The sequence below is a fragment of the Neophocaena asiaeorientalis genome, unplaced genomic scaffold (genome assembly GCF_003031525.2).
Source record: "Neophocaena asiaeorientalis asiaeorientalis breed wild unplaced genomic scaffold, Neophocaena_asiaeorientalis_V1.1 scaffold123, whole genome shotgun sequence".
NCBI classification, from domain to species: Eukaryota; Metazoa; Chordata; class Mammalia; order Artiodactyla; family Phocoenidae; genus Neophocaena; species Neophocaena asiaeorientalis.
The window spans coordinates 8,862,937-8,985,287 of NW_020173666.1; the positions used below are offsets into that span (position 1 = coordinate 8,862,937).

General features: G+C 42.7%; 1 protein-coding gene across 5 annotated transcripts; it reads right to left on the minus strand.

Annotated features, from left to right (window-relative positions):
* Nucleotides 1-18,194: 18,194 nt before the first annotated feature.
* Nucleotides 18,195-119,090, minus strand: CNKSR3 (CNKSR family member 3). 5 transcript variants are annotated; one of them, XM_024748033.1, is made up of 14 exons: nucleotides 118,554-118,599; nucleotides 99,005-99,075; nucleotides 54,748-54,927; nucleotides 47,838-48,040; nucleotides 47,237-47,324; nucleotides 41,910-41,951; nucleotides 39,071-39,190; nucleotides 37,000-37,059; nucleotides 32,382-32,450; nucleotides 31,994-32,140; nucleotides 26,567-26,691; nucleotides 23,227-23,432; nucleotides 22,651-22,770; nucleotides 18,195-19,710 (listed from the first exon to the last, which is right to left on the minus strand). In XM_024748033.1, exons 3-14 carry the CDS (start codon nucleotides 54,871-54,873, stop codon nucleotides 19,412-19,414), a joined length of 1,605 nt encoding a protein of 534 aa, XP_024603801.1. In that variant the 5' UTR covers nucleotides 54,874-54,927; nucleotides 99,005-99,075; nucleotides 118,554-118,599; the 3' UTR covers nucleotides 18,195-19,411. The 5 variants fall into 5 exon arrangements, with proteins under 5 accessions (XP_024603801.1, XP_024603798.1, XP_024603799.1 ...); XM_024748030.1 differs by lacking the exon at nucleotides 99,005-99,075 and having other exon boundaries at nucleotides 54,764-54,927; nucleotides 118,554-119,090; XM_024748031.1 differs by lacking the exon at nucleotides 99,005-99,075 and having other exon boundaries at nucleotides 22,651-22,740; nucleotides 54,764-54,927; nucleotides 118,554-118,739.
* Nucleotides 119,091-122,351: the final 3,261 nt, after the last annotated feature.

Consider the following 122,351-nt stretch of genomic DNA (forward strand, 5'->3'; position numbering starts at 1 on the left):
TACCCAACCTGCCCTGAAAACCATGGGGAAGTGATAACCTATCTATCAAGCGAGAGCTAGTGGAAGGAATTAATAGACATTACACATTATTATTAATCCAACCTTCCTCTGTTCCCCAACTCCATTTTTCTATCAAGTAAATCTAACAACTACAAACGTTTTCTGTCCCAGAAGTTTCAAGATCTTCACCCTTGATGAGGGAGCGCTGTCATCCTCATCCCTTCTCCTCCCAGACCCTGGAGTCCTCAATTTCCTTGGAAGGGACCTAGTCAGGTCAACAGCACTTTAAAGCTTGGCAATTTGAACTGCATGGCTGGACTCCTATCCCTGATCTCACTCTACTGAACTCCTAAATCTATCTTCTGGGTTCTTGCTTTGTGGGGACAGGTAAGGAAGGGAGATTGTGTTATTTATTTATTTTCCTATATTTGGTTTAAATAAAAAATGCTACATATATATATGCAAATTCTATGTAACTAATGATGCAAATACAAACACAGTCCATGCCACAATTTAAGAACTAGACTATCACAATATCCTTGAAGCTACCTGTGTGTTCTTGCTTGATCCTATCTGTCTCCCTTCTTTCCTTCTTGCCTCTGCCAAAGAGGATGTGTGTTTGCATTTGCTGAGAGTTGGGTGACTCCTGGGCCACCTTTGCCTCCTATGAGTCCTACTGGTGAGACTTTGTATTATTTGGACAAGGCTTAGGCTGCATCTCTCAGGACTGATGTAAGAGTTTGCCCTCAGGAACACTTTTGTGTCCCTTGCCGTCATTCTGAGCTCACTGGTAGAGGTCCCGTGCATTTACAAATCCAGCAACGCCTTATAAAATATCTTCACGGTGTTGAATGCGAGATTTATTTGTAGTGTAGCAGGAGGGCTCCTCATGGTAGCTAGTAGGCCAAACTACTGTGAGTAGAAGTCTGTGGTTTCATAATTCTAGCCTCTGGTCTTGCGATAGTACCACTCTTCCTTGCTATACTATAAGGAAGGATTACAACAAATCCTATTTCAAATGCTACTACCCCTTAGGAGTTTTATTATCTACAACAGTTTCAAATAGTTGGTAGTGGTTACCTGACATTCTGTCTTGAAGGCCTCGAGATTTTTTTCTAAACTCTTCAGAAATGCATGCTCAACTTCGACTGTGAGCAGGCATGCGACGAGTGACAGCCTAACAAGAATTTAGCCTGGACAGCCCAAGTTCCAACCTCTGCGTTTTTCAGATGAACGTATGTTTCCTGGTATTTCACTCTTCAGGGATTAGTCCTTGATTACCTAGATCTACCCTCAGAGCCTTGCTCGTTAATAAGATTGTAGGAATTTGAAAAACAAACATCTTCTCTCCCTACCCCTTTTCTTATCGCATCCTTCACTCATTCAAGTGAGTGCTGTAGCTCATGTACTGCTTACAAAGTGGACTCCTCAAACTAAAAGGCCTCGCATTGCCTTGAGTTTTAAAATCCTGGTAAAAAGTACGCAACCAAAAAACACTTTTATCTGAACTTGTGCCTCATCTCGGTTCCTATTCTGATCATTCTTAATGACTAATTCTAATTCCTAGTTAATAATCATCACTTGGTATCTGTTATCTATTGCTGTGTAACAAATCCTGTAAAATTGAACAGTTTGGAAAAGCAATAGACATTTATTTTCTGACCCCGTTTATGTTAGCCAGAAATTGGGGGATGATTAGCTGAGGGACTCCAGATTTCATATGGGGTTTTACTGTCAGGATGTCGGCTGGGGCTGCCGTCATCTGAAGACTTCACTGATCAGAGGATCCACCTCCAAGGTGGCTCACTCACATGGCGGACGACTCAGTGCTAAGTGCTGCGGGGAAACTCACTTTCTCAGCACGTGGTCCTCTCCGTAAAGGACTGCTTGAGTGTCCTCACAACATGGCAGCTGGCTTCCCTCAGGATGAGCGATCCAAGAGAGAACAAGGTGGAAGCCTCCACATCTCCCATGACCTACCTCAAAATTCACATGCTGTCCTTTCCACAGTGTCACAATTAGTATCACAAGTCCTCTTTATTGGGTGTGGGAGGGAATTACACAGGGGGTTGAACACTTGGAAATGGAGATCATTGGAGGTCTTCCTTAGGCTGCCTACTAAGCCTGGCAAATCATTTTCCTTTGAAAGGGATATAAAGCCAAAGATCCCCAGAGCCTGAAGCTCGATAGTTTGTAAGCTACTCCAACACGCTGAATAAAGAGCAGAAAGGGAACTTTTACATTTCCTGTGCAGACGATGCACATTTTTGCAAGAAATCTCCTATCTTTGGGGTTTATCACCTACATCTTTCTTGAGATTCCAAAAATGAAATGACATTTCATGACTAAAGATGGAGAAGCAGCCACGCTGATAGAAACAATGGGGTACGGTAGAAAGTTGTTACTGGAAGGTTCCTAAGTATGCCTCTCGAGAGTCTTTTGGGTTAGTTATTTTTCCACAGAATAATAAGCTCCATTTAATGGAAAAACGTCTCGCCCTTCCACTCCAGACAGTAAATGTCATCTTAACGAAGAGTGGCAGACTCCATTTTTTTTTTTGTTTTGGCAGAATAATGGCAGACTCCATTTTTTTGTTTTGCTTTGCTTTCAAGAATGCTTGATATGATAGCACCTGCAGAGTTTGTGGAATCTCCTTACAATCTTCTAAGGAGGCGGGAAGTCATAAGTCTAATTGTAAAACCATGTTAGCCTTGTCACTACTAGGTTAGCAAGCCAGAAAGCTGACAAAGTTCAACAAAGCAGTGGTTATAAAATATTTATATATAACTTTAATTGCCAAACCTCTGAAGAACTGGTGGATCTTTCCACGAGGCGCATCAACATCACAAAGTCATCTTTCTAAGCACCCTCTTCCTCCTGAATAATCAAATTCAAGAGATGTTTATAAGAGAGTCAACCACCAGAATGTGCCAGGCATTTTTCTAGACTTCCAGGAGACAATAAGCTAAGATCCTGCCCTTCAACATCTAGTGCATCCCTGCTCAGTGCCGGAAACTTCTCCAACCTCGTGGTGGGTTTTCATCATGTCCTCTCCCCGTTATCAACTTGCAGGAAGACACAGAAGCTGGTGATACAGGAATTCAAGGAGGAAGCCTCTGCCTTACTCTTTTCCTTCTTCATCCTCCCCACTCCCCTCAGTTTTCCTGGGAACAGCACACCTGGAGAGGGCAGCCACCTAGCTCTAGGAATGATCTTCCCTCCAAATTTTAGATGTTTGGAATCTCCTTCTGTTTAAATCTTCCCCAAATCTGCTCAACATGGATTGTGAGCCTGCCCAGGCATTACTTTCAGATTTTAGACTTTTCATCCTGTCAGCGTCGTGGTTTTATGATATAATAGCGTCCAGAAGCAAATCTCAGCCCCTGGTGATTTACACAGGACGGGTGGGTCCAGGGCTCTCCCAAAGCCTTGACTGCAAGGAACACTGCCCAAGTGACAGAGAATGACAACCTTCCTAGGAAAGGAGAGTAGGAGTGCCAAGAGCAATGGCTTTTTCAACTAGACTCTTTAGAGGTTACATACATCCTAGGACCTTTCTTCTTTTCTAGAGGAAGAAAAAGTAATCCTACCCCATCCAAACTAAAGACTCACTCAAACGCATAATCCTATTTATATGCACCAACTTCCTTTTTCTTATCTATTGGAATCCTTTGAAAAGAAAACAGCACAATGCAAAAGCAGCTAGGTTTATGGAGTAGAGCCCTGAGTCTATTCCATCTTGAAATATCTAAATTTCTTAAAGACAACATCTTCCTTTTTTGAGATATAATCGACATATACCCTTATATTAGTTTCAGGCGTACAACATAATGAGTCGGTATTTGTATGTATTTTGAAATCATCACCACAGTAAGTCTAGTTAACACTCATCACCACACATAGATACAACATTTTTTTTTCTCAAGAACGTTTTTTTGTCTCGAGGACTTTTAAGATCTACTTTCTTAGCAACTTTTAAATATGCAACATGGTATTATTAACTGTAGCCGCCATGATGTATATTACCTCCCAGGAGTTATTTATCTTGTAATTGGAAATTTGTGCCTTTTGACCCCCTTCACCCCTTTTGCTCACCCCCCACCTTCCACCTCTAGCAACCACCAATCAGTTCTTTGCATTTATGAGCTTGGGTTTTGTTTTTGTTTTTGTTTTTTGAAGATTCCACATATAAGTGAGATCATACAGTATTGGCCAAAGACATCTTTCTACATTACAGATTAGCAATCCCCAAACCTTCCATTTAAAAGTAATTTTAAGGTACGTATGGATTACATAAATGCAAAGATTCATACGAAATTATTAGCATTCTGCCCTCCTGTGTCCCTCCTACCTAACAAAGAGCATGTGTTTCTGACACCTGTCCATCCCCAGGATCAAAAACGGTAACAGCCATCCCCCGAAATCCAAAGGCAAGTTTCCCCTGTAGAGTGCTTCACTTTTGAAATCGGACTAAGTCCGATTGAATTATTAAAAATGTATTTACCCCTGTAGAATTGCCCTATGAGTGTACCAAATGCTTTCTGTTTGTCCCGTCAGAGCTACCCTTCACGCCCTCGAACCTCCCCCCTCCCCCCACCCTTGTTTTGGGCCAAGGATACTGCCCTCCATGGACACCCCATCAACGGGGCTCTTCAGCCCCTGGCTTCTGGTTGGGTCCTGCCAAGTGGGGGGAACTCACAGAAGGAGAGAAAGGTCAGAACACATATTCCCTCCTCTCTCTCTCTCTCTCTTTCTCTCTCTTCCTCCCTCCCTTCCTCTCTCTCCCTTCCCACCACCTCTTCTGCATTACCAGTGATCTTCTACCAAAGATCATGGCTACTGAAGGGCATCCCCTCCCCTCTCCAACTGACACATTCTTCCTGGGTTCCCTGGACCTTTCCCTCCCCTAACCAGCCATCCTTCTTGCTGATCCTGGGATGCTTCACCACCCCTTGTGGAGTCCCTGCATCTCCTGACACTTTTGTAAACAGCCCGTTCATGAGACTCTCATTAGGGTCCCCTGTGAGGGTGCCATGTGTTTCCTTCATTGGCCATGACCAGTACTGTGCGCGACTGGCTTTTTTAGCCTTCGTATCAATATATCAAGTATTCCACTCTTTTCCAAATGAAAGTAAATTAGAAAAGAATAAGCCAACCGCAGGGTGCACAGCTTTACATAACTAGGAGAATAATTTAGGCACTGCTGCAAAGAAAATTAAAGAAAGCTGCTTCACTGTGTGCATTATTTAATCAAGGCAATAGGAAAGGAACGTTAAGAAAAGCTGGAATGTTTGTCACGTTCAGGGTCCCTGATACCATAGATTGCTGCCTGTTGCCGCCACATGAGTAATTCACAATGGACGTGAACATGCACATGCAAAATTTTTCCACTTTTAATGAAACATAAGAAACTGGCAAGCCTTAGAAACATATGTATTTAATTATTTTGTTAGGCTTTATTTAATAAGAAAGGTTTTCTATAATCAAATGTATTGTACGTTATTTTTTAACATTTGAAATAATAGCTTATGAGTAAAACTGGTCAAAGACTTAATAGTTGAATTTTTACTGGCGATTTGATTCCTTCTGTCTTCAAAATAGGTTTAAATTAGCTTTTCAAAATAGCCAGCTAATTTCCTGGATGTAAGGAAGAGTAAGGGGTTCTCAGAATTGAAAAGCAGCCTCTATTCTCTTTTGTACAGAAAAACAAACACTCACGAGCACAGAATTGAATTACTCATAATTTAGTCTTTGATTCTTTATACATCACCATTACCATCATTGGTCCATGCTTGTCCTTCTTTTACTTTTTAAATTTCATTTAAAAAATAATAAATGAATACCTACAGACCCACTATCCTAACCAAGGACTGGAATATTTCCGATTAGTCAAAAATCCAACTCACCTGGCTTCCCGGGTCCACGGTCCAGGGCAGATCAGCGCAGGGCATCTCCTTGACCACCGAGCATGCAGCCGGACCAACCTCCTGCATATCCAGCTCCTCCTGCCTTTTGCGGACTCAGGTGAAAAGCTACACTGCACAGCTGGGCGCTGGCATTTTGAGCAGCCATCAAAGAGGCTAGGTGACATGAAAAAGTACAGGGACTTTAACTTCTCATGGGCTGCCCTGACCTGGAAGACAAATCTCCCCTTCAGCTCCCTCCTTAGAGCTTCCAGAGGAGCCCCACTGAGTGGAACACCATTGCCCAGAGACCCACTCTGTGTCTTCCTGGCTCATCTCAGAAGTGACAGTGGATGAGGCCATGCATCTCTGTGTGTCTTAGTCTTCTCAGGATGCTGTAACCAAGTCCCACAGACTGGGTGGCTTAAAAAGCAGAAATTTACTGTCTCACAGTTCTGGAAACTAGAAGTCTGAGATCAGGGTGTCAGCAGGGTTGCTTTTTACTGAGGTCTCTCTCCTCGGCTTGTAGATGGCAGTCTTCTCCCTGTGTCTTCACATGGTCCTTCCTCTGTGCACACACATGTCTGTGTCCAAATTCCCTCTTATAAGGACACCATATCGAATTAAGGCCCATCCTAAAGACCTCATTACTTCTTTGAAGATCTTATCTCCAAATATGGTTACATTCTGAGATACTGGGGTTAGGACTTCAACACATGAATTTGTGGGGGACACAATTCAGCCCATAACACCATGTACCACTTCACATCTTTTGCTTTACGTCTCTTTTTTTTCTCATTCTAGTTGCCCTGAGTTTTAACTTGCAGATAAAGCATCAATACTTTTATCCTTGACTCTGGTGAGAACTGGACTAGCACAAGAATCCATTACATGCACCCACCTGTGGATTCCTCCCTTTCTTATGCTCTTGTCACCCCACCGGTAATCAACATCCTGAACTGGGTGTTTTCATCCCCCTTCTTTTCTCTTTTCACGTATGTGTTGTGTCTAAATAACATCTTCTTCAGTTTTACCTGTTTTAGAATGTTTAAAGAGTGTTATACTATATGCTGCATTGTGGCACTTACTTTTCCTGCTCAGCATTACATTAATGAAACCCATCTCTTTGATGTGAACAGCTGTAATTCATTCATTTCCCACTGGCTGCAGATCACCCCATTTTAAGAATAAACCGTAGTATAAACATTATTTTGCTGATGGACATTAGGTTGTGTTGTGCAAACAAAGGCAGATGGCCAAGGAGCAGAAACAGTCCTTTTAGAGACTATGTGCTGGGGACCCTCAGAAAAAGCAGCAGCAGGAGTGCAGCTCCTGTTGTCAGTTTCATCGAGGGCAGTAGATGGAAAGTCGACAGAGCCCAATCTCAGACTCTGGGACAGAGTCACTAGACCTGTGGGGATTTCAAGCTGCATCTTTAAGGAAGCAGCAGGCCCTCCCCTGGCATGATCAGGGGTCGTGATTGCAGCTGAGTGACACTGCCAACCAGCAGCAAGATTTGCTTCTTTAGCATCCATGGTCGGGAAGAACCAGCCCTTTCCTCCCCTGGTAGCACCAGGAAAGTAGGTTCTAAGCCTTGCATTTGATCAGATTTTATTGCCCTAAATGATGGGTCATAGCCAGTTTCCATGGAGCGCTGCAGGAGCCCAACTCCTTTACTGGGATAACAGCTGATAGGGTATCAGTCTTTGACATGTTAGCATTTACATCTCAGGTAGTTATCATTTTATTCTCCAGAATATATTCCCAGGAGTGAAACTGCTGGGTCATATGGTATGAATATTCAGGGATAATTTAATCTCACACCGGCCAATGCATGTGAGGCCCCACTGATCCTCTGAGTACATCCTCCTAGTATTTTTCAGTTACTTCATTTCTGGTGATCAATTAGGTATGGAAGAATACGTCCCTGTGGTTTTGATTTCGATTTCTCTGATGACTAATGAGTAGCTTTTCATGTGCATATGGACCATTTGTGGCTTTTTGTGTGAAATGCTTTTTGCTCATTTTTGTACTGGTTTATCTTTCTCTAACCAACCTGTAAGGATTATTTATATATTCTTGATGATTACCTTTAAGATTTGTTATCCTTCCTCAATTTGTAGCCTTCCTTTTATTTTCTTTACAGTGTGTTTTGATGAACAGTTCTTAGCTTTAATGTAATTGAATTTATCAATCATCTTTTTAGTTGGCCTTTTTATCGTCTTGTATAAGAAATTCTTCCCTATTCCAATATCATAAAAATATATAAACCTCAAAATGAAGAATGACCCAAGAATAAGTCATAACAGAAATTAAAAATTAGTTGGAATTGAACGATAATGAAAACACTACATACCAAACCTTGTGAAATATAGCAAGAGTAATGTTTTGGGGGAAATTTATAGCCTTAAGTGTTAATATTAGACAAGAAAAATTATATATTAATGAACTAAGTATCCAACTTAGAGAACATGGCAGAGACCATTAGCCCTCACCAATATCCCTTTCCCAACCTCCCTTGCAGTTAAGGTGGCCATGATCGTCATTTCTAGGCCAAGTTGGTTAACTACTCAGTTTCACTTTCTCATATCTCACACCCCAATCTACCAGATGGATAATGCCAGGGTAAGCTTGAAGCCCCAAGTTGCAGAAACCAGAAATAGGAGTGTGGCCTGTGTCCCTGAGTCACTGTTTGGAGCAGGGCCATCGTAGAGTGTTGTCCATCCTGGAACACCCACAGTGGACTTTGCATGTGGAAAACGTAAACTCTTAGTGTGTTAAGTCCCTGAGATACTGGGGTTGTTACAGCATGAGCCTAAAACAAGAAGTTTAAAAAAAAAACAAAAAAACAATAACCCCAAAGGAAATAAAGGAGAAAATGAAAGAGCAAAGATCAATGAAATGGAAAACAAAGAAGCAGCAGACTCACCAGAGGGAGAGCTGTTCTTTCCTGAGCCTTAGAAAAGCCATCAGGTAACTGCCCAACTCTGGTCTCGGTCTCCTTGTCAAATGTGTTTTCATCTCTCCACACTGTTCCAAAGAACACATTGAGAGCCCACATATATAAATCTGAATAGGCTGGATTATTTGTTTCTTATTCTTCTGATTGCCAAATAAATGTGCTGTATTTTCTCAATGCAGGAAGCAAAAAGGTTGGAGATGGACTGAGCATAGATAGCAAATCTGAGGAACAGGGGTGACTGGGGTTTGAGCGGCATCAGGAAAACACAAAGGTGAAAGAGCAGAGCAAGAGGCCAAAAGTCAGAGACTGAAGGTGAAAAAGGGCAAGAGGAAGAAAAACAAGCAGAGCCGGAAGCAGGGTTTCCTGGAGCGCTCAGGGCAAAGGCTCCCCTGCGATGAGAAAAGACACAAACAGAATAGGTATTGTCATTTGAGTGCACCAAGTATTTTCCACTGCCAAGAAGAGGATCCAATCCTATTTCCCACATTTTCAGCTAATTCTACAGGAGCTCTTTTGATAAAAGTACAATACATGGCTGTATTTATTGGAAAATAAATTTCTCCCACAGAGACCCAGTAATCATCATCATTAACTTCAATTTGCAGTTTACTTAATCATCTGATATTTCTTCCTTTTAATCTTTTTATTGCTTGTTGAACTACATCCTAGTTGAACGTCTCCTGCTACTTGTCATCTTTTTGGAGAGTCGGATTCCTGGGGGAGCAGAGTTTCTGCTTGTTTTCATACATCAACAAAGCAGAATTCCACAGACTCATGTGAGCCCAGTGTAGCCTCAAGCAAAGGACATTATTTTAAAACTAGACTTATATTTCACACAGTATCAGCAGCATTGCTTGTTGTCTCTAAAACACAGCAAGAATATTCTCGGTAGTTCCTTCACTTGGATGAAGGTTCTTAATAATATTTCATTGTCTAGTCAACAGCTTTAGTATTTATACGCTTGGCTTTCTCAGGTCCAAACTAATTCTCCTTCAGCCAAACGTCATACAACTGGAATTGTCCTCCATCTTGCTTAACTTTATAGGAACGTCCTTTTGCCAGTACTCCCCACTATTAATTTTCCTATGGCTAATTTAAAACTGCCTGTATGATTCTTAAATGAGTCCTTTGTAGACTTTGGAAAGTGCTTACATTCTCAGCAGTTACTGTAATCCTGTAACCAAAGAAGCTATGGTTGACAGCCAAGGTTTATTCTTCCTCTAAATATGATTGATTTCTGACACCTGGTATAATGTTTTTCTTTAGCATGTGAGCCAATGTAATGAAATTCTATATGTAGTTGTCTGCAAAAAAAACCCTTAATATAAAATCTTTTTTTCTCACATAAAACTTTAATAATTTCTTTCAATTTTTTTCTGACTGCAAGGTCATTAATTTTACCATCTAGTTACTTCAATAATATTGACTCTCCCTACCATGTGAGTTATACAGACCCTGCTTTAGAAAGGTTCATAATCCAAGCTGGAGAGCCAAACACCTAACAAGATGAGTCAGTGCTATAGAAAAACTGCAGACTAATGAATTCTGTCCAGAGTAAGGTCAAGGAGGGTCTCATAGGGATGACCTTGGAAGTCCCGTTGGTGACTGGATCTAGAAGGATGAGTCCATCCTCTGGTTAAGAAGCCAGAACTCAGGGCTAAGTCAGGGGCCTAAGGAAGAGCATTAGCTAAAATTAACTAGTTGTTAGTTAATTTAGTTAATTAAAACTAACACACAAACCAAACCTTACACCTTGATAATTTGTATATTATGTTGTCTGAAGAGTATAATTCAATTAACTTCCTTGAATACCCTCTAAGGGGGGGGGTTCAATGACATTCCTTCCTTGAGGAGAAATCTGAAAAAAATCAGTAGCACTTCCAAGTAAAATACAGTATTCTAAACAAGATTGGCTTAAATATTTTTCCATTTATTAAACTGTCATAAGAGCTAAAAAGAGAAGCAAATATTGAAAGGTCTAGGTTAATTTCTTTTCTTCTCTAAGAATCAGGTTCTAGGGTTTTTGTTCTGTTTTTTTCTTTTTGTTTGTTTTGTGGGCTTTTTTCTTTTGTTTTTTTAATTGCTCATCTGAGCTAAATACCCACGGCCAACCCTTATTTATCCTTGGCATTGCCATGAGCATTATAATGTAAAACTGCCACTCTAGTCATTCACCCATGACTGTCTTCCCTTTTACTTAGGAATCAAACAGATTATTTCCTAGGAAATAAACATAAGTAGGATCCAATTTGAGGGTCTTCTTTGGGTGTTCAGTGGAGTGGGGGAGAGATCCACAGAGGCAAACAGTTATTACAAAATATAACTGTGACACGCGGCACAGAACAGAATTGAGTTTTGCTAGAAAGTAAAAAGAAGCAACAAATATGATCTCTGTCCTTGGGGCATTTGTAATCTACTAGGTTGAATCACACTGACTGCTGACTACGTAGGTTTTTTATTTCAATACGGCCAAATATTCTCAAATTCATACGATTCTGCTTAACAGATGAGAAAGACGAACACAAAAGTTCAAGCAGGGAAGGGCACTGCTGTGTGTGTATTAGCTAAGCATCCTCGGTCTGTGTGCTCGCAGTCTACGCGGCATGTGTCCAGATGGTTGAAAGTCAGGCAAAACTCAGTAAACCAAATGAAAGCCGAGCCTAACAACCATTTTCTAGTTCCCTTTGTCCCTCTCATAGAACCTCTTACCCTTTTTCTCCCTGGACCTACCAAAGCATTAGTTGGGAGCAGCATCAGAGGACAATCCTTTCCAGCTTCTGCAAAGGCAACACAGTCTATTAGTTTTATATGTATGAAAAAGTTCCTTTTCAGGAGAATTTCCAACACAGAAACCATTTTACATGATTCCTTTTTCTTCTAGTCTTATTGAAACAGGAGTGAAGGGGGCAGGGCACAACCTCTGAAAGAATGACATAGCCCGAGGACATGACATAAACGGATTAGAACCAAATGGGTCCAAGATGGCGGACAAGTCAACTTCCACTAGATCTTGAGCCTCAGTATCTGTAACACATCAGCAAGCTAAATGACACACCACAGGCGCCATGACAGTTGAAGACCCACCAGAAGGATCAAAAAGTGGGCGGTGGCCCACTTCCTAGAAATCCCCACCCCTTCTGGAAATAGCTGGAATACTCCTCCCACTCTTTAGCCTATGAAATTACCCACCCCTATAAAAACTGACAACCCCACACCCTGGTGCCTTTCTCACCTTCTGGGATGGCCCACACTCAGTGGAGTGTGTCTCTCTCTAAACAAATCCACTTCTTACCTATCGCTTTGTCTCTCACTGAATTCTTTCTGTGACGAGACATCAAGAACCTGAGCTTCATTAAGTCCTGAAACCAGGTGTGTGATCTCAGTTGGAAGATCATGGGTTTTGGCCAGGTTCGAGTCCCGGCCACGTGGGTTCAAGTTCCAATCTGAGGCGCATGGTTTCAATATGAAACACAGAAATAAATTTGGGGGTACCACTTCAAACCAGGGATGGGAGGCAAAAGTCATTCAGCCAACTAGGCGATGGGGAAGTGCTCAGATTTCTTTTGTTTTCATACATTATTCTGTTGAAAGTTGGGGGATTAAAGAGGGAAAATATACTGCTGACGAATCAAGCCAATATTAAAATAATACTCTATTATTCTGAGTGTGTCCAATCATAGACTTTTATCATTTTTTGGGTTCTGATTCAGCCAAAGCTTCTGAGTAACTGAGATTTGTACCAGTAAAAGCCACATTTCCAGGCTATGGACTACACAGCCGCCTTCTGACAGTGTGGCCGTGGCATTATCTTGCTGGTTATGGATGAAAGCCTACTGGCCACCTCTGAATGCTTTATTTACTAAAGGTTAAGACGGAGCAAACACTGCTACTAGAGTGTTCCAGCAAGAGTCAACATCTCCTAAGTGCTGGCCGCTGGACTACCCTACAGGCCTTACAAAATTGTCTCATTCAATCCCCATAAGCCTATGAATGAGATTCTATTATCATCACCATTTCATAGATAACCGGGGAGCAAAGAGAGAAGTAACTTGTTTCCAGTCACAGAGCTTGTGAGACAGCTGGATTATCTAACTTCAAAAGCCGAGCCCCCAACTGCTTCTAACTACTGGATGCATTTCCAAAAGGCAAAGACTTCTAAAGTAGTACTAATCCCTGAAATCCCTCCATTCTTACCCTGACAGGGCCTCGGCTGGAATGACAGAGAAGGTATATACGAGTAAGAAAAGAGAACCCCACACCCACGGAATTCAAAGGACAATTTCTTACTTCAGGCACCATATTACTTCATATTGAACTTCATTTTTAAAGTCTTTTCTCTTTAAGATAAATCAAAATGTTCAGACTGAGCTATGTCAAAATGCTGAAGGATTATCTTAAAATCCAGTCTTTGTCACCCAAAAAACAAAGTTAAATGGGAAATCTTTTGTAATGGGTCTAGTCAATGGAAGCACAAGGAAAACAATGGGTTTTTTCCCTAATGATCTCTCCTTTTAAATCACTCCTTCACAAGCATTTGAGTGTTTACAATGCTCCAGGCCAGGAGAGAGAAAATGATGAGAATATCAACATTCCTGGACTTGAGGGGTGACGCAGCCCTTCTTCTTTTTAAAATACCTTTGAGGTTTATTTCTTAATTTTCTCCTACAGCTTCAGTTTCAAAACTTTTCAGAGAAACAGGAAGCTTGGGAAAGGAGAGCGTGTGTCATCTTCAGCTGCAAGCGTGACATGTAGGCCCGGGCTGGGAACTCTCTTCCTCTGCGCAGTGACTCCAGGGCCGTCAGATCCAGGAGAAACATTGGAAAGGTCAGCTGTGTGTTCTCTTTAATCCAGTTTTTAATCAATAGATTTTTAAATACTCACCTTCCAGGTGATTAGCAAGAATATATCAAAAAAAATACACAAGCAGGGTAACTCCAAAGGTGAATAAAATCAAATGTCATTGGCCAACCCAAAAAGTGGCCCTACCAAAAGGGAGTTTTTTCATTTTCAAGGTGCCCACCTTCCATATAATCTCCAAGGAAGTAGCAGGCAGAAGTCGCATCCCAAAGGAAATGATGCAGTGATTCTCTCCATAGGAGTGGGAGCAAAGACAGTTATGAAGACAGTTGCACTGAGGTCAGGAGATGGGAGAATCTGATTAAAGCCAGTCACTGGGAAAATAACATGAGTACAGATACAGACCCTAAGAAGGACATGACAGGTACACTTTCTATAACCTCGTCTGTTGCATTGACAATTATGCTCTCTCCGGGCATTCTATTTTGACTTTCCAGTATATTCATAATATATTCCAAGAAGTCATTCTAAACAATTCATTTGAATGATGTTCAGTTTTAAAATATGAGCTTGAAAACACACACACACACCTACTCAAATGCCCTGCTAAGATGCTGTGTCTTCAATAATCTTGAATTACCTGCACCTCCTGGCTGATGGTTTCATTACTCTGACAGCTGAAGTAACATGTTCATGGCTTCCGTGAGCCTTGGATGTTTGGGGTTAGGAAAAGAATGGGCAGGTTGTGCATGTGTTTTCTAAATTAACTCGACTCTGCGTTTGTCAACAGCGCTACAAGGTTCAATCACATGGATGGTACCGGGGGTGGCGGCAGGGTGCTGGGGGAGCAGGCACACTTGGAAGGTGCTACTTGACTGGGTGCCGCTGTCATGAGAAGCCAGGTGTCACCCCTTGTAATGTAAAGGAATCAAATAATTTAACCTTTTAAGACAGATTTGATGAATCCATTCTACCTTGAAAGAGATAAACTGGTACATAAAGCAGCCACATAGCACAGGGAGATCAGCTCTGTGCTTTGTGACCACCTAGAGGGGTGGGATAGGGAGGGTGGGAGGGAGACACAAGAGGGAGGAGATATGGGGATATATGTATATGTATAGCTGATTCACTTTGTTATACAGCAGAAACTAACACACCATTGTAAAGCAATTATACTCCAAGAAAGATGTTTAAAAAAAAAATTGGTACATAAAGGACAAAAAGTTAAAAAAAAAAAAAAGAGTGGGAGGAAAATGTGACCCACTTCTCTGTAAGGACTAACCACAGATTCAATAGGTACAAACATCCAAATTAGGTCTGCGTGGCCATCCCATTTATGCCTCTGGTGGCAAAAAAGCAACATACTTGTGTCAAAGACATTTACTTACACCAGCTCTTTGGGGGATGAAAAGTGAAGAGTAAATACCTCTTAGAGTTTTCTGAGAGCTAATAAACTGAAACTTGGGAATACTGATGGTCTTTGGGCCAGAGGAGGCAACAAACAACTGCTTGACTTTCAGGTGGAAAAACAAAAAAGGAAAACAACCCTCACAAAACAGATTCTAAAACTTCCGGTGTGGTGGGGAGAGAACTGAGGAGACAGAAATAAAGATAGAAAATTGACAAATATATAACGTGAAGACTGGAACTCTATTCAAAGATGAAACAGCATTTCTTTTAAATCACTTGTTCTCAAAGGGATGGTACTGCCCCTTAGATGTGGTTTTGGAACTGTAAGGGCTTTTGAAGTGCTAATGATAGGACGGGCACTATCTACGTTCAACAGATGGAACACGGATGCTACACAAGTTCTACAGGTTAGACCCCTCCCAGCAAGAAACTGTCCCCCATCAGCACAACTATCAATTGCCCGACCAAATATTCATGTAGATGGAAAGCCGGTCTAGAATTATCTGAGTTTAGTTGAAAATTAGAATCTAATTTTGTTTTATATATAAACATACAGGGAACCTCTAGCCCAGTTTTAATATGCATTGGATTTTTCAGGAATACAATTATCCTATAAACTGAGGGAAAGTGTACAGCAAAGTGATGATGAACAAGGTTACCAGAGCTAGACTACTTTGATTTTAATCCCAGCTTTGCCCTACCAGCCCTGTGCCCTCATATGTAAAATGGGAATCACGGTGGCACCCGCCTCATAAAGTTGTCAGGTAAGTATTTAGAATAATGCCAGGCATCCAGTAAACACTATATGGATGTAACTGTTATAGAAATCTGTTTTGTCTAGGACCTTATCAAGAATTGGCCACATGTTAAGAAAAGGGAACTCTCGTACAATGGTGGTGGGAATATAAATTGGTGCAGCCACTGTGGAAAACAGTATGGAGGTTTCTCAAAAAACTAAGAATTAGAGCTACCATATGGCCCAGCAATTCCACTCCTGTGTATACATCCAAGAAAACCATAAACACTAATTGAAAAAGATACAAGCACCCCAATGTTCGTAGCATTATTTACAATTGTCAAGGTATAGAAGCAACCTAGGCGTCCATCAACAGATGAATGGACAAAGAAGATATGCAACACACATATATATATATATATATGGAATACTATTCAGCCATAAGAATGACATTTTGTTATTTGTGGCCACATGGATGGACCTGGAGGGCTTTATGCTAAGTGAAATAAGTCAGACAGAGAAAGATAAATACTGTATGATATCATGCATATGTTGAATCTAAAAAAATACAACCAGTGAATAAAGCAAAAAAGAAGCAGACTCACAGATATAGAGAAGAAACTAGTAGTTATCAGTGGGGAAAGGGAAAGGAGAAGGGGCAGGATAGGGGTAGGGGAAAAAAAGGATTATTATGGGATTATATGAAATCACGTGTGTGAAACTTTTAAAAATTGTAAAGCGCTATAGAATTTAAAGAATTGTTCGTTCCATTTAAAAAAAAAAGAATTGGCCCCATTTTAGAAAATTGCATTGCTGACATCAATCCCATTTCTGCTGTTGAGTTGCCAGCACAGCAGGCCTGTGTAGCTGCCACAGGCCTGGTGATTTCATGTACAGATACAAGTGTGTGCTTTGTTACATGATTTCATACATCTTGTAATGTAATCATGCTAGAGCATTTACATATTAAAATAACGATTTCATTACAAAATATTTATATATGTATATTTGTTTATATTCAGTTAGGACATTATATTGACGGGGATGTATAGAGGTCAGTTATAGTACCTATTTCATTTTGGAACAGCAAATAGGGATGACGCTCTTATGTATGAAAGAAGGTTTTATCATCCATGAATTTCATTTGATGACTATAGTGATATTATAAAATATTTACTATACAAAAGGGTTAGTGTTGAGGTGGGTCTGGTAGTAATCAAAAATCACTGTTTTAAAGGATCATGTCAAAAAGTGTCATTTACATCTTCATATGTTCACACATGTCTACCATTAAACCTGGATTAATACTGAGGCAAGCAGTTTCCATTAATTTCTAAGAAATTAGTATTAAGCTGTTAATTATATATGTCAACAGTAACGATACATAGAAACTTCTTTAAGCAGCAATCTATTTCTCAGACACATTTCAGGGGAAAATCCCAAATAAAAATGAAGCGGTGGAGGCTGACTGAAGGTAGAGAACCCAGAAACTTCTGTGGCCTCCCCTTAGGACTTCAGGGAACAGTCTGAGAAACACTGATTGGACACAGTTACTGTACTTGAGTTGGGCACTGAAAATTCATCTGAGGATGGTCATTTGATCACAAAGGACATTGACTCCACAGAAAAGGGGCTGACCTCCAGCTAAGACCTCCAAAACCACTAAACTCGTTACTCGGGATCTGAGAGTGATCTGGAGAGTGAGAGGAAGAGTTGCCACCCCATTTTCTGGGCCACGCTAACAGTCAAAGGGCGAGGGCTGGCTCTCCCCGCTTTTCCATAGTCCCTTCTAGTCATCAGTGCCCTGTTACCAGACTTCCCCGCCCCTGCTCTGCCCTTATACTGTATTGTCAAGCACCCAATGAATCACGCATTCCAAGCCTCTTCTCTCCTCCACTGGCCAAACCCCTTTTCATTCCCCATGAAACAACTATATCTTCACTGCAGTTCCCTTGGGGGTTGGTTGGCAGGAAAACAGCCTCACTGAATTCATTCACACTAATATGTGAGTGGTTGCCAGCTCCCTTAACCCCACCAGAGGCTTTTTTTTTTTTTAATATTTTGGCCGCAACACGCAGCACGTGGGATCTTTGTTCCCCGACCAGGGATTGAACCTGCACCCCCTGCATTGGAAGCATGGAGTCTTAACCACTGGACCGCCAGGGAAGTCCCACCAGAGGCATTTTAAAAGGAAGATGTTAACTCCAAGCAATCTCCAATTTCAGGCAGTTCAGCAAAGTAGACATTTCAAGGGGTGAGGGGAAGATATTTTTGAATAGGAGATACCAGCTTTGCCCAGGGATATAGCTCAGAAAATTCTCCAAATGTAATTTTACTTTACACATGCTCCCTCAACGCCCCCATTTCTAATCCATAAAATCCTAAAATGGTTGGGAGGGTTTATTTTGTTTTTTTAACAATAGTGCCCACAGTGGCAACAGCTAAGGTGGTCACTGGTAAACCTGAAAACATTTTGAACACTTTTTTCGTTAGCTTCATGTAGGACACAAAACAGAAATATATCAATTACATGTGACTAAGAGTAAGAAAAATATACAACTATATTTAAAACACTTAAATTAACAAGATAGTACTTTTCCATTCTAGCAAAATATCATACATTCAGTTTAAACAAGAGTTAATATCCAGACACACTTTTCCAAAATACCTGATGCTAGTTGAAAATGAGTGACCGTGAGATTTTCCAAGAGATTTCTAATTAGCAAAATGTGTACAATTTTGAAGAACTGTCCATTCTTTTCTAGAAGATAGTCATTGAACACGTCAAAATGCAAACTGATGTCTCTCTCATAAACCTAAGTATGGTTGCTTCGTTTTTCTCAATGATACTTTGGCTGTCAGCAAATCTTATAGCTTCTTTTCCCTTAAAGACAATAATATACAACACCCTTCACAAATAACCATAAACTTCTTTGTGTGTAGTAAGCCCTATCTAAACATTTTCACGTGTTTCTGTATTAACTGACTTACACTGAGACTGTTATGAAAAGGGCATTAACTAAGTGTAACTGGCCTACACTCAAACCTCTGCTCTGAAAGAGCATCAGAGGCTTCCCACGTGTTATTTCAGAGTCAAAGCTGCTACACTTACACATGTGGTATGTAGCTTGAAAAATCAAAACAAAACTGTTTTCTCCACTGGCTTTTTCAGGTGAAGAAGTTGGACCAAAAACCAACACATCTGTGTGACACTGGCCACCAACTGTAGTCCCACCCCCCTAAAAAGAACAATGGCCCAGATCCTCAGAATGACGATAACATTCCCGGCCAAGGCTCTGGTTTAGGGAGTGTGCCTCCGTGTTCTGACTCTCAAGGAAGCAAAAATAAAGCGGACTCTCCCCATTTCTCTCCTTTGGCCTCCATAAGCCAGCATCTAAGATTCTCTGGATTTGTTCCCATCCAATGATTTCAAAATTCCAAGTGCAGTATACAACTTAAAAAAAAAGAAAAAGAAAAAAGAAAAGCCACGAAATCGCATAAGGTCGCTGCATAATACTGTGGATGAAAATCAGAACAAGTTGCTGATTGAGGACACAAGGCACTTGGTAGCAGGAGACAGGGAGGGTCCCGGGAACGCAGGGCTCAGTGAGTCAACAGTTTCAGGCGAGTAAACCAGCTGACCAGCAGGGACGGCTCTGGAGAAGAGGACTTGGCCGCCGAGGAGCTGGCTTTCTTTTTGGTCCCTTCCTCCGAGAATGGAATCGTGGCGCTGCTGTGGAGATCTGAACTGATGTAGCACCTGCTGCCTCGGATGTAGTCTGCACCTCGGACCAGCTGCCTCTCGGTCGTGGGTCTTGAGAAACGGTATGGGGGGGATGACCTTTCTTCGATGATCGGAGAGATCCGCTCATTACTGAAATACCGGCAAAGGCCGTCCTCACCTGTTTTCAGACAAAGCCCACAAGTAGTCCGTTAAAATACCCATCCTCTGCATGGCACTGCCTCTGAAAGTGGCGGCACACCCTGCCCTCCTCCCAGGGATGGGCTACCAGGCCCCCCAGGAGGCCAGGCTCACACCACTGGGTGCTAAGAAAGCAGAAACGGAAGAGGTAGGTGCACACTTCAGGCTGCTTTTCCATCTGAGAGGTAACACAGGGGCAGAGCAGAATCAGAGAGCCCGCACTTTTTTCTTTCTTTCTTTTTTTTTTTTTTGTGGTACGCGGGCCTCTCACTGCTGTGGCCTCTCCCATTGCGGAGCACAGGCTCCGGATGCGCAGGCTCAGCGGCCATGGCTCACGGGCCCAGCCGCTCCGCGGCATGTGGGATCTTCCCGGACCGGGGCACGAACCCATGTCCCCTGCATCGGCAGGCGGACTCTCAACCACTGCGCCACCAGGGAAGCCCTTTTTTTTTTTCCCGCACTTCTTAATCAGTGTAGAATTTTCATGATTTCACTTGAAATCAAAAAAACCAAGAGAAAATCTTATAATTCTATCAGTCCTTCCACATCTGTCCCTGCTCAATGCCTGCAGCCCAGAGCACGTGCCCCTGGAACGGTGGTTCTTATTCCCGAGCATCCCTAAGGAGCATTTAGGAGGTGGGATGCCTTTGGTTATCACTCTGAATGCAGGGCAGGCACTCTTCACCTTTAATGGATGGGGTTCAAAGATTTTAATGCTCTGCAAGGCTTGGGACATTTCTGGAGAAGGAAGAATGATCCCACCCTACAAGCCAGTAGACCCTCTGGGATGGGGGCAGGGGGGTAAGAAACTGAATAGAAACATAAAATGCAGGGCACCCTGGCAACATGTAGCATTCTTTTGACTCAGAAATTCCACTTTTAAAAATGGATGAAGAACTACGTACAAGATGCTTATTGAAGCGATATTAACAATTGGGGGGGAAAACACAGATAACCTAAATGCTCAACCATAGCAGACTGAATGAAGAGGTGCTATTGCCATAAGATGGATTACTAATGCAGCTATTACCAAAAATACACCTGTTAACGTTCCCCTTTCATAGTATTACTGAATATCTATCTATTCCATTTTGCACATTTTTCTAAGCGTATAATACGTAAATATAGGAACAACTAGAAGATACAAAAAACATTCAGAGTGATTATTTCTAGGTTGGGGAAGCAGATTACAGATTAGTTTTCTCGTACATTCTAGAGGTTTTCCAACAATTTGTTTTATTTCTGTAATCAAAGGGGGAAAGTTACGTTAAAAAGTGCCCACTGTCAAAAAGTCACATTTTGTAGGAGTCTATTTATATGAAATGCCTTGAAAAAGTAAATCCAGAGACAGAAAGTAGATTTTCAGGGCTTCCCTGGTGGCTCAGTGGTTAAGAATCCGCCTGCCAATGCAGGGGACGTGGGTTTGAGCCCTGGTCCAGGAAGATCCCACATCCCACATGCCGCAGAGCAACTAAGCCTGTGCGCCACAACGACTGAGCCTGTGCTCTAGAGCCTGCGAGCCACAACTACTGAGCCCACGTGCCGCAACTCCTGAAGCCCACGTGCCTAGAGCCCGCGCTCCACGGCAAGAGAAGCCGCCAAAATGAGAAGCCCGCGCACTGCAACGAAGACCCAACGCAGCCAAAAATAAATATTTATTTAAAAAAAAAAAAGATGACTATGAAAGTTAAAAAAAAAAAAAAGAAAGTAGATTTTTGGTTGCCAGGAGCTGAAGGAGGAGGGAATGAGGAATGACTGCTTACAGGCGTTTTTTGTTGAAGTGATAGAATATTCTGGAATTAGCACAACTCTATGAATATACTAAACACCACTGAATCGTACATTTTAACAGGGTGAGCTTTATGGTATGCGAGTTGTCTCTCAAAAAAGCTGTTATTTTTTTTAATTGCCCATTATGCAGGTACCTTTCTTTCTAAAATGATAACACCAGAAAAAATGTGGAAGGTGGGATGGAAGCCAAGTATCTTTCCATTTTCCTGACCTCACACTCCCCACCCCTACACCCCACATCTCAACCTTAAACGAAATAAAAGTATAAATCGGGGACTTCAAATGCTAAAAAGAATGGCAAAGAAGATGTGGACATTTCTCAATCTAAACAAAGAACTGCCCTGCCCCCTGCTGTCTGCTCCACAGATTTTCGTGTCAACTAAGGGTATCTTGGACCTTAGAAGGCAACTTCTCCCTTTTCCAATTTAGTGTAATCCAGGTGATTTGGGTACTTAGGTGACAAACTTTACCAAGTCGCAGGGAGAAGTCAGGGGTTGATCACTTTGGAAGTTAGGCCTCCAGAACTTTTCTCTTCTTCCTTTTACAATCTAAGGCCTACTGTTCTCTAACTTTTCACCAGCTCCTTGTTTCAGTGCCACAAAAGCAATGTTACGATGTCCTGACAATCAAATGTAATCTGGCCAAAAATAAGACTATAAACATTTTCCTCAAAAGACCAGTGCTATCACCTGTAACTTTGATTACAGGGTAAATTAAACACAAGTTTCTTTTCCAATAGTAGTTACTCTCTAACTCAAGAAGGATTGGGGGAGAAAAACACCCATGTCTGTTGGTCAAAAATCAAACAGGTTCCAATAATAATAGTCATAAAATTGACGATGAGATTGTTTAACGAATAGTGTATTTCTATGTGTTTAGAAATTGGACCATCAGTGTCTACAGCCTTTTTAAAGCACACAATACTGTTTAGGAGATTTACAATCACTACCTAGGAATATATATTTCTGCCATTCTACACACAGATAGGACCTTAGAGGCCTTCAGCAACCCCTGATTTTGCAGATGAGAAGATGACTTTATGGTCATTAGAGCACAAAAGGGCTGAAACGAGGGTCTGGGCTTTGGACTCCAGGTTTGGTGTTTTTCAGTTTGCTTAAATTAAACTTACTTTTCCTCCCATGACTTCGAGGTCTAGCAAAAGGGTCCACAATCCCCATCCAGCTCGCATCCGCAGGCATGGACAAAGGCCGGGGCTTGCCTTCAGAGGGAGGGGAAGGAAAAGGAAAAGCTGACAGAGTTTTTGGACTTTAGAGAATCCTTCCCTTTATTTAGAACTAGACCCTCCCCCACCCTGACATCACACTCACTTCAGCATAAGCAAAATAACACAGTTTAAAAATAAGAAAAGTATTTTAAAGCACTGTATTTCCACAGCAAACCATTAGGACAGAGGCATGCTGAACTTGCGTCTGTGGGTCCACGGAGCAAAGCAGCTCCAAGTTAAAATGCAGGCACTGAAAGCTGAAACTGTAACATGATCTCACCCCGCTGGGCTTGGATGCCAGGCAGTGTAATGACTCAACAAGCCTTAGCTTTAGAAAGATGAACAAAGGTCTCATACTTAGAATTTCATTGAGGTTTATGTTTTCCTTGGATTACCCTTCAAGTCTGCCGAATTCATCCAACAGTTCCAAACAAGGAAGGGGGAGGGGAAGAGAAACAAAACAAACACTCAGTAACGTACCATAGGATGGTGTTTTCTCTCTCATTTTTGTGGGCAGAATATTGGTTTCCACGGAATACCCAGGCAACTGATCGGAATCAGCGATGGTAAATCTCCGTCTCCGGCTTTCCTGGTCCAGGAAGGAATTGGGGGACTCAGAGCCCTTAGGGCCAGGCTGTGGCTGTTTACATTTACTGAATCCGTAAACGGAACTCCCATTCTCTTCCCTGCAAGATAGAGGGCAATAGTTAAGTTGCTTACGAAGATCCTCTCACACTAAAGAATTATAGGATGCATTCTGCCTCTAGCACACGGAAGAAAACAAATCCTCCTTTCCCTCTGGAGGAAAAAGCAACACTTTTTCAATCACAGTTGCTTCTCAAATACACAGAGATCCTATTAAATAAGAGTAAATACCATGATCCTACTAAATAAGAGAAAATGAGATTTTTTTTCATATTTGTTTAAGGGATACACATATATCTTGAAGAGCTAGCTCTGGTTTTGCTGTACATCTGTCCTAGAGTTGAATCTCCTCCTTACTACAGACACCACAAGTGAAGGTATGATCTACTGAACCTTTTTTCTCATGCCAAGAGTAGTATCTTTGCCAAGATCCAGCAGAGAAGACGCTTGATGTGCGATGGCAGTTGTCAGGTTTCGAAATGATGTCAAAGATTACAAAGCGGCCTTTAGAGCGGCCAATGGAAAGTGCCTATTTTCTAAACAAAGTACAGAAACCAGCAAAAATTGGACCGCTGCTTGCAACTTCGTTCTTTCTAAATGTCAGCTTATAATAAAACTTAAAATTAATTTTAGTTGAGTCCAGATTACCAGCTGGTTAAATTTTTGGCACTGAGTAAATTCCATTACGGGCTCATTGCAAAACTACTAGATAAACCCAGAATCCACTGAGTTCAAAAACAGTCTAAGGATCAGCCTTGCCTACTGGTGTTCCCAGTGAGCCTGCTGCCTGCATACCCTTTCCCCACCACAAATCTATCTCCTTCTATACTTTTAAACCTGGCATATAACTTCCCCATTCACAAAGCTTTCGCGACTCACCACTTGTTCTCTGTGACCATTTGCACATTTCATTCCTAATAAAATATGCTTCAGTGACTTCCCTGGTGGTCCAGTGGTAAAGAACCCACCTTCCAATGCAGGGGATGCGGGTTCGACCCCTGGTCAGGGAACTAAGATCTCACATGCCACGGGGCAACTAAGCCCTCGCACCGCAACTACTGAGCTCGCGTGCCTCAACTAGAGAGGCTGCGTGCTGCAAACTACAGAGCCCACATGCTCTGGAGCCTGTGCGCCACAACTAGTGAGAGAAAACCCGCACGCCACAACTAGAGAGAAGCCCGCGTTGCAACGAAAGATCCCGCATGCATCAACGAAGATCCCGCGTGCCACAAGATCCACTAAGACCCGACACAGCCAAAAATAAATAAGTAAATAATAAATTTTTTAAAAATAAAATAAAATATCCTTCATTAATGGTGTGTGCGTGCCCACGTGTTTCCCCCAATAGAATCGAAGCGCCAGGTCCCTTTCACCTTTACTACGTACATACCCTTCTTGCCACAGCTCCTGTGACCCCTCACTGAGACCCAGACAAGAATATTCAGGATTAGGGGAGTCGGGGCCATCCTCCCTACAGCCTACAGTTTCTGATAGAACAGTCCACACACTGGTTTGTTCTATCAGTGAAACCCTCTGCTCTCTATGTGCAAAAGCAACAACTCCTTGTAATTTTTTTTTCTTTTTTTTTTTTTTGCGGTACCCGGGCCTCTCACTGTTGTGGCCTCTCCCGTTGCGGAGCACAGGCTCCGGACGCGCAGGCTCAGCGGCCATGGCTCACGGGCCCAGCCGCTCCGTGGCACGTGGGATCTTCCCGGAACAGGGCACGAACCCGTGTCCCCTGCATCGGCAGGCGGACTCTCAGCCACTGCGCCACCAGGGAAGCCCAACTCCTTGTAATTTTAAACACAATTTAGATCTCGTGACCACAGGACTCTGGTCTGTGAATACAGGAAAGAACCTGGTCTACCAACCAGAAAGCCCCTGATCACTGCAGCCACTGCTCTACATGCTATAATAACTTCTGGGCAAACCAAGACTCGAGGAAGAGGAAAATGACATTAATTTTTCTTTGTGCCCAGGAAAGAAACACAGCAGAAGCAAAGAGCACAGCTTAAAACAAAATCAAATGAAAAACTCCACCCTGAAGTGAAAAATTACTGTAAGTTCAGTCCAAACTGTGTCTTATGAAATATCACAGCATGATTAAGTATTTCTCAATTTAGTCTTGAACAGTTGACTAAGATGTTGGCAGTTCTCTGGGGGCAAGAACTACATCTGTTTTGCATAAGATGGTAAATCAGGCCCAACTCTCAGTAAATGTATGTTTCATAAATGAGCCAGATTCTCTACTTTTACCAGCATATGTAAATATGGAAGATGATATAAATAAGCCTATATTTTCATACCTTAATCATCCCCTATATAACATCTAGCATAACCGTCCTCATTTTACCATAAACATTTAAGATAGCCATTAAGAAAGTAATGATCCTGAAGAATGTATAATAGACACACACACATAAACACACATGGCCATGCAAATATAGCCCATCCACACCTATTTTCACATTTTTTAAGTCCTACGAAGAACACATCCCTCTCAGCAAAATAAAACTGTAACTTTAATCAATCTCACAGAAATATTTATTATCTTCCGCCCCAGAGATGAATTTACCGTGTAGTTAATGAAACTTCGATGCCCAGTGAAGAATTAAAACAATGCAGTCCCCGACAGCACATGCTTTAATCAGCCCCCTCCCCATCATACTGGCTGGCTTCAAGGCCCATAAAACTAGATCTGTTCCTACACTTCGCCCTAAAGGATCACACTTCCCCTACCCCTGGTTTCACTGAGATATAATCGACATATAACACTGCATTCATTTCAGAGGTACAACGTAGTGATTTACGTATGCACGGCAAAACAATCATCACATGTGGTTACCAATTCTTGCTTTCCTGTGATGAGCACTTTTAAGATCTACTCCCTCCGCAACTTTGAAAGATACACAACATTGTTAACAACAGTCACCACGCTGTACGTTACACCCCCAGGACTTCGCCTGTAACTGGAAGTCTGTCCTTTTCGACCCCCTTCACCCATTCCCCAACGCCCACGCCCAGGGCGATACTTTTTGACGGTGGATTCAAGACTCATGTCCAACACACTGGAGTGTCAGCAGCGTCTCCTCTCGAGATACTTGTGGTCTTCACACCACCACTAGCACCTCCACGCAAGGAGAGGTGCACATCACAGAAATGGGCACCGACATACCGGGGGGAGTAGGGAACGGTCGGTGGAGGAGGGATATAAAGATCCAGGATGGCTGGCTTCTCCTTCTTCAGTGAGGCATCCATCGTGCTGTCCGGGGACTGAGTGGTTGTGGGCGGAGGCGAGGTCTGAAAGGGAGTAAGTGTAAAAGCATGAACGTTACCTCAGAGACCGTTCTCCCCAAAACCAACACCAGCCCGTGGGTAAACAGGGGCCCAGGTCATTTGTGTGTCTGCAGCTACTGGAAACATCCAACGTGTATTCTGCTTTGAGACACTCAAAATGTACCGAGAGTTTTTTTGTTTTGTTTTTTTTAAAGTATGGTTGATTTACAATGTTGTGTTAGTTTCAGGTGTACAGCAAAGTGATACAGTTGTGTGTGTGTGTGTGTGTGTGTGTGTGTGTGTGTATATACATATTCTTTTTCAGATGCTTTTCTATTAAAGGTTATTATAAGGTATTGAATATAGTTCCCTGTGCTATACAATAGGACCTTTTTATTTTATATATAGTAGTGTGTATCTGTTAATCCCGAACTCCTAATTTATCCCTTCCTCCCTCCCCACTTTGGTAATCATAAGTTTGTTTCCTGTCTGTGAGATTGTTTCTGTTTTGTAAATAAGTTCATTTGTATCATTTTTTAGATTCCACGAATGAGTGGTACCATATGGTATTTGTCTCTGTCTGACTTACTTCACGTAGTATGATAATCTCTACGTACTTCCATGTTGCTGCAAATGGCATTATTTCATTCTTTTTTATGGCTGAGTGGTATTCCATTGTATATATAAACCATTTACCAAGAGTTCTGAAAGCCTAGGTGCATAGTGAAAGAAAGGCAGAGGCCCAGGAGCCAGGTGTCAGGCAGGTTAGAATTCCAGCTCTGAGCAAATCACTTAAACTCCCAAGCCTTAGTTTCCTCCTCTGAAAAACAGCCGTACTGACAGTGCCTCTCACGTAGGGCTGCAGTGAGGACAGAATGAGTTAATTCACACTAATTACTAACAATGCTACCATTCACTAGGAGTATGGGCTTGGAGTTCAGACTGCCTGGGTGCAATCTTGGTTATACCTCTGATTAGGTGTGTATCTTCCAGGCAACTCACTCAACTTCTCTGTGCCTCTTCTATAGATTGGGAATAAACAGGGACAAAGACAGTAGCAACACAGGGTAGCTGTGAGAATTAGGTAATGTAATACATGTAATGGGCTTAGCACAGGGCTCGTCGCATAGTAAGTACCCAACCTTATGCCGTCTAACTTAGTATTATACACACAAGTTAATTTTTTAAATTTAAAATCCACACAGCTTTAAAAAAATATTTTAAAATCTTGTGTGAGACCTTCAATCCTATCTCTTCTACAATCTAACAGCAATGATTGGCCTTTTCTGGTTGGTAAAGGAACAGCAAGAAAATGAGTCAGGGCACGAAGATGTTGGGTGAAGGCCAGTGGGAGGCAGCCCGTGAGGACAGTGCTAGACCCCAGGGAGTAATAAAAGGACACCTACGCCCTATCTAGCCCAGGTGGTGATGGATGGAAGACCCCCTATCTCCTGGAAGTGAGAGTGGGAATGGGAGTCTAAGGGTTGGGAGGACGGGAGTAGCCGGTGCTCACAGAGAGACAGCCCCATTTTGGGGAGAGATGCCGAGGCACAGGGAAACCGTCTCCCAGAGCATACACCACAGTCTGTCAACTCTCCGAACTATGTAATTGATCCACATCTCATTCTGACAATCTTGGACAATGTCTGAAAACATGGGGCCAGGACCCAGGCCCTCAACAAATAGAAACAGAAGAAAATTGGAGCATTTCCATAGAACAGGCATTTTCCAAAAACTCCAACACTGATGGTTACTTCTAAATCAATAACCCTTGTTTACCAGGATTGTGGCCTAAAAACAGAGCGATGAACAGCTTTTCAGTGACAACATGAATGATGTTGATAAGAACTAAAGATGCTCCCTCCCAGCAGAGGTGGGCACCCAGGCATACAGACCCCTGAAGAATGACACACAGCGCAACAGCCAGGGCAGGGGCTGAGAAACTGTACGGAGTACTGGTCTACCAGAGTTCATGTTCTGAAAATATCCTGGACACATCACCAGATGCCTAATAGCTAAGCTGTAAAACGGGCTCTGCATTTTGACAGTTTTCCCTCCCTGGGTCAGAAGCAAAGCTAGGTGTCTCATGCCTCACCTTCACCTCGCCCCGCAAACTGCACAGTTAGTGGAACCGGGCAGGAAGGTAGACAAAACCAAAGAAAAAGGAAGCATGCCCCTTCTTAAGTGAATTTCCATAGGTCAAGGAACTAACTCTAGCCTATACTTAGATATCATTTTCACTTCCCTTCTGAACACATCCACCTGAATTTTCCTGTCACTTCAAGCTCAGTGATGCCCAGAAGACCTATCATCTCTGCCTCCCAGATGGCTCTTTCCTGACATTCTAATTTTTGTCACTGGTATTGCCACCCAGGTTCGCTGCCACATTTCACATCTGCTTCTTCCTTGCCTTGCCTACCTTCCTCACCGCTACCCGAAAACCTCTGCTGTCAACATGAGTAATTAGGAGTGACATTCAGAAATACTAAATACTTATCTGAGGTGCTACAGCTAAGATGTGGCAGAGGTGGGATTTGAACTCAAGGAGTTCAACTCCGGGGCCCCTTCCTGTCCACTATGCTGTGCTGCTTTGTGAGTCCTCTTGATGCTTCTTCCAAATGGCCTCTTGCACTAGAACTGCCCCATCCCAGCCTCGCCCAGAACCACATTACCCATCACCTACACGTGTAACAGCTCCCAACTGGTGTTTCTTGTGTTTAGGTAGTATCATGGGCTACACTGTGTCCCCCAAACCCCCAGTAGTTCAGAACGTGACTGTACTCTGGAGATAGGATTTTTAAAGACACGTTTAATTTAAAATGAGGGGGCTTCCCTGGTGGCGCAGTGGTTGAGAGTCCGCCTGCCGATGTAGGGGACACGGGTTCGTGCCCCGGTCCGGGAAGATCCCACATGCTGCGGAGCGGCTGGGCCCGTGAGCCATGGCCGCTGAGCCTGTGCGTCCAGAGCCTGTGCTCCACAGCAGGAGAGGCCACAGCAGTGAGAGGCCCGCGTACCGCAAAAGGTAAATAAATAAATAAATAGATAAATAAATAGATAGATAAATAGATAAATAAATAAAATGAGGTCATGTGGGAATTCCCTGGTGGTCCAGTGGTTAAGACTCTGCACTTTCACTGCAGGGGACACAGGTTTGATCCCTGGGTCAGGCAACTAAGATCCCACATGCCCCATAGCACGCATCTTCCCCCCCTCAAAAATAAATAAATAAATAAATAAATAAATAAACAAATAAAATAATACAAGGTCATATGGGTGGGCCTTAATCCAGTATGACTGGTGTCCCTATAAGAAGAGGAGATCAGGACACAGACACACAGAGGAAAGACCACATGAAGACAGGGAGAAGACGGTCATCTGCAAGCCAAGGAGAGAGACCTTGGAAGAAGCTAACCTTGATTTGAGACTTCTAGCCTCCAGACTTTTGAAGGCATAAACTTTTGTTTCGGTCACCCAGTCGTTGGTACTTTGTTACAGTGGCCCTAGCAAACTGATGCAAATATTAGTGTAAAAATCAACTGTCAACCTGTTGACAAAAATTACCTGTGAGATGAAGTCCATACTCCTTAGCCTGGGACTCTATACCCACCCATCCAGCTCAGTCCACTGGTCCAGCTTTCTCTCCCACCCTCTGCCCCAAAGAGTCTGGTCTACTTATTCTTACAGGAGCGCTGTGGTGTCTACCCAGAGCCCTTGGTCAGTCAGTGAACCCGGCTGCTGTGCGTGTCTGTTGCTAAAAGGTCATGGCTGCCCCCTTCTCTGGAAAACTGCCCTCAGTGGACAGCTGCCACCCCTGAGTACAGCTACCAGCGCCCGTGCTGTGTGGTTACACCTGGGTAACAGGCCAAGACTGAACTCTACCTGAGAGAGCATCTGCTGGCTTCCCCTCCTTATTCTGCCTCCTTCCCTCCCGGACAAGTTTTACCTGAAGCACAGGCACTAAATCGCTTTCACAAGAATGTCTGTCGCACACTCTGCTTCTAGGAGACCTTGTCTGGGCACCGCCCTTCCCTGATGGCAGCACATCCTCAGTTGGTGGGCGTGTGTCTGAAGAACAGCGTTCCTCTCCTCCACCAAACAGCCTCCCATCTGCCTCCCAAATCCCACCTAGTTTTCCAGGCTCCAAAGGGCTCCCACCTCCTCAGGAGGAAGCTCCTTCACCTACCTGTCCACACCCACCGCCCTTTCTTCAGAACCTAACATTTACGCCCCTGCACCAAGGAGCTGACAGAGTTGCTGTGTGGCAAGCACTCCATCAACCATCAGTGAAGACCTCTTCGATGTTACTTAACACACTCTGAGAATTCCAAAACTACTGAAAGATGGTGCCCCTTATACTGAGCGATGCAAACAGAAGCAGCTGGGGTGTGATCGATATGTTCCGTTATTATCTAAAAAGTGAACTTAATTATGTGCCCCTTCCTGGCTCCACCCTCCACAGCCTGGTCTTTATTTTTACGTGCCTCCATGCCCCTAAGGTACACACATAGGCATATTTCCAGTGCTGTGTGCATCACGAGGTATCCAAACTGATGGCTTGAGACCACTGCTGTTCCTTCCACTTGAAGATGTACAATAAAAGCACAGAAAGTTACATATAAATGGCAAATCTCAATCTTATGAAAGGGCACTAAAATGTGATTGCTTTTCATTCATGATTTAGGAATTAAACACTAAGAACCGATGACATAAGGAAGAGGTTGCTCAGGGTGCATGGTCCAGCCAGGTGTAGGCAGTAAGGAGTGCACTGTTTGTAGAGAATTTAAATAATAAAACTCACTAAAGACCAGTGTGCTTTTTATTATCACCCAAGACTGCCAAATCTAAACAACGGAGCGATGCAGCTCCCCGCTGGGTGGGTTGTTCTCACAGTCTACACCCCTGCCTTTTTAAACCATGCTGAGGACTCAACCCCATGCGGTCTCTCTAAGTTCAGCGGTCAAACTGGATTCCTTTATGTGAGCACGTGTTTGAAATGAGAGAGGAAAAGGACCAGATGGAACTTTCTGTAGTGCTGGCAGCCACTCGCCACCAAGTGGCTACCAAGCACTGAAATGTGGCCGCTGAGACCGAGGAACTGAAGCTTTCATTTTAATTGTTGAAATAGACACTGGTGGCTAGTGGCTGCCATACTGTTCAATGCAAATCCAGCACGGCTATTCTCACATAAGTAAGATTATAGGATAATTATCCATGCACAAGCTCCTGAAACCAATCAAAGTGCAGTCTTTCTTTTTGGAGACAAATCGGATATTGGATATTGTTCTTGCGCCGATGCCAGAGGAAAGATTTCAACCAGTGACAGTACCTGGACCAGAGGCGGCTTCCATCGTAGGTTTTTCAGGGGGGCGGGAGTGAAGTTGAAGGAACTTGTGGGCCGCTTCTTAAGCAGTAACACAACTCCTGTAGGATTCTCTCTTAACTTTCTCACCAGATTTTTTAGCTGCCATCCCACCTTCAAAGAAAGAAAATGAGTAGAGGGTACTTGCTCATGAATAACGAAAACCCAAACCCCTATGAATTTACCTCAAGGAAATCGGCTATGAGCAAATAGGTAGACACAAATCTGTTCATCCTAGCACTGCTTAAAATTATGGAGAATTAGATATAAACTGAAAATTTTTTAAATGCATGCAAAACGGTTTAAAAGTTCTAGAGGGGAATATGAAGTCGGAAGTCTCCATGAACAAACTCACCACAGTTTGCTGATTGACCTGAATGACTTCATCACCGGCGTGAATCTTCTGAGATCTGTCTGCAGGAGACTGTTAGAAAAAAACAGAGAGAGACCGGTCATATTTTTTAAACCTACTTCTTTCTGCTTCTATTTCTTCTCCCTTCTTTTTTCTACAGAAAACGAGCAACGGAAATATAATCTTCTCAGGAAACATTACACAGTGTACTTGAGTTCCCTAAAAGTACACAGCCTGTAGAACTTGGCATTGGGTACTGGTGTTCTCTCTTCTATTAGCAGTTTGTTATAACAGATAATCTGTCAGTTGGAACAGCCAAGGTTCATCTAACCTATCGTGAAGAGTGGGACGCACTGTCCACATAATGGGCTGATCAACGCCATCGGTTCATCTAAAATGAGACTCACCTATATCCCTATCAAAATTAATCTTGTAAAAGCCGACCAACTGCTTCACGTGGACCAACTGCTTCATGTGTAAAGATCATCAGTGTACCTCTGTCCTACCGTTTCCTTTTAAGCAATTATTAAAACTAAATCTTACTTTTACTTAAACTTGTTTTACATGTTATCATAATGCTATTAACATAGAAAGATAGTGACAATATTTCTTTAGAGAAAATTTAAATTTTTTGCATTTTCAGGTGGAATTCTAAGTGCATGTGTTGTCACAGTATCAAAACAAAGTCCAGGCTTTGTTTCTCTCAAATAATAGTTTGCTACAAATTTGCAAATATTGATACAAATATATATACATCCACATGTGTGTGTACAGACAGATAAATAGATGTAACCTGTTTGTCAAATATTTTCCCACAGTTTCTGGTTCACTGAATCAAACTAAACTCTTTATGTTTAAGGTATTTCAGATGATTTTAAAAAATGGTTAGAAAAAATTCTGCCAACAACCTTTACCTAAGCCTAAGATATCATTAGGTTTATTTTATGGAGTTTTGAGAACACTGAGATTCAGTGTTAAATAACTTACTATGTGCCCAGTGTTATGGACACATAGTAAGTGAAAGATGCAGAATATAATTTTATGCTTATTATGTGGCTTTTAAAATTAAAGTAGTACCTTAAAATTTTTCCCCTGCCAAATTATAATTATATGTTGAAGTGATTATTTCATCTTAAAAGGAATCTGTGCCATAATTTCATCTCAAATTTTTTTCTCTCGCTAATATATTTTCCAGACGTAAACATTTTGGCATTTAGTTGTACATGAAATTTGAAAAGTATTTTAGAATAAGAGTAATGTCTAATCCTTCCTAGAAGTATAAGTTTATTATTATTATTTAACTGCAAAAACAACAAAAGCATGGGATAAAATAAAACAGAACTATGTAAAAAAAAGATATTTCCTATGATCAAAAGAGAAAGAAAGGATCAAACTTTGATTTCAAATTATAATCAAATGTTATCTAAGTCAGAGTGTTTTATTTTGTGACTTACATAGCTGACTGAATCTTCAATTTACAACCATCCTTTAAAAATAGCATCTTTGAACACAGTGATGGGGACAGCAACTAAACTCAAGACACCCTTGCTGAATTTTCTCACTCAGCTGTTGTGATAGGCTCAACAAAGAAATGAGCAAGTTAAAAAAAAAAAAGAGAGAGAGAGAAAAAAAAGAAAGGAAATGAGCAAGTAGTGTTAAACTGTAGAAACAGTCTCTTTGATTTACCTAGGGCCAACGTAAGGCATAGGTAACTATAACAGTTATTTTTGAAAGCATTTAACCTGCTACCATAACAACCAGCAGTGCCTCACCTGAGAGACTAGCATTGCGGGTACCACAGAGAGATGGCTTGTCTCAAATCTCTTTCTACTGAAGCACTTCTTAAACAAACGAATGTATCAAAGCTCCTTTTTGCCCCTGGTGTCAGATGCCTAACCCATGGTTACAGATCAACTTTAGTAAGTCTGATCGTAATCAGTCCAGTCCAGTTAATCTTCCTGGGCTGGAGATTCTTCTAAGGTGGCTTCACTTTCTAAAAGATGGCCCTGAGGCCAGGAAGTCCCTGTTTCTAGATATGCAATCTTAAAAACAAGCCCCGGTGTCCTGAACTGACTTCCCTTCCTAAGGATCCTCTCCCATTCATTTCTCAAATATCCTACCAAGTGATTAAGAGTTGTGCTTGGCAGAACACTGGTAAAGAGAGAGCCTGATAGCCAAAATTCTCCCTGGGGCAGTAGCTCTTGCCTATCTTCACCATGTGCCGGACTACTGAAAAATGATGCTTGTTCTGGTTTGCTGCAGAAGAGTGCATCCATTCTTCAGAGGCTCACCTACTTCCCAACTCATGTTGGGGGTGGGGGATAGGAGTACGGATGAGGTCCTATCAAGACGTCTGCCAAGGTCTTGAACAACATCAAAAAAGAAGATAGAGAATCACTACATCTTGTTAGTCTCACCTTGGAATGATCCTGGCTGCTCAGGTAACCTCCAAAAGAACCCAGAAAAAGTGGACAGGAGGCCTGAGATGACCTGCTGGCATTGCTTCAGCCTGGAGTCCAAGATAGAGGGAATGCAGTTTGGGAATTCCGTCCACGACCACCCCCCAACACTAGACTGGCATTAAAACATTCTGACTTAGGGTCGCTTAAGTCAGAGCGACCTTAAGTGATAGCCAGAAAGTTGTCCTGGAGCTGGCATTTTTCTACTGTCATTTAAGTGTAAAATATCCAGCATTAAGTGTAAACTACCCAGCTCAAGCCCTCGAGAAGTGGACTCTTACCTAACTTCCCACTTTCATCGACAAGAATTAGAAAGTATCTGGCATATTCCAGACACACAATGAACACAAGGTGACTGGCTGAAAGAATGAGGGACATTTTCAAGTGGATTACCGGATGGAAAAAAGACAAGTTTTCCCTTTTTTGATCTTTAACAAGATGGAAACCACCTCTCTCTAGGATGACTCGTTTACCATCCTGTACGGAAGCGGTAGGATCGACCACATCCAGGTGAACCCTGAATCTCTCACCCAGTCCTATATGATCTGGTAGGGATTCTACAGAATGTATCATTTGACATTTCATTTGATTCAAAGGCAGTTTTGTTTAGTTATCTCATCCTTAAAAGTGGAGGCGGGGGGCAGTGGGGGGAGGTGAGGGAGAGGGGTGGACAGCGAAAGGAAGAAATCTGTGCAGCCTTCTGCTAATACTATTATAGTGTTCTACATGTTCTTCCGAGATTGAAATTGATTCAAAGACCGGATTGAGTCTGGGACTGCACAGGTCTGGTTGTTAATGCAATCACCAAATTGCTAGACACAAAACTTTAACTCTCTTAAAAACTGAAATGACATTCACCATTCTTCTGAATCTATCCAGCCCCCGCCCCCGCAAAATGTACTGAGTGGTACATGACTCTGTTCTCATTGTGGTTCAGCTAAAATATATAAAGTCTCTGATAAGGATAAGGGAGAAGCATTTGTTGTGATTTTTTTTTTCTTTTGCACCATCCCCAGCCTATAAGGAGAACGTCCTGTGCCATTATTGCCTATTAGGTGATGCGGTATAAAAATTCCCAGGGGTCTCAGTGTATTCTCAGTAGAGCTCAACAAAGAATGCTTAAAGACACTACCATCTTCTATTCATTCATCTCCCAGAATTGCACAATTAATTTATAACTCATTGACTGCCTTAAGCGATGCCACTTTTTTCTTATTACAAAAGTCAAGTGTGTGTCACAAACCCTCATCAAAGATCATGCTATTTTATTTTATCAACAGACCTAGCAGCTGAAGCTCAAACTCTGATACATATTTCCACCAGATTAGAAAAGTAGTTGCTAAGTCTCTTGTTTCTTGAATTACTTCCTCTTGTCTTAATTGATTAAATAGTAACTAATGCCACAGACACATGCTTCTTTTCCACAGGTGCAGGGAAGCTTTTCAGATATTTCTAGCTTCATATCAGTGTCGTTCAAAAGCTAGCCATACTGTAGGTTGCATAAAGAAAGTATTCAATTAGCTCTACTTTTCACAAATTCAAAATGTTTGAGGGGCTAAAGAAAAACCTTTCATGTAGCAGAATTTTCAAAAGGAAGATAACAGGGTACAAAGTCCCTTTCAGTAGAAGCAGCCCTGCTTTTTCTATTCAAAGGATTAGGGGGGAGAAAAACTAAATTTCAATATCATGCAAATATTATGAAATACAGCTCTATAAAAAGAATCTTTGTCATGCAAAAATCCCAAAATAGTCACTCTGGTGACATATATAAGTTCCATTTTTAAAAAACTGTATTTCACACATATGGTCACCAATTCCAGCTCTTACAAGAGGGATTCTCAACAACAAAGAGATCATTGTTTTTTGTATGTATGGGTTAACATATTCAGGGTGCAAAAATAATAATAATAAAAAACGCAAGGGTGGCGGTAAAAACCGGGCAAGGTGTGTGAACGAGAGCAATAAAGGACAACTTAAATAATACATTGACGACAGCTGTATAAGCTGCTTGCTAGCCACAGACATAAACAAGATAGGCACGGTTGCTCCCACTACAGATAATACAATAGAACAGCACACACATATTTAAATGAAAAGTACAGGGACTCTGTCCAATCTGTTGGAACATACAATGGTTTTACATTTAATGGAAAAGCACTTACATTTTCTGTGGTTCCAGTAATCACGTGCAATCCATCATAGGTTGATTTGATGTACATGCCCTAGAGTGAGTCAGACATATTAACTCATTACTCCAACATTTAGAAATAGAGCTGCAAGTGAGACGTAAACTTATAAAACATTAAAGGCAGTCCCTTCAGAACACCACTCATTTTTCAGTCTCCTGAAACACTGCAAAGCAAGATCCACAGAGCAGGAAGGGGAACTAACCAAGGCAGAAATACTGGTGAAAGAAATCAGAAACAAGATCTCTTTGATATTATAATTTGTGTACCAGGCGCACAGAATTTTGGTCTAACTCTGGGGACTCAGAAAGAATGTTCTCAGACCTGTTGGATGAATGAGGCAGTTCAAACAAGGCCGGTCCTCTCCCGACCATTTCTCCGTGTAGTGAGACAATATATTCAGTTAATTTGGTCTCAGCAGTCCCTGCACGGTAACTTATTCAAGCCACTAACAACCAGACCAGGATGTATGAGCAAAGACTGTTAAGTAACACAACATAGGAAATAAATTAGAAACAGGCACTCCTGCATTTTAAGGGGGGCGTATAGATTAATACTCTCCTTCCTCAAAGGCCCGACAGTCAAATTCAGAGGTGAACGCCTAGCGTGGAGGAAACATCTCTGTAGTTTGACACAGCATGTATAAAAAAGAAGGGTTATTAAACTTTGATAAGATGGGGAAAGAGCAAAAGTAAACAGAGCAAAGAGTAGTGGCTCACCCTGGTACCAATACTGTATTGATAATAACATAGATTCTCCTCAGAAGTCATTTTGACCGTGAACTTGCCCTGCTCAGCAACATACCGCGCTCTGCAACGAGCACCTCATCCAATACTAACACCTGCACGGTTCTGCCTGTCCTCTCCTTTCCCATCACGTTCATCGGCAGAGTAACTGGCTTCCCCTCCACATAGTACTCCTCTCCCCAGAGCTTTGCTGGTATAACTTTACCTTCTGAAACGGCAACTCCATTTCTGCCCACGCGAGGCAGTTCTCCGCTTCAATATGTGAATAAACCCATCTCCTGGAAGTCTTCTGTGTGTACTCCATTATAAGCCATCATTTACTCTGAAGCCAAGCAGTCTCGGTATGTACCTTTCTCCTTACCAAGAATGTGGGCTTGTCAACATTTGGTTGATTTTTGTTTTCCTACCTGAGAGCAGAGACTGCCCTGATATCTTCCCACAGCTACCTACACACTAGGCACTCCCCCTCCCGCTTCCCCTTCCCCGCCCCATCAACACAGCCACAGTAGCTGCAGCCACCAGTTACTGCACACATACTATTCGCCCAGCATCTGCACTCAGCACGCATCATCTAATTTAATACACTCAACAACCCTGTGAGGGTTATCACCGTTATTATTATTCACTTTTGACAGATGAGGAAACTGACACGTGAAGAGGTAAAGTCACTCGACTGCTGGGATTTGAACCACACTCTCTGACTCAAAGCCTCTAAGCTCATCAATGGGCCTCACAGTTTCCTCACTTAAATATCAGCAGATTAACCATATCGGCTGCATGCTAGGTATTTGGAGATGTAGGTACCTAGGTGCTGATCTAGGAATCTACCTGTATGTATTCTCAGGGCCTGTTATTACAGAGCTCATACATTGCTTCTAAAGCATTTCTGAACTTCTTCTTAAGAATCATTTCTTTCAGCCAGTCTCTTCTCAGCCGAAGTGGTAACAGAGACTTCAAAGCAGATGTTGTTTCATACCCAGAGACCACCTTGCCTTTGTGGAAATGTTTTCTATCTCCTTAAATTGCTAAGACCTAAAAGTAAAACTGTTAAGACAATTCCTTCGAGATATGAGTATATAGTTTTAAAACTATTTATTTTTATACTTTGAAGACATAAAACTTATCAACAGTTCAGGATGGAAAATTCCTAACTACATAATGGAAGACAGTCTAACTGAATTCTACTATTCAGAATTCTAGTGAAAGCAATAAGGAATTTAAAAACACACACACACATACACACCAACTTTAATAAATGATGATGTTATCTGAAAATAAACAAGTGTTGCCAGAATTCTTACCAAGCCTTCCCCAGGTTTAATGTTTGGTAAGTGAACTTCTTCCAGACATGCACACTGGCTCATAACAGGATCCGTGGTAGATCGGATTGTTTTATCACAGATGCCATTTAAAACCTTGACCTAGAGTTGGAGAGGCAAACAGGGAAGGTTCAATCATTAACCAAGTTTATCTCCGGCTGAATTTTTTTTTAATGCACTTCACCTATCATCTTTAGCTCTGGTTGTGATAGTACTGTGATAATACTGCTCAGTGAACACATGGCACTTGGGTTCCATGTTTGCAATGTGTGGGAATAGTGCCACTATTTCAGCTTTGCTTAAAAAGTGCACCTTTTATATTAACTCGTTTACAAGCACTGAAGCGCACAGGCTGGGCAGAAACCCCCTTTCAGCAGTTAAAGAATCCTGTATTCCCCAGCCATCTGTGTGGTTTTTTAGGGATTGCTCACATTCTCTGCATACCAAATACGGACAAGGTAAAAAAATATATACTTTTGCCTGCACCTTTTTTTTTTTTTTGCGGTACGCGGGCCTCTCACTGTTGTGGCCTCTCCCGTTGCGGAGCACAGGCTCCGGACGCGCAGGCTCAGTGGCCATGCCTCATGGGCCCAGCCGCTCCACGGCATGTGGCATCTTCCCGGACCGGGGCACGAACCCGTGTCCCCTGCATCGGCAGGCGGACTCTAAACCACTGCGCCACCAGGGAAGCCCTGCACCTTTTTTTTTTAATAGATGTTATATTTTAAACAGCTTTTAGAGAAAAACTGAGCAGAAATTAGAGTTCTATATACTTCCTTCCCTACCCCAACACAGTTTCCAACACAGTTATATTATTATAACAGTTAATAATAACAAGATTTTATTAACATCTTGCGTTAGTGTGGTACATGCGTTACAACTGATCAACCATAGTGTTACATTATTGTTAACTAAGGTCTGCAGTTTACATCAGGGTTCACCCTCTGTGGTGTACAGTTCTACGGGTTTTCACAAATGCATAATGTCATATGTTCACCATCACAGTATCATAGAGAAGAGCTTCACTACCGTAAAAGTTCCCTCTGCTCCACCTACTTGTCTGTCCCCACTCTCCTACTATGAGCCCCTGGCAATCACCCATCTCCTCACTGTCTCTATAGTTTTGTCTTTTCCAGAATCCTGTATAGTTGGAATCATACAGTACGTAGCCTTTTCAGACTGGCTTCTTTCGCTTAGTCATATGCATTTAAGATTCCTCCATAGCTTTTCAAGGCTTGATAGCTCATTTCTTTTTATTGCTGAATAACATTCCATTGTCTGGATGTACCAGTTTGTTTACCAGTCACCTACAGGCCATCTTGGCTACTTCTAAGTTTTGGCAGTTAGGATTAAAGCTGCTATGACGTCCTGTGAAGGTTCTTGTGATATAAGCTTCTTTCCTTTGGGTAAATACCTAGGTGTACAACTGCTGGATCGTAGGGTAAGAGTATGTTTAGTTTTGTAAAAAACTGCCACAGGGTCTTCCAGTGTGGCTGTACCACTTTGCATTCCTATCAGCAACGAACAAGAGTTCCTACTGCCCCACATTTGGTGCCGTCACGTGTTGGATTACAGTTATCCTAATAGGTGTATAGTGGTACCTTGTTACTTTAATTTGCAATTCCTTAATGAAACATGATGTTGAACATCTTTTCATATATTTATCTGCCAGCTGTATATCATTTTCCATGAGGCGTCTGTTTGGACCTTTTGTCCACTTTTTAATTAGGTTGTTTGTTTTCTTATTATTGAGTTTTAAGAATTCTCTGTGTATTTTGGCTACAAGTCCTTTATCTGATATGTGTTTCAGAAAACAGTTTCTCCCAGTCTTGTCTTTTCATTCTCAGTGCATTGATGGAGCAGTGTTTTTCATTTTAAAGCCGTCTACCTCATCCGTTTTTCTCTCATAGATCACGCTTTTTGTGTTGTATCTAAAAACTCATCGCCAAACCTGAGGTCACCAAGATTTTCTCCTGTTATTTCTAGGCATTTTATAGTTTTGCATTTTACATTTAGGTCTATGATCTTTTTAGTGATGGCTCACATTCTCTGAACGCCAAACACTGAGCAGGTACAACTGTAGAGACGTGAGGATCCCTATTAAGTGGTCCCCGTGTAGAAATCACAGTGGCTACGTGTGGTTATTTCTCCCGATCAGATTCATCTAACCTTTGAAAATTAAACAACTACGGAAATCAGGAGATTCCAAAGAGTGATTTTTTTTTTTCCTAAGGGGGGAGAATCCAAGAAGTGACACTTTTTACATTCCTCCAATGTGTTTAGCCTCCCTATTTATGGAAAATATATTTATAGAAGTTTCATTGCTAAATTCCTCAACACCAGTAGGAGGAAGGCCTTATCAAAAGAGTGCAGGCTGGCTTATGTCAAAAGGAGGAAGCGATGATGAATAGTTACAGAATGCTCTTTAAACAGTCACAGTACATCTCCCCTCTATCATAAGGTTTTTTGCCAAGATTTTTTTTTTAAACACAATGTCCTAAAGTGAAATTTGCACAACAGTTTCACCCTGATTAACAGGCTAGTTAGTAATTTAAGTATAATTGTACCCTGATGAAGGGTTCAGAGCAGGGAAAAAAAGAGTAAAGCAGAGACCCCAATATACCCAAGTTAAGCACAGGAATTTTCACAGGAGTTGGTCTTATTGTTAAATAATTTTTATTCTTCCTTTTCCACCTAAATTAATAGACTCACATCCCAAAAGCCGGTATTTCATTAGCCACAGTACATTTACGTTAATTCATGTGATTCCCACTGTTTTGGGAAAAGGAATTTTACTGTAACTTTTAGAAGGTATACTTACTACAGCCAGAACTTTATCCTCCATTTCTGCTACAAGGCAATCCTAAAGGAAGAAAGAAGAAAATGAAAACTATAAGAGCTAAAAACTTTCAGAAACCGTTGGCTTAGCTCACTAGATATTTCCTGGGGTCCAAGGAGGTCCCTGACACACCTCCCACCCTGCAGCCTGAGCGGTCCTGGACCATCTGGAGGAGAGACCTGGATGGAAGAAGAGGGCAGACAGGAAAGGAGCTGACATTTGACTCCTCCTAAGATTTCAATCTCTCCTGACCCAGGACGCTAATCATCCAAGGACCCATCTGACCAATTATTTAATCAGAAAGCCTACAAAAATCACCAGAACTGAAAGTCCACCTATTATCCAGACCGTACAGAGAGTAGGAAGCCAGAAAGAGTCCAAGAAAGTTGACAATGACTCTCAAATGTGACCCCAGGCTGAGCCAGCACTGGGCCAACAAGCCTGGAGTCTTTCGCTCTGGGCCTGCCCATAAGAATAGCTTTCAAATAAGGGCTTGAGTAAACTTAGCCACAGAGTTTATTTTAAGCACCGCTGAGATTAAATCAGATATTTCAGTCCTTAATAGATGAAAAGCGTTCAACAAAACATTCATTAACACACTGCCAGAAAAGTGGTCTTGAGGTATGCTATTGATGACATTAAAGAATGGGCTGGAATGCAAAGCATTGTTTACTCAGCTTAAGAACAAAAGACTCGGAACCGTATGAACCCAGTTAGCTGATGATAGGAATAAGCATTGTCCGGTGGAACGTGAAACTCTCAGTTAACCTTCTAAAGCGTACCTACAGCAGATTTCAATCAACACGGCAGAGTGCATGCAGAAGAAGAGGGAGATCAACGGGATTCTTGACAGTTTATTTGGCATCATTCAGTAAATCCCAAACTGGGGCACCCGAAGGAAAATGCGAATTATGTTATGTACAGGAAGGATACTGATCAAGTCTGCTGGATTCATCAAAGATGTTCACTTCAATCAAAAATGTCATTTTAGGTCACATTTTACTGCCACTGGGGGTAGGGGTGAAAATGTATGATATTCTACCCTATGTCATTTTTTAATCAGATGTTAGGTGCCTTCTTCTTAAAAGGTTTTAAATTTTTCTCTACTAGGTAAAAATGTGGGAAATAATAGTCACTCTACTGCTCCCCAAATTTACACAGACTCTCAGGAAAAGAGCAGCCTAGTGAGAAAACACTTAAAAAAAGGAAACTTAGGAATGTATTTTTGCATGTGTGAATCAGACATAAATTCAAACTCCAGGAACAACTGCCGTAAAATATGAATGATTACAGTTCAAAATTGTGCTTTTCGTCCTCCAACTTGTGCGTGGAACTAAACCGTCAACTGCTGTGACGGCCCCTCCCCTACACACACCATCTGAAGGACAGAATTCTCAAATAAATGTCAACTGTAGCAAAACAGAATACTTACACAGTCTCGTGCTAGAAATAAAACTAATGATTTGTGTTTATGATTTTTCACTACACATCCCAAATGACACGAGGGCTGTTGTCCTCAGGAGGTAATCACCCACCGGCAGAGAGCTCCTGTCCATACACCGGGGCCCAAGCATCAAGGTGCATGTGTGACCTCATGGTTGATTCCTTGACGGATCCGAGAAGCCACCAGGAAAATGGGCTCCTGTGGTGATGGAGCCAGTGGGAGAGGGGCGCACCTGTCTCCACGGACTGTCCAAGGCAGCATGTGAAAGCGCCGCTTTTTACCTTCCGCCCCCGTGAACGTGGGTTCCCACACCCATTCCTACCGGGAGGAAGCAGCTGCAGGCCTGACTTCATGCTATTTGGCATGAAGGCAACAGAATGGAAAAAAGAAGAACTAGAAGCAAGTCAGCCCTTATGACCAAGACAGCAGGCCTGAGCTTTGTCACATTCCTTGGTCACCTGAATCAGCAGACGCAGGCCAATCAACCTGGCAGAGACCCAGCCAGGGCAGCTAGCAGCTGCCCCTTCTTGCCACTCTTCCTTATTCTACTCTCTTACTAACTGAGGAGCCTTGGGAGATGGGTTTAACCTCTCCATGGCTCAGTTTCCTTCTCTGGAAAGTGCGGATGATAAAACCTGTCTCAGAGAACTGTTGAGAATTAAACGTGACAACACAGGTCAGGCAGACAGTCCACACCTGAGACCCAACCAGCTCCCAGAAATGGTCTCCTGACTTTCCCTCCTCTGCTGGACAGTATGCTTTCTTTCCACGCAGTTTTTCTGGGCTCTCTACTGCTCAGCATTTCTTCCTACACTGGAACCCGGCATCTACCACTGCCATGTTGTCTCCTGCCAGTTTTCATGCCCTCGCAACTTCAGGAGGACCAATTAAAGAAAGAGATCAGAATCCCTTCCCACCAGGAGACTTCACCTGAAATTATAGCCTGAAAACTGGATGGAAGGTCTATCCACGGACTCGGTGTGGGACGTAAATGAATCGCTTTGCTATACACCTGAAACTAACACAACATGGTGAATTAACTATACTTCAACTAAAAAAAGGAAAGAAAAAAAGTTAATTAGCACAAGGAAGAAGAAGAGTGCCCTTTTCTTATGGAGGAAGAAAACAACAACTGTTTATCCTTCCAATCTGGAGAGGTACACACTGTCAACAGAGGGAAGGATGCAGAGAAAGGAACAAGAAAGAGGCGGGGAGAGTGGCAGTATGTGGAACAGAGAAAGAAGAAAAGGGACAAACAAACGCCTGTCTTCAAACACACGGACACAGAGAAAAAAGACTCTAGGAGAACATGTTCCTTGTCATCAGAAATAAAGAGACACAGCTTTTATTCCTTCAATTCTTCAGGAAAAAAAAAAGCAATAAATGGAAAAGGCAGGTTTCTTCCTAAAGAGTCAAAAGATCTTTTGCCAAGAAGTTTGGAGAAAAACTGCACTTCTCGCAGTTGTGAGAGGGTGTGAAACTCCTGGCAAATTCAGCCTTGCTGCTGCCACGACACCGCACGTGGAAAAAGACATTCCACTCATCCTTCAACTGTGCACACAGATTTTACTACTTGCCAAAGCGACTACGTTCTCCAATTACTACAGAAAACACACGTCCGTCAAGAGCTAAACATGTTTTTCAAACTAAGTTCATAAAATGACATTCCCATATATATTTACACATTACCAGTCTTAATCCTTAAAAATTGTTCAAATTTAAATAAACTAAAAAGTACCAGAAATCCCAACATGTTTGTTAATTTTGTCGTCTTCTTAAGCCACAAGTTCGGCTCCAGAAAAGCAGTACCAGAAAAGATTTTTATATTTCCTACTATAGGCTACTATTTCTTAAGTAGGCACTGTGCTATACATATATCTTATTTAATCTTCATAATCTTTTGATGTAGGTATTACTATTTTTTAAATATTCTATACTAATTCTCTAGATCTAATTTTGCATGAGTAAATGTGGTCCCATACATGCTTTTTGTAAAAGAATAAGTGTTTTCTGTTCTTTGGCTTGCCTCCTACATTCTCTCCCCACTTTTCTCCCAGCCAAAGTAAACCCAACTTTTCTTCCAGCCAAAGTAAACCCAACTTTTCTTCCAAATTGCCCACTGTATTTATATATTCCTTTGTATATAGGTTTTCAGATGTACTGCATATTACAAATACATATATACATACATTTTAAAAAATTTTGGTCACCATTTGTCTTCCTCTTACACTTTTTTTCCCTTTTTTCTTACTCCACAATAACTTGTAGAAATTCCAGCAAATCATCTGGTAAGGTAACTGTTAGTATTCCCGTTTTACAGGTAAGAACATTGAGACTCATAAGTTTGAAGTGACTTGTCCAATGTCCCAGGGCTAAGTAATGGTAGCGGTAGGATTTGAACACATAGCTGTCTGTCTCTGAAGCATACGCTCAATGAGCACCAAAAGGAAAACAAAAACAAAAAATAAACACAAATAGAAACAATACGTGTTGTGTCCCTTAAGTTTGGGTTAAATTTTTCCTGATAAGCGACAAATTCTCCACAGCGTATTTGTCAAAAGCATTATCTCATTCGTTTAAACACACATTTAAAAAGTACCATGAATCATGGGCCAGGAATCGTGTGGCCCCAGTAAACAGGGGTAAGTGATGAGAATGCCCAGTGGGCACCCTTCTGAGTGGGATCTGTAGCCCTGGGCAGCCTCTACCGCAAATGCCAGGACTTGGTGGCTACATGATGAATGCACCGTGATTGGTATCAGACTCTTTCTGTCAAGATTATTTTATGTACCATAAAAAAGAGCTGAAACTCAGAGCCACTTTACTGCTCTGAGCATTTCCCTAAGAACATGGCCTCAAAAGCACAATGATGAAGTCCCACGTGCCTCAAGTTCAAGGGCTGCTCAGGACTGGACCTTAAACAACAGCCAAACTTCACTCTTCATGTTCCGGGAACAGACAGAAAGCACATAGCTTTTCAGAACTGCATCTATTTTATGGCACGGTTGGAACTGAGGAAAGGATGTTCTTTACTTTTTGCCAAATCACCAGTGGAAACAAATGTGCAATCACAGAATTTTCAAACCTAGTGAGATGTGAAAAAAGAACAAGTTCTTCCTTACATTTTATGGCCTCAACTCAATTCAAAAATAATTTTACAACAGTCTGCTACATGCCAGTTAATATCTTCCTGGCCTTCACTGAGATGTGAAGGTCTGGCAAATGAGCTGTGTGTGAAACTGACGCGTCACTTCCAAACCAGAACATTTGTCAGTGTGAGAATCACCCAGGTTCTCTGCACCTCTGCCCCAGAGACAAACAACATAAGATACTGGTTGTTCTGTTAGCCTACAACCTGAAGTGAGGCGAGCTGAAGCAGATCCCTCAGCTGACCCATTTGGACGTAGATAATCCAGGAATAAATTGCTGAGGTTTGGGGGCTGTTTGTTACTGAATCACCACCAAGCTCCTACTGACTGGTTAACCTAACCACCAGAGGTCAAAATAAAAGAAAATTAACAAGCAGATACAGTAACATACTCAGAACAAAGATTATGGTGAAATGTAGTTACTCCAGAATTTCTATTTAAAAAAAATTAAGTGCTCTAACATTTTAGAGAAAGTACAGGGCTATTAGCTCAACTATTTTAAAGCAAAAGAAGGTAATCTTTGATGTAAAGGTCACTGGTCATTTTTCATAGAAACTATCTGTAAATTCATCTAACTTAAAGCCCTTCATCTCTCCCCAGCTCTGATGGGGGGATAAAGGGGGAGAAAGAATGGTACTTCATACCTGCATGTAAACCCTTTGAAGAAAAGGAAAACGGAAAAAAAACTTTTAGAAAAACACCAGTGATGTACTGACCTTCTGGACTGTAGTGGTCAGATCCAAGCAAAGCTGAATGATTTTGTTCTTCGTTATTGAGAAATCAGTGATCCCTGTAAATGGAGCCCTAGAAAGCAATGGAAATTCTCTTAAAAAAAAAAAAGTGGAGAGGATGAACCCACTGGGATTCCCACACTGTGTGTTAACAAGCACAGCTACACAACAGGCTGGTTTAAATTGTTATGTAACTGTTTCCTCTCAAGAAACACACAAAATAGGAATCTCAATAGAACAGAGACAGAGAAGTTCTAGATGGAAACACATCCAAAAATCAGCCAAGAGAATGAACATCCCTTCAAAAGTCAACTAACAGCCTTCATACAAACAAATAACCAGTAACGTTTAACCTCAGTAAAACTCAACTTAAACTCTTCTCTAAGCTGAGGTTAATTTGTTCCTGCTATTCACCTCAGGAACTTCCAAAGGGACCCTAAAATGGACCACTGACCCCAAACTCCGGGACAGGTCCAATGGCAAGGGCAAGAAAGGGATAAAGGTTCCTCTTCCTCAGGCAAAACACTGACTTCTCTGCATCTCAGACCCTCCTTTTACAGGACAGTAAAGCACACCCATCACTTACCGGTCCAGCCAAGCTAATAAGGCCTTGGCAGCGCCTATGAGCTCCACCACAGAAGTCAGGAACTCATTGGGGGGCTTGTGGGAGGTGTTCCCATCATAGGCTGGACTTTTTCTCCGGCTGCTTATGTAATTCTGTAAATTGTGGGAAGATGCTCGCAGTTTTAGAACCAAGTTTTTCATATTGTCGGTTTCAAGGCCGTAATTCTGGAAAACAAAATCAAAGGGGAAAATTCAAAACAATCAACAATGTCCAAACTCTCATAATAACCAAAAACCCACTGAGTTACCTGAATAACTCCTATGTCAGCCACAAAACCCTACATGATTTGCTCACAGTGTTGATCTCACCCACATGGGCCATACCAGTCTTGCCTCTGTTCCTCTTGCCTCAGGGACTTTGTCTTGCTAGTTTCTCTTCCCGAAATTCTCCTCCCACAAAGGTTGGCATGGACAGCTCTTTCCTATCACATCCTAATTAGCCAAATGTCCCCTCCTCTTCAAGGCTTCCAGGACCATCTGGAGCAGTTCCTCATCCTGGGCCCTAGTGACACTGAAAGCCTAATAATCGTTTGTTTGGGTTGGGGGGTGGGATTCCTGTAGATGGTAGAATGTTTAGCTGGCCTCTACTCGTTAGGTATCAGTAGCATCCGGTCCCCAGTTGTGACAAACAAAAATGTCTCCAGACACTGCCAAGTACCTCCTGAGGTCACTCTCTAGCCATCACCTCTGTCATCTCTGAACCACCTTGTTCACTGCTGTCTTTCTAAGTCAGATGCAAGGTCTGCGAGAGCTGGGCTCTGTGTGTATTACTCATGACTGCATTTCCAGGACAGCAGACGTAAAGCAGTCATTGAATGGAGGGATTTCCATCAGATAAAAGTCACACAGAAACAGAACAGCACTGACTAAACATCAATTCACCTGGAAAGTCATTTCCATCTTGTGAGCTTCTAACCTCCGTTCTTTCTGAACAGTGTTTGACTTACCTGGATGCTTTTAAAAATTCCGTTTCACGTGATAATATTGCCCTAGACTACTCTCTTCCAGATAAAGAACAAATCCCAAGTAACAACAAGAAATGACATGTAAATCTGACATGACTTTGGGGGGAGGATGAATTTCAGTATTCAATTGCATGTACACATCCTAAATTGGCGTTTCATTCTTTTTTTAAGAAAAAAGTGAAAATATTTCTGGGGTATATTAAACTGTGTCAATAGCATCCCAAAGCAAGAATGTGGTATCATTTAAAAACTGGTTATAATATATGGCCAACACTATTGAACACTTTATGCCAGAAACCGGGCTTAGTGCTCGGCAAATATTATCTCAGGTAAAACAGCGTATGAGGGTGGAAGTGATATTATCTCTATTTTGCAGGTAAGAAAACTGAGGCACAGAGACATTCAATAAATTCTCCGGAGTCACACAGCTAATGGGTGGGAGTCGGGGGGGATTCTAACCAAGGCAATCTGCATCGAGGGTACAAGCTTTGGATCACGATGCTGTATATGCCCCCTTCCACACGCCCTGTCCAAGAACGGGCAAAGCGATGAGACAGAAACCAGGATGGGCACTGGACAAGAAAAAAGAGAAGTGGCCAGTCATCCTGGATCTAGCACAAACTAGCAAACTGTTTAACCCCCCTAAGTTCTATCCTCACCTGCTCCATCCCCTATGATGTGTTAGAAGCTTCTTTCAGCCAGCTTCGGCCAAACTGGACCTCACTCTTCTGAGAGGCCGGTGGGCCCTCTTTGGATCTGATCACTGCTTTTGTCCCCACTGCATCTAGCCTGTCCCTTGGTCCCTCCTCTGTTATAGCCCCATCTCTAATGCCTCAGGGAGGGGTGAGCCATGTCCCCAAATCAAGAGACATAAAGCATAAATAAACCAGGGAGTCTGTGAGAACTTTTTTCTTTTGGCAAGATGAACAATGGTAAGTAGCAACAGTAACAACAAAAGACAATACCCTGAATGAAAACATTGCAAACTTTCATTAGATTTTATGTGAAGTTTAAATTTATGTGGCATGTTGCTTCTTAGAAAATAAAAAATATTTTTTAAAAATTTATATAGAAAAGAGTTAAGAACAATTATAAAGAAAAAAAACTCTTCAGATGCATTAATTGAAATTGTCTTTGTGAGCTTTAAAAAAAAATGTAAATTTCAGAACAAAAATGAGTCTTCTGTATTAACAGTGATGTTCCGTCTAAACTTGATATTCATATTTTTTTTCCACTGTCATTTTCTGGAGACCAAAATGTGGCACTGTCTTTCAGTAGAGAAGACAAAAATAAAAAGATGCATTTTCACCATGGCTTTTTTTTTTTTTTTTGCGGTACACAGGCCTTTCACCGCCGTGGCCTCTCCCGTCGCGGAGCACAGGATCCGGACGCGCAGGCTCTTTGGCCATGGCTCAGGGCCCAGCCGCTCCGCAGCATGTGGGATCTTCCTGGACCGGGGCACGAACCCCTGTCCCCTGCATCAGCAGGCGGACTCTCAACCACTGCGCCACCAGGGAAGCCCCACCATGGCTTTTTAAATCAGAGAATCAAAGACCCAAAACTGAGTGGATAAAGAGCCACATGACACAGCCTGTTTTGAAGCACTTGTGACTATGATTAAAGGGAAGTGTCCCCTTATTCAGTCAGCCTGCCGACTTATAACAAGAGCTCTGAACTAAAAGCAGGAAACTCAGCTTTCTATAGCCAATGACACCATGAATTACTCGGAACTTTTATTACTGTAGACAACATTTATTTCTTGAACTCAAAGAGGATTAAATTCATCTTAGTGTTACAGGAAATTTTAAACCTCAATCTTCTACAAACCTACCACTTTTAATATTAAAATAAAGGAGAATGTAGCTTGTTAACTGGTTCTTTTCATTTCCATTCAGTTTCTCTGATTCTTTTTTTTTTGTTTTCCCAAAAAACAAATCGTGGGACTAGAAGGATAGACAGATGTAGCTATAATAGATTATAATTTTATTTTATGTTTTAAGGTACTTCAGAAATTTTAATCAGTTTTATTAAGGTATACTTTATGATGCATAAAACTCACTAATTTTAAGTGCACGACATAATCAATTTGAACACATGTATATAGTCACATAGCACCATCACAGTCACCATACAGAACATTTGCATCGCCCCCAAAACATCCCTCATACCCCTGCATAGTCACTTTCCCCAACCCCCAGGCCCTGGCAACCTCTGATCTTCTTTCTGTCACTGCAGTTTTGCTTTTTCTATATAGATTATAATTTTAAAAAGCAGTAAAGAAGGAACAAAGAAAGGAAGGAAAATTCCATCCCCTTCCACCCCGTTCCACAATAAGAAGAGAACAAGAAACTGATTATATTAGATCCAAAGAACCTCTACTATAGAAACATAATCAGGAAAGGATTATTGACTTAAGTGTCCCACAATGAAAGACAGTAAATGAATAATTTCTCAGACCAGATCTGATTATTTTCACTAATCTTTTCCCTAATATCTGTCTCCTTCAGAAATTGCTTAATTTAAGATAAGGCATCAAGACAGTACAAAGTAAGAAATGAAATGAGTCTCCAAAAATCTAGACACGTACTACAAACCTTCCACTGAGATCTCACGTCATTAGAAGTTAGCCATCAGGGGTCATTTCCTGGTCTGGCTAGAGAAACAACACATGAGACAGGAGAAAAGGAAAGAGGCAGATGCTCACTCTTCTGGTGTCATAAATTGTACACATTTTAGCTAAGGACAAACCTCACACAACTTCTCCGCCACTTTCTTTCCCCATTCCTACTAGCTCTGTCTGTGGTCTAGCATACATGGTGATTAAGGAGTCTCACAGTCACACAATCAAATCCATTTTACTGACTTGGGTCAATTAAGTTTCAGCCTAAGAAGTATACTTCACAGTTTAATAAGTTCATAAGCAAGATCAAGTTAAATACAAATTGCTAGAATAGATTCCTCTTCCTTCACTATTTCTCCCCATAACAAAAAGGATACCAGTTTTTAACTGTTGCCATGGCTGGGTAAACGATAAACAGTGAGTCATCTCAGGGGTACACTCAGGTACACGAGTGCACAGAAGCACCCAGGGCAGGTGGATACATTACAGGTATTTCACTTAAGCACACAGGTAGGTGGCATCACTTCATACGTGTAAGGATTCCAACTTTGTTCACTTTCTCAGGCTACTTCAACCTTAAAAATAAATCTGCCCCTGCCTCGGTCTTTAGGAAACTAGGGTTTGGTTGATCTGGCAACGAAAATGGGTCTCACAATTACACATTTTTACTCTCAATCCCACCCTAGAGACAAATGCTGTCCCCAGCAGAACTTTCTGCAATGATGAAGATGTTCTCTATCTGTACTATCCAAATATGGTAGACACTGGCCACAAGTAGCTACTGAGCACTTGAAATGTAGCTCTGTGACTAAGGAACTGAATTTTATTATTTCACTTTAATTAATTTTAATGTAAATAGTCACATGTGGCTAATAGCTACTGGAAAAAGCAGCTCTACAGCCGGTCCCAGTCACCCTCTGCCCCAGACAGAGGGAGAAAAATTGGGCTCCAACTCTGAACTCAATCCTGGGAAGTGGTCCTGGTTTGCCTCAGAAAACAAGTCACTCTCTCCTAAGCCACTCCAGCCAGCCAAGGTCAGTGTTCACAAAAGGGAGTTTTTCTCCTTGCTCCCTCTTGGTTTTGGAACCTTAATCAATAGCTATTCCCTATTTTAGATTCCTAAAGATCCTATCGGCACTTTTCTTTCCAAAACTTTCCAGTGGTTTTTGTTTTTTCCTCCCCATCTCTTACTTCTAATTCTACTCATTTCCTGTCCATCATAAAATCAACAGCCACTAAACTGTTTACATAAAAATGTCTTCCATAATACCAGGGACAACAGCAAACACATATTAACTGTCCAGGGGATGGACAGTTCAAGGCAAAAACTTACCACCTATTTATATACACAAAGATCTATATGGTGTGAATGGGTTAAACACAGTATAATCAATAGATGCATTACCATAAGAATATTTTAAAAGGAGATTATAGCAAGGCTAAAGATATTTTAGTGAAATGATCTAAAATCCTCCCCAACCCAGAAAAGGTACATTCATTTAAGAACTCTCTGTGACCCTCGTGTCAAATGCATTCACTGGCACCCTGCTACACGAAACATGTCCAGAATGAGTCTGAGGTCAAAACTTTGTCTACAAAGGAAATTAGGAGGAAATTGTAAGAGATAAAACACAGCTTTAGGTTCTGGCATTTGTCCAGCTCTGTTCACTTTAGTCTAATATTTTAAGAGGTAGGGAAGGGAGGAAAGCGGGGAGGCAGCTGTTATGTTAATTATCCCACTTGAGGTCCACAACGTGCCTCCAGTCCATCCTGCCTGCTCTCCTCCCACACTGTGGATTTCAAAGTTATTGACCTGCCCTCCAAGTCCTACCACGAAGTGAAAGAGACGATCTGAAATAGCAGAAAAGTCCAAAAAGTAATGTTCCAGAAAGGACAAGACTAAACTCAAACATGTCTTACTGTATGAAAAACAAACAGTTTTAATAATAAACAGGACTCAGATATCTTCTGGGCAGTGCAAAACACTTACAGGTTAGTACACAGCCACATCTAGGGGAGCAACACTGTACAAATGGGGAAAACACACACCACCATCTCCCTGGAGGTCACAGAGCCAGGAGTGTGCAGAAAAGCCTGGATTAAAATGCAAAAGCCTGCTTCCCAGACCAGCTCTCACATCACTTGGCCACAGCATCTTCCTGGTGGCAGCTCATTTATCAACCACAAATAATTTCCCCATTACTTTCCTAAACAAGAGTAGCACATCTCAGAGCAGAAGACAAGGCTCTATCCACTTTAGGAAGAAGAACACGCACAATGCAGCAAGTGTTAAAGAATCAATGGAACGCGGACCAGCAATGGCAAAATAATCGGGAGCACATTTTTTCCCACCATTCTCGGTGATATAGTTGTATACACCCCTTGCTCAGGTTCACAGCGTAACTAAACCAGCCTGAATGCTGCCGACTTTGCCCAAATCCTGACAGTTAAGGAAACAGCATCCTTCGCATGGCATCACAGCAGACTGACAAGGATCCCACCCTGTGCCAACCAATTTATAAACACAGTACCCTTGGAGGTGGTTTTAAACCATACCTAAAAGAGCTACTACCCACACGGCCACAGATGTAATGACGAGTCGGAACCTGGCAGGATTTAACTCACTCACGTTCAAGCCAAAACTCAGTCAGCTGCGAAATGTAACTAAGTTCACATTTTTTCCCATCTAGCTGCCATTCCACAGGTTGATTATTCCAAGCACCAGTATCAGTTATTGAAATATCACAGGTATCTGTGAAACATAAAAATGCTTTTTATAGTAACGAAAACAGACACGAAAATCAGAACCCATTTGTCCTTTCAATATAGAAGATGACATGTTCATTCAGGACCATCTTCATCTTTTTCTTCTTTTTGAAAAGATAAGAAAATAAGATGAATACAGAAATTTTTTCCATAAAAGGCCAACTTTTTCTGTAAAGGCCAAGAGAGTAAATATTTTAGGATTTGAGGGGCCACACGGTCCCTGTTACCACTACCCATCTCTGCCACGGTAGCACAAAAGCAGCCACAGATAACACTTAAATGAATGGGCATGGTTGCGTTCCAATAAAACTTTATTTACAAAAATAGCGGGCCAGATTGAACTTGTAGACCATCGCTTGCCAACTCTACCTAGCAAATGATTTCTTTTCTTCCCTTCTGATATTATCTTCAGCTCATGCTCTACTTCCATGGATCATTAAGAAAATGATGATAAGCTAAAGTGTAAAACTGTGGAGATTTAGAAGATGAGATTCTTAAAAACATATGGCGGTACAGATCACCTTTTCCTGAACTAACCAGTGCACAGAGAAGGTCGACAGCCTCCAACACAAGTTCCTGGTGTCCAATTCGTGTGACACCCAGCTCCTCAAGATCCTGATGGGAAATCTGCAGCAGCTGCTCTCCATTTATCTTCTCCCGTTCAAACTTGTAGACATACTGCTGCAGGCAATCATCTAACCCTACCAAAAACAAAAGCAAAAGGGTCCATTATTGTCATTTTTGTTCCTTTACTCAAAAAGATGCCCACATTTAAATCAACCTCAGGAATTGCCAATCATGCTCCACTATTTGATTGTCTATACAATGTATATTCCACCTGAAGGACATCTTTCAAGTGTGTCCTCATCTTTTTAAGTAGATTTTAAATCTAATGCACAGCTTATTTGTACAGCAGAAAGTAACACAACTTTGTAAAGCAATTATACTGGGATAAAAAAAGGTTAAAATGGTCAATTTTATGTGCTGTATCTTTTACCACCTTTAAAAATAAATAATTAAAAATGTTTTATTTTTAAAAATGCAAAAAGAGAAATTTCAAATGGATCCTACACAATTTTTTTTTTTTTTTTGCGGTACGCGGGCCTCTCACTGTCGTGGCCTCTCCCATTGCGGAGCACAGGCTCCGGACGCGCAGGCTCAGCAGCCATAGCTCACGGGCCCAGCCGCTCCACGGCATGTGGGATCTTCTCGGACCGGGGCACGAACCCGTGGCCCCTGCATCGGCAGGCAGACTCTCAACCACTGCGCCACCAGGGAAGCCCTATCCTACACAATTTTGACAGTTACCATCCCATTCCCTTTCAGCTAAAAGAATAAACACTAACCCCTGCTGACTTGAAATGCTAGTTATCTGTGCTAGACATATGTTTGTCTGTTTGCTAATCAGTCTTCCTCTGGAACACCATCCCTCTCCCAGCCCATGTGATCCCAGTGGACTTGCCAATCAAGATGCTTTGCCACAGTGATTGGCCACACTATTCTATCCATCAGCCAGTTATAGGTTCAGGGATGACCATGTGACTCAAGCAGAACCAATCAAAATCTTCCCTGATATTTGATATATGAACATAGGAAGAAAGAGTCCCCTTCTTCCTTTCCAACTACAAGTCATAAAGATACAAACTTGGGGACACTGGCAGTCATTTTTCTGATCAGTTTTACAAAATAAATCTATTCGAGACAAAGAAGATGTCACAGTAATATCCAACATGTCCCTGGATCTAACCCTACTTAAAGATACTTCTAACCCCAGTATTTTTTACTTAAATCAAAATAAATTCCCTTGTTAGCTTAAGCTTATCTGTGTTGAGTTTCTGTCCCTTGCAGCTGAAAAAGTTCTGATGAATACAAGATCTAGAGGAGTAGGTATCAGCAGTGGTACCAGAGAAAGACAATGTTAAATGGGTTAGTTTATGGGAATTTTTCCAGGTCAAATACTACTGCCAACAGTGTTTTAATGCTCTTATATAATGATTAAAATAGGTAATCCTAAAAGAACTTGGGATTCTTTACTCCTGTATAGAGAACTCTCTGGTCAACACGTTAATGGTTTTACTGGAAAATCTTATACTAAATTAGTTGATCTATTTAAGCCCCAAAATAAAAGCCACCTTAGTGTTTTAAAAGGTAGATTTATATAAATTCAATCCCAACACAAAGGATGAAAACTCAATTTAACTAGAATAAAGTATGTGGAAGGCATGCTGCTGTCCCCTTCCCACCCAAACACACAAGCACACACACACATACACACACACACTTCATTTAACTCTCACGAAAGCTCTCTATGCGGGTACTCTGAACCAGGAAAAGCAGACGTAGGTCCGGCACTCACTTCTGGCAATACTAAGGTCCACGCATCTCAAAATCTGATATCCTAGGCTAAACGATATCTCTGCCCCACTTTTTTGAAAGTTTTGAAAGCGGCAAAAGCTTTCACCTCCTGGTAAGATGTAGAAAGAGGAGCAATGTCCTGATAACCGTTTGGGACGATCAAATAAATACAGGAAGAGGAGATTAAGAAAAAATTAATTTCATGATAACTATTCAGAACCAACCCATCCTCCCTGAAGGGACATGTGTCTATCAGAGGGGATCTGTCACACAGCAGCACGGTTGGGGACACTGATATAAACTCAGCTCTACTTTGATGGCCTCGAGCCACAAGTGGCCTCCATGGCATGTGAGTTGAGCAGGCAGTCCACAGGCATGGAGTGTCACGCCACTGGGGCAGCCGGGGGCAGCTGCACAGAATCCAGCTGCAGTAGTCAACAGTGACAAGGGCCAAAAGCCAAGGAGAGCCTCCTTACAACTTTATTCCCATTTCATAGATGACTAAATTAGGGCTCGTGTAAGTGGCATAACTTGTCCATAGTCACATAGCTGGTAAGATGCCAAGAGAAGGATTTTGTCAGCCATTTTCTTCAGCTCAATACAGAAGAGCTCAAATTCAAATCAAGGTTTGTTGACACAAGCCCTGATCCTTTTGCATTCTACCCTGCAAACATGAGGTTATAAAAATTCCTCTCCAAACACCTTCCTAAATCAGCAGTAAGGGCTAATTACAAAACAGTTATTATTAAAATAGAATCATGGAAACCTAGAGGTACTTAAAAGATACTTCACGTTTTACTAAATCCAAAAAATTGGGAAAGTATGGACAAAAGACTAATTACTATGAATTTTGCCCTAAATGACTTAGCCAGATTTAAGCCAGATCGAACCAATATCTTACAATCTCCCCTCCTTCAGAAGGTTCTCTTCCTTTGCCTACTTTTAAGCTTTAAAAGGAATTTTTGTTTTAACTTGTCATAAAAATTTAAGACAACTATATTGTACATTTCAACCCTGTCATGGCTGAATTGATCTTCCTAAGATTCATTTGTTGAAGTTCTAATCAGCAATACAATACCTCAGAACACCACTGTATTTGGAGGTAGTGTCTTTAGAGGTGATTAAGTTAAATGAGGTCATATGGATGAGCCCAAACCCAATATGACTGAGTCCTTATAAGAAGAGGAGACACACATACACAGACAAGAACATGTAAAGACACAGGGAGAAGAAGGTAGCTACAAGCCAAGGAGAGAGGCCTCAGAAGAAACCATCTCTGCTAACACTGTGATCTCAGACTTCTAGCCTCCAGAATTTCAAGAAAATAAATTCCTGTCATTTCAGCCACCCAGTCTGTGCTACTTTGTTACGACAGCCCTAACAAACCAACACAAACCTAATAACACTTTATTTCATGTTCATCCACATGCGATAAACTCTTTCCTAAAATAAAAAAGGCCCAATGACCAAAAGAATTGCAATTCATGTTTACTGTGCCAAGCAAGTTCTTTGCTCAAAATACGAGAACAAAACCAACTCATATTAGTTGTCATGTGCAGAATAAACCAGTCCATTAAGTGTAAAGTGAAGGAACCATGCACGATGGATGTTCATAAAATTTCACCCTTGAATAATAAGCAGAAATAAAGATGAGACCAGATTTCTCTTTTTTTTTTGCGGTACGCGGGCCTCTCACTGTTGTGGCCTCTCCCGTTGCGCAGCACAGGCTCCGGACGCGCAGGCTCAGCGGCCATGGCTCACGGGCCCAGTCGCTCCGCGGCATGTGGGATCTTCCCGGACCGGGGCACGAACCCGTGTCCCCTGCATCGGCAGGCGGACTCTCAACCACTGCGCCACCAGGGAAGCCCCAGATTTCTCTTTTAACTATGAAAAGTTTCACTGAAGAAACAGGATTTCAGAAATAGCTTCAGTGCATTAAGGAAGTATTTCAGACACAGAGAAGAAGGTTGAGATGAAAGGTGTGATGAAGTTTCTGGATAGGACAAGAGGGAACTGAACAAAACAGCAGAACATTTGCCTGAGAAAAGGCAAGAATCTCCTTGAAGATTCTGAGGAATATAAATGGTCTGATCTCAACTAATCAGAAGATCCCTGAGATGTAGGAGAATTACCAAGTAGAAACACCGTGTTGCTACCTACCCAAATACAGAATCTAGAGTGGCTTAAAGACTTTCCCTTATGGAAGCAGCCTAAATGCCCGTCCACAGATGAATGGATAAAGAAGATGTGATATACATATACAATGGCATATTACTCAGCCATAAAAATGAATGAACTAATGCCATTTGCGGCAACATGGATGGACCTTGAGATTATCATACTACGCAAAGTAAGTCAGACAAAGACGAATATCGCATGATATCACTTATATATGGAATCTAAAAAAATGACAGAAATGAATTTTGAAACAAACTCACAGACAAAGAAAACAAATTTATGGTTACCAAAGGGGAAGGGGTGGGGAGAGATAAATTAGGAGCTTGGGATTAGCAGATAAACACTACTATATATAAAATAGATAAGCAACAAGGTCCTACTGTATAGCACAGGGAACTATATTCAATATCTTGTAATAACCTATAATGGAAAAGACTCTGGAGAGGAATAGAAATACATATATATATATATGTATATATAACTGAATTACTTTGCTAAACACCTGAAACTAACACAACACTGTAAATCAACTATACTTCAATAAAAAATTTAAAAAGTAAACAGAATTTCCCCTCAAGGGACATGTCTCTTGAATACGCTAAGTTTTAAATAGTATTGTCTCCAGTTTTATTATTCCAATACAAGATGGCCTATTGTTCAGTTATCCTATTGTTTAGAATACAATTACACATTTATAAACAGCCAAATCAAACTATTACGCAGTCCCACGAAGGAGGGGAAAATCCCCAATTTCAAATAAACTGGTTTTAGAATTTGTAATACACAGTACACTTTAACCTATTTGTCAAATGTATCTATTTACCAGTTCTTTGCTTCAAGGAACTTACTGAAAGTCTAGCAGCGCTGAGAGAAACACAGAATTAAATAAAATTAGATTAAACACATTCCATTTACACAAATTAAACACATAATTCAATGTGAAAAGAATCAGGAAGGCAAAGGACAGGGAGTTCCCACAGAATGGAAGCAGCAGGGAGAGACAGCCAGACTTCCTCCCCTCTTCCCAAACCTGTAAATGACCCTAAAATTTCAGAGAAATCCCAAAGGCAAAGAGGAAAAAACAAAAGAAATATCTTACGATTTTTAAAAATACTATTTTATAATTTATATCAGAATGCAACAGGGCAGTGGTTAAGAGCCTGAGTTCCAATCTCAATCCTACTTCTTGCTAACTGGGTACCTGGGGCAAGTTACCCAGCTGGCTCATTTGTAAAACAGAGATAATAACACTACCTACTACACAGATCTGTGATGAAAATTAAGTGTTAATAGTTATAAAGAGCTTAGAACATTATGCAGCAAATAATTACATATATCGTTCGATTAAAAAAGTGATTTATTCAGGTCGTCAGTCCCCTCGGTGTTCAAAACAAAAGTTGCTAGAGAGACACACAAAGTCGCAAAAGCTTAGGTGGCCCCCTCTGGAACAGCATAAATTGGAGATAAAATAAAATCTCAACAGCCTTTGTTATTAGCTTCCCCAGAATATATTCCCAAATTTGGTAGCTTACCGTTATCATTGATCCTACCTAAAAATGTTTTAGGATTTATATTGGAATACAAGCACCATGAAAGTAGAGTCTTCATTTTTATTCATTGCTATTCCCCAGCATCTAGAACATTGCTGGTACACAATGTTTGTGAAATAAATAACTGAATGCATCAGAAAGACAAAGAACTTCATGTTCTTACCAACGCACAAGTCACCTGATTTTATTTTCCCCACACAAGTGAGTAACTAAAATTAACAGAACTACTGATTGTGATATCAGGGTATTTGTTGCAAGTTTCAATGTTTCAAGATTAAAGGAGGTCATTTCTATACTGGGAAATATTATAAACAAAATGAAACCCCAAAACAAAACTCCAATCTTTGACAAGATACTTGCTCTGTACTAAGGATTAGTTTTTATTAACTAATTAATTCTCCAAAATGTGGAAACGATTGTGTACATGAAGATTAAGACATGAGAGTAAATGCCCCAGTGCAAAAACTCTAGAGCTATTCCCTTCTAATTTTCTGTACGAGACTGAAATCAGATTGTTGACTAGATCAGCCTCTGTCCTGGCAGGTGTGGCCCATGAGAAAGATGTCCCAAAGCTATGCTTTCAGCCTATAGGCTCAAGTCAGCAAAACCTCTAATTCCACAAAGACGGTGAGCCCAGAGTTGTTCTGACAGCCCTTCACACCAAGTACTTTGATCACTAAAGTATTTTTAACCACAGGATTTTGCTTTATTTTGCTATGTTTTAAAGGAAATGTGTTGGTGTCCCGGTTCAAGATGGGGGAGTAGAAGGACATGCGCTCACTCCCTCTTGCAAGAGCACCAGAATCACAACTAACTGCTGAACAGTCATCGACAGGAAGACACTGGAACTAACCAGAAAAGATACCCCACATCCAAAGACAAAGGAGAAGCCGCAATGAGGCGGTAGGAAGGGCACAGTCACAGTAAAATCAAATCCCATTACCGCCGGGTTGTGTGACTCACAGACTGGAGAACACATACCACAGAAGTCCACCCACTGGAGTGAAGGTTCTGAGCCCCACAGCAAGGTTCCCAACCTGGGGGTCTGGCAACGGGAGGAGAAATTCCCAGAGAATCAGACTTTGGAGGCTAGCAAAAAATACACCAGAAGGAATCAATAGCAGAATAACTGAGGCAGAAGAACAGATAAGTGACCTGGAAGACAGAATGGCGGAATTCACTGCCATGGAACAGAATAAAGAAAAAAGAATGAAAAGAAATGAAGACAGCCTAAGAGACCTCTGGGACAACATTAAATGCACCAACATTCACATTACAGCAGTCCCAGAAGGAGAAGAGAGAGAGAAAGGACCCAAGAAAATATTTGAAGAGATTATAGTCAAAAACTTCCCTAACATGGGAAGGGAAATAGCCACCCAAGTCCAGGAAGTGCAGAGAGTCCCAGGCAGGATAAACACAAGGAGAAACACGCTGAGACACACAGTAATCAAATTGACAAAATCAAAGACAAAGAAAAATTATTAAAAGCAGCAAGGGAAAAATGACAAATAACATACAAGGGAACTCCCATAAGATTAACAGCTTATTGCTCAGCAGAAATTAAAAAGCCAGAGGGAGTGGCACGATATATTTAAAGTGATGAAGGGGAAGAACCTACAACCAAGATTACTCTACCGGCAAGGATCTCATTCAGACTCGATGGAGAAGTCAAGAGCTTTACAGACAAGCAAAAGCAAAGAGAATTCAGCACCACCAAATGAGCTCTACAACAAATGCTAAAGGAACTTCTCTAAGTGGGAAACACAAGAGAAGAAAAGGACCCACAAAAACAAACCCAAAACAATTAAGGAAATGGTCATAGGAACATATATATAGATAATTACCTTAAACGTGAATGGATTAAATGCTCCAACCAAAAGACACAGGCTTGCTGAATGGATACAAAAACAAGACACATATATATGCTGTGTACAAGAGACCCACTTCAGACCTAGGGACACATACAGACTGAAAGTGAGGGGATGGAAAAAGATATTCCATGCAAATGGAAATCAAAAGAAAGCTGAAGTAGCAATTCTCATATCAGACAAAACAGACTTTAAAATAAAGACTATTACAAGAGAAAGAGAAGGACACTACATAATGATCAAGGGATCAATCCAAGAAGAAGATATAACAATGATAAATATTTATGCACCCAACATAGGAGCACCTCAATACATAAGGCAAATGCTAACAGCTATAAAAGAGGAAATCAATAGTAACACAATAATAGTGGGGGTCTTTAATACCTCACTCACACCAATGGACAGATCATCCAAACAGAAAAGTAATAAGGAAGCACAAGCTTTAAATGACACAATAGACCAGATAGATTTAATTGGTATTTATCAGACATTCCATCCAAACACAGATTACACTTTCTTGTCACACGGAACATTCTCCAGGATAGATCACATCCTGGGTCACAAATCAAGCCTCAGTAAATTTAAGAAAATTGAAATCATATCAAGCATCTTTTCTAACCACAACACTATGAGATTAGAAATGAATTACAGGGAAAAAAACGTAAAGAACACATACACATGGAGGAGGTTAAACAATACGTTACTAAATAACCACAGATCACTGAAGAAATCAAAGACGAAATCAAAAAATACCTAGAGACAAATGACAATGAAAACACAACGATCCAAAACCTATGGGTGGAGCAAAAGCAGTTCTAAGAGGTAAGTTTACAGCTATACAAGCCTACCTCAAGAAACAAGAAAAATCTCAAATGAACAATCTAACCTTACACCTAAAGGAACTAGAGAAAGAAGAACAAACAAACCCCAAAATTAGCAGGAGAAAAGAAATCATAAAGATCACAGCAAAAATAAATGAAATAGAAACAAAGAAAACAATAGCAAAGATAAATAAAAGCAAAAGCTGGTTCTTGGAGAAGATAAACAAAATTGATAAACCATTAGTCAGACTCATCAAGAAAAAGAAACAAAATGGATAAACCATTAGTCAGACTCAAGAAAAAGAGGGAGAGGACTCAAATCAATAAAGTTAGAATTGAAAAAGAAGTTACAACAGACACTGCAGAAATACAAAGCATCCTAAGAGACTACTGCAAGCAACTCTATGCCAATAAAATGGGTAACCTGGAAGAAATGGACAAATTCTTGGAAAGGTATAACCTTCCAAGACTGAACCAGGAAGAAATAGAAAATATGAACAGATCAATCACAAGTAATGAAATTGAAACTGTGATTAAAAATCTTCCAACCAACAAAAGTCCAGGACCAGAGGGCTTCACAGGTGAATTTTATCAAACATTTAGAGAATAGCTAGCACCTATCCTTCTCAAACTCTTCCAAAAAATTGCAGAGGAAGGAACACTCCCAAACTCATTCTATGAGGCCACCATCATCATGATACCAAAACCAAAGATGTTACAAAAAAGAAAATTACAGGCCAATAACCCTGATGAACATAGATGCAAAAATCCTCAACAAAATACTAGCAAACAGAATCCAACAACACATTAAAAGGATCATACACCATGATCAAGTGGGATTTATCCCAGGGATGCAAGGATTCTTCAATATACGCAAATCAATGGGATACACCATATTAAGAAATTGAAGAATAAAAACCATATGATCATCTCAATAGATGCAGAAAAAGCTTTTGACAAAATTCAACACCCATTTATGATCAAAACTCTCCAGAAAATGGGCATAGAGGGAACCTACCTCAACATAATAAAGGCCATATACAAAAAAAGCACAGCAAACATCATTCTCAATGGTGAAAAACTGAAACCATTTCCTCTAAGATAGGAACAAGACAAGGATGTCCACTCCCACCACTATTATCAACATAGTTTTGGAAGTCCTGGTCACAGCAATCAGAGAAGAAAAAGGAATAAAAGGAACACAAATTGGAAAAGAAGAAGTAAAACTGTCACTGTTTGCAGAGGACATGATACTATACATATAGACTCGTAAAGATGCCACCAGAAAACTACTAGAGCTAATCAATGAATTTGGTAAAGTTTCAGGATATAAAATTAATGCACAGATATCTCTTGCATTCCTATATACTAATGATGAAAAATATTAAAGAGAAATTAAGGAAACACTCTCATTTACCATTGCAACAAAAAGAATAAAATACCTAGGAATAAACCTACCTAGGGAGACAAAAGACCTGTATGCAGAAAACTATAATACACTGATGAAAGAAATTAAAGATGATACCAACAGATGGAAGATATACTATCCAAGATATATGTTCTTGGATTGGAAGAATCAATATTGTGAAAATGACTATACCACCCAAAGCAATCTACAGATTCAATGAAATCCCTATCAAATTACCAATGGAATTTTTTACAGAACTAGAACAAAAAATCTTAAAATTTGTATGGAGACACAAAAGACCCCGAATAGCCAAAGCAGTCTTGAGGGAGAAAAACGGAGCTGGAGAAATCAGACCTCCTGACTTCAGACTATACTACAAAGCTACAGTAATCAAGACAATATGGTACTGGCACAAAAACAGAAATATAGATCAATGGAACAGGATAGAAAGCCCAGAGATAAACCCACGCACCTATGGGCAACTAATCTATGACAAAGGAGGCAAGGATATACAATGGAGAAAAGGTAGTCTCTTCAATAAGTGGTGCTGGGAAAACTGGACAGCTACATGTAAAAGAATGAAATTAGAACACTCCCTAACACCATAGACAAAAATAAACTCAAAATGGATTAAAGACCTAAATGTAAGGCCAGATATTATGAAACTCTTAGAGGAAAGCATAGGAAGAACACTCTTTGACATAAATCACAGCAGTATCTTTTTTGATACACCTCCTAGAGTAATGGAAATAAAAACAAAAATAAACAAATCGGACCTAACGAAACTTAAACGCTTTTGCAAAGCAAAAGAAACTACAGACAAGACAAAAAGACAACCCTCAAAATGGCAGAAAATATTTGCAAACAAATGAACGGACAAAGGATTAATCTCCAAAATATATAAACAGCTCATGCAGCTCAATATTAAAAAAACAACAATCCAGTCCAAAAATGGGCAGAAAACCTAAGTAGACATTTCTCCAAAGAAGACATACAGATGACCAAGAAGCACATGAAAAGCTGCTCAACATCACTATTAGAGAAATGCAAATCAAAACTACAGTGAGGTATCACCTCACACCAGTTAGAATGGGCATCATCATCAGAAAATCTACAAGCAACAAATGCTGGAGAGGGTGTGGAGAAAAGGGAACCCTCTTGAACCGTTGGTGGGAATGTAAATTGATACAGCCACTATGGAGAACAGTAGGGAGGTTCCTTAAAAAACTGAAAATAGAACTACCATATGGCCCAGCAATCCCATTACTGGGCATATACCCTGAGAAAACCATAATTCAAAAAGACACACGCACCCCCAGTGTTCATTGCAGCACTATTTACAATAGCCAGGTCATGGAAGCCACCTAAATGCCCGACAGACAAATGGATAAAGAAGATGTGGTACATATATACAATGGAATATTACTCAGCCATAAAAAGGAACGAAACTGAGTCATTTGTAGAGACGTGTATGAATCTAGAGACTGTCATACAGAGTGAAGTAAGTCTGAAAGAGAAAAACAAATACCGTATATTAACACATATATGTGGAACCTAGAAAAATGGTACAGATCATCCGGTTTGCAGGGTAGAAATAGAGACACAAATGTAGAGAACAAACATGGGCACCAAGGGGGGAAAGTGGCAGGGGGTGGGGGTGGAGGTGTGATGAATTGGACGATTGGGATTGACATGTATACACTGATGTGTATAAAATGGATGACTAATAAGAACCTGCTGTATAAAAAAAATAAGTAAAATAAAATTCAAAAATAAATAAAGTAAATGTGTTGATTCGGAAATCGATCTAACTCATGTTTGTAGATTTGCATCTCATGTAGGTCCCCTAAAAGGGCCACCAAGTGACAGATGATGCAAACAGGGTTTGGGTATACTGTATTCTTTGACTAGGAGAATCAATCACAGATCACACAATTCAATTTAACCCCACAACAGTATGGAGCAATGACCACATACAAGGCACTGTACTGGGGAGGAACCTCCAATGCAAAGGAGATGAACATTTAGCAGGAGGTCAGTTCTTGACGATCTGAACCAAAGGGAAGGAAGCAAGGCTTGGGTGGAACATTTACATCGCATTACAATATTCTCGGAATTCCCAACACTTCTAAAAACATTAAATGGTTAAGGAGCTGACATCAAAACTCCTCCGCCTTCTCAACTTACTGACACTCCTGATTCAATGTATTATAACGTCTCCCCAAAATTCAGAAGGGTGGTCTACTGTTCGGACCTCCAAGTATCTTTTTGTGAAGTGAGACACGCAACTCTACCCTAGAATGACTTTCTTTGTCACCCCGTTTTGTTGAAGTCTGTAGGCCTTAATTTTAAAACTAGCTGATAGGGGACTTCCCTGGTGATCCAGTGGCTAAGACTCTGCCTTCCCAATGTAGGGGACCCAGGTTCAATCCCTGATCAGGGAACTAGATCCCACATGCCACAACTAAGAGTTCACACGCCGCAATGAAAAGATCCTGCATGCAGAAACGAAGATCCCGTGTACTGCAGCTAAGACCCGGCGCAGCCAAATAAATAAATAAATATTAAAAAACAAAACAAAAACAAAAAACTATCTGATAAAACTGGTTTAAGTATAGCAGTATGAATTCAGGCAATAACACCATGTTTGAAACACAGGGTGTACTGAGTTTTAGCTCCATAACGTTGAAGGATTGAGGAATTCTTTCTGCCTGGTCAGACGGGCCCCTGACCCACTGGCCTTTCCTAAGGAGTCAAAACTACAATCAGTGTCTCCAGGAAGAACGGTGAAGGGGGGAGTCTGTTACCAACCAGGGTTCTTGGCCTCCTTAATCAACAGAAATTGATCAGAGGCCAGACAAAAAATTCAGGCAAGGCTTTATTGGGGCCCCTGCTGCAGCACGGGGAGCAAAAACAAGTAACAGGTTCCCTTGCTCACTCCCGGAGGTGGGGCCAGCTGGTTCCTTATATAGGGTGAGGGTGGGGGCGGGTCCAGAGGGATGGGCTGGAGGTGGGGCTTAGGTGTTTTGCCCGCCCCTTTGGAGGGGTTGAGTGCAGGGGGCATGCGCAGTGCCCTGCTTTTGCTCCCGGCTCTTCAGAAGCAGCTGTTGGGTTTTTGCTCTTTTTGTATCTTGTCCAGAATCTGCCCCAGCTGCGCATGCACGCAGTTCTTTTTAGTCCCTTGTAGCTTCTTTGTATTCTGTTGCCCGAGGAGACGTGTGTCCAGGTGCAGGCGCTGAAGCAAAGGGTCCCAGGTCCCAGCCTGTCTCAGCCCCAGCGGCAGCCTGAGACAAAAGGACACACCCAGCTGTGCCGCTGCCTTTGCAGCTGCTGAGACCCCTGATGGAAGCACAGTTCCTCCCTCTGGATATGGAAGGACCCAATTTCCTCACAAGCCATCCTCTTTCTCCCGTGTCAGAATATCCTGTGTGCACTCTGAGGGGAGGAAACTGCAGCCATGACCTCCCTTCTTCAGCTCAGGATCCGCCACCGATCTCAAAAGGACAAGGAGTAGCAAGAAAAGCAAAATGAACTGCACACCGAAGGTAACACAAGCCCAAGCCAACTATCAAAAACGGTGAATTGATGTTGCTAATCAAATGATGACCAGATCTAAGAGAACTACTAGAAATACGGTGTCACATCTCATGATGTAACATCCTAATGTTAATGAAGAATCACACATTAAACATACATTTGCCTTGTGATTTTTAAAAAATATTTCTTACCCTTTGGATATGCCTAATTCTTATGTTAGGTTTTAGTCCAGTAGAATGTGTGTATTACTTAGAGATAAATGTCTACGTACTGTCAGTGTGTGCCCGCAAATATTTTACTTATGGAAAAGCACGATCAAAGATCTGAACGCGAGGCTTCCCTGGTGGCGCAGTGGTTGAGAGTCCGCCTGCCGATGCAGCGGACACGGGTTCGTGCCCCGGTTTGGGAAGATCCCACATGCCGTGGAGCGGCGGGGCCCGTGAGCCATGGCCGCTGAGCCTGTGCGTCCGGAGCCTGTGCTCCGCAAACAGGAGAGGCCACAGCAGTGAGAGGCCCGTGTACCGCAAAAAAAAAATAAAATTAAATTTAAAAAACCTGAAGGCTACAGAGCTATAGAGTGATGCGTTCCAAATTCTGCTCTCTAATCTAAAACTCGACACAGTTCAAACCTAAACTCATCCTTCTCATCAAGCCTGCCTCTCCCCCATTTTCCTTATTTTGGTCAATGACCCCAAGGCGTACAGAGCTGTCCAGCCAGAAAGTGGAAGCCGTCCGCCTCCTCCTCCAGATTCTTCATCCCCAGGACTTCAAGTCTTCAGGGTTTTGAGTTCTCTCCATCTTAATGTTGAGTACCCCTCCACTAGATCTCCTCCGTCTTGTCTTACTGTCACAGCTGCCCAGGTTTCTACAATCATCCAGAAACTGGTTCCCATGCTCAGTCCCTCCTTCCTCTTGGTTCGTCCTCCACAATCTCACCTGAGCAAAACCATCCCCTCCTTGACAGAGCGAAATCTCTGAGCTTAGCTGGGCATTCCAAGGCCTTGAGGACCTGCTGTCTGCCAAACGCCTCTACAATCCCACTTTTCTATAACATTCATCTTTCTGGTGAGGATGTAGAAAAACGCCCATTTCGCTGAGTTTCTCCAAAAGGAACAAAGGTGTAACTCACAGATCAGCAAATACAGCGCATGGGCCAAATCCAGCCCACTGCCCGGTTTTGGAGGTAAAGTTTTATGGGAACACAGCCACGCTCTTTTGTTTACATATTGTCTCTGGCTGCTTTTGAGACACAATAACAGAACTGAGTAACTGAGACAGAGACCAAATGCCCACAAGGCCTAAAATACTTACTATCTGGCCTTCTAGAGAAAAGGTGTGCAAAGCCTTGGTATAACTAACAGCAGCAAGGAGTACAGAGTGATGGTAAATCTGCCAACTGGAAAAACAGACTAGACTGGGAATGAAGTGAATCTGATTGTTTCTTTTCTTTTGATATTTTTGAAAGAATCATTTAATATAATTACACTGAATTAAAAAGCAGAGAAAATGTTATCTCCTTCCCTCCCTCCCCCCAAAAATCCTGAACATGTTTTAGGAGACCCCTTATAACTTTTTATCCACTTTGTATATAATAAAACGCACCAATTTTCAGTCGATGAGTTTTGACTAATACATACAGCCGTGTAACCACAGCACAATCATGATATGAACACTTCTGTCACCCCAGTCAGTTCCCTTGTGCCCTCTTGCTGTGTCAGTTCTTTCCCTACGGCCCCTGCAGCCAATAACCTGCTTTCTAATGAAGGGAACCTGATTTCTTAGTCTGGCTTTAGTCCATGTCCTGCCATGCACAACACTGGCTAAACCACTTACTTCCGGTTCTTGGGCCCCTCGAGTGAACTAACAGGCTTCCTTTAAAACTGACACCCACATACACTACTGCTCGCTGCTCTGATTTTCTCAGTCATCCTGCCAGGCTTCTGGTTAAATATAATTTGAAGAAAGGGGACAACAACTAAATTCACTGTCTGAAAAGCAGGTTAAAAGAACTCTCAGTACCTTTCAGATCTGAAAGTCTACACTTCTCCACTCTTAGTATGTTACCTGTACTTACAATTGCAGAGTACGAAGAAGGAAATAAACTGCCCAGAAACCTAAATCCCAAACCTCCTCAGAGCCAAAAACGATTAGCAAATGAATGAACTTGGTCCTGAGAAAAACTCTGTCAGGTCTTCTGCCCTGATTAGAGCTGTGAGCATGTGAAGTCGTTGCTGAGGCCTCCCGCTGCCTTCAAAGCAGAAGCTGCGTGAAATCCAAACACAACCACAGATCCAGCCGCGAGGACCCTGGAAGCTCAATTAAGAACCAACAAAGCCTCTTCACTGTGTTTATGGAAGGAGCAACCGATTTGAAGGAGGAGGAACGCGCGGCTGTCCATCTGGGGTGGGGAGGAAGGCATCAAGCTGAAAGAACAGAAATGCTGAAGACAAAATAAAAGTCTGTGCTCTTAACCATCTGGGCAAAGCTGGTCTGCACCTCATGGAAGAGCTGCAAGAGAATGCAGCAACATATCCATGGCTTCAAGTTCTTACAAGAAGCAACAAAAAAACAGTACTTTGTTTCTAAAGCAAACTCAACTTTCTTACTAGTTACCAGTGTCTTCTAAGACTTACCTCACTCAGAAGACATCAGAAGATGGAACCAAAAAACAGCTACTCTTTGGGTTTTACTACGTAAGTAGAGGATTTATTACTAAAACAAAACTTGGAAGTAGCAAATATGTCCATGCCAGGATAATTTAAGGAAGTGAAAATAGGAGTTCAAGGATTCAAGCTACCCAGAAAACAAGTCAGATGGACTGCTCTCGTTTGAGGTTTCTGAACTGGGAAGGAATGCATCCCAGCTGAAGATTTTAACCAGGAAAGCCTGGGTTCCAAGTTGAAGGTCTGGCAAACCCACCTGCCGCCCCCCAGCCCTCCACCCACCCAGACTCTGCACAACTTCTGATGCTGTGAAAGGGACCCAGCCTGCCATGCCCCCAGCATCTTGAGTCCAGCCACGAAGGGGAGAAGTGCCCAGAGAGGGGACAGGACAGAAGTTAGTGTTGTCTGAAATCATCTTCTGGATGATCTTTAGACACTGCTCTAAATCACTGGGGAAAAAAAACTGACATGCAAATCACAATCAACCAAAGAACTGAGGGGTCTAAAGACCAGAATTCAGACTATAATGACAGACCTGAATGCTCAGCGTTGAGCTCCTCTTCCCTTACCCCCACCCCCAAAAGGTATCATGAACTTGAAAGATAACACCAAGGGCAGGGAAGAAATTGAACAGTGACGTAGATGTCTGAGGTTGCGTGTGTGTGTATGCGTTGTGTTTGCATAGACGTCCATATACGTACATATCATCGTTGTTATTCAACAAAAACTGCAAACCAAGTTTTCAGATTCTAAAAACAAAAACAAAATTGTGAAGATGAACACAAAGCATGCCACAATACTCTGGTAAAAGAAATGTGTACTTTCCAAGGTCGGTTGTTGTAATTCAGTAACCAAACCATTGTATCCAATTCTGGAACACCTGGACCGAGGGGGGAGGGGGGCAACATGTGAAAGAGGAGGAAAGAATGTCCTTCACCCAGTAAATTGTACTCTCCACCACCCCCAGCACAGTTTATTTTTCCAAAACTATAAATTAGATTTGGTCTAAGAACCAAACATTGGCTACAAGTATTGTCACTGGCATGCCTACTCTGAACCGAAGGAAGAATTAACTAGTTCCGTGGACACGCAGCAAGTTTAAGTTCATAGCACTGCAGACGATCCACTCAGAGTGTGGACCATGCCGTGGCCACGGCAACAAACCTGGAAGCTTCGCCCACTGCTTGGGTGTCATTACTGCCCAGAGGCAAGTTCCATCTTGAGATGAACGTACAATGCATCAATCACCTCCAATTCATCTGGGTCCATCAACATTTCCATGGGAAAACTGCAGTCTATTCAACCATCTACCAGCACTGCACAGTCCAAACAGCTGGGCTGCACAGGAAACTGAACTCCTGCATTGCTAGGGGGCTGCAGGGTTTACAGGGCGCCCGCCCATGCGATGATGTCTCATTGATCCCTGCGAGGAGCCGGGGGAGGATGCTGACCAGGTCATTACTATCTCTACTTTACTGATTGAGGAAACGTAAATGCAGAGCGGGCCTTCCCTGTGACATCATGGCCCTAAAAGGCAGAGCTAAGGCAGAGCCCAAACATCAATGGGGCACCCAAAACCTTGTGGGGTCTGAGGTCATCAATGAAGAAATGGATGGAAAGTGACTTAATTAAGTACATTAATTAAGTACAGACGATGCTTCAGGCACCACGCTGAGCACAGCAGAAATGGTATAAGATATAGTAATTGAAGATCAAAGGACCATAAACGAAACAAGGGAAGGAGCTTAGATTAAGCCCATTTTACAGGCCAGGAGAGTACCTGTGACCATAGAGGTAGAGCGTTTGGGAGCAAGGTCTCTGGAGCCAGACTGCCTGGATTCAGTCCTGCTACTTCCCAGCTGTGTGACCTCATACAAGTAACTTAACCTCTCTGTGCCTCAGTTTTTTCACCCACAAAATGGAGAAGCTAAGAGTACCTACACCTCATGGGGTTATCTGGATGAGTAAATGTGTTAAAATTTGTAAATAAGTTAGTATTCTTAAAGCACTTACAGATATTAGTGATAGGTACGTACTAAGTGCTAGTTAAGTGTTTGTGAAAATACAAAGTTTTTTTTTTGTTTTTTGGGTTTTTTTTTTTTTTGCGGTACGCGGGCCTCTCACTGCTGTGGCCTCTCCCGTTGCGGAGCGCAGGCTCCGGACGCGCAGGCTCAGCAGCCATGGCTCACGGGCCCAGCTGCTCCGCGGCATGTGGGATCTTCCTGGACCGGGGCACGAACCCGCGTCCCCTGCATCGGCAGGCAGACTCCCAACCACCGCGCCACCAGGGAAGCCCACAAAGTGTTAAATTTTTAAAAAAAGAAATGAAACTGGGGCTCACGGACCTGTCGGATAACTGGCCTAAGTCACACAACCAACAAGACGCAGAGCCAGGATTGAAAACCATTTCTGAGCATTGTGAAAGGACAGCGCAGAAGCCTGTACGGGATCGGAAGACGGAGGTTTGATGTAGGAAGCTGACAGTATCAGCAGCTGATGTCTTTTCCTTGGTGAGGTCGCAGGAGAAGGGGCCGAAGGAGACGCTCACATACCAGGAGGGTGGAGAAAGGCCCTCACGGCTGCTACACTGCGGACAGCTGCCTAGAACAATGAAGCAGGTTTGTCAGGCAGCAGTAGACTTTTTTTACTTTTTAATAACAGCTTTATTGAAATATCATGTATATACCCTACAAGTCACCTATATAGAGTGTATAATTCAATGAGTTCTGGTATATTCACGCAACCATAACCATAACCAATTTTATTTGCAACACCCCCCCCTCCAAAAAAACTCCCTGGGCCCATAATCAGTCACTGCCCATGTCACACAGCCCACCGCCTACCACTGGGCCATCACTAACCTATTTTCTGTCTCTTTGGGTTCGCCTGGCCACTTCACACGATGGATTCTGCACATTGCACATAAATCGGGTCATACAATATACGGTCTTGGGTGATGGGCGTCTTTCACGTAGATTCACGTTCTGAAGACTCATTAAAACCTTCTCAACACACAGTTTAAATGTTACTCCCTGCTCCAAGCCCTGTGGGATCAAAATCCACAGGCAGCCAAGTGCAGGCTAGTCTGTCCGGGTCCTGCCCGCCTCTCCAACTTCGCCTCCTGTCACATTCTCCCCAGACCACCGCGTGGGACACTGAGGATATCTGGCCCTTTCTACCTCAAGGCCTGTCACTGTGACGCTCCTTTAACCTGGAACGTTCGTGCCTTCTCACCTCTCAGTCTCAACTCGAATATCACATCGCAGGGAAGCCTCCGGTGGAATCCGGTATGCAAAAGAGCCCCTAAATCGCTGTTCTTCCCTGTGTGTCCCGTTTGCTTCCTTCACAGGACTTAGAAAGCCTGTGAGTATTTATTTGTTCATTATCCTGCATTTGCCTCTCTCTCTCTCTAAAATATGGGGCTGGGGCCATGCCTGTGTCGATGACTCAGCCTTACACCTCATGCATTGCCTGGCACCATGCGACGCTCAGATATTGGCTGGATAAAAGAGAGAAAAGAAAGGAAATCCTGGTTGAGGTTGAAGATCCCAACTCTGACAGGGGTGAATTGTTGAGGTTGCGGGACCCCCTCATCTGTCACATTCCTCTTAGTGACCCTGTCCGGCTCTCACCTTCTTAATTTTCTTTCATGAACCCCCTGAGACCAGAGCTGCAGATATTCCTGATGGGAAAATCGATAGAGAAGGTCTTAGCCCTTGCAGTTTATGGTGTGGCGGGGGAAGAATCTTCTAGATTCTTCAACACAAATTCCCCACAAGTTTACCATAATTGTGGCTTGAGAGAACGTCCACTCTGGTTTCCTGAGTGATTAAAGTGAAGCTTTCTCCTCGTCCTCCAGAAAATCCCATTTTTACTGTACTCTGGTGAAACATGAAATGCCTCATGTCCTATGCTACTGACTGACATTGATCTCATAGGTCCTCATCTTGCAAAGTCGCCTTTATGTTGTGCAGGGGGAACACCAGGTAGGCCTGTGGCTCTAACCTTAGGAGCTACGTGACCTCGAGCAGACCTTGTCCCCTGTTCTCCGGTGTGTAAAGGCAGGGGCTGGAAAGTTGACCCCATGGCCAACCAGCACTGAATTTCTACCACTCTGTAACCTTTTTTGCTTTTTTCTTTGGCCACGCCGCGCAGCTTGCAGGATCTTAGTTCCCCAACCAGGGATCAAACCCAGGCCCACGGCAGTAAAAGTGCCAAGCCCTAACCATTGGACCACCAGGGAATTCCCATATGGATCTATAATCTTCGGTCACTGCCTTCCTCCCATCTTCAAATTAATAGGATACCACCATCATCCAACCTCCTATTAACAGAAAGGGCAAGGGCCCAAATACCAAAGCCAGCTCCCATCCACAGGGCAGGTAGTTGGCACTATTTGTACATAGTAACGGACACGAGGAAAAAATAGTACTTTTGAGGTTAATACCTTATAAGATCATATAGGCCCAGAATGAGGGCAGAATTCAAAAGTATACTTCTTGTTTTTGAATTATACATAATTTAAAGACTGGCCCTCTGCTGGCTCAGCAAGCACTGACTCAGGATGCGGTGCAACTAGCCTCCCTGGATCCGCTCCCTTCTCATGAAGCTGGGCCAGCAGCGCCCGCTCTGTTTCCCTCAACGAGGGACCAGACGATGGCTACAGAGCTTTCTGAGATACACAAAAGAAAAAAATCTACACATGGAAACATTTACACTGACATATGGTACAAATTATAGACTTTAAGAGAACATTAAAGAAAGTCAAGGGCCAGGGCTCCCCTGGTGGTGCAGAGGTTAAGAATCCACCTGCCAATGCAGGGGACACGGGTTCGAGCCCTGGTCCGGGAAGATCCCACATGCCGCGGAGCAACTAAGCCCGTGCTCCGCAACAAGCAAAGCCACTGCAATGAGAAGCCTGTGCACCACCACGAAGAGTAGCCCCCGCTCGCCTCAAACAGAGAAAGCCCGTGCACAGCAACAAAGACCCAACGCAGCCAAAATAAATAAATTTATTAAAAAAAAAAAAAGAAAGTCAAGGGCCAGAATGAGCCATAAAGCCTAAGCTCCCAGGATCCTCTCAGGTATGGCATCAGGATACGGGAGGAAATGCAGGTGAAAACCCTCCAAGAGGTCTGTATTTGGTGAACAAACAGAGGAGTTTCAGTCTTAAGACCTGCAAAATTGATGGCTTCAAACAAATTCTAAAGCCTTTAATGCAAAATAAAATAGGGTTGATTTATCTCACCATATACTATGGCTGAGAAGATATCAAGTTTTCTGTGATATAAAATTAAGAAGAAGAAACTTCTTAAAATTGGGAAAAATAAATATATAAAATTACAAACAGTTAAATGTCACTTACCACATGGCAGACACCTTGCCAAAATTTAATATATATAAACCATTTAATCCTCCCAGTGTCCCCAAGATTGGGTACTATAAGTGTCCCACTTCGGAGCTGAAGAGCTGAGGCACAGAGAGGGGAGGTGACTTGCCCAAGGCCACACAGAGCCAGGCTGAGAGCCAGGGAGCTGGCACCAGGGTCTCTGCTCTTCACCACCATATAGTGCCTCTCCATCCTCCAATGCAGAAGATTCACAGACATCCCTTTAAATGATCTAAAGAAAGTACAGTGTTATATACCAGGAAATTATTCAAGTCATTTAAGCTGACTTAGTTTACTGTCTATGACTACCATCAGAAATTTTAACGGTAATGTAAATATAAATGGCTCTCCCACCTAGATGGGTCGATGAGAAAATTAAGGAACTTGGGACACCAATGCCTACAGGCTTGTTGTTGATAACATCTTGAGTTGCTGTCCCAAGTTTCTTAACAGCACTCTAAAATACAGGTGAGATGGATTCTATTTTTCTTCTAAGAAATCTGAATTGAATTCTTTTCTAGTTCTTTCACTTTTGAAGGTGACTCTAGAAACTGGCCTTTTAGGCCAGCAGTGACTATAAGAGGGTGGTGATACACCAATAAAAATGACTGCCTTTAAAGGATTAAATATCTGCAGAATTCATAAAATTCTCTACATACCTATATTTCCCAGAGTAATTTTTCAAAAACTTGAATTTAGAAAAAGGCAAGCTATCTCTTTCCAGGATCAAATAAAAATAGGGAAGATTAGGGGGTATACTTCAAGATTTCCGCATGCGATTAGCATCCCAGGAAAAGACAAAGGCAGAGAGAGAGAATACAAAAAAAAAAAACAGAGAGAGAAAACAAGAAGTAGCTGTCAGTGCAGGTCAACACCAACCTGTATATCCTGAGGGCTACAGAAAAAAAAAAAAAGACATGCATCCCAGCGTTCATAGCAGCACCATTTATAATAGCCAGGACATGGAAGCAACCTAAGCATCCATCAACAGATGAATGGATAAAGAAGATGTGGTACATATATACAATGGAATATTACTGAGCCATAAAAAAGAATGAAAAATGCCAACTGCAGCAACACGGATGGACCAAGAGATTATCATACTACGTGAAGTAAGTCAGACAGAGGAAGACAAGTATCATATGATATCACTTACATGTGGAATCTAAAAAAGTGATACAATGAACTTATTTACCAAACAGAAATAGACTCACAGACACAGAAAATGAACCTGTGGTTACCAGCGGGGAGAGGCGGGCAGGCAGGATAAATTAGGAGTGTGGCAGATAAACACTACCATATATAAAATAGATAATAGGGACCTACTGTATAGCACAGGGAACTTTATTCAATATCTTGTAATAACCTACAATGGAAAAGAATCTGAAAAAGAACAGAGGGAGATATATATATATATATATATGTATAACTGAATCACTTTGCTGCACACCTGAAACTAACACAACGTTGTAAATACTATACTTCAATTAAAAAAAAAAATCAGCCAAGTAAACCACAGGAGAAGAAAAAAAGAAAGAAAAGAAAAAAACCCGTGTGTGGTACGCTTTCTAGGCAGAGAACAGCTCAGTTCACTGGGCTCCTGTACTGATTTGCATCTACGATACACACAAAAAGAAGCACCTGCCCTCCAGAAGCACACGCAAGCATGAGTAAGGATGCTGCAAAAACTGGGAAATACCGTAAAACTGGAAGGTTCTACCACAGTCTGGGACCCAGGCTCTGCTCTCAGGGCAAGAACAGAGAACTCCCTGGGAGAAGCCTTTGTTGGGGAGCGATGGGACTGGGGGAGGGGGGCAGAGATGTCCTGAGCTGTCGTCCTCCACTTGTATTTTTTTACAAGGGGAAGAAAATGTGGAAGGGTTGCTCTATGAAAAGAGTTAACTGCAGGGCTTCCCTGGTGGCGCAGTGGTTGAGAGTCTGCCTGCCAGTGCAGGGGACACGGGTTCGGGCCCTGGCCCGGTAGGATCCCACATGCCACTGAGCAACTGGGCCCGCAAGCCACAGCTCCTGAGCCTGCGCTCTGGAGCCCGCGAGCCACAACTACTGAAGCCTGCACGCCTAGAACCTGTGCTCTGCAAGAAGAGAGGCCACGACAGTGAGAGGCCCGCGCACCGCAACGAGGAGTGGCCCCCGCTCACTGCAACTAGAGAAAGCCCATGCGCAGCAACAAAAAGACCCAACACAGCCATAAATAAATAAATAATTTTTTAAAAAAAAGTTAACTGCAAAGAGAACATACAGTATAGGGAGGTACGGAAAAGCATGGAGGCAGGTGAAGCTTTGAGGAAGAGGAATTGAGGTTCGACAGCGGCTCTGTTTCCACTGAGAGCCCCAGAGAGCCTTGACAATCAGCACCGAGACCGGTTCTTAAGGGAGACGGCAGCTACTGAAATCCTTTTCACGGAACCTCCTACCTCATCCTCCCCAAATGCCACTGCAGTCGCCACCAGCCACCTCCCACCCCGAAACTCACAGTATTTGACCCAAATCACCTCTATCCTTTCATCGGCCTGTTTCTTATTTTAGAATGCATGGCACTACCTAAAAAACAAAAGCTTTCTGCTTGGAAGTTCTGAAAGAATGACATCTTCCCCGGAACAAAGTATTCATTCCATCTGAGCCAACTCAGATCTATTTATTTAGCATCAAATAGATACTGCCCGACAGCACTTGTGTGTGCAGGGTCTGCAAATGCCTTCAGGGAGTCTCATGAAATATATGGTCAACAGGTGGTCCTGAGGAGGGCCAACAACTGGAGATGCCACCTTCTTCTCATGGTCATCACAACAACTGTTTAGTCACCCAAGCAAAGACCCCAGGTCAGATTCCTAAGAGGGAATCACTCAAAGTGATGTCGCAAAAGGCTTATGCCTGATAGGAAAATCACACCTTTAGAATGATATTTTTCTACTGAAAAAGAAGTACTTAATTTGAAATTTATTTTTATAATTGTTTATTTATACTATGTATAATACAACATGTGTTATATCTATAGGTACATACACACACATGCTATATTATATATATATATATATATAGGTATATACACATACACACACACACACACATACACACTGCCAAAAAGTAGAAAATGACAGATGTGTATACAGAAGAAGACCAGAACAATGGTTTAAATTCAGGACTCAGAAGTCGATTCCTAGAAGGAGCATTAGAAATGCTGGGGCTATGCAGAACACTAGATGTTCATCTTTCTAGAAAAATCTTCTGCCGGATCTTTGCCTGGCTGACTTTTCTCAGGTCCTTCTGGTCTCAACTCAAATGTCACCTTTCAGAGAGGCGCTCCCTGACAATCCAATCTAAAAAAGTCCTTGGACACGTCCCAGTCCCTTCTGTCATACCACCTTATTTTCTTCTTAAGGCATCACTCTTTGAAAGTACCTTGCTTTATTAGGCTAATGGTCTCCAGCTGGGCCCCTCCCTCTAAACCACCTGCACCATAAGATTTAGGGTCCTCGTCTAGCCTGGCTCCAGCTCCGAGAACAGATCCTTACCCCTACGAGGCACTCAGTAAGTAACCGTCAAATGAATGGAGAATGAATGGATCCACACGTTCCAAACAAAACAACGGGAGGGCGTGAGGAAAGAACGAAAACACAGCAGGCATGGAGTCAGACAACCCCGCTTAAAATCCAGCTTGATTTCTGACTGGCCTATGTGTCTAGGACCAGTTACTCAACTTTCAGACTTTGGTTTCCCTGGCTTTAAACTAAGATAACATGAAGTATTGTGTTTGAGAGTGCTTTGTAAATTATGAAGTATTCTATTATTGCTGTTTAAGACATCTTGAGTCAATATTTACAGTGGCATCAACGAAAAGGTTCATGAGAATACATCCTTAAATAAGTGAGTTAATCTGGCAAGAGTGAGCTTTCTCATCTTCAACCCCATTTTGCAACTGTGACCTTGGCCTGCTACCTCTCAAGTGTGTGACAAGTTGTTTACAGATTATAGCAGAAAGTATAGCACAAAGAACTGGTTCAAGGCCCTACCTACTCTACCACCCAACTTCTTTAGTCTCATCTCCCCCATTACATATGAGTAATATATGTATTCACACATCCATATATATATTGTTAGGTATATATATGTATATACACATACATGTGAATAGCCCACAGATCTCAGAGTACTACTGTGAAGATGGAGATGTAATGTTACACTTTGCACAGCATGTTAGAACTTACCCATGTTGGTCTGTGTTAGGATTCTGGCTCCAAAGGCCACATGGGCACCACTGGGAAAAGCATAATCCGAATAACAGGGGGCAATGTCACTCTACCGGCAGTAGTAGTAGTCAACAGCGCCACGAAAAGCCTTCATATGGACAGCTACGCTTTTTTATGCTGCCCAATTTTATTATTAAGATACAATTCACGTACCATAAATTCTATGGTATTAGGAATTATATCCTAATTTTAAAAGTGTACAATTCAGTGATTTTTAGTATATTTAATAGCTTGTCCCTCAACCTTGTGAGGATACAAAGAAAAGTCTGCAACTCAGAAGAGGACCCTCACCCAACCATGCCGGCACCTTGAACTTGGACGTATGGCCTCCAGAACCGTGAGAAATAAATTTCAGCTGTTTATTTAAAAAAAAAAAAAAAAAAGGTTGTGTGACCACCATCTAATTTGAGAACATTTCCATCACCCAGAAAAGAAACCCCATACCCACTGGCAGCCACTCTCCATTCCCTCTCCACCCAAACCTTGCAGTCACTAATCTACATTCTACCTCTATTGATATGCCTGTTCTGGACATTTCCTATAAATGGAACACTGCAAGATGTAACCTTTCGTGTCTGGCTTATTTCACTTAGCATAACGTTTCCAAGGTTTATCCATGTTGCAGCATGCACCAGTACTTCATTCCTTTTTATGGCTGAATAATATCTGTATGGATGGATACACTCTACATTTTAATCCATTCATCAGCTGATGGACATATGGGTTGTTTCTACTTTTTGGCCATTATGAAGAACGCTGCAATAGGCATTCGGGTACAGGTGTTTACCTGAACATAGGTTTTCAATTCTCTTGAGTATATACCTAGGAGTGAAATTGTTGGATCATAAGGTAACTCTATATTTTAACTTTGTGAGGAACTGTCAAACTGTTTCCCAAAAAAATTGCACCATTTTTCATTCCTACTCTCAATTTATGAGGGTTCCAACCTCTCCATATCCTCACCAACACTTACTATTATCCATCCTTTTGATTAGAGCCACAATGAGAGTAACGTAATATTTTATCGCGTCATCAGATTTTAACACCCAATTTTTATAGGCCCTCAGAACCAGAATACAAATGCCAGATAGCAGGAAAAAAGTCCAGATTACACCAAGGCAGTGTTCCCAAACTTCAGTCATTCAAGAACCACCTTAATGATTTTGTCAACTCTGAGTGCCATTTCTACTATTATGTACTTTATTTTTTTAAAAATCAATTCATTTTTAACATCATTTTTGAAAAAGTCTGTAAATCACCGCTATAAATTAGTATCACTTGCCATAAACAGAAAGTATCATAAACATAAGTATAATGAAAACAAAGCAAAGTTATTAATGTCCTAGGGCCTGCTTCTTGATGTCAAAAGGGAAATCACAAGTGACAGGTGTTGAAGAAAGGCTAGCTACAAACACAGTCTTCCCTTGACCTAGTCAGGCAGTCTAAAATCATCTCTAATACTATCATGGGCTCATCACTTTGGAAAACTCTGCTGTAATGTTTCAGGAAATACCTTTCCTGAAAGAGGTCAGAAAATGGGTTATACTAGGGGAAGATGATTATACTAGGGGAAGCGGCGGGGAGGGGTTTAAAGGACTGTTCCTTAACAGCTACCATATTTTGGTAGCCCGTTACACTTGGCTGAAGGGTGTCCCTTCTTTGTGTTAACAAACTTCATTCAAATTTCCAAAAAGTTGGCCCATACTCTAGCTGCAAGCACCTGGCTCTCCAAGTTCCAACAAACAACAACTTACAGAGCAAATATACGTAATACAAATTAAAATAAAGAGCGCCTGTCCTTGAGCAGACAAGCCCAGACAACGCGACCCGCAACGTGACAAAGTGCCTGGGTGAGCCTGACTGACAGCATTGGCCCCGAGTGTAATAAAAACACAACGCCTGACTGTGCTCAAGTACATTCAGCCTCCCTCTCCCAGCCCGACACACACACTATTTACGCACAAGTGAGATAAAAACAGTCAGTGACAGCATATTTAGGAACCCCCAGGTTTGCAAACTAATTATCATCTGTCATCATCCAAGCTTCACAGAACACTAAGTAGCATGTCACATTAAGAGAATAAAGAGTGAGTATTAAATCTGAAGGTTTCCCTTGCCTCCTTCCTTGGGCTCTCGTACTCAGCCCTCAGATCTCAGCTCAAACATCCCTTTCACTGGGAACATTTCCCTGGCCTTCGACACTAAATCCCCTTAGCGTGTATCTCCTAGCACCTTTGCTTTCCCCTCGTAACACATCCAGCTTTATAATGTAATATTTGCATGGCTGGTGTGTCTCCCCGGCAGGACAAGCTCTGTGAACACAAAAACCAGGTTGGTTTTGTCCATCATCATACCCTTGACAGCTAGGACGGTTCTTGGCACAAAGTAGGTATTCAAGAATCATTTGTTGAATTAATGAGTCCAAAGGATGTCAAAATTTTGTTACACAGTGTAAAACTTGGCTATGTTTATAAGGGCCACCAAGAGTACATTTCAACAAGACCAAAGGGCACAGGGCAAGGGTTCTTCAACTTAGAGTTTCCTGCTACTGGACCTCAATCCAGTCCTTTCCATACAGTAGAAGCCTCCCTTTCTTCCATGTAACTTCCAAACAACGAAGTTAGGACTTGAGTCTGTCAATGAGCCTTTATGAGGGCCTGCTGGTCTGTCGGTAGAGGAGGAGTTGGTGACGAGGGAGGGAAAAAAAAGCAAGAAAATTAAAATTAACTGAGTGCTTACAATGTGTCACATACTCCTTCTTTACTCCACACAAAGAAAACCCTTTTTTATCACCATAATACAACTGAGACTTGTACAATGTAGTAACATGCTCAAAGTCACGCAGCTAATAAATCGTCAAAAAGAAGGAAGTGTCTGGTTCTTTGTGAGCTGAAGAAGATACACAAGTGCCAGATAGATGATGCGAGCTGAGATAGGCCTAAAAGGAAGACAAAAGTGAGCTGAAAGAGGCAGGGGAGGGCGTAATTCTACTGCTCACGAGAGCTGATGTTTATGGACCCTTTTCCACGTGCAGGCACAGGACTAAAGCATTTGACACACGTTACTTCGTTGGTTCTTCGTGTAAACTTTATGAGGTGGCGTTACTATTATCCCCATTTTGTAGAGGAAAACTGTGGCTTCAGAGAAGTGACCCAACCGAGGTGAAATAGTGGGTAAATGTCTGAGATATGAACCCAGGTTGTATGAGTTCATATCAGACCACCGAGCCCTTCCTGAACCTCCCGCCATGATGCTGGAAGAGAACGGTGTGAACTAGGGCCCAGAGAAGGAATGAGGAAATTATGCAGAGAACGCATTCAGTGGTGTCTACTGTATGTCCGGACAAGGCACGGAGTGTGGTGAGCAGTGATAAATCACGTGGCCCCTGCTCTCTAGGAGTTTATACGGATGGAAGCCAACGAAGATACACAGGTCTGAAGAGTGCAGGCTCTGAGGACTTCCCTGGTGGACCAGGGGTTAGGACTCCGAGCTTCCACTGCAGGGGGCGCAGGTTCGATCCCCAATCGGGGAACTAAGATCCCGCATGCTACCTGCTGCAGCAAAAAACAACAAAAAAAGAGTGAACCCAGACTTCCTGGGTTCAAACACTGATTAACTGTGCAACGCTGGGGGCTGAAATAAAGAAAATGGTCTAATATAAATAAAGTCCTTAACACATACCTGGCACACACGCAGCATAAATAAATGTGTCTGTTATTACTCTAAGAACTAATGAAAAGCAAGGTTAGATGGAAAAGGTACGGCCAAATCAAAGGATTATGGAAGGACAGAGGTGTTCAGTGGTATCTAAAGAATGTGCAAGCTGGATAGGGCTGACCAAAGTCAGAAAGCTTCTGAGCAATCCATTCATGACATGGTGTGAGCCCCCCGGAGACGGAGACGATAACATCGCAAGAGAAAGAAACGGACAGGATCAGATGACGGACTAGAAATGTCACATGAAAGGCAAAAGTTAACCAAAGACGACACCAAGGGTTTGAGCTGGGTTAACTGTAAGAATTCAAACGCTAACCAGATAGAAACAGCAACAGGGAAGGGCAAACAATTGAGATCTGTACCTCAACTCAGATCTGTATCTGAGTTGAACTGTACCTCTAATTGAGTTAGTAAGTGGACACAGCCTGTGGGCATCAGGAGCTCAAGGCCCTGAGGAAGGGCTGGCCCGAGGAAATTACCAATGACTGAGCACATGCTATGTTTATATAGCGCATGGTCAAATATAACTCTCATGTATTCTTCCGAGGAGTCCACAGATCGGTCTTATTATCTCCCTTCCTTTTAGGAGGAAGCTGATGTTACAGGGAGTAAGAAAGCTGCTGAGGATGACACAACTAGAAAGTGGTAGAACTGGTCTGGAGACCAGTTCACCCAACTCCAGAACCCATTGTCTTCCCACTGGGAGGCTCAGAGAGAGAAGTCTTCTTCTCGGGAAGAGAGCAGAACAGAGTTATAACACACACCTGGCCTTTCGGCACCCCCCCACCCCCCATCCCAGGCAGTCTTCTCCTCTTGGCCAGCCTTCTCTCCCCTTCTGCAATTCAGCAATTGTACTCATTCATTGAGATCCAACAGTAACCCTCCCATTCCATGCGGTTTTCATGAATCACCCTCCTCCCCACGTGGACGTGATCACCTACCCCAACTCCCGTGGCCCTTGCTGTCCACTCCGCTCTCCTGGCATGTGCAGACAATATGCTGACCTGGCCACGATGTGCCACCCCACAGATGGACACGACTGATTCTGCTACTGGGCCTTCCCTGGGGCTGCTTCATTCCCCTCGGTTCCATCTGGGTTGTCTGTATTCTCAGTCAAAGGTCAACCTTCTGGAGAAAGGACTCTTGTTCAGCCCTGGACTTTCTAGGGGTGTAATACGCTACTGCATCCCCTGACAAAATCCAAGTACTGTAGTTGCTTCTCTTCCACTACTTCCTCTTCCAAACTAGGATTTAAATTTCTAGGAAGAAGGCACTCCCTGTGTTGTTCCCAGTGCCTTACATATGACAGGTGCCCAGTAAGTAATCAAAGATGATGACAAACAAACTTTAGTATAGGAACACCTCCAGTGACCTCACCTCATACACCTTGGACCCAAAGGGAAGAGAGGAGGCCTCTGGACAGACACTGGAAGAGGCCTGGGGATTTTTCTTTCACTTTGCAAAGGCAGCATCACTGACAGTAGAAGGGGAGATATTATAATCTTTTTTTTTTTTTCAGATACAGATAGTTTAATGTTAGGAAGGCTTGAAAAATATAAAATGAGTCCTCTTTCTTTGAAATGTTAAAGATATAATAAAGCCTGTGCAATAAGATCCATTCACTTGACTTACACAGGCCTTCTCAGCCTCCCCCGAGGCATATTTACTCTCATCTTACAAAGCGAGTAAGCTATCTTGTTTCCCAGGCTTCAAGAGACAAGTTGAGTAAATTCAAGAAAGGCACACGTGGGTATGCTGCTAGAAGCACCCACTACCCAAAAACTAAGGGCAGTACTGTTGAAAACATGGCATCCTGGGGTCACTTGGCAAGACACTCACAAGTGCCAATACATTATCACATACTTCAATCATTGTGCAAACTTCTTTCTTTCCCAAGAAAGGAATGTTGAATTCACTCTGCTTATGAGCACAAGAAAGTAAATAATTTTAGAAAGATTTCCATCCAGAATTGAAGAGAAAAATTTTAAATATCCAGGTCTTAAAGTGATGAAGTTCAGTTACCAGGAAAAGTTATACATGAGGAACTGTCCATTCCCTCATCAAGCCCAGCCAACAGGATGATGCATCATATCAATTCTCTCAGAAGAACTGCAGAATGTCCACTTTCTTATCTTTTTTATTTTTAACTTTCCAGACAACCTAACTAGTGTGACCCAAACAGCTATGAGGTCAGCCATCTTGAAACTATTAAACCTATTTTTACATAAAGAATCCATTTTATATCAATGCATTGCAAAGAAAGATAATTCATTAAGATTTCTCAAATCTATCATGGAAGTAGCAATAAATGAAGAAAATGATTATCACGTATGACATCGCGACATCTACTGGAATGCCTGGGCAGCTACTGGGTTTGTAGAATAGGGAAAAAAAATTCTCGGAGCTTCTCTGTAATGTTTAGCAAAGTTTCCAAACATTTGCCATAAAATGAGATTGATACTGGCTACTGATAATTAACCAGGTCGGCAAAGGTGGGCACCATCCAAGGCAGCCAAGGAGTAAGATCAGTAGCCTCTTTCCTTCTCCTGCCCTCCGTATGCACCAAGGAGCTCCCTTCCTAAAGACCTGTCATCGGCTATAGGCGACATTCACATTGATCTTCCTAACACCCCAATGTACTCATGTGACCCCACCCCCACTCCCACCCCTATTTAGCATCTGCAGTGGTTCTCCAGCCCTCAGAGGATGAAGCCAAACTCTATAACATCACTGATGCCAGGCACTGGGGACACGGTCACCCACCCAGAGGAAAGTCCCTGCTCTCCTGGGGTCTTCATTCTAACAACGGGGCCCAGACAATAAACTCACAAGCCCAAAACAGGTCTGGGGTAAGTGCTAGGAAGAAGGCTAAAGCAGGGAAAGGAAATAAGAATGATCCTAGTCAGAGAAGGCCTCTCACACGAGGGGAGCAAAGTCCTAAAGGTGACAGCACGACCCCACGACCTGCAGAGGCCTCCGGAAGTTGGCCCTGGGCTTCCTGGGCGCGCCCCTCCCCTGCTTTCTCCCTCCTGCATGCGACTACTCCGGCCTCCCTGGGCTGGGATTCCTTCTCCCAACACCCTGCCGCTTCATAGATTTGAGCCTCTGCGTTTGCTCTTCTTCTGCCCGCAATGCCTACCACACTCCTCTCTGATCCGGCAAATTCCTCCTGATCTTTCGAGATTCACTTGAAGCTTCTCTTCCTTTATGAGGCCGTCTCTGGACACCGGCCATCCAGCACCTCCCACCCGAGCCAAGTTCATCACCCACTCCTTCCCGCCATCTGGACCAGGTATTTTGACTCATGTCTCTGGCTCCTGAGTAAAAGGGAGCTACTTAAAGGCCAGAGGGTGACACTCATCCCCGTATCCCCAGCACCTGGCCCTTCAAGACAGCTGTACCTTAAGGACTCAGGTAATGAATGAAAGAAATGTATGTCCTCTTTTTACAATTTCCATCTTTGAAAAGATCTGCCCGTGAGGAAAGCATAAACCCATGAATGCCCTTTTATTTAAAACTCTCTTGGTAAAACTGACTTTTTTTTTTCCCCGAAAGCTGCACGTTTTAAAAGTCTTTTTGGGTTTTTCGTCCCATAAAATGATCTTGACACCTAGCCATGCGTCACGGCACGTGAAGCAGCTCTAACTCTGCAGTTGGAAAAACATTACACTGTGAAGGAAGAGCCCCTATCTGCCAAGACACTCTACAAGGATTGCCAACGATGCAGTGAGAACATGGTGTTGGACCCAACGAAAGCGGCTAATCCTCTCTTTTATAGCCTGGGATCCTTTTCATCAGACTTTCTTTTTTAGGAGGATAAATTGTTCAGAAATGGGGAGGAACACACACTTTTTTTTTTGGTTCTTCTTTTTGTACAATTAAACTCTGGACCTTTAACGACTCGGCCTACACCTTCTCCATCCTCATGGTACCCAAGCAGTTGAGGAGAAGGAAAAACAAAAAAAGGCAGAGAGCAGGACACAAGACATATGGATCTTGATAAAGAAGACAAATTCAGGGTAAAAAACTCTTCGTTCAGTGAAAATTCCTCTACCCTATTTTAGTTTCCATTTGGTTTTTAGGGTTGGGCAAACCAAAGTTTTAGAAAGGAGAGCCTCCTGCTTCAACGTAAGGATGCTGGATTCAGAGCCAGATCTCACGAGGACCAGCCCAAGCCACACTGCCAACTATTCTGCTATTCTGCTCAAGCCCCGAGTGGAGCTCTGAAACTGAAGACCCTTTAAAAATAACAAAGGAAAACAACTCAGCGGCTCCATCCCAACTCAAGCACAAAAGAAAGAGGGGGAAGAAATCGTTTCCATATTTCACATAAACACAGATCTTACTGTGGCGGTGAGGAATGCATGAGTCAAACCGGGGCTGACAGAGATCACCACACAAATTGAGCCCCCTGCTAAAGATTAATACGGAGATGTACAACGCACAACTACAGCGACGACCATCCCTATTGCAAAAAGTCTGTGTTCACGTATTTCAAAATGGCTTTTTAAAAATTGAAGTGTCCTTTTCTGTGGAATTCTAACTTCCTCAGTCTAGAGGAAGCACCTGGAAGAGACTTTCAAATGTAAAACCTGTGCCAAAGTAATCCGAGATTCTGTACATGCAACTCACTGTAACTCTATATTGTTGGTTCCCCCAGCTCCCAGACTCCTTCACTCTGGTTAAAACTAGCTCTGCCCTTGCACAGACCTGGGGTTTACTGCACTGCGGAGGTCAGGGTGTGGGAGGGACGGAGGCAAACAGATGGCAGAAAGCCTGCAACTCCAGAAGGGTAATTTTTGGAGAAGTCAACTTTCTTTCTGTTGACTGTCAACAAAAGAAAGTTATCCCTGGTGAATGAGAACCAAGCACCAGAATGTCCGGGGCTGGGACCATCTCATTTCGGGACAGGGAATACGAAAGAAAAAGAAAGGAAGAAAGAAATCACCCAAGTACCAATTCCTAGGCCTTTCTGTAGTCCCCAACATGGGCTGGGCACTCACTCCCAGGGTCTGATTAATTCTCAGAAGGACCACATGGTGGATTATGATCCCCGTTTTGCAGATGAGGAAGGAAGCTCTGAAGGGCTAAGTGTGCAAGGTTATCCCACCAGAGAAAGCACTGGAGTGAGAACTCTGCACAGGCTTCTCTGCTCCGCCCCAGGCTGGCTCCACCTTCTCCCGGCAGCAGGTGACAGCATGGGAAGCTCCCTTCCTGCAGTGTGACCTCCCCAGGCAAGTAATGCCCTCGAGTGTGGGAGGGTCTCAAGAGCAGGATGGATCCAGGAAAACAGAGCTGAGGACCTGACTGGTCCTCTATGTGATCAAACTGGTTGATGTTTAAGTGATGCTTAAGTGAAGAAAGGCAGTGGGTGAAAAAAAAAAAAAAAACAACAAATGTGTGAGCCTGTCCCTATTAGCCACGGTGACATGACACCACAGAGCTGGAAAGAGCAATTTCACAGCCAACAGAAGAAACACCACGTTCCCAGCCTCTTAATCTCCCATAAACCTCAACTTCCCTGAAAGCCGGATTAAAACAGTTCACTGCGCATGTGCCACTTTATCTAGCGATTACGATTTCTTTATAAAGCCACGACACGGCCACACATCGTCGAGAAATCTGAAGGTCATTTTGATGCTTATTTGATAACAGTTCGTTCCGGTAAAAGATCTGAGGAACTTTCCCATGAAAGTCTATCTCTCCTCTAGAATTTCCCTCTTTAAGGCAGCAACTGGCCACGTGAAATATAAGAGACCCGATGCCTTCAAGAGAAGAGATGAGGAAAATAGGCACCCATTGCCATGTGTCCTCTATAATTACATCAGCTTTTTGGATTTTGTGATTTTATACGTGCCTGCGTTGTTATTTTAAAAGAGGCCTGATGACCAGATTCTGGCCACTTTCAAAGCACTGAAGAAAAAGAATGATAGCAGGTGGTTGGCAAATTGTCAAGCCAAGAAGGCGTCTTCCCCTTTTGTCTAAACAACGTGTACAGAGGTTACAACGACGGCATTCCAACAGCTCCGGGGACAACTGCTGTTGCACTTTGGGGAGCAGACACAAATGCCCGTGGTCTGTTTGGGTTTGGCAAGCTCAAATGTACAATTTTAGCAAGATGTCACCGACTGCTTCCCATGTCAGCAGCCCATGAATATATCAAAACAATGACCTGTCCCATTTCTCCTTCCAAAGGGTTCCCCCTCATCAATTCTGGGTCCCACTTCTCTGGGTTAAAATTCGAAGTCCGCTTGTCTTTTGGGTCAACTTCTCTTAAACAAGCTTTACAAGTTTATAAAGCAAGCTTTGGAGAAAGATTCAAGTCCCACATTCTCCTGATGCCTTAGTCGGAGATCTCAAAGATTATATATCAGGCCACCTCTCACTTTAATATGATTCTGGCAAGAAAAGACTAAAGGTGTGCTTGAAGCAGAGCTGGTGTCACAGTAATAAATTCTCAGAGCAAGAGATCAGTCCTCTCTTGTCTGGCTGATCCAAGGTATTTTGCCAGGTGCCAGCCAGTCTGCCGTAAAACATCCTGATTCCTTGTTCGGTACCCATGTGCGTAAACCATCACACCCTCCTGTTCCTAAGAGTCACCCATATTTCCATACAGCCATTCCTGAATTACTGACAAAGGTAATTAAGTTTGATTGTGTAAAAAATTACTTCTGCAATGGTTGAGGATTATCTAAATAGAGTGATGTGGAAAGACCTTTAAGACAGTATGAAACTCAAAAAGAAACTTTGGATCAGATTCAAGCTACATGTGAATCCATTTATGTAAATGAAAATAATTATACATTAAACTGTATAAACATGTATGCAAATGTCTAGGAAGGATTCTGGAAGGTGCTCACACCCAACTCTGAGAAAAGTGAAGGGTTTAAATGAGATATCATCTCACATCAGTCAGAATGGCCGTCATCAAAAAATCTACAAACAATAAATGCTGGAGAGGGTGTGGAGAAAAGGGAGCCCTCTTGCACTGTTGGTGAGAATGTAAATTGATACAGCCACTGTGGAGAACAGTAGGGAGGTTCCTTAAGAAACTAAAAATAGAACTACCATAGGACCCAGCAATCCCACTACTGGGCATATACCCTGAGAAAACGATAATTTATAAAGAGTCATGTACCAAAATGTTCACTGCAGCTCTATTTACAATAGCCAGGACATGGAAGCAACCTAAGTGTCCATCAGCAGATGAATGGATAAAGAAGATGTGGCACATATATACAATGGAATATTACTCAGCCATAAAAAGAAATGAAATTGAGATATTTGTAGTGAGGTGGATGGACCTAGAGTCTGTCATACAGAGTGAAGTAAGTCAGAAAGAGAAAAACAAATACCATATGCTAACACATATATATGAAATCTAAGAAAAAAAAAAAAGGTCATGAAGAACCTAGGGGTAAGACGGGAATAAAGACACAGACCTACTAGAGAATGGACTTGAGGATATGGGGAGGGGGAAGGGTAAGCTGTGACAAAGTGAGAGAGTGGCATGGACATATATACACTACCAAACGTAAAATAGATAGCTAGTGGGAAGCAGCCGCATAGCACAGGGAGATCAGCTCGATGCTTTGTGACCACCTAGAGGGGTGGGATAGGGAGGGAGGGAGGGAGGGAGGGACATGCAAGAGGAAAGAGATATGGGAACATATGTATATGTATAACTGATTCACTTCGTTATAAAGCAGAAACTAACACACCATTTTAATCAATTATACTCCAATAAAGATGTTAAAAAATTAAAAAAATAAAATCAAATTAAAAAGTGAAGGGTTTAGCAGGAAATTAGATTTTTTAAAATTATCTGTTTTTTTTAATTACTCTAGATAACTTTCTTGTAATACTTTACAAGAAAGTATTTCTGTATGATTGGACAAATAAAAATAAAATCTGCAGACAACAGAAAGACAATGGGGGGAGGGGTACATATATGAAAACAAACCACATTCCGCAGCTCCCAGTGTTTAATCAGAGAGGACTTTCCATTAATATTCTCGTGATTACCACGTTGCTCCATGAGGCTGCATTTCTGGCTGCCACGTTAGGAGCAGCTGTTTCCTATCATTCATTATCTGTTTCCTCCAAGGCCGTGAAAACTGAAAGGCAGTTGTGTCTGGTTCCAGAAGCTGACCATGTAAACCTGCCTCCACCCCTTCACCCCAATGGCACCATGGAGGAAGGGCAGGAAGGCTCCGGACAGAACCTGTTGCCTTTATATTTCTGAGTCCAAAGCAAAGCACTATTCCTGAACTTTCTTCCCTGATCACACCTGAGTCACAGAGCCTCCAGGCACCTGGCAGTCCACACTCGTCACCGCCTCTCCACATCATACCTACTCAAAGACATTTCATGTTCTTTAGCCCGAAAGAAAACAGAGGATCACTGATGAACTTTCAACACCTCTCTCCATTCTGAGACAGGTTGGAGCAGGTGAGAGCGATGTGAGTACAACCTATAGACGTCAGCAGGGGGCCATGATCCTACCACCACGTTCACCCTCCAGCACTGCCAATGGACTGGTTTTTAGTTTCCCAAATCTCTTCACCTAGAGGAATCCATCTTCTACCCCAATCTGGCTGGCAAAGTCCCCTTTATCCTTTAAAACCCTCTGCAAACTGCCCCCTAAACTACATGCGCGCGCGCACACACACACACACACACACACACACACACACACACACAATGCATTCTATGCTCCTCTGAACGGCTCCTAGACCTGTAAACATGGCCATCATCGAGTGCACCACACAGTACGGTATCATAATCAGTGTTGCCACCTACCTCCCTGCTAGATGGAAAGCACCTCCCCACTGGACCCCCATAAGCCAATACTGAGTCTGCATCACAGATGGTTAACCAGGCTCACTGAGTGCCCTGGATGGCAGTACAGACGGGCAAGTGATGCTCCACACTAATGCTGGGGGGTGGGACCTACAAGGCCAATAAATTTTATAGGATTTGGGGGTAGAGGGCAATTCGGGTAAGGTTGGGAAAATAGTATAATCAGAAACATCCAGAACCGCGAGTCTGGAGAATTCCATTCCAGTCTGGGTACTGCCATTACATCTTAGCCGTGGAACTCTCTGGGCCACAGTTTCTTTATAGCGTTAAACTGAAACAATTTATTCACTCTAAAGAACACGTATTTGGGCTGCATGTCCTACGGTTATCACCAACACTCAAGATTAGATAGTCAGCGATGGGAAAAAAACATGGAAATCAGAGTGTTGGAACCACAGCCCGAGGAAAAATGCCCTTGCCTCTCCCAATAGAAGTCAAGAAACACCCCAATTTTCCCAATACACAGGCCGTCTTCCAGTTCACAAACCAAAACAAGATGAACATCTTAGCATTTCCAAACACGTAATAGTTCTTCACTAGAAAGATCCTCCTGGTCTCCCTTATCTCAAACCTAATATGATTTTCCCCTACACCTTCCTCCAAACAAAATGAAGAAAAAATATGAAAATAAATCGCTAATATCTTAATTGCGGCAGTCCTCTGTTGCAATTTTAAGCAGCAAAGGACACTGACAGTGAACCCTGGGTCTTTAAGGCTTGTAAACAGATGGTAATGTAGGCACCCAGGCCTGGTGGCTGCTCCCAGCCTGACTGCTTCAGGCCCCTGGATGGGGGATTTTTAGCTTGAGTCATCACCCCTGCTTTCTTCGAGAGCAAAACTGCAGTTCCCCTGAGGACAGCGCAGCCGATTAACACAGATTTTTAACTCTCTCTTTATGGGATTTTCGGTGGATTTTTTTTTCAACTTTTAAATTCAGTGTACACTGTGTAGCACAGGAAACTATACTCATTATTTTGTAATAAGCTATAAGGGAAAAGAATCTGAAAAAGAATATATATATATGTATGTATATAAAACTGAATCTCTTTGCTGTACACCTGAAACTAACACAACATTGTAAATCAACTATACTTCAATTTTAAAAATAATCTTTTTTAACAGTTCAATGTATAAGCTAAAAAGGATAGCATCTAAAATATGCTGTGCATTAATTCATCAACAATGGATTGCATCTCTCTACACAGAGTTCTGAAGCTGTAACGCGGGAGGGAGGGGGGAGTAGTATAGGTAGCTTACAAACACATATTTTTAAAGCAATAATAAATAGAAACTAATTAAGCAAGTATATTAAGTTGGAAACTGATCTAGAAGAAATCATGTGACAGTTTCTCAAGGGGGAAAGGGCCTTCTCTGGCTAATAGAGATTAATCTAGTTTTAAGACAATTTGTCTACATTCAACACTGCTGAAATCCTGTTCCGGAAGCAGGTACACATGGACTAAAATATAAAAACACGTATTCCCTCAGCTCAAGGACGTCTTACAAAAAGTACTCCATCTATAGATAAGCAAGTCAGGTAAACTCTGAAGCTCTTTCTTTCACTCCCTATGCCTCCCAAAGGAACATCAGGGATGAGTCTCGCCCATAAACCCGGGTCTGCTCTAGCACTAACGACAGACTCCCCAACAGTCCAGGTGCCTACCTGCAAAGGTGCCTCTCTGAGACCTGTGGGGACCATTCTTTCTCCCTTTGCAGGTGTAACCCTAAATAAAAGTCCTTTGAGAAGTTTGCAACTTTCTGAGGTTTTGAAACTGAGGGAATCAACTCTGGTGACTAAAGAACAGAAGTAATCACCATTCTGACAGCTATTCCCACAGTGCTTACAGGAGCACATCTTACGAAATAACTTCTTGGCTCCCAAGAAGAAATCGGGCTGGTTTCCTTAATTGGACTCGGTGAGACAGACTGCCTTCCATCGGGGGCTAATGGGCCAGTTGATCACAGAAGATGATTACTCAGAGGAACACACACTACACCAGGGACACACCCAGGGATTACCGTCACACTCACACTCACCGGTTATCGAATGCCACAGCAAAGCAGGAAATGGAATAAGCCGCCGCGGACATTAATTGTGATAAAACAGGAAATACAAACTTGAAGGGCCTGACTTTGGTGACAGCCTTCCCTCTGACTTTCAGTGACTGTATTCTACAGATTACTATTAGCAGCGGTCAAGCCTCAGAACACTACATTAGTGGAATAACCAGGGAGAGAGATTTAAGATTAAAGAGGTATAATTGGCACCTCCCCTTTTTAATGCCATGTGATGTCGACACACTCCCCAAAGGGTATGTGATCCAATCTTTCTCTTCACCATTCTTCTCACTGAGTTGTAATTTACCATCTGTAAAAGGCAGCGTATGTGTTCACTTTGAAACTATTCTGTCAGAAATGTGAAAAATTTTCCCCAGGATATCCCTGTAATGGATGCAACAAAACAACGGCTAGAGTTTTTTTCAGCACTTACTATATGCTATACAGTTTATTTTACCATTCATTGTGGTAAATGCTTCACCTGCATTATCTCACTGAATCCTCAACATAAACCCTCAAAGTTTAGTAACGGCATGACCCCAGATTTAAAAATAAGCTAGTTGACTAAGCAGTGCATAGAAATTGGCCAACATCACACATCTAGTAAGTGATTGGTAAAGGATCCAAACGTAAGCAGCCAGCCCTGGTCTTAACCACCATGTACTACCGTAGCAGCCACAGATGTTTTTAGAATGAGGAATGGCCCAAACACAAACACGCAAATTTAGACAACCGTAACAGACAGAAAAGAGAGAGACTATGAATGGATACGTGAATACCTTTTCTCTCCAGGCAAAATCCCTAAGAGTAAAACAGTTATTCCTCTGTTGCAGGCAATTAACTACAGGCATCCGATGTAGACACATTCCATTGAGACCCATGATTTTTAAAAACTAATTCCAACTTTGCTAGGGAGACTCCGAGGTTTTACCTTCTCCCCCATCAAGTGTTGACCAAAGGCCTTTATTGCACGAGCCCTGATTTGTGCAGATAAACAGACACCATCCCTGACCACCTCAAGTGCAAATGTTAATCCTGTCACTGGGCTTTGGAATGAAAATGTTTGTTTGGGTTTTTTTTAGAGAAAAAGAATGTTAACTGCATGGAACAAAAAACCAAACCAAAACAACTCTATTCCTTACATCTCACTGCAACAATATGTTACTTTCATTATATTGTATCTTTGGATCTATAAAAAGCAAAAAAACCAACAATTATAATAAAAAGATCTATAATATGAAGTCTGCTTTTATAAGAAAAAATCTTGTAATGTTTTTAGAACATTATAGTCATTATAGTTACCACCAAGGATGATAATTACGTACCTTAACCCACAAAACTGTTTTTAGATCTTCTGGTGACAATTAAGTCATTATAAGAGATTGATTTCACTGCACTCATCACTTGCAGAAAGTCTGCCACAACTACATTTAATAAGATCAACTTTCTCTTAGATGCTCAGCATTCCCCCTGAATTCCTAAGGTTGCTCCTAGGCATTTCTACTTTTCTTTTTTTGTTGTTATTAGTTAGTCTTAAATGTTTCTTTTCGCCCTGATTCATTAGAACATGATTTTAGGAGATGGAATTTCTACAGCTGAGCTGGAACATTACATATTATCTAACATTAAGTTGGTTTTAAAATCAGAAAATAGGAAAAAGGTACCAATATGCATGCTACCTTAATAAGATTTTAAAAAATTTTTATTTTATATTGGAGTAGAGTTGATTGACAATGTTGTGTTAGTTTTAGGTGTACAGCAAAGTGGATTCAATTATACACATACAAGTATCTGTTCTTTTTCAAATTCTTTTCCCATTTAGGTTATTACAGAATATTGAGCAGAGTTCCTATGCTATACAGTAGTCAATAAAATACTTTTGCGATATCCATTCTAGGGCTTTTTTTAAAAAAGATGAAGGAGAAACAGAAACACCCTCAGTGATGCAAGAAGAAGTTATCAAACAGAATTTCAAATTGCTAAAATATACAGAGAAAGGTGTTAAATGGATTAAAGTAATAGCTATAAATACCCTCCAAGGGATCACACACTCAGAAATCACGGGGAAGGAGCAAGGCGGACGCAGAAGCAGAAAAACTGCCTGGTTTTTTTAAGTGGTAACTACTAAAAAGTAAAAATTTACCTTGTTAAATTATTTTTAAAACCACATTCCCCTGAACTGTCACTGTGGACGGCTGAAGGTGGAAGCTTTCCCAGAACTGAGTATATGTTTAACCCTGGGAATGATGTGGCAATGGCAACCACCCACAACAATCTGGGAAACAATGCAGAGCAAGAGAAGGGCAGCCACACCCTGCAGAGGTGGGTCCTCAGTTTTTTTTCATCCTATCATAATCTAGCCCCATTAGTTTTAAGTATAATCTGTGCGTTCTTCCAGAGTCCAGGCCCTCAGAAATGAATACCCATGCAGCTGCTTCTGGATCTGGTAGAGCCAGTATGATTCATCTGGGCCTGGGTCTGAAATGCTCAGAGTATATATATATTTTTAAGATTTCGGTACACCATGCACCAAGCTAAAAGTGGAAATGGGAGTAGGGGGCAGTGTTTCTTACATGCTCCAGCACCCTTCTGGGGTGGCAAGAGTGGGGAGGCTTCCAAACACTTGGATTGGGATTCCCTGGTGGTCCAGTGATTAAAACTCTGGGCATCCACTGCAGGGCTCGATCCCTGATCAGGGAGCTAAGATCCCACACGCAGGTGTGGTCAGAAAAAAACAAACAAACAAACAAACGCTTGCATGTTATTTCTGACCACTTCTAGAGCATACATTCCTACAAATGCTCTGCTATTGCTTTGGCTCAACCACTAGAGTGAAGACTCTGAACATATAAAGACTACATTATATGCGGAGCTAGGAGCGACGGTTAATCATTGATCAGTCACGGGCAGCAGACGGCAGGTGCTAACACACAGGACACCCACAGCTCCAGGCGTGACCTCCAGGCCACACCCCCTCAGCCCTCACTTCCCGCAGCAGCCTCCACTGCAGACACCTTTCCTCTCCGGTCCTCACCGCCTTCTCCCTCTCCCACCTGCACTGCCTGGCAGCCCAAACTCCTCTCTCTTTTTTTCACTCTAGTCAATGTTTTAGTAGTTCCTCCTCTTTTCAGTGAAGAGGTTTTATGTTTCCTTATGCTATAAAAGTCCAGTCAATTTCACATTTCACAGATCAAAGGAAATAAATACTCAGGAAGTCAAGTTAAGTTTTGCACAGAGCCTTTGACTGGTTTTTCTCCTTGAGATTCAGGGGCTTCCCCTACAGTAGAAGGCCCAGTTCACTCCAGGTCTAAAACCCAGTAGACTGCCATGTTCCTTAACAGAAAGGCAAGTGCCGCCCTAATAGAACCCTGAATCAAATAACATTCAGGAGCCTGAAAAAATTCATACACATATGTGTATAGTTCTATGTATGTGTGTGAGGATAGATAGGTAAATAGATATAGATATTTATATATGTATTACATATGTATACACACACACACACACACACGCACTTCTTCCACAAAGAAAGGCCAATCAAAAACATAAAGTCCGGGCTTCCCTGGTGGCGCAGTGGTTGAGAGTCCGCCTGCCGATGCAGGGGACACGGGTTCGTGCCCCGGTCCGGGAAGATCCCACATGCCACGGAGCGGCTGGGCCCGTGAGCCATGGCCGCTGAGCCTGCGCGTCCAGAACCTGTGCTCCGCAACGGGAGAGGCCACAGCAGTGAGAGGCCCGCGTACCGCAAAAAGCAAACAAACAAACAAACAAAAAACATAAAGTCCTCCATTGGCCTCTACCTACTAAGAGGCATAAACAGGGCCTTGGTGATGTAGCCCACCTCCCCACACAGCACCCCTCCAGGTTCACCTCTCTCCACCCGACCTCAGGACAGACCCAGCACAATCAAGTTCTTTCAGTTGTGAGCAAATGCCTTCTCTCTCTTGCCTCCCAGTTTTCTCCCAAATCTTTCCTTTCCCCTCCTCTAGGCCTAGCCACCCCCTGCTCATCCTGCAGGTCTGGATTTGGATGTGGCTTCCTCCAGGAAGCCCTCCGTGCTGTGCCTGTTCAAACTCTGAGTGAATTACTCTTCTGCTGACATACCTGTGGGCTTGTCTGTGTTCTCCACTCAATGGAAGGTGCCAAAGACAGGGACCCTGTCCACTTCACCGCACCTAGTAGAGACATTACACATGATAGGTGCTCTATATATGTTTGATGACTTATATCTAAAGTTAGTTAATCTCTATTTGCACCAATTTTCCTGCTAACAAATGGCTTCCACCTCTGGGCTGTAATAGACATTATTTGTACAAAATTTCACGGCATTCAGAATATTTCAGATAAATCCTACAACATATGAAGGTAAATCAAAAGCAACAAGGTATTCTTCCAAGGTTTTGGGGCCGTCCATAACAAATCTTTTCTACCTAAATGGTTAAACTATGGAATAATACAGAACCCAGGTAGAGAGGCATTTACTCTCATTTCCAAAAAAAAAAAAAATTGTGGGAAAACTTGGAGTAGAGAGAGAGTTTCTGTGGAATAACTCTTCTCTATAGAAGCCACTAGTACATAGTCATTCAATGAATGAATAGCTCTGTTAGTATTAAAGTAAGAGACTGCATAATCTATGGTGTTCTGTTACCCAGTTCAGGGAGGGCGGAACATGTACCAATTCATCAAACATCTACTTTACCAAACAGTCATCTATTCCAAAAGATGGTTACAGATTTTAAAGAATTCAAATAAAATGCATTCCATGCTTAAGTCATCCTGAGACTGTGCTGTGCTCATTCAGGAAGATGCTTTAACACAACGTGATCTCTCGGGACATCGATGCCTCGTCTCCCATTTGCTCTTGGATCTACTCAGACGTTTGCACCCATCAACCCACCAAAACTAACTTTCAAGTTCAATGTCCTCCACACACAAAATACACTGGTCAATTCTCAGTCTCCCCTTATTAGCCCACCAGCAGTACTGGGCCCAGTTGACCACTCTTTCCTTCTGGGAGCACTTTCCTCACTGGCCCCAGGACACCACCCTTCCCGAGATTTCCTGTACTTATAGGCAGCAACTTGCTGGTTGCTCAACCCCCAGACTTGTAAGGGTGGGAACGCCCTAGATTTCTTCTCTCCCCTTGTCTCCCTCTGCCCACTCATTGGATGATATCATCCAGTCTCAGAGATTTAATACCACGTATATACTCCAATGGCCACCAAATTTCTATCTAGTCCCAAACTCCCCCATTAATGCAGACACACATCTCTACTTCACTTGGCGAACTAACAAACAAGCACGGATGTTTTGAACCCAAATATCCCCTTCACCGTCTCCTCTCACGCTCTTCCAGCTCTCTGCGGACAGCAACTCTAACCTTCCAATTCCCCAGACCAAAGACGCCATGGGTATCCTCTCACACCACCACCCGATCTCTTGGTAAATCCCACTGGCCTTTCGGACCACCCAGAACATGGCCACCTCTCATGATGGTGACCACAGCTGCCACCTGGTCCAAGCGTCATCTTTCAGATGGTTATTGCCCCAGTATCTTAACTGGCTTCCTGATTCCACCCTTGCTAACTTCTGTCTACTCAACACAGCAACCACTGTAATCTTAAAATGTAAATCTGATATCACTCCTTGGCTCCAAAGCCTCCAATGGCTCCCCAAACATCAAATTAAAGCCAAAACATACATAACGGTCTCTAAGGCTCTGCACCATCTGGCCTCAACCCGTCCCGTGATCTCATCTCCTGCCGCTCTGCCCTTGGCTCCCGCTGTCCCAGCCACGCTGGCCTCCCTGCTCCCTCCATGTGTCAGGCCCTGGCCTGTCTCAGGGCATTTGCACTTACTGTTCCCTCTGCCAAGAACATCCCTCTGCCTGTTGGCCGAGTGCTCACTGAGAGCTTTCCCCCAGCCATCCCGGTTAACGCTGCATCCCCTCTTCCCTCCTGCATCCACCTATGGCCCTTGCCTGCAACATGGACTACATCCACGTGCTACGAGTTTTACTTACTGTGTGTCAACCCCCACTAGAATGTCAGATCCGGGAAGACAGGAACTACTTACCGCCTCTTCTATTCACTGCTGTATCCTCAGCTCTCTCGGAACAGCTCCTGGTACAGGGTCAGCACTCAATAAGCACTGCTGAATGAATGCATGGTGACTAGCTACTTTCATCAGACTTAGTGGAAGTGTCAGTTAAGAGGGCACTCCAGTTAACAGACGACAAGTTAAATGCGAAGAGTTAGTTCTATTTCTCCTAATGTGACCTGGTGCACTACTTCATCCAAAACTTCGTTTCCCGAATTAACGTGAAAGACAAGCGCATCATTTCAGAATACCAGGTTGTGCAGTTAGGATTACTTTAAAAATCATAGACGAGAAATGAGCAAAAAAACCTTTTTCTTTTGGCCGCGCCGTGCGGCATGCAAGATTTTAGTTCCCCAACCAGGGACTGAACCCATGCCGCCCTGCAGTGGAAGCGAGGAGTCTTAACCACTGGACCGCCAGGGAAGTCCCAGAAATGAGCAAATTCTAATGGAAACGTCAGCTGTGCAGTATACCGGGGAGATGTTATAAGAAAAATCACCTATTGTTTTATAGCTGATCCTATTAAGAATCTGTTCACTTTACCTGAAACTCACAGAAGAAATCACAGCTACTTCTAAGGGTTGGATGGGCCAATGACGAACAAGAAAACGGGCCCCATCATGCCTGTGAAGGACGGACCTGCCACCCCCTTGAGCGCCGCGCCCTGGAAGAGCCCTCCACGCCCTTGGCTCTCTCCCAGCCGGTATGACCTAAAGGAGGCACTAATCTCAGGGAGACGGCTCCCCATCCCACAAAGCGACTGCAGCCAGAACTGCTGACCTCACTAAGCCCTGGGCAGGACTGCAGGGACTACTCCACGATGCATTTAGCAGCACTGATCTTATATCTCCATTGACAAGCTTCCTGTAGGACCCTAACCTTCTCTACTTCACTGTGTGTTCTATGTCTTAGACTGCGAGGTACAGAAATAATTCAGGGTGCCATATTCATGTGTATTGCATCATTTCACACTCAAGTTGGAGGACCTGAATTTCAGCTAACACTCTCCTATTTTAACACATTCCATGTGCCAAGCTGCATGATATTTATACCTCATTAAAACATGAGACAATCAGAGTGCTGCAGTGAGAGAGGGCACTGAGTTTTCTGAAGTATTTGAATCATGCAAGATGCTGGTACCATGCAAGATGTCTCCTCTACAAACTAGAACGGCTTTTGAGGTTGCTACCCGCAAGGTGTGCTCACTCTCGAACCTGCAAAGCAGCTCCTCCTGGAATTCAGCACACTTCAATGGTACTGCCATGCTAAGGCACCGAGGCACAAACCGTGGACATGAAAGTCCCCTTCTCTCCACGCTCACATGCAGACCCTGCCAAGGCTTCTGGAACACTCATGGGTGGTGCCTCTATCGGCAGCCCTTCCCCCGTCTCTGTCTCTCTCAAGGGCCCTGCTCTTACTCAGGCCTCTTCAACTATCTCCAAGAGACCACCCTGAATGCCTCCCAGAGCTGGTCTCTCAGATTCCAATCACTCCTGCCTGCAAAGCCCTCCCTACATCCCACAGTTCTGCCAGCAACACACCTCCTTTCAAACCCCTCTATCATTTCTCCATTATCCACTGAATTAAGTACAAACTTCCTAAAAGTCAGTGGCTCTCAAACTGTGGTCCACAGAACACCTGAAAAAGATTCACGGGCTGCCTGCTAAGCACCCAGCACCCAGGGCCTCACCTACACCCACACCTACGGCAGCAGGCTCTGGGGAGTTAGGGCCGGGAATCATTTGATCCTTATTAGTGAGTGACTCTCAGGCCCACTAAAATCTAAGTGCCAACACCCTACGTCTTGCATTCAAGCAACATGGCTGGACACATCTGGCTATGCTGGCTTACCACATATCAAACCAACCCGTAAGAGTAAAAAGGAAATTTTTTTAAAGATGGGCTAGCAGTTTGAAGGTAAGAGAGAGCTGCTAAGGCTGCCAAACTTAAGGGTTCAAGATCCTGGAGAGAAAGACAGGAAAGTAAGTCCCACATTCTCTCCCATGTGGCCCTTTATGGCCTTTCTGAGTCCCCAGCAGCCTAAGGATGAGGCCAAGCAGAAAGGAGCCCTGGCTCTGAACACAGTAGAAAAATCATCTGATTACCCTAGAATGTACAAACAAGAGAACAAAAGCCATCTCTAATCCCATCATCCATAGAGAACCAGTGCTGGCATTGTAATATATTTCCTTCTAGTCTTTGTACGTATATATTCATACAACCTCGGAAATTTAACTTAGGCAAAACTAGAACTTGAAAACATTAAGTGACCATCCAAAAGTGCATAATCCCGATTAAGTATATTTTTAAATCCCTCTTCTTCCCTTTCCAGTCACCCTATCAAATATTAAAAAGAGAAAAAATATAGATACAGTATTCCCTACAATTATTTTTATCGAGTGGTAAAATTACAGGTTAAATTTAAGTAGAGCAATTCAGACCATACTGTCAGTAACGTCAGTGTTCTCCTCTTGCCCTCAAAACTTATTATCAGGACGAACTTACGTCGGTGCCTACCCAACAGCAGCCAGGTAAGGTCAGGTTCTAGAATCAAACGTTTCTTGACTCAAACCCCATCTACTGTGTACACAACCTCAGAAGGATCGGGGCCTGGCCTCCTTCACTCTGAAATGAAGACGATAAAAGTGCTGCTGTCAAACAAGTATTGTGAGGACCAAACGACATAATTCACGAAGAGCCATAGCAAGGGCCGAGCACGTAAGAAATCTCAGTAAATGTCACCTGCTAGCTGCTGCCTCCCCGACCAAGGAGCGTGCTTCTTCATGGCAGGCTTTGTTTACATCTCATCTTTTTGCTCCTAGCATGAAGCAGAGGAACTGGTACTAAAAAGGAAATCTATATATTTTTTCATTTTAAGTTTCTAAAGGGAATAAATGGTTGAAAGAAACACCTCATGAAGGTTTAACAAAATATCATCCATAATGAATATACACATGTATATATATATATGTAAATATAGTCTGTATACTTGTGTATGTGAATACAGACACGTATATGGACTGTTCACTTACAAAACAAGCTGAAAAGTTAAAACATTCTGAAAATTTTTTTACATTTATTTCTTTATTTATCTATTTATTTATTTATTTTGGCTGCGTTGGGTCTTCATTGCTGAGTGTGGGCTTTCTCTAGTTGCAACGAGCAGGGGCTACTCTTCGCTGCAATGGCTTCTCTTGTTGCAGAGCACGGGCTCTAGGCACACAGGCTTCAGTAGGTGTGGCTCGTGGGCTTCAGTAGTTGTGGCATGTGGGCTCAGTAGTTGTGGCATGTGGGCTCAGTAGTTGTGGCTCACGGGCTTAGCTGCTCTGTGGCATGTGGGATCTTCCAGGGCCAGGGTTCGAACCCGCGTCTCCTGCATTGGCAGGCGGATTCTTAACAACTGCGCCACCAGGGAAGCCCAACGTTCTGAGATTTTTATTGAGAAGTTTTGCAGATTGTATCCTGGGGTCAGTACCACTCCAGTTTAAGTATTAAAACTAGTGCTTTTCCTGTTTGTTTTGTCTCCCAATTCAGAGCACCAGGAAGATAGAAAGACCTTGAGTAAACTGATAAATTACTATTTCAAACAGGACCGCACAAGCCAGCACGGAAGTTAGCAGCATATACCTTATTTCCAAGGTATATGCTTTATTTTATACATAGAACCTTTCTGTACAAACAGACACAGTATCAGACCATACTGTCAGTAACGTCAGTGTTCTCCTCTTGCCCTCAAAACTTATTATCAGGACGAACTTACGTCGGTGCCTACCCAACAGCAGCCAGGTAAGGTCAGGTTCTAGAATCAAACGTTTCTTGACTCAAACCCCATCTACTGTGTACACAACCTCAGAAGGATCGGGGCCTGGCCTCCTTCACTCTGAAATGAAGACGATAAAAGTGCTGCTGTCAAACAAGTATTGTGAGGACCAAACGACATAATTCACGAAGAGCCATAGCAAGGGCCGAGCACGTAAGAAATCTCAGTAAATGTCACCTGCTAGCTGCTGCCTCCCCGACCAAGGAGCGTGCTTCTTCATGGCAGGCTTTGTTTACATCTCATCTTTTTGCTCCTAGCATGAAGCAGAGGAACTGGTACTAAAAAGGAAATCTATATATTTTTTCATTTTAAGTTTCTAAAGGGAATAAATGGTTGAAAGAAACACCTCATGAAGGTTTAAAAAAATATCATCCATAATGAATATACACATGTATATATATATGTAAATATAGTCTGTATACTTATATGTGTGTATGTGAATACAGACACGTATATGGACTGTTCACTTACAAAACAAGCTGAAAAGTTAAAACATTCTGAAATTTTTTTTTAAATTTATTTCTTTATTTATCTATTTATTTATTTATTTTGGCTGCGTTGGGTCTTCATTGCTGAGTGTGGGCTTTCTCTAGTTGCAACGAGCAGGGGCTACTCTTCGCTGCAATGGCTTCTCTTGTTGCAGAGCACGGGCTCTAGGCACACAGGCTTCAGTAGGTGTGGCTCGTGGGCTTCAGTAGTTGTGGCATGTGGGCTCAGTAGTTGTGGCATGTGGGCTCAGTAGTTGTGGCTCACGGGCTTAGCTGCTCTGTGGCATGTGGGATCTTCCAGGGCCAGGGTTCGAACCCGCGTCTCCTGCATTGGCAGGCGGATTCTTAACAACTGCGCCACCAGGGAAGCCCAACGTTCTGAGATTTTTATTGAGAAGTTTTGCAGATTGTATCCTGGGGTCAGTACCACTCCAGTTTAAGTATTAAAACTAGTGCTTTTCCTGTTTGTTTTGTCTCCCAATTCAGAGCACCAGGAAGATAGAAAGACCTTGAGTAAACTGATAAATTACTATTTCAAACAGGACCGCACAAGCCAGCACGGAAGTTAGCAGCATATACCTTATTTCCAAGGTATATGCTTTATTTTATACATAGAACCTTTCTGTACAAACAGACACAGTTCCTGTCAGGGACCAATACCACACAGCCAGTGAGTGGCAAAGTAAACTCACTCAGAAGAAGCCAAATTCTTGCTTTTACACTGAAGAGTAACTACTCAATGGCCTGCTGGGTTCAACAAGGTATTGGTATTTCTGGCTTAACAATGCCTGCAGAGAGTTACATGTTACAATTTTAGAAATAAGGTAATTAGTTAAGTAGCAAAATGAAATTATAGGTTAAGAAACAGATTTACTAAATAATTAATGAGTTGCTCTATGGCTACTTGTATTCACATATCATATGTCTGTTTCTCACTAAGACAAACCTGACCACAGCTGTCCACAGTGGGAATCAACACACTAGCCCACAGATATGTTATGCTTGGCCTATACCAAAGAAAAACTGACAGATTTCTAAAAACTGGAAAATGTCACAGAGAAATACAGACACCCAACTTCATTTGAAAACAACAAGAACAACAACAAAGAAGCATAAGATTCTAGAAACTGTAGGTCCACAGTCAGCAGAAACTGAGCAGTCCATGTATCTTTGGGTTCGCCACAGTCTCCACCACTCCCTACTGTCTCAGTTGCCCCTACATTTCAATTTCTGACATTGCCTCCTGGCCCCTGTAGGCGTCTAAGTTTGCAACTCTTGTTGCAAGTCTCAGGGCCATTCCCAGTCCTCAATGTTCACTTCTGTAGCAGTTTTTTTTATTTTGGACTCTCTTGGCCTTTGTTGACTGTGCAGAGGGCGGGGTGGGGTGGAGGGGGAATGGGGAACTCTCAAACTCCATCTGCACTGATCCGATGTCCATGAACTAAAACCAAAGAGCTTTTCACCTTGGACTGCAGCATATTTGCCACTCTGAGTATTTCTCTTTTCTGCTTTTTCTTCCTCTCATTTCCCTTTGCATCTGCATGCATTGTTCAAAGCCAAAACCTGAGTGCTACGTGAAAGAGAACAACTATCCACTCTCCCTCAAAATGGAACGGGGGACGGGGTGTCACATTCTACTCTTCTATGAGAGCGAGGCCTGGAAATTCCACACAAAACCTAAACGGGTCCCTTCAGGCGGTGAAACATTCCCCTCATTCTGTTTTCCTGGGGCTGAACACTCACAGAGATACACAACAAAAGGGTCCCCTGGGCCTGGAGTGGCACAGCTGTCTAGGAGCCCATGGGAACAAAGGCTTTTAACTCTTCCCTGCCCACTCTGTGGGAAGGACACTTACAGACCTCAGTGCATTAATGCACCTACTGAAATATGCAACAACTGTCCCTACTAGAAAAGTTCTCCTTCCTACCCAATCACTATGTATTAGCTGAAAACCAACTGCAGACAAGAATTATGGGGGATGGTCTGACATACATTATTTATTTTTCTAGGCTCCACACGAGTGGTATAGACTGGTGGTCCTCGAATTTTAGCCAGCACTAGAATCACTGAGGGACCACAGCTTCCTGCATCCCACCCCCAGAGTTTCTGATTCTGTGAGTCTGGGATGGGGCCTGAGAATTTACATGTCTAAGCTGTAATGTTGAAAAAGGAAGGTCCATGGATAAACAACAGGGTCCTGCTGTATAGCACAAGGAACTATATTCAATATCCTGCGATAAACCATTATGGAAAAGAATATATCAATATATATGTATAACTGAGTCCCTCTGCTGTCCCTAAGCAGAAATAAAACACAACATTGTAAATCAACTATACTTGAATAAAATATTTTACAAAACTGACAAATTAAAACAGGATCTAGGTTTTAAATGTGTATATTTGTTTAAAACAAAGTAGATTACACTTTGCAAACACTAAAAAAAAAAGAGGAAATTCAAGAACAACGGTGACAAGATGTTGAGCCACAGACATGTGGCTGGGAAAAGGGTTTCTTGAAAATCTCCGTTTAAAAACATCAAGAGTCAGGGACAATTGTCATAGGTTTACAGGTGCTCATTAAGTATCCCGATTACATGGTGCCAAATAAGAACAAAGAGTTTCTCCACCTCCAAAAAGAGTCTTTCTTTACACATCAGTTTTAGATGAGATTCTTCAACTTGGCTTAGGGGTGCTTGTAACCAAACCACTTCATACCATCTGTCTTTAGATGTCTTACTCACAAGCAGTATTTGTGTTTTTTATTTAACACTTATTACCAACAATTTTAGGCTTTAGTGTAGACAGCCATCTTCATAAACGCTACTCACAGCTCTGTCATCTGCTCATGGTTAGTTTAAGACTCCAGTTGGAATCCATGTTAAGATGGTGCCTCGTGAAATCTGTTCCACTCTACACATTAAGCTAGTTTTCCTGTTTCAAAGGTCATATTCCAGGTAGACTTTTGACTTGATTCTCCCTAAGACACGGTAATATAAAACTACCCTGAGAACATGAAAATCTGTTCGGTTAACACAGGTTAAAGTTAGAAACACATACACACACACACACACACACACACACACACACTCATGTACACACACATCCACTTCTAAACCCAAAAGCACTGAATTTCCCTTCTGCTGCAAATCTCTGAAAATAGGAAATAGAGTGTTTCTTTTCACTAAAAGGTTTTCCTCAGGAAAGCATGATTCAGATGACCATAGTCACTGCCTTTTCTGATTGATGACACGTAGGGGTTTCTCCTCTAAAAGTCTGAAAGATACTCTCCCTATAGGGGGTGATATGAGGTGTGTGTTGTAAAGTTTCTAGGTTATTCTAATATAAACCTACCGACCTTCGATTCTCTCCCACTCACTCCTACCCTGTTGATAAGTGATGCACTGAGTGTTTAAAAACAAAAAAGAATGTGTTCAACTCCTACCTGTTGAAATTTCTCAAAATACCATCTATTCAATCAAAAAATGGTGACTCTATTTTCCAAAGTAAAATTAGGACAGTCTATCAGCGGAGCAAAGTATTTTAAATTAGATCTATTGACCAGTTCCTTTGACTCAACTATTTTTCATTTTCATAAAAAAATTTTCTAATTTTGACAACTACTGATGTGCATTCTAAGGAACTGTTTTGCTCTAGTAAACACAACTGCATCTGCCCTTCTGATCCCAGGTTAAAAACTGTTCCATCAGCCATCTGATGTCAAAGAAAACAAACTAGGCTAAGTCCACTTTCACAAAAACCCTATTCATAGATGAATAAACAGCTTCAGAAACTGTAGCTCCCTGCAAAATGTGCCAGAAGAGAACAATGATGTAAACAAAGCACGTGAACGCAGAAAGACAGACTGTGCTCTGCCTTTTAAATGACAAGAGAGTAATCGGGATGAGGGAAGGGCAGGGAGAGCTCTTAACCCTGGCAGAGAAAGCAAAAAATGAATCTACACCCCAAGTTCAAATACACTTTTTTTTTTTTTTTTTTTTTTGCGGTACGCGGGCCTCTCACTGTTGTGGCCTCTCCCGTGGCGGAGCACAGGCTCCAGACGCGCAGGCTCAGCGGCCATGGCTCACGGGCCCAGCCGCTCCGCGGCATGTGGGTTCCTCCCGGACCGGGGCACGAACCCACGTCCCCTGCATCGGCAGGCGGACTCTCAACCACTGCGCCACCAGGGAAGCCCACAAATACAGTTTTTAAATTATCTGGATGTGAAGCTATCAGTGAACCAACTCTACCTAGAACTTGGCTTCACAAATGCTAGAACCACCAATACCTTCGTTCAAGACACTATCATCTCCAGAACACTGCAATGCCTTCCATCTGGGCTCCCTAAACTCATTTGTGCCCCAAGAACCCAAATCAGATCATGTTGCTCCCCTGCTTTTCATGATTAGAAAATGTTGCAAATGCCTGTCCAAGACTTATAAGACCCTCCATGATCGGACAGCTGTGTCTCTCACCCCACCCACCACAGCCCCACTGTCCTTGTCATGACTCCACCGCACTTCCTTTCCTCAAACACTCCAAGCTCATCTGCATCTCAGGGCCTTTGCACTAGCTGTGCCTTCTGCCTACAGTGCTCTTCCCCCCAATTTTCCAATGGCTGGTTCCTTCTTGTCATTCATACCCAGTGTCATCTTCTCAGAGAGGCTTCCCCAATGACACCATCCAAAGAAGTCTCCCACCCGGCCACTCTCCTTCACCTCTCTGCTTTACTTTCTTCTTAGCACTTATCACTAGCGAATATTTTCTTGTTCATCTGCTTCGCTGTGGTGGTGGTTTTGGTATTTTTGTTTGTCATCCCCACATCTACCATATTAAAGGAGGGACCCAGCTGGAACCCTGCACCTAGAACACAGTGGATTTCCAGCACCTGGAACAACACCTGGAACTTAGTAGGTCCTCAGTAATCACTTGTTGAATGAATGAAACTCTCTCATTACTACAGGGTGGAATTTGTCATCAAGGAAAGTGTTCCTCTGAAGCCGTCTCCAAGAGAACTATTACTAAACCTTTCCATGGCGCCACCTTCCTCCAGGACATACGAGGTCCTCAAAGGAAGTGAGGGAAAAGTGTCCAAGGAAACAACGAGGAGAAAACAAAAGGTAGAGTTAATTTAACTCACCACCTATCCACCAATACAGAGAAGGATGGAATTGTAGTAAATTATTAGTAAACACGTGAAAGGTGACACAGAAGCATTAAATATTTAAGCAACAATAATCCAATTACACTACATATTAACTTGGAGTTATTATGAATTAATCAATAATGAGTTTGTCAACATTTATATGCCGTACATTATGCAAAATGCTTTCCCTACGTTACCTCTTTTAATTCTAACAAAAACACTGTGAGTTAATTATCAGTCACATTTCACAAATAAGAAACCTAAGGCGGGCTTGGGGAAGTTAAGAAGTTTTCAAATCGGTTAGTATCAAATACAAAATCTGTTGTAAAGCAACTACACCTCAATAAAAATTTTTTTAAAAAATACAGAATATGAATCCAGCTCTATTTTATTCCAAAGCCTGTGTGTTATTCGCCATGCCCAATCTCTCCCTCAGCAGTTAAAATGAAAATGCTGTGAAGAATCAAAGGCAAGCAGGAAATGAAGCCATAAAAATCATTTAAGAAAGTTAAATGGATGGATGGATGGATGTGATTCCACCAAATAGAAATGTTAATTGTACCAGACAAAAAATCTGCCATATGACACTCAAGATAAAATAAAAATTAGATTAAGAGAGTCAAAAAGAGAAATGATTCATTACTGAGTAGCATTCTGAAACAATACAACACAGTCAACAAACTACAATAAAAATAAATAACTGGCAAGAAGTGTCTCAAATGCTAAAAGGTCAGCTTCAGAATACGTAGGGCCCTGCTTAAGCTATGTAATTAAAAAAAAAAGAAAGAAAGAAAAGAGAAAGAAAAGGAATGCAGCCCATGAGTGTAAACCCTGAAGGGATAATCAGGAAACACAAAAGTCAAAAGTTCTTTGAAGTTGCCCCTCCCAACACTTGATGAAGAGAGAACGAAAAGCACCACCTTGACCAGAGGAGGAACCAGGGGCTGCACAGAACAAGAGGACAGAAACCTGTGGAGTCAGGTCCCAACTCCTGGCCTTCTGACCTTGGACAACTCATTTCATGTACGAAAGCCTCTATCCTCACTGGGCCTTCACTGTGCTCCTCTCGGGCTTGTGAAAATATCAAATGCGAACAAATATGGAAGAGCCTGTGTAAATAAAACTTGCTTTAAAGCCTAGCTAATGGCTATACCAGTGGTGAAAACACCAGAAACCTCACAAAATGAGAGCAAAGAGGGAAAAGGAGGTGAGAACATGGATGTCCCAGAGCTAGAACACAACAGGCTAGGAATGAACAAACATCGAGGCAGTGACACAGAAACAGCAAGACAGAGAACTGAGGTGCCCGCAGCTCTCCGCAATGATGTGGACGCAAAAGGGAAGCGTGCAGGTGAGGCCTGAACGAGGAGAGGTCACCTCCCAATCTCCACCGACACAGAACTCAGACACCCGGCCTCGGCACAGCATGTACTTCCAAATTTTGAGAACCGCCCTGAATGACATTCAGTGCCACTTTCCAGCAACAATGAAATCTCCCCCCAAAATCATCTAAGTTTGATAAACCTGGTGCAATCACAGACTACAGGACCATGTGGCTGGCCAAAAGCCCAGCTCATCCTCCAAAGTCCACCTAAGGATCCTGAGAACACACCTCAACCACACAAGCCCACTGACCACCCCATGACTCCCTTCTTCCTACTTGGCTCAAAAAAAAAAAAAAAGGATTGTTATGAGAACTCTTCAGATCCCAAGAAATACGGAAGACAGCTTAAGGGAAATGTCTCATTTAGTTTACAGAGAATCACCTGATGTTGTCGCTAGGTGGTGCTTATAAATATATAAATATAAGCACACACCCTAAGATTGCTTTTCTGTTTTAATTAGTGGCCAAGTCAAGTGTCGTCACCAGGGAACTTAAATAAAATAGGTGGAGCCCATGTCAGATCAGACAGCAGGACCTACCAGTGAAGTGTGAAAACACATTTGCAGTGGCTGCTAGGGCAGAGCTTCTCAAGCTGCAACGTGCACATGGATCACCAGGGGATCTTGTTCGAATGCAGAGTCAGCCGGCTTGTGCTTCTGCATCTCCAACAAGCTCCCGGGAGACGCGGGTACCACTAGCCATGGACCAGGTGCCACAGAGCGGTCAACAGTCCAAAGCAAGAGCCAGTCCTAACGCCATGCTCACTGGAAGTCCAGTGACTATAAGAAAGAAAAAAGTTGAGAAAATACGGTTTGAACTTCGTTATCCCAAGAGGGCTCATGATATTGGCAAGAGGCATCTACCACTCAGCTCACCAAGAACCTTCCCCGATTAGTGATGTTGAGCATCCTTTCATATACTTGTTGGGCATCGGTATGTCTCGTCACTTTTTACTATTTCTGCTTCTTAGTATTTTTAAAAGAAATTTGCCTAAGAGGAATTAAGAGTCCTTCGTATACTTGTTCTAATATTTTTAAGTTTGCTCTTCATAATTAAGCTTTAGATACACCTAGAATTTACTTTGCACAGAGGGTGCAATAGTATCGTTGTGAGTATAATATGTAAAGAATTTAATAAAATACCAACATAGAAAAAGCAAAAAACCAAAAACAAGAACCTTCCTGACCAGCTGCAAGTCCCACCCCAGGTCCTCTGAGTGGTTGGCAAATGGCAGGGAAATCTCCACGGCACTGACTGGTGTCCCTGAATGGTAAGAATCAACCTTATGACAGACCATGCGGCTCAGAGAGAACAGTTTATGTCCTGGAGCTATAGGATGAAAGAGGAGAGGAAGCAATAAAAACAAGTAGTAATTTATTGAGAGCTTACATAAGATCACACAGGCAGAGGTGGTACCGGGATACAAAGCCAGAGACTGATTCCAGAGCCCACACTCTCACCTTTAAGTTCCAATGCCTGGTACAAGCCACAGGAGCAATGAAATGATGGAGGAGAGGAGAGCATTTAAGAGCACCACCGCCTATCAGCGCGAGACCAGAGACTCCCTGTCTCTGCTTTATTTCTTCGCCTTTAATACGGGCTAATAATTGTTCGCACACCTCACCTGGGTTTTCTGAGGAGTAACTGAGGGAGTCTAAATAAAGCACTTAGCCCAGTGTCTGATACATAATAAATACCTCAATGAATGTTTTTCTATTATTATGATTAAGAAAACTCTGTGGCTGGAGTCCAGGAGATAGAACTGGCAAGAAATTGGAATGAAGAAAAGAGTTCTTGACCTATAGCCAAATGGTGGATCTACAACTGCCAAAAGAAACGGCCTCCCTTTTTCAGCGACCCTAGTGGCTAAAGGAAGAAGGACAACCTAACTGGAATCAGAATGACAAAAAGAACTGGCCTTTGACCAGCCACGAACAAGATCTCTACAGTTAACATGAGAACTCCAGCTCCTCTGTGACCAGATAGTGAGACACTTTAAAACTGCTGACCTGCCACATGTTACAGACACATCAGGAGAAAAGTAGTGCCCAAGGCCAGATACAGAGAATGAGCAGATGTCCCGAGCACACGCTCAGACCTCAAACAAGAAAGCTCCCTTCCTCTTGGCTGGTGATGGGGAAACATTAACCACACTGGCAGCACCAGAAGGTGGCCAGAGATACTTCTCTTCTGGGACTAAAGCTGGTTTTATAGATGTGCTCCCCCAACAACAAACACACTTATTTCGAGACTGTCCGTCGCAGACCGATCAATGACCAAGGGCTGGACGGACGGGGCTGCAGGAACAAACCAGTAACCGTTCCTCCTTGCTGAAGACACTCCCCCAATGGCCTGAAAGCAGAAATACAACTTGGGACGCAGCATTTTATGATGCAACTTCTAATATTTAAATCAAGCTTAGAATGATTTGGCTTTAAGCCAGACTCTTTCTAACTTTTCCCATTATTACAAGGAACTCCAGATGTGAATTTTTTAATTTAATTCTTTACCATAAAGTTGCAATTAACTGTTGTCAATGAAACATCTTTGTAAATGAAATGAGCATATTAAATATAACAAGAAAAAAAATCAGGCTTAGAGACGAAGACCTCATAATCAGCTTAAGGTTCTGACCTAAGAAAAAGTAACAGGGATGAAAATACAACACTATTTCTAAAATAAGGCGGACCCATGGGCTTGAGGGAAGTGGGAAATTGTGACATGTGTCCTACTTTGAGAGCTGATCTATGAGTATCAGGACACGTAAATTACCGTATGTCAGACACTACTGGCTGCCTACCAATATCTATTCTCCCCCTCTTCCTTACTGAATAAACTCCAAATTTTTTTCAAGGCCACAGTGTAGGAAACTTAAAAAAAAAACTACAGTGACCAGCTTCCCTTGTAGCATGAGGTAATCACGTGACAGTTGTAGCAACTACGATGTAAGCCAAGTCATTTGATGGAACCTCCAGGAGAGCTCTTTGAAGGGGAAGACTTGGCTACCACCAGTGTTTTGTCTCCTCTGGGTCTCCTTTCTCCAGCCTGGAACAAGAATATGATCCCGGTGGTGGAGCACCCATCCTGCACTGAGGTGTTTGGTATAAAGGGTTCAGCCCCCTGCTCAGAATGGCTGAACAGGATGACAGAAGGAGCCTGGAGTCCTGATGGCACCACGGAAACCCCACACAATCCTGAATTCCCTATTTCCAGACTTCTTTTCCAAGGAAAAATCAAAACTCTCATTTGGAGAGTCCACCAAAAACTGGGTTTTCTGTTTTATGCAGCTGACCCTATTCTTGCCTGATACAAGTTCATCTGCTTTGCAAAAGCCTTCACCAAATCATTTGGAAGGCAAGGTGCCATCAAACTATGAATTAATTTGATTAACAAATAACTTTCTTGACATATACGGAATAGGTAGAATAAGACACACATACAGCGAATGACTCTCCTCCACTAACACATGATCTATAACTCATCACAGGGATCCTGATGGTCTATTTGTCAATGTGGTGAAGATGCTGAGCGTCCTCTGGGGGTGACCCTGGGAAGAACCTCCCAAGAAGATGGAAGGAAATGAAGCCAAACTGTCTGGGGTCAAACGGTGCTCTGTCACTTCATGGCTGTGTGACACTGGTCAGAGTACTTAACCTTCCTGTGCCTCGGTGTGCTCAAGTACAAAATGGAAATGATAGTCCCTACCTCAAAGCGTGTTTACGCATTTAAATGAGCTAACGCTTGTACAATGCTTAGACCTGCGCTAACACGCACTGAGGACCTACTAATATTATAACACTGGTGTTGACAGAGCTAGTGATTAATACAAATAAAAATCATAATAATAAAATACTACTACTAATAAAAGCCAGATGAATTACTTCATTCTGCAGACAGCAACCTTTTTCCTAATATATGCATCTACCTAACAACATCAACATGAGAGCAAGTTGGAGATTGTGGCCGGATTTAGACAGTTTTAAGTCTAAGGCTTTCTACAGTGGTCACGATCACCACTGCCACACTCACGCAATGCCAAGAGTGGCAATCTACAAGAAGAGCTACTTATCAGTAGGATGTATTTATAAAATGGGGGTTGGGCAGGGAGGTTAGCAAAGACAGCTAAAAATAGTTCTATCAGCAAACAAGTTTGCATAAGCCAATAGTTCATGAAAAAGTCAATATTTTCACATCATGACTATGAGAAATATTCAAGTAACGTGTCACCCAATTTGGGAGAATGTAGCCTCTCGTCTAAGAGTTCACCACACACTTCCTCCTTTTATCTTCTCTAGATTCTAACACAAAAAGTATCCAGGTCATTCTATGAGGCTGTACTTAAGGGTCCAAAAGAGCACATGAATTTTGTATAAAGTTGCCACGTACTACCCACAGGTATGTAACCTAATCAGTATCCAATGCTCCAGACACCAAGATACTGAACCACCCATAATTCCTCTTTCAGGTCAGTAGAAAACTTTCCCTGGGTGAAAGCAATCTCAACTAAGTCACAATGTCAAGGCACGGGATACCAAAAACAGTTTAATCTGCTCTGACTTAAATGCTAAACAAACATAACAGGATGTGAATTTATGCTTCTCTTCTCCCAATCCCAAGAGGGACCAAAAAAAAAAAACACAAATCTTGAGGGTGTGAAGATCTCACTCCATAATCTCCCTGTTTGCCTGTTACTGGTTTTCTGGTTGTACCTTATCAACTAGGCTGGCAGCAGCTCAGAAAAGCCGAAGTGATAAATTGTAACCCTTTCTTTTACTCGGGAGCAGTACTGTCCAGTACAAATACAATGTGAGCTGCAAAAGTCAGCCGCCTGTGTAATTTTAAATTTTTTCGGAGCCACCTTTCAGAAGGTAAAAATAAATAGCTGAAGTTAATTTTAGTAATAAACTTTATTTACCCCAATATATTAAAGTACTATCATTTCAACATGTAATAAGTATAAAAATCTAGCAATGACATAGTTTATATGCTGTTTTTCACACGAGTGTGTATTTTACACTTACAGCACATGGCAATTTGGACCAGCCATATTTCAAGGGCCCAAGAGCCACTTGTGGTCTGGTTACCATTTTGGACAAAGCAGCTCTTGAGGTCAAAAACCGCTGAAGTCATCAGTTTCTTAGTTTGCTTCTATGATGGATACACTGGTAAAATAGATCAACCAACTCAGACTGGGCAAGTCGCTAGACAGGGGACCTAGTAGTATCTTGAATGGGGGAACACACACCATTTCAAAATAGGATCTGGGTCTTCATAGCTTTTTTAAGTTTATGTTTCGTATCAAGCTGTGACATTGCTGTTTACACGTTACTCAGTGTACAAGTACTTGGTGTTTTCATGTTTGTTTTAAGTAAGAGCCCAGGAAATTTTGGTCCCTGGGCAAACCTCTTCTCAGGAGCGATGTATCCTGTCCCTTCTCCCAAAGGAGCACGAAATGGTCAGACATGCCCCGCTGACACGTGCCATGCCTCCCATACATCTGGGACATCCCATTCCACGTGGTCTGTGTGTACTACGCAGGCATGAGAAATGAGATGCAGAGATGACCAGCGTTTGTGATGCCGCAGCCATGGGTGAGACAGTTAGAAAGACAACCTGATCTTACCAGTGTTACCTACCTCTCAGGCTTACTGATGACCAAGGGCAATAACAGAGAGAGAGCTCTTAGCAAACCGTAAAGCGCTATACAATTCTAGTTATTATTATTGAGAAAGGACACCATTCCTCTCACCTGGAAGAGCAGACAGAAGAAAGTAAAAAAAAAAAAAAAAATAGTAACTTGAAACAGAGATGCTGAGCTGGGAGGGGGGTGAGGAACCCATTAAAACACTAGCTGTTCTTGGAGGGCTTGTGCTCTTGGAAGGGTTCAAAGAGGCTTGAGGAACCTCCGTCACTTCTCCCTCGAAATCTTGGCAGGTACTTAAAAGTAAACGCGACAGCTCAGGGTCCAAGCTTCCACGCACCCCTGCTCCAGCACCCGCTGCCTGTCCAACCAACCCCCTGCTTTTCCTCATTCCAAATGACGGCATAACTCAGGGGAAAGATTCCAAACAGTTAGACTTCTTCTTCCCCGGGTTTAAACATGGCCTAAAAATGCGGCGCCACGGGGGGTACTGGCGCCTTCCCGGAGCGAAAGTCGCCGAGGCCCGGGGAGTCTGGCTCAAGGCTCGTCGCCGGCGCGAATGCCTAAGTGTTGGTTCTTGCGCTGCCCTCTCTCCCTCTCCGACAAAAACAGAGGCTCGCCGAGCCGCCGGGGTCTCCCTTTACCTGTCCAACCGCCTCGTCACGCCTGCGAACTGCTCTGGGCAGGCGGCGTTGACGACGTCCGAGGGGAGTCACCCACACAAAGGCGCCTTGTGCCTCTGCGCTCCGGGACAGGCAACCGGGGCGCCGGGAAGGGCAGGGAGGGCGTCCCGCGTCCGAGATCCGCACCCCCGACCCCCATCCTCCAACAGAGGCCACCCCTACCCTGCCTCCGGTTTAAAGACGGGCCTCTCCTCGGCTTGCCACCACCACTCGCACCCCCGAAAGCAGGCACAAGAGCTAGGGGCGCACAAGCCACTGGGATGAAGTTTGCATTGTCACCGCGCTGCGCTCTCAACGCTTCTCGCCTGCAGGAAGGGCTGAGCACCCCCTACCCCAGCTCCCCGATAGCCGATGCTCGGGGCCGGAGACGCCGGGCCCCCCCAGGCTCGCTCACCTCTAGTCCAGTCCACCACTTGTTTGGGGCTCCACTTGGTCACGGGCTCCATGGTGGATGACTGGGCACCCAGCGGGGCTGGAGTCGGTGGTAAAGTCCTGCTGCCCGCGCCCGTTGCCCCTTCCCGGGAGGGCGCGCCCCGAGGCTGGTCCCCGCGCCCGAGCGCCCCGTCAAGGCTGCATGACTGCCGCGGTCAGCGGGACATCCCAGCGCGGCTCAGCCCAGGCGGCGCGGCCCCTCCTCCAGCTGCCACCGTCCAGCTGCAGCTCCTCCTCCCGCGGCCGCCGCGGCCGGGACCCCGAGCACAGCTGCTGCTCCTGGGCGACGGCAGCTGCCGAGCCTCGGGGCCGTGAGCCCAGATCCCCCGGCCTCGGCTCCGAGCGGGACTCTCCCGGCCCTGCTGCTCCCCGCCGCCCCTCTGCGCCTCCGGCCGGGACCGCTGCCTCCGGTTCTCGGGCCGCGCGCTCCGCTCCCCCTCCAGCTCCTCCTCTGGGCTGCGAGCTTTCCCGGGTCCCCGCTCCTCGCGCGCCGGCGTCCGGAGTCTTCCCGCCCGCAGGTCCCACCTCCTGCGCCTCCCTCGCGGACTGCACCAGGGCGGGGAGGAACGCAGGGCGAGCGCGCTCGGGTTACAAAGTTCCAGCTCCAGGCTGCGCGCTCGGAATAAAAGAAGGGGCGGGGCCGGACACCCAGCGAAACTCGTGGGAGGGGGCGGGGCCGCCCAGCCAGCCGACTCCGGTTACTTTCCCTCTCTCAGCGGGTCTCCGCACACTCGGAGTGGCCCGGGCCGGACTTTCTTTCTCCGGGGGCGGGTTGTAGATACGCGTGCATCCTGCAGAGCCCGTCGGCTTTGGTGAGGCCCGGGTCCTATTGGTAGCTGTACAGGCTGGCTGTGAGCAACAGTGCACTAAAGAAAGTAATAATAAAATCAAAACTAAAGTGAGACCTGCACGTTCTGTTCGTTTTAAGTTCTGTGGGTCAATACTGCTATGCCCTCCTGCTTTTAAATTGCTTAAGGGAAAATTATTTTATTTTATTTATATTTTGGATGACATTGTGACAATCTAATTCACTTCTTTTTAAATTTATTTTACTGAAGTATAGTTGATTTACCATGTGTTAACTTCTGCTGTATAGCAAAGTGATTCAGTTATACATATACATCCGTTTTCATATCCTTTCCCATTACGGTTTATCACAGGACACTGAATACAATTCCCTGTGCTATACAGTAGGACCTTGTTTATCCATTCTCTATACAACAGTTTGCATCTGCTAATCCCAAACTCCCAATCCATCCCTCTCCCACCTCCCCTCCCCCTTGGCAACCCGTTCTATATGTCTGTAACTCACTTCTCTTTTAATGCTACTGCGAGATTTCAACTTCGCAACTAAGATGAATCATAATAAACTGGTAGCTTTTAGCGTTCTATATTGCCATACTGTAATATTCATATTTGCATAGTGAGCTAATGCTCGTTTGAATTAGTCATCAATCGTGAAGGGAAAGTTGTTAGCCAGCTCCAAAAAAAAAAGATACTGTGTGCAGTTTCAGCGACTGACAGAAGGGCCCTTTTACTTTCAGGGGCTCAATCTGGGGCCAGAGTTAACCCCGAACTGGGGGAAAATCCTAAATTTGAAAACCTACCTCTCCTCCTTCAAGCCTCACTTCACCCCCTCCTCTCCAGCCCCAGTGAGCTCTACCTCCCACTCACAGATGCTCTGTCACTTAGTGATCCTTACCTTCCATTGCGTTATTTATTTACATCTTCCCCTTGGAGACTGTTAACCCCTGGGAGGCAGAACTTACCTGATATTATATAGAGCTTTTTCTCCTCTCCCTCTTCCTACCACCTAGCTGGTGCCACCTAGCAGGGAGTCAAAGGTGAGGTTGGTATTTATTCTTTAACATATATCTGGATGCCTCCTGTGTGCCAGCCACTTCATTCATGAAATATCTGTTGAATTAGTATGATATGGACTATGTATACAGGTCAACTTGGATGCACCTGTTGGAAGGATGGCTAGCAGAAGGCCTAAGCATCTGTTGCGTACTGTGATGATCTGGAGTACCCAAGAAGAAGAAACCTACTTTAAAAAGTGAAACACCGGACTCACCTTCCATGCAACTCATCTACAGCAGAGGAGCCACAACTACACAAAGACACGCAGTTATCAAATCCAATAATTTTTTTGCTGTCGTTTTTTGAGCAAGAGTTGCTGGTTGACCAGGAAACTTGGTAAAGGCAGTGACAAAATTCCAGATGGCGTAGTTGTCCTTCAAAAAAGAAATGACTTTTAAAACTTAATAACATCAATTGTTAACCGTCTTTTCTTTATGGCAGCAAGTAGAGAGCATCTTAACATCTGTCATTGGATTCACTGGAAAATGTAACCCATCTTACCCACACCTTTAGTTACAGCAATCACTGTATTTTGTATCATCTTTAATGATGATTAGTGTGACCACATAATTTATCTCCAAGCCAAGATATTCCTGAATTTGAAAGGGGATTTATGAATACATACGCTGGAATAACATGAATAGATTGAGCCATATGGTCCCTGTAACTATGAAGAAAAAGTCAACTGTTAATGATTTTGCCACAGAATTTTACTTGATATTTTCATGATGTTTTCAAATTCATTTGCATTCATCATTACCAGAGAGTTAAAAGCTAAAATTCTGAGAGTCAAACAAGAGTTTGCAAAATTTCACTGCACTAAGTCAACACACTATCTGTATGTTGATGACAAATACATCATTGCTGAAGTAGAAGGCCATGCTAAGATCTCTAACCCAGAAGACCAATTAACTATCTAAATGAATTAGCATTCTGTTTACACTTTAAGTCTTGAAGGCTAATTACTACCTAAATAAGGCCTTCTACCTTAATTACAGCTGTTAGCATGTGAAAGTTTGAGGGAGGCCTTCTGGTCTGAAATGCAAACTTGAAGACATCCAATGTCACTAATGGCAGATAATAAAGGCAGAATCTTAGGTAAATAGCTTTGGAAATTAAAGTGGATACAAAATGATCATTGATGAATGTGCTTATTTTTCCTCTCTGCTAGCTATAATCTTTGCCATCCTATTACATTGTATATGCCTGCACATTACCAAATGACAGCCAGGCCATCTTACTGAGAAGCAGAATTCCTCATGGGCAGCTTGATGTTTTACCACAATCCCTGACACAGAACAAAGAGCTGAAGAAATCCTTTTTTTTTTTTAATTGAATTGAATTTGTAGAACTGATACTAGAGCCCAGGTTCCCTAGATTTCTCTTTTCAGCACCTTTATTTTTCTGACTTGGGGTCGCACATTTAGGTCATTTATTTATTCTGTACTTGTAAGGCACTAAACTAGGCACAGGGAGGGTTCAGAAACAAATGCCAAGTAGCCTTTGTAGATCAAAGATATCATGTGATTTTCAGGGGGTGGATTTTCTTCTTTGGTCTTTAATCAGAGGAAAGTACCCTGCTAGACCCAGATGGAGAGTTCTAAGGATCAATGTGACATCAACATTTTGAGCCAGTCCATATTTTATTAATTTTTTGAGAACTAGGAATGGAGCATTTTGAATTAGTAGTTATTACCATACTTTGTTTGATAAACACAAAAGAAGCAAAATAAGCAAACTTTTAAACAAATTAATCTGTAAAGACCCAGGCTCCTTCCCCAGTTCAAAACAATGTTTTCCAGAATGAGAGAAAAAATGAAAAACCGGAGCTGCTCCAAATAATCTACTTTATCTCACAACCTATGATCTTTCTCTTTTTTTTTTTTTTTTTTTTTTT

Excerpts from the sequence above, each read along its gene's own strand:
- CNKSR3 (XM_024748030.1), bottom strand. The coding sequence starts at position 118,605 with ATGGAGCCCGTGACCAAGTGGAGCCCCAAACAAGTGGTGGACTGGACT. Across the intron at positions 47,325-47,837 it reads TTATTAGCTTGGCTGGACCG|GGCTCCATTTACAGGGATCA; the intron begins GTAAGTGATGGG and ends ATTGCTTTCTAG. Across the intron at positions 39,191-41,909 it reads AGGATAAAGTTCTGGCTGTA|GTCAAGGTTTTAAATGGCAT; the intron begins GTAAGTATACCT and ends CTCCAACTCTAG.